Here is a 144179-nt window from a genome sequence, read left to right as displayed (position 1 = left end):
ACCGATCTCCCTCTCACCACTCCAACTCCATCGGACAACCGTCCGATCGGACGCTCAGCACATGGGTCACATAGTCGTAGATGCCCTCCTTCTCCTTCTGCTTGACGTTCATCAGGCGTACTAGCAGGTTGTCAGAGTATCCAGGTTTGGCGAACCTCTTGACAAAAAGGTCCTTGAGGTTATTGAAATTGGCTTGTTCTATGGTATCCAGGCTTGTATACCACGTCCTACCCTTATCTCTTAAGTAGAGTCCAAATGCTTGCGAACGTTGAGCCTGGTTGTTGAGGCCATTGGCTTCGCAGACTTGCTCAAACTGCTCGACGAAGCTGTACGGGTCGTCAAGTGCCTGGTACTTGTCCAGTTGCTTGGCGACAATAGGTATTTTGGCTTGGCTCTTTGAGCCCTGGGTTGCCCCCAACCCTGCAAGCAGGGACGTTGCTAGCGTAGTGGCACTCTGCTCTACCGCGGTGTTATCGAGCAGCCGTTTCATGAGGAGCTCGCTCAGCGTCAGGTCTCCCTCTAGTGCTCTTTCCTGGTCTATCCGGTTCCGGCCAGCCAAGTTCAACACTCGCTGCACCTCATGCAGCTCCATGCTTTGTCTTAGGCTCCTGGCTTGTTGATCCCTATTTTGCTCGACTATGCCCTGCAATGCCTTGCGGGCTAGCCTTCTCTCCTCCTCTAGGTCCGCAATGATTGCATCTGCCATCCTGCCACGGTGCTCGTACCGGGCATGCACATCGTAACTGCTCACCATATGCTGTATAGTGTCTGGGAATGCGCTCACATCGAGCTCCTTGGTAAACCGATGGTCTGAGCCTCCCTCTGTCATGGTTGAATTCTTGCGCCTCGTTGCGCCCTCGATCAGGTTAACCGAGATCCTTGTCATTGACGCTCCTGCGCTTCGCGCGTTTGCCTATACCTTGGGTCTTCTCCTACTGGTGGGTTTTTTTGAGCGATTTATCTGAGTGAGTTCCTTTAATTTTTGAATGCATTGCTCAACTTATGGTCACTCATGAGTGTGTTGTTCCTCATGCACTTGTGCTCAATCAGGCTTTCAACTTTCCTAAGTGTACTTCAAGTGCAGAAATTCAACGTGAGTGCTACGAGCAATTCCCCGGCATCTCACTCACTCTTGCTCGTTTCGGGCCTTATAGGCTTTGCTACTCCAGTCCTGGCCGTTCTAACAAGTTCTAGGGTCTTGTGCTGCTTCCTGTTGTTCACGCGGGGGTGGGCTGCTGGGGAGTGCCCCAGTGTGTCCCTGGATGGGTCAGGTTTTTGTTTTGGTTTGATTCTGGAAATCGGACGTCCGATTTAACAATGGTCTGATTTACCAGTGGTCCGATTTTGGGAATCGGACCAGGTGTATCAGGGCTGAGTGGCAGTCTCAAAGTCCGAGTGCCCGATTCTTAAAAATCGGACAGGCAAGTGTTCCATGAATCGGACAAAAGAAGCCTCCTTAAAAGAATCCCCTTAGGTGAGAGACTGACTGTCAGGGCAGTATCGACTATATTCATTAGCGGAATTCGAGATGAGGAATTGTACAAGGCACTGGCAGGCAACTCAAGCTTGCAACGAGATGTGGTGGCTAGGGTTTTTGAGGAAGCCATCAGGGTCGATGACTAGCTGAAAGAGCGGAGCTCCAAGAGCTCAAACCTAAAAGAAACCAACCCACGGAGTTTAGAGCGAATGTCAACCTCTAGCGAGCGATCAAACCCATCATCCCAAGATAAGGGAAAGACCACCAAGACGGACCACGGCTTGGCCGAGGTCAAGATGGAATTGGCCAAAATACAAGACATGTTGAGGCGACCGACGCGTCCCCACGTCCAGTGCGTGTACTGTGGAGGAAACCACCTGCCAACAGAGTGTCAAGACCCTAGGTCCAGACCCTGCGCTAACTGTGATAGGTTCGGCCACGATGCCGCACATTGCAGACTACCACGAAGACTACCAGACGCACAACCCTACGGCCAACCTCATCCGGCTAACAGGCCGCAGCCATTCTTCGGACAGGGAGCCCCGCTAGCCCTACCTGCGCCTAACGATATGAAACCAGCTGTCCCTAGGCTGGACATAAATCCTACCGGCATTCCTAGACCGCATGGTCCCTATGTGACCCACCCACGGAGCAACGCTCCCGTACACTACGTGGAGGAGCCCAGCGATGAAGAGACCTACATATACCCTTATGTCTCGCATGATGATGAGGGAAACGTGGTCCTCATGGATTATCGACCCGTGCCGGTGATGGCATTAGGACGAGGACGGGGTAGAGGCCTAGGAGGGCAGCCACAGGATCCGGTCACTTGTTGGACTTGTGGACATCCCAGTCATGTCTCATCGCGCTGCCCCGAAAGGGAGCAGCAAAACAGGGACAAAGTTGACCAAAGGTGCGCAGAGTGCGGAATCACCCATCTTTTGATAGACTGCCCAAAACGGAAGTCGCCCTCCGGTTCAGTTAATTTGCCATCCGTCCCGTTGGGGCTGTTTGGTGTTGAAAACCCCGATGGGGAGGCCACGCCTATTCCCTTGCGAGTTATGACCCGAGCACAAACGAAGCAGGCCGGCATCTCTCTGCCAGGACCTAGCAATCTTGACGCAACCTCAGTAGGGAAGAAAAGCCGAACAGAGGTAGAGACTTCAGCCCCTAAAACAGCCCAAAAGGGAAGCGCTAAGATAGGGGAATACCCACACCCCAAGCAGCAATTAGAGGCCATAGAAAAGGTGAAGGAATGGGTGAGGGAGGCTTAACAGCACCTCAAGGATGTTGAACCCATCACGGAGGACGAGATCGATGATCTCTCCAGCATAAGCACGCCAATGTCACCGCCTCAACCTAAGTCGGCCGAGGCTACTATGCCACAAGCAGTGCCATTGAGGCCAAGACTAGACGCAACAGAGCCACAGATCCACCGTGGCCATTGGCCCGGACAGTCTAGGCTAAAGGAAGGACGAGTGGTTAGCAATCTCATGACCACACTAGTGACCACCCCTATAACGTTTGGCCTGGGAGATCTACTTAAGCAGCACCCTGCTTCAAGTGTACTCCCCGTCTTCATTGACAACTTTTTCCATCAACTTAGCCCCTTGCTATACAAGGAACCAGGCCGACAGTCTTCTAACTAAGTAATATCTATGTATGCACAAGCACTCACATAATACTTGCACTGAAGTATATACACAGTTTGGGTCCTCAAGTGCAGGACCATACTCTCAGCTCGCTTAAAGTTCGACCTGTCTCCCAAACTAATCAAATATGTCGTGCACAATATAGAAGACTAGCACTACCCTTAGGGAGAGACCACCTGATAGGTTTTCACTTGCAGGTGTTGCAGACCACAACGGAAGTGTCATTCGTTCTTCATCAAACACCCAGCTCTGACTGCTTATCCCTCACCATCCGACAAGCCCGGAAAGAATAGTTCCGTGCAAAATCCCCAACAAACCAACACGTGTGACGGCCACCAATGCAAACCACACGACAAGGAGTGCCATGGGACTGGCACTCATCTAGGAGGGGGGTAATGTTAACCCCAATACGAAGAAAGCAAAAGGAAATAAAAAAGACGCAGGGCAAAGGCGGAAAAAAGGTAGCCCGACTAAAGAAAGAATAGGAGAAAAGGCCAAAGGTGCAAGGGCAACCTTAAAAGTCCAAGGCAAATACAAAAGGGGAAAGACGCATTTTTAAATAAAAAGGCGCACCCTGAAATCCTGTAAAAGAGCGTCGGGCTCTCACCCGTGCAAATTGTAAATGTAGATGGGTGGTGGAAAGGAAGCTAGGAAGATAGAAGGACAATGGGAAAAAGGGCCTAGGCTATGGCCGACCATGTAAAAAAGAGGAAAAGGGGATGACCGCCCAAAAGGGATTTAGGGTTTTGTATATAAAGTTGAAAAGTGAATGAGAAGCCCATTCTTTGGTGTGTGGCAAAAGGAGTCTTCTTCTTCCTCTCATCTTCTCTCCTTGCTTGTGTGTGCTTTTGAGAGAGGGAGTGTGAGAGTGTGAGGGAGTGTGTGCGGGAGTGAGGGATCAAGAGGGTGAAGCTCTTCACCATCTCCTCTCCTCTTCTTCTCTTCTCTTCTCTTCTCTTCTCTTGCGCACGCAGCTATGGAGGATGGAGCTTGGAGATGGAGGAGGCTTGAGGATGCTTGAGCTAGCATCTAGGATCATGGAGCTACCGGAGTGCAAGAGAGAGGAGGGTACTCGATCGAGCGTCAAGGTAAGCTCACTACACTCGTAGGATCGAAGGCGCGTTGGCTAGGTGAGAGATAGCCATTAGAGCTCGCTTGAAACGCTTGAAAGAATAAGCGGTCCATGGGTCTTGCGGTTGAGCGAAAGCTCCCACAGACACAAGGGTAGTGGGCACGGGATGGCACAATAATCAACCTGCACTCCACCACGACGTGACACCGCTGGTGAGGTAAGGGCTCATGGAGCTCACTACCTCACCAGCGGTGTCGCGTCCTGGTGGAGTGCAGGTTGATTATTGCGCCATCCCGTGCCCGCTACCCTTGTGCCTTGCGCATTCGCACCTTGCAATATACTCGAGCCCTCAAGAAGGGCCCTACGTTTTTAGACCCTCACAGCTTGTTGTTTCCTTGTGCCATGTTACCATGATACCATGTCGCGTTACCTAGCCCCGTTACGTGTTACCTTCCGCTGCACATCACGCGTTACACGTTACGCTTCAGAATTCTGTGTCGGGGTGCGATACGCATCCTCTACGTTGTGGAGACGCTGATCCCTCATGAGGCGGGTTCCACGGGGTGGGTCTTGCCTACCCCATGACAGCTCCACGGGAGTGTCGTCACACTTCCAAGATGCCATTCAACCAAGTATTGACCATACCCTTCAGCCGAGAGCATCTCACCATGTTCCTGACGATCGATGATGCTTGGAATGCTTGTGTGCATAAAAAACAACTGCAACACCTCAAATGTTTCCTTAGGAACTTCAAATGCAGCGAGACACCACACTTGGCACTCAGATTGAACACTAAAGTTTCCTGGGTTGTTCTTGTCGAATTGTAAAGCTCTATTTATCAGAGTTACACTAACTCTTTCAAGCTTTACTCCTTTGACAAACTCACTTTCATCTAATTTTATAACAAACTGCAATTTACCATTACATTTCTCAACAAACATATTGTAGTACATTACCATTGCCGACTGCACCTTGTTCAAATCTAAATAGTAATTGTTAAGTTTGGTGAACTTCACCTCATATGTATTTTTGGTCCCAACCTTTAGTGTTTCCACACATTGAACATCATGGGATCTCCTATCAACTCCAAAACCATTGTATTAAGTTGTCGTCAATGGGCCTCTATTAACTTCGAAGGTTAAGGAAGAGGCATGATTCTATTTCTCTTTAGCACCACACAACCAAACCCATCCTTCACACCTTTGAATATGTTTGAGTAAGTCGTTGTGCTAATACCGGCCCTATCACAAATAGATCGTGCATCCACAGCTGAGAACTCATTTGACACATCTTTTAATGTGCACTCAATCACCTTTTCCTTCATGGCCTTAAACTTAGGATCTCTCAATGTGTTTTCCAATGTACTTGCCTTCAGCAATCTACTAATACATGATCCAACCTCACCCTCACCTAGGTTCTCTTTCTGAGCTACCTTACATGCTTTGATACGTCACTTCCACTGGCTGCTATTCACAATTAACTCATTGATTGGCTTCTTCTTTCATTTGCACTCATGTTTAGCTTGATGTTGATCTTTCTCAAGTCGTCCAATTGTGCATTTGCCTAAATGCATCCTCATATGAGATACCAATGTCATGGGTAGTGTCCTGCATTGAAATAATTTGATTGTTTTGTTGAATTATAGTGTCATTTAGTTGTACCACTTGTCATATGAGTTGTTGTATATGAATTTGATGCGCAACGATCACATCATGGAAATTTTTAATGATTTCTTGGCAAGTTGTAAATACTTTGAACGCCTGATCATTGAGCCGCCTAATATAACTAAGTAACCCATTTTCACCTCACCCTCACACACATAAGAAAATTTGTGATTTCTAAGAAAGTTGGAGGTCTATTATTTAAGGGGTCAATTGGGTAGATTCCCCCATCAATCCACAAATCCACATCTTTCATCCCATTTGCCTGTAACTTTGCAAAACCTGAGGGTTGACACTTTTACGCTGGGTTCTTTTGAATAATGGGGCATATTCAATCTCTACCTCAATATGCAGCTCCTTCCTTCCTGTATTCATTTTACTATTAATAGAAATGGGGAGCCTACTTGGTTGTTACAAGATGTAGAGTGGAGATGCACATAGAGGCACATAAAGGTGCCAAGGGAAAGGAGGGTGTAAGTAATTCACTATGTTAATGAAGGTTACATAAACACAGAGAAGGGGTCACAATAGACCCATGAGAGAGTATAGATATGGGTGGAAATAGCTATGAAGATGTATTTTAGGGCTATGAACCATAAAATATAGAACCTCTTGTTATAATTGTGAGTTATTAATTTTCAAAAACTCGAAATGCGTGTTTTAAGTAAAAAAAGATGTTTTTCTTGGTTTTCGGGTGATCAAATCATGTTCATATGGGATGATATGAAATATGATGATGGATTAGAGTTCAAAGTAAATTTTTGAATAAAAATATTTATAAAATACATCACTTTATATTAAAATAAGAGAAAAATAACAAAAATAGAGCTTTGGGACAAAGAAATTAGGGAGAAAATAAAAGATTTTCCTAAAAATTTATGAAAAATTAGAATTATGTCTGTGTAAGTATGATGGAGGTAAAATGAAAAATAGAGGGAAAGAGAAAAAGAGGGAGAGGGAGAGAAAGAGGAGAAGGGAAACAAAGAGGGGGATAAATGGAGGGAAAGAGAGAAATAGAGGGCTGAAATTTGTGTTTTGTGTTTGAGATTTGAGTTTTGAGTTTTTTGAGTTTTTTGTTTTTTCCTACCCTAACAATGCCTATCTTCACAATCTGAATCCAATGAATTGGTTCCTTCCTATTTGGCCTTCCTAACCTAGCCGCATGGGTTTTGGAATGCTAGCCACAAATGAGGACAAATGGAACCACATTGATCCCATCCACACCCATGCACAAGCCTCCTATTTGGCCACAAGGTAGGAGTGTGAGAACCTCAATGGTTGCACCATCCTAGATCCATGAAACGAAACCAAAATATTGAGTCTAGCACACCAACAATCCGATGGCACTTTGGATGGACTTCTATTGTTTCAGAAGCTATGACTCACTTCGATGAAAATCTCTCACCTTGTGTCTCAACACTCCACTCTAACTAACTAAGCATCCTCCTCTCAAACCCAAGAAAGGAAGAAGACAAGACTAGCTCAAGCTATAGTGAACTCAACTAACTTATTGGTGTGCTTGTTGAAGAAGAACCCAAACTTGTTGATGAAGACTTGTATGCTCATTGATGAAGCAATTTGCAACTACTCCTAAGGAAGTAGATGACAATTAGATGTTGTAGTAAAGGTATGGTGTCGTTGAAGAAAATGTAACCTCATTGTTGATGGTTCTTTAAGTTCTGTATTTCTTCATCAGTGAGGCTCCAAGATAAACTTGTTGTCTTGATTGGTCTTTGATGTCTTGATGTGATGCTCTTGAGTTTGAGATCTTCACGAAGGTGATGATGCTAGTGTTAGATTCAAGTCTTTAATATTGTTTCAGTGTAGGATATTCATGGAAAGCTTCTATTGTTGATGATATTGTCTTCAAGCCTTGAGGTTCATTGCATTGGTTTGTCACCTATTGCTTTGCTGGATTCACGTGGTGAAACTTTGAGAGTACCATGCAATGGATTCAAGGGAAAAAGATAGAAAGAATTACGAACAACTTTCTTCTTCGTTGAATTTTACCATCACACAAGAAATGAAAGGGTTTGATCTCATACCTCTTTTTTTTTTCCCTCGCATAAGATGTAGCATTATTTCTAAAGTTAGAGTTGCTCTCATCAGTGCAACAAATTGAGCTAAAGAAAACATGCACAAAAAAATAATACTAAAAAGGAAAAAGAGTTAGTATTTTGTAGTTTTTGGGATCCACTAGTCATAGAAATTTGGATTGTATTCCAATTCAACAAAAATGTCCAAGACAAGTGGTTTGGTATCCAATCCACAAATGTAAATAATCAAATCTCCAAGCAAAGAGGGTCCTACAAAGCAACTGGCAATGTGGAGTTCCTCTTCGATCAGAATCTTGTCAAGCAATGGGTGATATATTAACTTTCAAGCAAGGCAAGATTCCGAACTAGGGTGATAGAGCACACTGAAGTGATCTCACAGTAAGTTGGGTCAGCTTGAAATGTACTGATTTTATGGTGTTTCTCAACTATGGTCATAAGACGACCGCCATCATCGCAAGCAATCTCAAGTCGATGAAAACCACTTCTATAAGAATAAACTTGAGGAATGACAATTCTTCTCTAGCTCATCAAGTACCAATTGGTCTTGGATTTTGGTCACAGAAGTATAAGAAGGAATAAATCAACACGATAGCAAGTGCTCCTAAGGGAGAGTCCTAACATATTCCTTCTGAATCATGAGGATTTTATCAAAAATATGTTCATTGTCCTCCCAAGTGGAATGCCATTTAGAAGCAACCTGAACTACCTCATCATCAACAAGGCCTAAATCAATCATTGCAAACATCTTAGCATAAGTAGTGTATATGGCCTCAAATTGGAGTAGGAATTTTGCTCATATGAATTGAATTTCTTTTCCAAATGAGCATCCATGCTACTCAATGGTTGACATACTAGCAAAGGCTTGATTTTAGAAGGAGGGTCAGGTTCAGTAGGGCTAATTTGGAGATGTGTCTCAGTAACCTCCTTTGGAGCATCCAATCAGCTCAATTGGGACTAAATGGTGGGGTGAGTTAATAGGCACATCAGTGGTGTGGGGCCTAGGATCCAGAGTCACAAGCATACCTCTTCCAACCACTATGTTTGGGTTAGTAGAAGGTTTATGTACATCACTTTGCTTCACATTATTTGATGAATATTCGATCATTGTAGTACTAGAAGCAGAGGTGAAATTTGTTGTTATGTCACCTAGCCTTGGAATATATCATTCAAAGAAATTAGGATTGTATTCTAATGAAGCATGGTCATTAGGAAGTTGTGGGTCATGGGTGAGACAAAAGATATTTCTAGCGACATCAATCATCATGTGTCGTTGTCCTAATTGACTTGCAAGCTCTTCCTCTAAAAGAAGTTTGTCACACAAGGGATCAAGTTTAGCCAATTTAGAAATGTTGACACCATGGACAATTGCAAGTACTCAGAGAGATGTAGGAGCAACATATGCAGGATCATGCATTGAAGTCCAAAGTACCTTTCTTTGCTAAAAATTAGCCATTAGGTGGCTACCATATGGTGCAACTAACCCTCGACTCAAATACCATTTCCATTCAAACTCACTTTGTTCTAGAGACTTGTTCTTCAACTAAAGTGATAGACTTGGTCATAGCCAAGGGTTGTGATTGTATGGGTTCCATCTCAGAACTAGAAGTAGCAACTTCCAATTCAATGGAGTGGTCAATCGTGACAGTCAAAAATGAATGTGCACTTGGATCCTCTACCTGAGTGGAGGTATTCATGGACTTGGTATTTCTAGATTTGTTTGTGACAACACTCGTAGAGGGAGGTCATCGATCTTTTGATATTTTCATAGTTGTCCCTTGTGGATCCTTTTCCTTAGATTGAGCAACTACATTAGGCTGTTGTTGCTGCTTGCTAGATTTTTTGTTTTGGTTTGGGTGACAAAGGTTCTTGGTTTTGAAGAGACTTTGGTTGTTTTGAAGAACCAAAAAAAAACCTAGGGTTATTGCTTATCAACACATGAGGGCTTTATATCATCCATCCTTAGACTTTCTGTTTTAGGTTGAGCAGCCTCACATGGAAGTGGCTACTTTGGCTCTAGCTTTTCCTCCTTTCTTAATGACTTTTTAGACACTACCAGTTCCTTGTGTGGACTAGTAGCAACTTCAAGTGATTGTTCTTTTGGAATTGTGGACTCAAGTGTCACAAGAACTAGCTCGTCAGTCACTAACTTATTTGGTGTTGTCTCCTCATGTATCTTGGTCCATGGCCTAGATCTGTGTGTGGGTCTCTTTCACTTTCTCTTGGATTTGGATAGGACTTGGTTTGTGGTCACTGGAGGTGGCTTTGTGGGTGGTTTTGGTAACAAAATCTAACAATTTCTTGCATAAAACCCTTGATCATGGAGCAATGCTTTGGGCACCCATCGTGGCCTTGTGTTAGCTCTCCATTGACACTTTCGATTACTTGGCCTAAATCTCTTCCCCCTTCTAGATGTAGTTCTATTCCCAAAAGCTTGAGAAGTTGTGGTAGTTTTTCGAGCAGCTGTGGTCTTTCCTTTGGTTTGGAGAGGCGTCCTACTGAGCAATTCTCTCTTGTTCTCGTATGCCTTGAGTAGTTCATTAAGAACTCTCTAGTTGTCCTCTCTAGGCATTTGATCTAACTTTGAGACAAGCTTCTTACCCTTCTCTAGAGAAGAGACAAGGTCCCCTTTGCTAAAAGTAGTAACTATCTCCACATCTGGTAAGCTTAGGTGTGTATGGTGTGTTTCATAGTTCACAATGCATATGGCCGCACACTTGAAAGGTCTTTCAAGCAATACTTCCTTTCCCATATCTTCTCGATTTAGAAGAACATAAAACACTGCAAGCATCCTCTTCACGACAGCGGCTTCTCTTCGCCCTCCGTGCACTTCCTCCTCTTCTTCGCAAATGGTGTCGGCGATGGCGAGAAGCTCTCCTTCTCCCTATTTTTCTCTTTCTCCCTCTCCCTCTCAAATGCAAGATGCAATTCACTCTCCCTTTTGCTCCCTCTTTCGCTCTTTCGCACAAAATGCCGTGCTCGAGTTTCAGCCCACTTTTTTTCCCTTGAGTACCGTCGCTATTTGTGTTGCCACTAATTTACTCGAAAATGGCCGTCACTATACTCCTATATCCTTGTAGTGTCATGCACTTAGTTGGTAACAAGACAATGTGTGCACGTGTGTGCATGTGTGTGTTTGAATGTGATGAACATCTAGCTTGATAAGTTTCTCCTCCTCTGCACATTCTTGCTCTAATGGTTATAGGAGTAATATTCATTTATTTGCTATGAAAACTAAAAGAAAGGAACATGCACACTTGGAAACATATCAATGAGAATGCAAATTCCTCCATGAGTCAATCATCACCAATAACTATATAGCTATTGACAAATCCCTTTATGAGTTCAATTTGCATGAATCTAGGTGAGATAGAATAAATCAATAATAGAATGGATCAATAATCTTAAGAACTCTTATGAGCATAAAGAATAGCCTAGAAGCCCCCACAGAAAACAACAATAGATAAGTCTGCATAGAAGAGGAACAAGGAGTTGCACAAGCTCATAGAGTAATAAATATTCCCACAAAAATTATTTTTCTTAACACACTACAAAATCATAGAAAGTCACTCTCTTTCTCTAAAATTTTCAAGTGGCATAACCATTTAATGCATCTTTATATTATGGATTCTGTTCACAATAACAAGTAAGAATATTGGCATCAAAACTTATCATTTCAAGAAAGTTTTGATAAGCTCTTCCACACATGACAATGCTTTTTGTACTCACATAAAATATTATAGGGCACACATGGAAATGTTTTGCAAGAGCCAAACTTGATGTAGGAGAAGGATACTCATAGTTGTGAGCCATAATCTTCCTTTCCTATTCTTAAAATGGTAGTATAAGTATGTTGTATTCTATAGCTATTTTAATAACCATGGGACCTCCTAAAAAGGCCCCTTATAGATTAGTTTTCGGGGTCCTTAGAAAGGAGGGATTATGCACTACATTTGGTACAAAAATTACACACACCCACAAAACAACATGGTTGAACAACCAATCGCAATGGGTTCGTTGGTAGTAGCTCCTATGACTTCTAATTTCTAGGTCAACATAGTCTAGAGCGATGCATGTTTGTAGACATTTCATTTGAATGGATGTCTGCATAGTCTATAAGGGGCCTAAGCATGCAAATCAAGTCAAAAGTGGGTGCCATTCAGATTAGATGACAACTATATTTGGGACTTGGGAAATTTGCTTGGCTCTAGGATGTAACATTTTGCTCTCATAGGCCAATTTGGCCGTTTGTAGACGTTAATGGGGTTGAGCTAAAAGAGGACAAGTAGCCACTAGAGGCATGCAAGAAAACTCATGTCTCCAACCTAATGAGAGTTGGTAAAATCCATGCAATGACTAAAGTAGAGACCTAGCGAAAGTGAGAAGGATGATTTGCATAAAGTTGGGGGATATACAAAGGTATAGTGGAAATTTGGGAGAACGTTTCATCCTTTTGAGTGATCTTATTGGTTGAAGAGTGCTATTTCTATGGTAACCCTACAAAACCTTTGAATTTGGGACATTTAATGGGGTAAGGAGAAAAGACAACAAAATATTTTTTTCCATTTTTATAAGATGTTTTAGATCAATTCTTGCTATAATTTTCACATAATGAGTTACGATGATATCATAATATTTTGCTCAGTTCCTCATGAGCATAAGCTCATAGGAAAGAGGCCATTTAAAAAAGGTTTGAAACTTCTTGCAACTAAGGACCAATAATTTCTTATTTAGGTGAGCCATTAGAGATATAGACTGGTCCCTTATAAAGTTATTGTATATAAACTTCTTTCCTTGTGAAATGCAAAAAAGAAAATCAAGCTTCTTTTTCCTTTTAATGAAATTTTTGCTTTGCTATTGTACATTTGAGATCTCTCCCTCTCTCTTTCCCTCTATGCTTATTTGCCTACCTGCCTACTCGTAGTCTCTCTTTATGCCTCTCTCTAAACCTAATTGGCCCATGGAAACCATACACAACACCTGTTGAGATGACAAGCTCAACACATGCGGACATTGATGATGGACCGTCTGGTTAGATGGGTCCACATGTCTACACTTAGCACGTGGGTGGTCATTTGACTCTCACATGGCCTATTTACAACTGGCATAGTTATAGCGCCAGTCGACTAGTGTAGTCGGTTATGCATTGTTTGACTTAGTAGGTCACTTTCCTTTATGTTGTATCTTATCTATACTTTGTGTACATTGTAAAGAGTGTGGAAGAAGAAGAAGAAACTAGCAAGAAAACGTTTTGGCCACCATCTCTCCTCTTGTCTCTTGAGTGAGCTTTTCCTTGTGCATTCTATGTGTGTTCGGTGCAGCATCTTGAGCAAGTCCCCCCACCACGCGATTCTTGACATGGTATCAGAGCCGCGCCATTGAGAGAGGTTGATTTCAAAGGCTGAAGTGAAGGAGAAGAAGCAAGGTTTGAGCAAGCAAGCCACGGGTAAGAAGCTCTCCCATCCTTCCACTCTTTCTCTTGGATAGTGCCTGTGGAGGCACCAGAAGCAGGGCAGAGCAAAAATCTCAGATTGCAGTGAGATTTGGTGTGCGCGAAGAGCGTTGTGTATTCTGCAAGGTTGCGAACAGCAGTTTCAGGATACACTGTGATTTCGGCTGTTTTGACCGAAAGTGGGTACGCAGGTTACAGATTGCAAATATGTAATTCTTGATGTGTTTGCAGAAAGTAAAGATAATTTTTATCTGCAAACAGGTTGCAGATTTCATGTATTGTTGAGCAGACAGTGAAAAAGGCTATCTGGTGTATTGTTGTGTAGTACAAGTGGAGAGTTGCAAAAGATTTGCTTGTTGTTTGGTATTAGTTTTGTGATAATGGCAGAGAACAGTGGAAGCCCCATCATTGAGAAGCTTGACAAGAACAACTACCCTTCATGGAAGTTCCGTTTCATGAACTTCCTTATTGGAAAAGGCCTCTATGAGTTTGTTTCAGGTGAAGAAAAGGAGCCGGAGGTGAGTGATCCTCCAACTGCAGAAGAGACAAAGGCACGGAAGGAATGGAATGCAAAAGACAAGAAGGTCATGTATTGGCTGTCTGCAGTAATTGACAATAATATGCTGGGACATATTAGAAATGCTGAGAATTCATATGCAGCTTGGACCATACTTGAAAGTATGTTTTCCATAAATACAAAGGCACGAAAGATTCAACTCAAGCAAGAGTTGTATACATTGAAGAAAGGGAAGATGTCTATCAATGAGTATGCACTGAAGGTAAGGAGCATTGCAAATGCATTGGCAGCGATTGATGCAGTGCCCGATGATGATGATTTGGTGTTGTCTACCTTGGGTGGACTTAACAATGAAAAGGCTTCGAAGTCTTTTGTAACTTCCGTATATGTCAGAAAGCCATTTGCAGATTTCGATGAGTTGGTCTCCCTTATGATCACTGAAGAGATCAACATGCAGAGTGAGACATCTGAAGGAAAAATGAACGTATGTTTGTTATGCAGCATATGCTGAATGCTGTTACAGGAAAGGGAACACATGACGATGTTTGGTATGTTGATTCAGGTGCATCCAATCATATAACCAGCCATGCAGAATGGTTTGGAGAGATGCAGGATTTGCAAAATGCAGATTATGTGCAGACAGGTGATGATTCATGCCACCCAATTTCACACATTGGAAAAGTTTCCTTGTCCTTGCATGATGGTAAGACAAAGAGTCTTTCAGATGTATTACATGTGCCATCTATTACAAATAACTTGGTGTCAGTCAGTCAAATGGTAGAGCAAGGGCTGCAAGTTAGATTTAATGCAAAGGGCTGCTTTGTATGTTAAAGGAAAAGGTGTTGTTGCAGATATTGAAATTTGGCACAAACGCATTGGACATGCAAATGTACAAAGGCTGAAATTAACATAGTACAAAGGGTTGGTTACAGGTTTGCCTACATTTAGAGTTGCAGAATTTCATAAGGTATGCAAAGCATGTCAGTTTGGTAAGCATGCAAGACAACCCTTTTCACATGACAGAGATGTAAGTAGAAATATCCTTGATGTTATGCATACAGACATTTGGGGGCCTACACAAAATGTATCTCTTGGAGGCAATTCATACTTTGTCACATTCATTGATGATTGTTCTAGAAAGCTGTGGGTATATTTTATGAAGGAAAAGAGTGAAGCGTTTGAGCACTTTAGAACTTTCAAGGCTGTAGTTGAAAGAGAAACAGGCTTGAAAGTAAAGTGCTTGAGGTCAGATGGAGGGGGAGAGTACCTCTCGAATGAGTTCAGTGATTTTCTGAGGTCTCATAGGATAAAGAGACAGTTCACATGCAGATATACCCCACAGCAAAATGGGGTTGCAAAAAGGAAAAAAAAGCATATTGCAGAAGTTGCACGCGCCTTGATGGTGAAAAGAATATGCCTAAGAATTTTTGGTCTGAGGTTGTTCATACTGCTGTTTATATTATGAACAAAACTCCCACAGCTGCAGTTCATGGGATGACTCCTGAAGAATGCTTTACTGGCAAGAAGCCTGATGTATCACACTTGAAGGTATTTGGCTGTGTTGCATACGTTCATGTGCCAGATGAGCTACGGAAGAAGCTTGATCCAAAGGCAGAAAAATGTATTTTTGTTGGATACTCTTTAGAGAAAAAAGGGTATCAGTGTTATAACCCTGTCACATATAAGTTCAGAGTGAGTAGGGATGTCATCTTTGATGAAATGAGCAGTTGGTATGCATCTAGTGGTGACGCATTGGATGATGATGATGATCATGACACTCATGTGCAGGCTGAAAAGAAAGAATCACAGACTCTTAGTGGAATGGAGACATCATCTAGTAGTCCTTGGTCTGGGAGACTAAGGAGTACCTCTACATCTTCAGGTGCATCTAGTAGCACTACAGGTAAAGACAAAGGAAAGAATAAAGTGTCAGATGGCATTGATGCAGTTCTTGATGGAGACTCCAGTGGCTCAAAGAGCTTGGATGATGAGCTTGGTATTCCTTCGGTCAGGACACTAGGTGTATAGAGAGCTCATAGTAATGTAAAGGCTTCATTGAGTGATCCGGTGGTACGCAGATCTAGCAGGGTCAGATACCCTGTTAAAAGATTTTGGTTTTGAAGGTTATGCAACTCACCATTATGCTTATATGGTGAAACTAGTTGAGGATGTTGAGCCCACATGTTTTGAGGAGGCTGTTAGTCATGCTCATTGGGATGTAGCAATGGATGAGGAGATGGCTGCATTAGAGGCCAATAAGACTTGGGATCTAGTATCATTGCCGAAGGGCAAGAAAGCTATTGGATGTAAGTGGGTTTATAAGATTAAGCACAATGCAAATGGTTCTATTAGTAGGTACAAAGCTAGGCTGGTTGCAAAAGACTATGCCCAGACATATGGCATAGATTATGAAGAAACCTTCAGTCCAGTTGCTAGGATGGTAATTGTCAAATGTGTGATTGCTTTGGCAACAGCCAAAGGTTGGAGGTTGCAGCAAATGGATGTGAAGAATGCCTTCTTGCATGGTGACTTGCAGGAAGAAGCGTATATGGATCAACCAGCATGCTATGAAGATTTAGAGCATCCCACATATGTGTGCAAGTTGAAGAAGGCGCTCTATGGGCTCAAGCAAGCACCTAGAGCATGGTTTGACAAGATCAGAGAGTATCTTGTCAATATTGGCTTTTATGCTTCTGATACTGATCACTCACTTTATGTGAGAAAGGGAGATGCAGGTTTGGTCATCATAGTCATCTATGTGGATGACTTGATTATTATAGGTGATAGTGATAGTGGGATTGTTGAAGTCAAGGAATTTTTGAAGAAGAAGTTTGAGATGAAGGATTTAGGTGAGCTAAGGTACTTCCTTGGCATTGAGGTGATCAGATGTGATGATGGTATATGGCTATCCCAAAGACAATATGGCTTGGATATGTTGTCCAAGTATGGTATGACAGCATGCAAACCACTTTCAGTCCCGTTGGAGCAGAATGTAAAGTTGAGTGCTGATGTTGGGGATGAGATAGAAGACCCTACTATGTTTAGGAGGATAGTGGGGAGTTTGATCTACATGACCATTACAAGGCCAGACTTGAGCTACATTGTTGGTCTTGTGAGTCAGTTTATGCAAGTACCTAGAAAGCCACATTTGGATGCAGTCAGATGCATATTGAGATATGTGAAGTCCACATTACATTATGGACTTTTCTATGAGGCATGTATAAATGTACAGATTTTTGGATACACAAATGCAAATTGGGCTGGTAGTATGTTTAATAGAAGATCTACTAGCGGATACATGTTCTCTCTTGGTAGTGCAGCAGTTGCTTGGAGCAATAATAAGCAATCTATAGTTGCTTTGTCGAGTACAGAGGCTAAGTATAGAGGTGCTGCTGTTGCAGCATGTGAGGTAGTATGGCGACAAAAGTTAATGGCTGATTTGGATATGCAAGTGGAAGGTCCAGTTGTCATTTATTGTGAAAACATGAGCAGTATACAGTTGGCTAGGAACCCTGTGTTCCATGCCAGGACAAAACATATTGAGGTACACTACCACTTTGTGAGAGAGAAGGTACTAGCAGATTAACTTAGTGTATGTCAGCACACAGGATCAGATAGCTGACATCTTCACGAAGGCATTGGGTACAGAGAAGCTTCAAAAGCTTACTTGGAGTTGCAGAGATGCAGTTGAGCTTGAGGGGGAGTATTGAGATGACAAGCTCAACACATGCGGACATTGATGATGGACCGCCTGGTTAGATGGATCCACACGTCTACACTTAGCACGTTGGTGGTCATTATGACTCTCACATGGCCACTGACTCATTACTTATTATATTCAGGTTGTTACACCTATTTACAGCTAGCATAGTTATAGCGCCAGTCTACTAGTGTAGTCGGTTATGCATTGTTTGACTTAGTAAGCCACTTTCCTTTATGTTGTATCTTATCTATACTTTGTGTACATTGTAAAGAGTGTGGAAGAAGAAGAAGAAACCAACAAGAAAACTTTTTGGCCTCCATCTCTCCTCTTGTCTCTTGAGTGAGCTTCTCCTTGTGCATTCTGTGTGTGTTCGGCGCAGCATCTTGAGCAAGTCCCCCCACCACGTGATTCTTGACAACACCAACATGCTGCACTTATGATGAAGATTTGATTTTTTGAACAAAAACCTTCTCCGCAAGGGTTTTCTTTACAAATTGCATCAGGAATGGTAATTGACAGCGGGATTTAATGACTAGAAAAGAGTGAGAAATATGCCAAATTTTCTTAATTTAAGGCAAAAACTAAAGCTCACTGGAAGCGGCGAATGCAGATTTGATAATTTTAAGTGGCCATGGAAGGTGGGATTTAAAAGTGTTTTTGAAGACATTAGTCTCAAATTTTTAGTAAATTTTCCAAGTGGCAGAATGAAGTGGAATGAATTCTAAGTAGTGCGAACCCCAAGACAATCATGCAAAAATCTTCAAAGGCAATTTGGTTGTTGAACTCACAAGATAGCCCTACCTAGGGGGGGGTGACCTATGTGAGTCCCCCAACCCCACAAAATCACCCGACAAGCAGCAAGGGGGGCATTTTTTTGGGAAAAAAACAAAGCTATCCTGGGAGGCAATGATGATGAAAATGGAGGGGGGAAGGGGGGAGGGACTAGAGAGGTAAATAAGAAGCATATAATCTAATTGCACCAACCTCTTCCTCGAATTTTTCACTTCAAAACACCAATCTAGGTTCCGTGATTGAGAGACTAATATCAAATATATGGAAAATTAGTCCTTCTCTCTCCTCCCTCTCTCTCCTCTTGTGGGTAGTTCATGTGGCAATTCTTGTGAGAAGATTGGGATGGAGATTGATTATCCGGCTTGAACCGGATTCATGTGGAACTATGCCAACGCTGAGTAGTGATGACCAGTAATGTTGACAGATGAAGATGTATTTTAGGGCTATGAACCATAAAATATAGAACCTCTTGTTATAATTGTGAGTTATTAATTTTCAAAAACTCGAAATGCGTGTTTTAAGTAAAAAAAGATGTTTTTCTTGGTTTTCGGGTGATCAAATCATGTTCATATGGGATGATATGAAATATGATGATGGATTAGAGTTCAAAGTAAATTTTTGAATAAAAATATTTATAAAATACATCATTTTATATTAAAAATAAGAGAAAAATAACAAAAATAGAGCTTTGGGACAAAGAAATTAGGGAGAAAATGAAAGATTTTCCTAAAATTTATGAAAAATTAGAATTATGTCTGTGTAAGTACGATGGAGGTAAAATGAAAAATAGAGGGAAAGAGAAAAAGAGGGAGAGGGAGAGAAAGAGGAGAAGGGAAACAAAGAGGGGGATAAATGGAGGGAAAGAGAGAAATAGAGGGCTGAAATTTGTGTTTTATGTTTGAGATTTGAGTTTTGAGTTTTTTGAGTTTTTTGTTTTTTCCTACCCTAACAATGCCTATCTTCACAATCTGAATCCAATGAATTGGTTCCTTCCTATTTGGCCTTCCTAACCTAGCCGCATGGGTTTTGGAATGCTAGCCACAAATGAGGACAAATGGAACCACATTGATCCCATCCACACCCATGCACAAGCCTCCTATTTGGCCACAAGGTAGGAGTGTGAGAACCTCAATGGTTGCACCATCCTAGATCCATGAAACGAAACCAAAATATTGAGTCTAGCACACCAACAATCCGATGGCACTTTGGACGGACTTCTATTGTTTCAGAAGCTATGACTCACTTCGATGAAAATCTCTCACCTTGTGTCTCAACACTCCACTCTAACTAACTAAGCATCCTCCTCTCAAACCCAAGAAAGCAAGAAGACAAGACTAGCTCAAGCTATAGTGAACTCAACTAACTTATTGGTGTGCTTGTTGAAGAAGAACCCAAACTTGTTGATGAAGACTTGTATGCTCATTGATGAAGCAATTTGCAACTACTCCTAAGGAAGTAGATGACAATTAGATGCTGTAGTAAAGGTATGGTGTCGTTGAAGAAAATGTAACCTCATTGTTGATGGTTCTTTAAGTTCTGTATTTCTTCATCAGTGAGGCTCCAAGATAAACTTGTTGTCTTGATTGGTCTTTGATGTCTTGATGTGATGCCTCTTGAGTTTGAGATCTTCACGAAGGTGATGATGCTAGTGTTAGATTCAAGTCTTTAATATTGTTTCAGTGTAGGATATTCATGGAAAGCTTCTATTGTTGATGATATTGTCTTCAAGCCTTGAGGTTCATTGCATTGGTTTGTCACCTATTGCTTTGCTGCATTCACGTGGTGAAACTTTGAGAGTACCATGCAATGGATTCAAGGGAAAAAGATAGAAAGAATTACGAACAACTTTCTTCTTCGTTGAATTTTACCATCACACAAGAAGTGAAAGGGTTTGATCTTATACCTCTTTTTTTTTCCCCTCGCATAAGATGTAGCATTATTTCTAAAGTCAGAGTTGCTCTCGTCAGTGCAACAAATTGAGCTAAAGAAAACATGCACAAAAAAATAATACTAAAAAGGAAAAAGAGTTAGTATTTTGTAGTTTTTGGGATCCACTAGTCATAGAAATTCGGATTGTACTCCAATTCGGCAAAAATGTCCAAGACAAGTGGTTTGGTATCCAATCCACAAATGTAAATAATCAAATCTCCAAGCAAAGAGGGTCCTACAAAGCAACTGGCAATGTGGAGTTGCTCTTCGATCAGAATCTTGTCAAGCAATGGGTGATATATTAACTTTCAAGCAAGGCAAGATTCCGAACTAGGGTGATAGAGCACACTGAAGTGATCTCACAGTAAGTTTGGTCAGCTTGAAATGTACTGATTGTATGGTGTTTCTCAACTATGGTCATAAGACGACCGCCATCATCGCAAGCAATCTCAAGTCGATGAAAACCACTTCTATAAGAATAAACTTGAGGAATGACAATTCTTCTCTAGCTCATCAAGTACCAATTGGTCTTGGATTTTGGTCACAGAAGTATAAGAAGGAATAAATCAACACGATAGCAAGTGCTCCTAAGGGAGAGTCCTAACATATTCCTTCTGAATCATGAGGATTTTATCAAAAATATGTTCATTGTCCTCCCAAGTGGAATGCCATTTAGAAGCAACCTGAACTACCTCATCATCAACAAGGCCTAAATCAATCATTGCAAACAACTTAGCATAAGTAGTGTATATGGCCTCAAATTGGAGTAGGAATTTTGCTCATATGAATTGAATTTCTTTTCCAAATGAGCATCCATGCTACTCAATGGTTGACATCCTAGCAAAGGATTGATTTTAGAAGGAGGGTCAGGTTCAGTAGGGCTAATTTGGAGATGTGTCTCAGTAACCTCCTTTGGAGCATCCAATCAGCTCAATTGGGACTAAATGGTGGGGTGAGTTAATAGGCACATCAGTGGTGTGGGGCCTAGGATCCAGAGTCACAAGCATACCTCTTCCAACCACTATGTTTGGGTTAGTAGAAGGTTTATGTACATCACTTTGCTTCACATTATTTGATGAATATTCAATCATTGTAGTACTAGAAGCAGAGGTGAAATTTTTTGTTATGTCACCTAGCCTTGGAATATATCATTCAAAGAAATTAGGATTGTATTCTAATGAAGCATGGTCATCAGGAAGTTGTGGGTCATGGGTGAGACAAAAGATATTTCTAGCGACATCAATCATCATGTGTCGTTGTCCTAATTGACTTGCAAGCTCTTCCTCTAAAAGAAGTTTGTCACACAAGGGATCAAGTTTAGCCAATTTAGAAATGTTGACACCATGGACAATTGCAAGTACTCAGAGAGATGTAGGAGCAACATATGTAGGATCATGCATGGAAGTCCAAAGTACCTTTCTTTGCTAAAAATTAGCCATTAGGTGGCTACCATATGGTGCAACTAACCCTCGACTCAAATACCATTTCCATTCAAACTCACTTTGTTCTAGAGACTTGTTCTTCAACTAAAGTGATAGACTTGGTCATAGCCAAGGGTTGTGATTGTATGGGTTCCATCTTAGAACTAGAAGTAGCAACTTCCAATTCAATGGAGTGGTCAATCGTGACAGTAAAAAATGAATGTGCACTTGGATCCTCTACCTGAGTGGAGGTATTCATGGACTTGGTATTTCTAGATTTGTTTGTGACAACACTCGTAGAGGGAGGTCATCGATCTTTTGATATTTTCATAGTTGTCCCTTGTGGATCCTTTTCCTTAGATTGAGCAACTACATTAGGCTGTTGTTGCTGCTTGCTAGATTTTTTGTTTTGGTTTGGGTGACAAAGGTTCTTGGTTTTGAAGAGACTTTGGTTGTTTTGAAGAACCAAAAAAAAACCTAGGGTTATTGCTTATCAACACATGAGGGCTTTATATCATCCATCCTTAGACTTTCTGTTTTAGGTTGAGCAGCCTCACATGGAAGTGGCTACTTTGGCTCTAGCTTTTCCTCCTTTCTTAATGACTTTTTAGACACTACCAGTTCCTTGTGTGGACTAGTAGCAACTTCAAGTGATTGTTCTTTTGGAATTGTGGACTCAAGTGTCACAAGAACTAGCTCGTCAGTCACTAACTTATTTGGTGTTGTCTCCTCATGTATCTTGGTCCATGGCCTAGATCTGTGTGTGGGTCTCTTTCACTTTCTCTTGGATTTGGATAGGACTTGGTTTGTGGTCACTGGAGGTGGCTTTGTGGGTGGTTTTGGTAACAAAATCTAACAATTTCTTGCATAAAACCCTTGATCATGGAGCAATGCTTTGGGCACCCATCGTGGCCTTGTGTTAGCTCTCCATTGACACTTTCGATTACTTTGCCTAAATCTCCCCCCCCTTCTAGATGTAGTTCTATTCCCAAAAGCTTGAGAAGTTGTGGTAGTTTTTCGAGCAGCTGTGGTCTTTCCTTTGGTTTCGAGAGGCGTCCTACTGAGCAATTCTGTCTTGTTCTCGTATGCCTTGAGTAGTTCATTAAGAACTCTCTAGTTGTCCTCTCTAGGCATTTGATCTAACTTTGAGACAAGCTTTGAGACAATGAGGTCTCATAAGCTGTATGCAAAAATGAAGAAGTGTGCATTCTTCAAGCATCAGATTGAATATCTGGGATTCATAGTATCATCAGAGGGAATATCAGTAGACCCAACCAAAGTCAGAGATGTGCTTGAATGGCCAATACCAGTATCCGTCAAAGAAATACGTAGCTTTCTTAGATTGACAGGATGGTATTGTCAAGATTGTGGGAGAGAAGGAAGGAGTCTCACTTGTAGCTTTCTTGCTTGCACAATGGGGGAATACACACAAGGGTGGAGGCTAAAAACAGTTTTCCTCTTCTTAGTTGTGTAAGCCAAAAGAACTCAAGTACAAAGAAATAGAAGAACCCTATATATGGGTCTCAAACCAAACTCAACTAACTAAGGTGGCATACTAACTGAGCCACGAACTAGAGTAGATAAGGATAGCTGTCATGTAGCTATTATTCATGGGCGGTGTACCAACCGCATCTACAACTGACAAGTCGGTGACATAAATGCACAACGGTCACCCTGGCATATCACGAGTGGAGCTCAATATCTCAACAGGTAAAGGGTCTTTATCAAAAACTATGCTTTGATTGCAGCGTCCCTTACTGATCTACTAAAGAAGCAGACTTCCATTACATGGTCAACTTCCGAACAAAATAGCTTCGACAAACTGAAGCAAAGTTTGGTATCAGCACCTATTCTAAAACTTCCTGACCTCAATAAGGAGTTTGAGGTAGTAACTGATGCTAGCATTCTTGCCTTGGGATGTGTACTTATGCAGGAAGGTCATCCAGTAGCATACTCTTCAAGGAAATTGAAGAGTCATGAAAAGAATTATGCCACACATGATCTGGAATTACTAGCTGTCATCCATGCTCTAAAGCTTTGGAGACACTACCTGTTGGGTAACAAGTTTACTCTAGTAACCAATCATAAGAGTCTCAAATGGATTTTTACCCAGAACGAGCTCAACATGAGGCAACGCAGGTGGATTGAAGTATTGGAGGAATATGATTTTGAAATCAAGTACCGACCAGGGAAAGAGAATGTAGTTGCTGATGCACTCAGTCGCGCAAGGCATTCCTAAATTCCCTAATCTTGCAGAATCCATCAACGGCCAGATCTCTGGCTACAAAGGTATCTATGCCAAACAACCCTATACTTGAACTAGCTAGAGAGGAAGCATGCCATGATTTGGCCTACCAAACAATGATAAAGGAAATATCTACCAAGGAGCAGAAGCAGAAGTTGCAAGCTAAGTATCAGGAATTTTCCATTGATAATGGACTTGTCTACTACAGAACAAGGCTGTGTATACCACCAAGCCAGTCACTTAAGAAGAAGATATTATGGGAAGCTCATGATTCTCCTTTTTCAGGACATCCTGGCTATGCTAAAACTCTTAATGCAGTTAGGAAGAGCTATCATTGGGAGAGGCTTAAAGGTGACGTTCTCAAGTATGTCACTGAATGTTTGTCTTGCCAATGTATCAAAGCCGAACATGTCATGATGCCAGGGAAACTGCAACCGCTTGACATTCCCCAAATGAAATGGGAATTCATCAGTATGGATTACCCCAAGTCCAAGGAGGATACAATTCCATTATGGTTATGATTGACATGCTTACCAAGGTTGCACACCTGATTCCAATAAAGACAAACTATAAAGCGTCCGACATTGCAAGATTGTTTATCAAGGAGATATTCAAGCTACATGGGTTACCTCGAAGAATCATTAGCGATCAAGATTCTCTCTTCACATCACACTTCTGGAGAGCTATCTTTGAAGCTATTGGGACTCAACTCTGTTTTAGCACCGCCTACCATCCCAAACAGATGGCCAAACAGAGCGAGTAAATCAAGTCATCGAGGATATGCTTAGGGCATACTGTTGTCGAGAGCCTAAGAGGTGGATTCAATACTTGCCTTTGGTTGAATTTTCCTACAATGCTTCTTACCAGCAGAGCATTCAAATGACCCCTTTCCAGGCATTGTGTGGTCATGATTGTCGAAGTCCCCTAAACTTTTCTGATCCAACCCTAAGAGTTGAAGCTTCAAGACAAATGTTGGAGGACATGGATGATCAAATAAGGTCAATAAGACAAGACATACAAGCAGCCAAGGATAGACAAAAGGCATATGCAGATTTGAAACGTCAAGAAAGAGTCTTCGAAGAAGGAGACATGGTCTTCATTCGGGTACGCCCTAAAAAGAGTTCTCTATCCCTAGGAGAATGCAAGAAGCTAAGTCCAAGGTATTGTGGGCCATATAAAATCCTAAAATGCCTAGGACCCAATGCTTATAGATTGCAACTCCCTGAGAACCTAAAGATTCACAATGTATTCCATATCAGCCTATTGAAAAAATATGTACCCAATCCTAATCATGTACTTGATGACCAACAAATTGTAATGCCTAGTCAAGGAGTCCTTGAACTAAGGCCAGATAGGATCTTAGATGTTAGGGAAAGATAGTTAAGATCTAGAACCTTGAAAGAATGCATTTTTTCCAGTGGAAAGATTATCTCGAAGAGGATGCCACTTGGATAGATGAAAGCTCTCTCAACCATCAATATCCCCAGTTTATCTCGAGATGAGGACATCTCGATTCCTCCAAGGGGGAGAGAATGTAATATCCCACGTTAATAAAAATGAATTAGTTAATGGAAATTTTTTTATTCCCCCCTTATCCCTCCAGCCGACTGACGAGCTGGAGGGGGAGGGGAATAGAAGGACCTACTAAGCTCCTTGGTGGAGCCTTTGAAGGGAGGGAGGACATGCGTGTCTACACGCAAGGAGGGAAGATCCCCCTCCCCTCCATTATTTAATCGAGGGGGCGTAGGCTGAAGGAAAAGGATGGTCTACTGTTGCTGCGTAGGAGAGAGGCCGCCATAGAACGAGAGGAAGATACAAACGCTGCCATGAGAGCTTGAAGAGAGGACCATATCCTGCCGCCGCTGTGGTCGAGTGAAAAGGAGGGAGTAAAGGTGGCTGTCGTGGGCCAAGAATTGCCGTCTCTGACTGCCGTGGGCCAGGAATCACCGCCTCCTGGTCCGCAGTGATGCCACTTGGGAGTTATTTCCCCCACGCAAAGAAGCTCCAGAGAGCTTCTAGAAGCTTCTAAGGGGGCTTCATAAGCCCCCTTTTCCCCCAAAAAGAAGTTTGACCCTAAAGGTCCTATTTCCCCTCCCCCGTGTTTTAAAATTTCCTTTAACCCCCCTTCCTTTGTGCTCTTGAAACCCCCCTCTCTCGAAATTTTCCCTAAGGGTCCTTAGGCCCTTACCTATAGTCTTTAAAGCTACTTTTTTCCCCCATGTTTTAAACCCCTAGGCCCCTTTTTCCACCCCCTCAAAATCTTTTTCCCAATAGTTTTTTTTGTTGTAAGTTCTCCCTAAAAGGGCCTTATTTCCCCTCCCCCGTATCTCAAATCCCCCCTAAGGGCTCCCCTCTTAGCCTTTCCTTTCCCCATGCAAAATACCCTTGGGGCTTTGTTTTTTTTGTTTCCCCCCACTCGTAAAAGGAAAGAGAGTGTTGAGGGTTTTTTTTTAACACCTCCCTTTCCCACTCAAAAACCCTCGTAAGGGATTCCACACTTTTATTTTATTCCTTGTTTGTGCGAGTTTTACAAGGCCATTAAGCCCCTCCTATGGCTTTAATGGATCTTATCCGCAAAAGATTGTGAATCACCCCCTTCCGAATTCCCTACTTCAAGGAAGAAGCCTTCTAAAACTACTTTCGACAGATGGTGCAAGTTATTGCAAAAGGGAGCCATGATGGAATTTCAAAAGGAATTGTAAAGCTACTTCCACAACGGAAAGACTACATCTACGATGCCGCCTAAGAAAGTCCACGGTGTAGCTGCGGGAGGGTCATCTCCCGGTATCCATGTGGATATCTCACCCCAAAACCAGGTTTTTTTCTCTCTCGGTTTTAAGTTGATCATGCAAAGGAAAAATGTTAAGGATAGGATATATTTATTCAAGTTATTTGTAACGAAGGAATTTAGCTTAGGAATGACAATGTATAGAACTTAGCTTTCTTCAAATTGCATCAAGCATTATAAATTACGAGCAAGATTATCCATTTACTATAGTAATATATTTTAGTTAAATCCTAAGGTATAGAAATTATATCTTGCACCATTAGTCTTATTCCTTTCGCAACGAATCATGGTAAATGGCTAATTTCATGAAAGGTTTCTTTCGATGCTCAAATTACTAGGGAGTTATCTTTGCTAGTTGTACATCCTAGCAAGGCAATTGCTGTTATTTGGCATGAGTTCATCTTTAAGGAAAACGAAAGTTAAATTTTAGGAATTAACAAGTATAAAAATTGGATATACAAACTCATTTGGAAAGAAAATATAATGGGGGATTGCTGGATAACACTCTATTAAACACTTTTCCCTTGCTATTTGAGGACTTGGGGACTAATAAAGTGTGTATACACCAATTTCACAGCTATGCCTTTTTGTCCCAAGGAGTATTGTCACTCTTTGTATCACCTTGGCATTATACTATATGCCAAATTAAACTGTATTGATTGGGAAAGTAAATTGTCACAAGGATAGTAAAACCGTGACAAGACGATTAATATTACCTTCCAAAAGATAATTGAACCAATCTAAGCATAGAAACATTCATACCCTAAAACAATTGACTACTTTCCTTACCGTAGGGACAATAAATTCATAAAGATAAGAAACTAGGGTTTGTCCCTAAGGTTCTTAAAAGAAGAAACCCTAGGCCTGACATACGTCAGCTTAAAGAATCTAAATAGATTATTCCATCGTAGGACTTGCGCGACATGTATGAAATCATTTAGTCTTGTGATTGATTCACAAGGGAAAAGGGCAAAACCCTCATCAAGAACGGCAGATCCCTACGCAAGTTATTTTGCAAAAAGACATATTTTTGGATATCCTTCTAAATAAAGAGAGTTGTAAACCAGAAACTAGCACATCTAAGGCACTTTAGGGATTAACCAAATTGGGTATGCCCTACACGGAGTGTAAGAGATCTTGCCAAGTTACAAGACACCTTGGGAACGAGTGCTGGTACACTCAAAAAGGAAAGAACACTTCCTTAGCAGTTTGCCAAACAACTCGTTTGATTAACAGAAATGTTTGTGCTTGCTAGAGATTTTAGAGCTCTGTTTGAAAATATAAATTACAAATTAAATGAGTACCTATACTTCAGGTTAAAGGCCTAAAGGAAGAGGCAGCTTCAGTTACCCCCGACTGCCTGCCTGACCCTAACCAAGGGGGTTGTTGACCGCGCCGGGAACGTGGACCGAACCTGCCGCGAGAGGTCTCTCAGTTGAGTTCTACTTGGAGCAGGAGGACGCTTGGGTGCCAGGAGGGCTCTGGCCGTAAATCCCTCACCTTTCGGGTCCTGCGCAAGAGGCTAACGTGACTCGGGATTGGATCTCGAGGCCCGCATACTAGTTGACGGGCGGAAGCTTGGAATAGTGATCCCTAGAGAGTACTGGATAGCCTTTGGGCAGATTATGGACAAGCCTACGGGCGGAACTCCTTGTATTTCAAAGATAAAATGATGAAATGTTAAAAGAACTTGCTTGATGTTGTTTTTCTATATCACGTGATAAGATTACGTGAAGGAACCAGTGCTTAACAAGGTTAATTAAAGAAGCTGATTGTTATATGTCAAATTAATGTGATAGATAATTACATAACTAAAAACAAACCGAGGAAAGTGCAGAGGATGGGCCATGGGTCCGTCCTACGGTTGGGTGGTCCCGGTTAGCCGGGAACTTTTCTCAAAAATCTCAAAGAACAGCAGAATGATCATCATCATCAAAATGAATAACGAGAACGATGACCTAAAGTTACGTCTTACCCGATTTACGCTGTTTTAGGGGAACGGAATGGGACTATGCCTTATGACAGAGAGGTTGAGCTTTGCATCCCTCTCGTTTCCCATTCTCCCTGAACCAAGTGCAGCGTGAATCCGCTTCGGACCTAGCGTTTCTGCGTAAAGTAATTCGCTCGGGTCTGACGCTAGTTGCTGTTAGCTGATGACCCATCAGGAAAACCCTAATTCCGGTCGATCCTAATTGGGAACGGCCAGGATACTTCTGCTACGTGGCAAACGCAGAAAGACCTAGATTGCGAAATCCGTAACATTCCACGGGAGTGCCGGGCGGAGCTTTCTAGACATCCTTTCCGATGGACTGCTAAGATGTGTCTTGGATGATACTAGGGGACACATTACAGTCATAGCCAAACCCAATTTCACTTCTTCATGGATAAGAAATGATACAAGTTCATTAAAGTCAGACATTTCAACCCTAACTGAAATTGATGTATCAAATAACTTATATTTTGGCCCTAGACCATTTAGGGTCACATTCACCAAATCCTCATCATCTACCTCAGTCCCAATGGATGCTAGTTGATTTGCAATAGTCTTTATCTCAATCATATGTTGCCACTAGTGATGATACTTTACATAAAATTACTCATATTGGTAGACTTGTGCCACTTGTTACAAAAGATGGAACTAAGAATAAGCTTAATGATGTACTTTATGTCCCCACAATAACTAAGAACTTAGCATCAATTGGTCAAACGACATAGATCAAGGATTGCAGGTGAGATTCAATAAGTTTGGATGTTTCATTGAGGAGCTCCATAATGGAAGACTTGGTAGGGTGATTGCTCGTGGTAGAAAGAAATGGAGATTATTTGCTTTGAATGTAGGTACTCCAGTGATTCAAAACTCTATGTATGTTGAGAGAGGACATGGGCAAAATAAGGATGTGGAATTATGGCATAGAAGGATTGGTCATGTCAATTTGCAAAGATTGAAGCAAATGCAATCAAGATAGATAGTCCATGGTCTACCGCATTTTGGATATGTGAATTTTGATCATGTATGTGAGTCTTGTCAAGTTGGCAAGCATTCCATATTGCCATTTCCAAAGAGGTAGAGAATAAGCATCTATCCTTGGAAATGGTACACTCTGGTATTTGGGCCCCATGTCAGAATGTTTCCATGAGTGGAAGATATAGATTTTATATAACTTTCATTAATGATTTTAGTAGAATGACTTGAGTGTACTTTATGCAGCATAAAAGTGAAGCATTTGAAAAGTTTTTGGAATTTAAATCTATGGATGAAACTCAGGGAAGTTACTGTATATATATCTATATATATATCCTCTACATCACGTGCGTTCAAGGCCTATTTATAGATATCCTTATCTGTGAATTTTTCATGAATAAAACACAACTCTTTTCTTTTTAGTCTATAAATAACTCATTTATATTACATCCTTTTGTATGTAATTTTTTTAAAAAATTTATTTTAAAAATACCTTATTTTGAGCCCACGTGATGCACACATATATTCATGAGTAACTTACCCAAGGGATGAAAAGTAGTTTGGATGCTACATAAAATATTTGAGGTCAAATAATGGTGGAGAGTACATGTCATATGAGTTTTGTGACTTCTTGAGAGATCATGGCATCAAAAGGAAATCGACATGCAGGTACACACATCAGCAAAATGGTGTGGCTAAAAGGAAGAATCCGATCATTGCAGAGGTTGCAAGGGCAATGATGAACCAAATGAACATGCCATTGTCATATTGGGTAGAAGCAATGCATGCTGCAGTTCACATTATGAATAGAACACCTATAGCCTTCACTCATAATATGTCACCATATCAGAAAATATATGGTAGGACACCCACTGTTGCATACTTTAAAGTCTTTGGATGTGTTTGTTATGTTCATGTTCTAGATGATTTGAGAAAGAAGATGGAACCAAAGGCTATAAAATGCATTTTCCTTGGATATCCTAATGAGAAGAAGGGATACAAATGCTATGATCTAGTGAGTAAGGAATTATACATAAGCAGGGATGTCAGATTCAGTGAATATGAATCTTGGTACAGTCCCAAAATTGCAGTGGATGTTGATTACTATGAAAGCAGTGATGATGATGGCTATGGAAGGAAAATTCCAGCAAACAACAAGGTTGAAAATTAGCATGTGGAAGATGCTTCATGACCTCAAGAGAATGTGGAAAGCAATGACAGTTACAGTCCATGGAGTGGTAGGTTGAGAAGTGCACAAAGGAGCGCAAAAGTTGCGAAAGGAAAGAGACCTATGACTGAAAGTTTAGAAGATGAATCTATAGATGATGAGTAGGGCATTACGCATGTTAAAAAACCTGGCATTAGAAGTGCAAAAAAGCATATTTCACCATATGCTAGATTGATTGAGACACATGGTAGCGCACCTCAATTGAGAAGGTCAAAAAGGGTAAGGTATCCGGTTGATAGATTTACTTATAATGGGTTCATGAAGATGCATTATGCATACATGATTTCTTATGTACAACATGTGGAGCCTACTTGCTTTGAAGAAGCAATAGAGAGCAAAGAGACAAGCAATGGATGAAGAGATGGATGCACTAAGGAAAAAAAAGACTTGGGATTTGGTGAAATTACCCTCATGGCAAGAAGTCCATTGGATGTAAATGGGTTTATAAGGTCAAATGTAAGACGGATGGTTCCCTTGAGAGGTATAAAGCAAGGCTGGTTGCAAAAGGATATGCACAAATTTATGGTTTGGACTATGAAGAAACATTCAGTCTAATAGCTAAAATGACCACAGTGAGATCGGTGATTGCCTTGGCTTCTATCTATGGTTGGAAGCTTTATCAAATGGATGTGAAAAATGCATTTTTGAATGGAAACCTAGAAGAGGAAGTGTACATGGATTAGCTAGAGGGCTATGTAGATCCAAGATACCCACATTATGTATGCAGGTTGAAGAAGGATTTATATGGATTGAAGCTGATTATTCACTTTATGTGAGGCATAGAAAAGATGGTATGGTTGTTGTTGTCATCTATGTTGATGATCTCGTTATTACAAGTATACTTGAGAAGGAGATTGCTGGAGTCAAGCATGGGTTACATAAAGAGTTTGATATAAAGGACCTTGGTTTGTTGAGATACTTCTTGGGTATTGAGGTTATTGACACCCCTTAATATGGTATATGGCCGACACAAAGGCAATATGCATTGGAGATGTTGGAAAAATATGGCATGACAGGAGGCAAACCAACTGATACACCATTGGATCAAAATGTTAAGTTGATGGATGATGGATCTTATGTTGAGGATGTCACTATGTTCAAAAACATGGTTGGTAGTCTTACCTACTTGACCATTACAAGACCAGACTTGAGTTATGCTATTGAATTGATAAGTAAGTTTATGTAGAAACCATGCAAATCACATTTGGATGTAGTGAGAAGAGTTCTTAGGTATGTGAAGAAGACAATTGGCTATGTCTTGTTTTATGAAAAAGGAATCAAGTCTACATTGTTTGGATACTTAGATGCAGAATGGGTAGACCACTCTATGGATAGAAGATCTACTAGTGGCTATGCATTCTCATTTGGTTCAGCCATGGTAAGTTGGACCAAACATGGCTGAGATTGATCTTATATGACATGGGGATAGAGATTGATGGTGGATTCGTTATATATTGTGACTATTTTAGCAGCATTATGTTGGAAAAGAATCCAATCTACCATGCAAGGACAAAACACATAGAAGTGCACTATCACTTCATTAGAGAAAAATTCATTGATGGAGAGATTGACTTGGTCCATGTGAAACCAAATGACCAAGTTTCTGATATCTTTACCAAAGCATTAGGTAAAGATAAGTTTGAGTACTTCAGGAGTGCACTTGGAGTCTTATATGTGCAAGCTCATTCTGAGCTTGAGGGAGAGTGTTGATGAATATGACATATCCTAAGTTATATCCTATGGTTGTATGTATCTAAAGTAGAAGCATATGTAAAGTGTCCCTAAGTTTAAGGTATCTATCACTAGAGGATACCACTTGTAGTAGACAATGAGAATGGAAGAATGAAGAAAGAGAAGAAGATGAACATGAGAAGCCTCCATATCTCATGCTGTCCACTCTCCGTTGCGCATCTCTCCCCCTCTCTTGTCAGATTCTTCATAGGGAGAACTATTTACAAGTAAAGAGAAAACTATTTGTTGCAATGCATGTCATAATCCAATGTAATACAAGTTATATCAATCTGAAGTACTCGCACGAATATTTTCATATTGCAAACATGAGATATATATATATATATATATATATGTATATGTATTTACAAAACATAGAGAACTATTTTTGTTAGAATGTTAGAATGTACTCATATGAACATGTACATAAAGAAACCTTTATTCTATATATGTGTGCACTCTTAACTATTGCAATGCAAGAGTGTAAGAAAGTGTACATTACAAGTGTGTGGCTCATTGTCTCATTGTCTCTCTCTCTTTCTCTGACCATCACCTTTCACTACATGGTATCAGAGCACATCAAGCTCCTAGGGGCTAGTTATTAGCTTCCAGCTTTTGTTTGCTCAATTAATCCTTAGAATTATTTCTTCCATGCAATTAGAATAAATTACTTTATATGAAGATTAGTGGGATTTGAATCCATGTCAAAGCAAACTAACATTTTCCACATGCACCTTATCCTCATTATCTTGATCTCATATTATCCTATCCACCTACTTTTTGCTTATTCTTATCCTCTTCACCTACTCTTATCTTCTTCATTATCACCTCTTTTTAAGAGCGAGTAAGATACCCCTTTGGTCCTTTGCCATATTAAGGTCTAAACCCCTTCTATCTCACCCTCATTTGTGGCCCACCCATCCATTACCTCTTAAAGTGATCTGCCACACACAATCCATATAATTCTCACCCAACCTTATCCTCAAATCCGGCACTCCCATGGAATGTTACGGGGATTGCGATCTAGGGCTTTTCGCGTCTGCCATGTAGCGGAAGTATTCCAACCGTTCCCACTTAGGATCGACCTGAATTTGGGTTTTTCCTAATGGTCATTTCCTAACGGCAACTAGCATCGAACCCGAGCAAACTACTTTACGCAGAAATGCCAGGTTCGAAGCGGATTCAGGCTGCACTTGGTTCAAGGAGAATGGGAAATGAGAGGAATGCAAAGCTCAACCTCTCTGCCATAAGGCATAGTCCCATTCTGTTCCCCTAAAATAGCATAAATCGGGACCAATCATAATTCTAGGTCAACGCTCTTGTTGTTTGTGTTCGTTGACGATCTTCTGGCTGTCATCCTGATTTGAGAAAATTTCCTGGCCAACCGGGACCACCCATCCGTAGGACGGACCTATGGCCCATCCTCCGCACTTTCCTCAGGTTGTTTTAGTTATTTAATTATCTAACACATTAGTTGGACATGTATCAAAATGAGCTTCTTTAATTAGCCCGTTAGGCACTGTTTCTTTCACGTAATCATATCACTTGACATAGAAAAACAATGTTAAACAAGTTCTTTATTAATAGGTTATCATATTTATCTTTCAAATACAAAAAGTCCAGCACGTAGGCTTATCCACAATCCGCCCGAAGGCTATCTAGCAATCCATAGGGATTACCAATCCAAGTTTCCACCCGTAGACTAGTATGCGGACCTCAAGATCAAATCCCGAGTCACGTTAGCCTCTTGTACAAGGCCCAGAAGGCAAGGGATGCCAGAGCCCCCTCTGGCACCCAAGCATCCTCCTGCTCCAAGTAGCGCTCAACGGAGAGACCTCTTGCGGTGGGTTCGGTCCACTTTCCTGACACGGTTAACAATCCCCTTGGTTAAGGTCAGGCAGGTAGTCGAGGGTAACTAAAGCTGCCTCTCCCTTCAGGCCTTCAACCTGAAGTATTAGATATCCATTTATCTTTTAATTCATTGATCAAACAAAGCCAAACAGTGCTCTTAAATCTATAACAAGCACAAACATTTCCATTGGTCGTTTTTATTGGCAAACTGCAAAGGACTGAATCCTTCCTTTCGAATGCATTCAGTACTCGATCCGGGGTGACTTGCAACTTGGCAAGTTCCCCTATATCCTAGGTTAGGGCGTACCCTATTAACCCGACTTGGTCAAACCTTAAGATTATTCCAATTTATTAGCTGGTCTATTGCTTCCAAGCAATCTTCTTTACTCAAGAAAGGTACTAAATTAGGATGATTATTCATCCTCTTGCAAGATAACTTGCGTAAGGACTTACCAACCTCATTGCGAGAATTGGCCATTCCCTTGTGATTCAATCACAAGATCATACGACTCTGCACTTGTTGCATAAGTGTCACGTCGAATTATAAGACTATTCTACTCATCGAATGGAGTCACGAAATAAACTGTTTCTGATTACCTTAGGTTGATGTTGTCAGTCCTAGGGTTCCAAGTTCCATCTCGTAACATTCTTAAGGACAAACCCTAGATCACTTTCCAAATATGTTTCACTGTCCCTACTTTTGGTGAATGTGGGCAAGTATTTAGGGTATAGGAGTTTTAGTTTTAGCAATATGTACGATTAGGTTACGTATTAATTCCTAGTGAATTTCTTGGAATTTAACTCATTCCAAATGAGTACTCCGTGGTTTAGGTGTTTAGGTTTATGCCAATTTGTTTAACTCTTGAAGATAGTTACATTATCATTTCATAAACACATGACTCGTTGTCTATGCGTAAATTGATTTTTCAACAATAACTTATCGATTTAAGGTCAGGCATAGGTTAGGTTAATTCCAACTAATATTCCTATAACTTTGCGAACAAAATTCATGCTAAACAAGCAACCTTTTACTTGATAATTTATGCAGTTGACAAACGATAATTGCCTAGAGTTATGCATCATAAGAATCATTTCATACCTTGCACTTTCTTAAGGATTCCTAGCACTTTCCATGATGATTCATTGCGAAGAGGATATGGGTTAATAATGCGATATGCAGTTTATACTTCCATGCTTAAACGAAGTATACTATTTTAATGGACATTAATCTAATTTTAATTCATTGCAATGCATAAAGCTATTTGCTAGAAATGCATTTATGCTTCCTTTATTTTGCTTGTTTTATTGAAAATATTAATGACTAAATTCCTCCGTCGTGAGCATTTAGGACAAAAATGTATCTTATTTCCAACAATTATCCTTGCACGATTGAATTACAACAATACCAAATAAAAATTAGGAAGGAAAACCAGGGCTTAGGGTGAGATGTCCACGTGGATGCTAGGAGACGACCCTCCTTCCTACGGCTGCCCCTTGGGCTTTCTTAGGAGGCTTCGCGAATGCAATCTTTCCGTCGTGGATGCAGCTTTACAACTCCTTTTTGAAATTCCACGGTAGCTCCCTTTTGCAATGACTTGCACCGTCCGTCGAAAGCACTTTTAGAAGGCTTCCTCCTTGAAGTAGGGATTTCGAAAGGGGGTGTTTCAAAATCTTTCACGAATAAGACCCATTAAAGCCATGGGAAAGGCTTAATGGCCTTATAAAGACTCGCACGAATGGGGAATAAAAGGTGTAGAATCCCTTACGAGGGCTTTTGAGTGGGAAAGGAAGGTGTCAAAAGACCCTCAACAATCTCTTTTCTTTTACGTGTGGAAAAAAAAAACAAGGTATGGGAGAGCTAGATGGGTTGATAATGTGGAGAATGCATTGTAGTCATAAACATGACTCGGAATACCAAGAACTTGTTTCATGCTTCGTAATTCTGCAAGACAGCATTGAAAGTAAGGGAATGTTTGGACAACAACATTTGCTTTACTTTATTTTATTAAGATTTCATAAAAGCAATTCTGTTGTTGGTTGGCTCTCATACCAACTGTAACGTGTCCACTTGTATCTTCAGGACACGCCTTAGCAGTCCATCGAAAAGGATGTTTAGAAAGCTCCACCCGGCACTCCCATGGAATGTTACGGGGATTGCAATCTAGGGCCTTCCGCGTCTGCCACGTAGCTGAAGTATTCCGGCCGCTCCCACTTACGATCAACGTGAATTTGGGTTTTCCCTAATGGTCATTTCCTAACGGCAACTAGCGTCGAACCCGAGTCAACTACTTTACGTAGAAATGCCAGGTTCGAAGTGGATTCACGGTGCACTTAGTTCAAAGAGAATGGGAAACGAGAGGGATGCAAAGCTCAATCTCTCTGCCATAAGGCATAGTCCCATTCCGTTCCCCTAAAACAATGTAAATGAGGACCAACCATAATTCTAGGTCAACGCTCTTGTTGTTTGTCTTCGTTGGCGATCTTCTGGCTGTCATCGTGATTTGAGAAAAGTTCCTGGCTAACCAGGACCACCCATCCGTAGGACGGAACTATGGCCCATCCTCCGCACTTTCCTCAGGTCGTTTTAGTTATTTAATTACCTAACACATTAGTTGGACATGTATCAATCAACTTCTTTAATTAGCCCATTAGGCATTGGTTCTTTCATGTAATCATATCACTTGACATAGAAAAACAATGTCAAACAAGTTCTTTATTAACATGTTATCATATTTAACTTTGAAATACAAAAAGTCCAGCCCTTACTGCCCGAAGGCTATCCAGCAATCCACAAGAATTACCAATTCGAGTTTCCGCTCATAGAATAGTATGCGGGCCCCGAGATCCAATCCCGAGTCACGTTAGCCTCTTGTGCAAGGCCCGGAAGGCGAGGGATTTACGGCCAGAGCCCCCTCTAGCACCCAAGCGTCCTCCTGCTCCATGTAGTGCTCAACGGAGAGACCTCTCGCGACAGGTTCGGTCCACTTTCCCGGTGCCGTTAACAACCCCCTTGGTTAAGGTTAGGCAGGTAGTCAGGGGTAACTGAAGCTGCCTCTCCCTTCAGGTCTTCAACCTGAAGTTTTAGATATCCATTTATCTTTTAATTCATTGATCAAACAAAGCCAAATAGTACTCTTAAATCTGTAACAAGCACAAACATTTCCATTGTTCGTTTTTGTTGGCAAACTGCAAAGGACTGAATCCTTCCTTTTGAATGCATTCAGCACTCGATCTGGGATGACTTGCGTCTTGGCAAGATCCCTTATATCCTAGGTTAGGGCGTACCCTATTAACCCAACTTTGTCAAATCTTAAGATTATTCCAATTTATCGGCTGGTTTATTGCTTCCAAGCAATCTTCTTTACTCAAGAAAGATACTAAATTAGGATGATTATTCATCCTCTTGCAAGATAACTTGCGTAAGGACCTGCCAACCTCATTGCAAGAATTGGCCATTCCCTTGTGATCGGATCACAAGATCATACGACTCCGCACTTGTTGCACAAGTGTACTCATCGAATGGAGTCACGAAACAAACTGTTTCTGATTACCTTAGGCTGACGTTGTTAGTCCTAGGGTTCCAAGTTCTATCTCATAAGATTCTTAAGGACAAACCCTAGATCACTTTCCAAATATGTTTCACTGTCCCTACATTTGGTGAATGTGGGAAAGTATTTAGGTAATAGGAGTTTTAGTTTTAGCAATATGTACGATTAGGTTACGTATTAATTCCTAGTGAATTTCTTGGAATTTAACTCATTCAAAACAAATACTCCGCGGTTTAGGTGTTTAGGTTTATGCCAATTTATTTAACTCTTGAAGATAGTTACGTTATCATTTCATAAATACATGACTCATTGTCTATGCGTAAATTGATTTTTCAACCCTAACTTATCAATTTAAGGTCAGGCATAGGTTAGGTTAATTCCAACTAATCTTCCTATAACTTTGCGAACAAAATTCATGCTAAACAAGCAACCTTTTACTTGATAATTTATGCAGTTGACAAACGATAATTGCCTAGAGTTATGCATCATAAGAATCATTTCATGCCTTGCACTTTCCTAAGGATTCCTAGCACTATCCATGATGATTCATTGCAAAGAGGATATGGGTTAATAATGCGATATGCAGTTTATACTTCCATGCTTAAACGAAGTATACTATTTTAATGGACATTAATCTAATTTTAATTCATTGCAATGCATAAAGCTATTTGCTAGAAATGCATTTATGCTTCCTTTATTTTGCTTGTTTTATTGAAAATATTAATGACTAAATTCCTCCGTCGTGAGCATTTAGGACAAAAATGTATCCTTTTTTCAACAATTATCCTTGCATGATTAAATTACAACAATACCAAATAAAAATTAGGAAGGAAAACCTGGGCTTGGGGTGAGATGTCCACGTGGATGCTAGGAGACGACCCTCGTGCGGGCTGCGCCTTGAGCATTCTTAGGAGGCATCGCGAATGCAATCTTTCTATCGTGGATGCAGCTTTACAACTCCTTTTTGAAATTCCACCGTGGCTCCCTTTTGCAATGACTTGCACCGTCCGTTGAAAGCAGTTTTAGAAGGCTTCCTCCTTGAAGTAGGGATTTCGAAAGGGGGTGTTTCAAAATCTTTCGCGGATAAGACCCATTAAAGCCATGGGAGAGGCTTAATGGCCTTATAAAGACTCCCACGAACGGGGAATAAAAGGTGTAGAATCCCTTACGAGGGCTTTTGAGTGGGAAAGGAAGGTGTCAAAAGACCCTCAACATTCTCTTTTCTTTTACGTGTGGGGAAAAAAAACAAGGTATGGGAGAGCTAGATGGGTTATTTTTGCATGGCCTAAGGGGGCCCTTAAAGGGATTTGAGATCCAGGAAGGAAGAGACTTTAAGGTAACATCTTTTGGTGGAAAAGGGCTTATAGATCTTCAAGGTGAAATTTGAGGGGGGAAAGGAAAAAGGACTAAGGGGGGGGCCCTTAGGGGGGAAATTCCAGGGGGGAAAAAGGGGTAGCCTTAAAGGCTATGGAAAAGGGGGCCTAAGGGTGTCCTTAGGGGGGTTTTAAAAAACACGGGGATAACAAGGACCTTGGGGGGTGAAAGGGGGCTTATGAAGGCCTTTAGAAGCTTCTACACATGGGCAGGGGGGAGGGGGTACAGTCGACAGCTAGCCCTCAAAACTGGCGTAATGCTTCGGTGGCAGGGCGATCGCCTTTAGCGGTGACCTATCTACGCTGCTGCTGCAGCTCATGGTCCCTGCTCGCGCGATGACCACCTCTCTCTCTCTCACCCAGCGTCATGGCAGCACAGAATCTGACGACTTCAATCTCTCCCTCACGAGTCTCTACACTCACACTCTCTGAATTTTGATGGCGTTCCCCCCTTAAGCATTCATGGTAGCACTCAGCCGTCCCCCCTCCTGCTTGCAACCCCCCCTCCCATTTATATAGGTGAGGGGAGGGGGGGATCCTCCCTCCCCTGCATGGCAGCAGGTAAGTCCTCCTTTCTCTTGCAAGCTCCATGGAGGAGCTTGAATGTACCTTCTATTCCACTCCCCCTCCAGCTCGACAATCGACTGGGGGGAGATAAGGGGAATAATAATTTTAATAAAATTGTCATGATACTATCATCTATCCAAATCAAATATCCTTTGTAGAGGCGGTTCATGCGATGTCGTCGTGTTAAGGACTAAAGGTCTACCACCGGGGCTTAGTGCAGAAGAGGAGTATGGGATTCAAAGTTCAAGAAGGGGAAATAGATTGGGGTTTAATAAGATCCGGGATTTAAAAATGATTTAGATACGGAAGAAGAATTCAAGCTTTTTCTCTATGTATTTAGCATACATGAATGGAAGAAATAACTCTATCTTGATTACATCAAATGCCTCTGGATACATACACCATATCATAAAGGATATTTTAAGATTCTCAATTGAATTATGAATATCAAATGCAAGTTCTAATGGCTTTTATTTCAAGTACATAGATGGATTTCAACCCTTTGGGATAAGTAGTATGTTGATAGACTTCAAATACATTCAAGATTTGGGCCAATGGTACATGAAATGCATTGAAAAAGCATTCTTTTACTTCAGCCCTATTTTAAAACAGAAAATTCCAGCCCATAATCAAGCTCAAAATGAGTGCATAGACTCATGAAGAGGCTCCTCTAATCATTAATGAACAAAGTCCTAATGAAAAGAGGTCATTTTCTTCTATTACAACCACATAAATCTCTTGTTTGCTCATAAAAATGGACAAGAACAGTGGGCTGCCCTATTTATGACTGGTTATTTCAGCCCATAACAGCCCATACACCTTCAAAATCCTCACCCTTTGCTTGCCCCAAAGTTACTCAAGTACTTGGGTACAAGTCGGGCTTCATTGGACCAAGAATGAGGTAGACAAAATGAGAGAAGTCGTGCATAAGAGCAGGCTGAATACTTTTCTCTCAGATTTGCCCCTTTTATAGACTGTTACAACATGCATTTTCGTCAAACCAAATGGGTAGAGAAGTGGAGCTCTCACCGTGTTTACATCTTCAGCTTCTAGTCTTGTTGATCTTCAGTTTGCATGCTCCAAAGCATGCACCATAGCTTCAGCTTTCTCGAGTTGTGCTCAGGTTGTGCAGCCCATATTTTGCATCGAAAAATGCGGGCTGCTCCCTGCTCAGGCCCAGGTCACTTTTTGACCTACTCAGGTTACTTGCTGGTCACTTTAGTCTATTACTTCAGGTCCCCTGTGAAACTAGTAGACTTTTGGCAACTTTTGGCAATTTTCTTGCGTTCTGACCATATTTTTGCACCTGAATCAATGTGATTTATCCTACAACTGTCAATTGCTTCCAGTTGACCAAGTTGTAGGTTCCCATAGACTTATTTTTCATCAATATACATGGTATAACTGAAAATTATATGCTAAATACAAAAGAAGTTATGTAGCTAAGTTGGTTATTGGGTAACAATGTCTGAATTTTGTATGCAAAATCCTCATTTAACTCCTAGTGAAGTTCTTCTGTGTTCATAAGAATCCCATGATTTATATTATGAACAATAAATTCTTTGATAGCGCTGTTAGAAGTTCGATATGTCACATTCTCTCCCCCTTGGAGGAATTGAGATGTCCTCATCTCGAGATAAACTCGGGATATTGATGGTTGAGAGTACTTTCATCTATCCAAGTGGCATCCTCTTCGGAATAATCTTTCCACTGGATGAGGCATTCTCTCAAGGTTCTAGATCTCAATTGTCTCTCCCTAACATTTAAGATCCTGTTAGGTCTTAGTTCAAGGACTCCTTGACTAGGCATTACAACTTGTTGGTCATCAAGTACATGGTTAGGATTAGGTACATACTTCTTTAATAGGTTGATATGGAATACATTATGAACCTTTAGGTTCTCAGGGAGTTGCAATCTATAAGCATTAGGTCCTAGGCACTTGAGGATCTTGTACGGTCCACAATACCTTGGACTTAGCTTCTTGCAATCTCGTAAGGATAGGGAACTCTTCTTTGAGCGTACGCAAATGAAGACCATGTCTCCTTCTTCGAAGACTCTATCTTGATGCTTCAAATCCGCGTAGGCCTTTTATCTATCCTTGGCAGCTTGGATGTCATGTCTTATTGACTTTATTTGGTCATCCATCTCTTCCAACATCTGCCTTGAAGCTTCAACCCTTAAGGTTGGATGTGAGAAGTTTAGGGGACTTCGAGATTCATGACCATACAATGCTTGGAAAGGGGTCATCTGAATGCTTTGTTGGTAAGAAGCATTGTAGGCAAATTCAACCAAAGGCAAGTACTGAATCCACCTCTTCGGCTCACGATAGCAATATGCCCTAAGCATATCCTCGATGATTCTATTTACTCGCTCTGTTTGGCCATCCATTTTGGGATGGTAAGAAGTGCTAAAGTAGAGTTGAGTCCCAATGGCTTCAAAAATAGCTCTCTAGAAGTGTGATGTAAAGAGAGAATCACGATCACTAATGATTCTTCGAGGTAACCCATGTAGCTTGAATATCTCTTTGATAAACAATCTTGCATTGTCTGAGGCTTTATAGTTTGTCTTTATTGGAATAAGGTGTGCAACCTTAGTAAGCATGTCAACCACAACCATGATGGAGTTTCATCCTCCCTGGACTTGGGGTAGGCCTACAACAAAATCCATACTGATGAATTCCCATTTCATTTGGGGAATGTTAAGCGGTTGCAGCTTCCATGGCATCTTGACATGTTTGCCTTTGATACGTTGACAAGACAAACACTCAGTGACATATTTGAGAACGTCACCTTTAAGCCTCTCCCAATAGTAGCTCTTCCTAACTGCATTGAGAGTCTTGGCATAGCCAGGATGTCCTGAGAAAGGGGAATCATGAGCTTCCCACAATATCTTCTGCTTAAGTGAATGACTTGCCGGTATACAGAGCCTCGTTCTATAGTAGACAAGTCCACTATTGATAGAGAATTCATGATACTTAGCCCGCAGCTTTTGGTTCTGATCCCTGATAGAAATCTCCTTTAGCATTGTTTGGTAAGCCGGATCATGGCATGCATCCTCTCTAGCTAACTCAAGTATTGGATTGTTTGGCATAGATACTTTTGTAGCTAGAGATCTAGCTGTTGATGGATTCTGCAAGATTAATGAATTAAGGAATGCCTTGCGACTAAGTGCACTGGTAACTACATTCTCTTTTTCTGGTCCGTACTTGATTTCAAAGTCATACTCCTCCAGCACTTCAATCCACCGACGTTGCCTCATGTTGAGCTCGTTCTGGGTAAAGATCCACTTGAGACTCTTATGATCAGTCACTAGGGTAAACTTGTTACCCAACAGGTAGTGTCTCCAAAGCTTTAGAGCATGGATGATAGCTAATAATTATAGATAATGTGTAGCATAATTCTTCTCATAAATCTTAAGTTTTCTTGAAGAGTAAGCTACCGGGTTACCTTCTTGCATGAGCACACATCCCAAGGCAAGTGTGCTAGCATCAGTTACTACCTCGAACTCCTTATTGAGGTCGAGAACTTTCAGGATAGGTGCTAATACCAAACTTTGCTTCAATCTATCGAAGCTATTTTGTTCGGGAGTTGACCATGCAATGGAAGTTTTCTTCTTTAGTAAGTCCGTAAGAGGTGCTGCAATCGGAGCATAGTTCTTAATGAAGACCCTATACTATCCCATCAATCCAACAAAGCTGTGTATTTCTTTGATAGATGTTGGTATTGGCCATTCTAGCACATCTCTGACCTTGGTTAGGTCCACTGAGATTCCTTCCGCTGATACGATGAAGCCCATATATTCAATCTGACGTTTGAAGAATGCACACTTCTTGATCTTTGCATACAGTTTATGTGCCCTCATTGTCTCAAGGACAATCCGAAGTTGGGGTTCATTATCTTCTTCCTGTTTAGAATAGACTAAAGTGTTGTCAAAGAAGACAAGCACGAAATCATCAAGATATGGCCTAAAAATATCCGGCATTAACCTGTTGAAGGTGGCAGGTGCATTCGTAAGTCCGAATGACATAACTAGGAATTCAAAGTGCCCATATCTTGTATTGAAGGCCGTCTTGGGGATATCTTCTTCCTTGATCCTTATCTGATAGTAACCCAATCTGAGATCAATCTTGGAGAAGATCTTTGCACCCTGAAGATGATCAAGAAGCTCATCTATTGGGAGAATAGGGTACTTGTTCTTGACCATTGATTGATTCAATCCTCGGTAATCAATACATAGTCGAAGTGTTCCATCTTTCTTTTTCTGGAATAGTACTGGAGCTCCCCATGGTGAACTGCTAGGACGGATGTAGCCTTGTTGTAGTAGTTGCTTGAGTTGTTCCTTCAGCTCAATTGCTTCTGGTATGGACATTCTATAAGGTCTCTTTGCAATTGGCGCAGCTCCTGGTACTAACTTAATCTCATGATCCACTTCTCTTTGGGACAGGAGTTCTGTCAACTCTTCAGGGAATACATCCGCGTATTCCTTTAGCCAAGAAGGTCCTTCATTGGACTCTTGCTTCTGATCTAATTTTTTGAGCTTAATTAAGTAGACAGATAATCCTTTTTTGACTCCTTTTATGATCCGAGATGCTTTGGCCAATTGAATTTTTGGCACTCCAACCTCACCTTGAGTTGTGACTAATTCCCTTTCAGTGTTTCGAAAAGAAACTTGGCCCTTTCCACAATAAATGTGGGTGTCATTAGGCTTAAGCCAATCCATTCCGAGTAGATACTCATGGATACCTAAATTCATGACTCTGAATTTAACTGAAGTCTTCTTTCCTCCCAAAAAGAATTCCACCTTAGCAGTTTGCCTGTTATAAGTAACCTCACGACCATTTGCCAATTCCACAAGCAAGATAGGTGCTTCTACTGTGGCTATTCCTAATATTTTTGCATAAGCTAGTGAGATAAAGGAATGTGTACAGCCACAATCAATCAAGGTCTTGAAACTTTTACCTTGATATTCTGACGGTGTCTGAATCACCGAGAATTGGCGATTCGGGCCTTTCTTGTGTAGAGCGGCATTGACTGTCACCCTTTCAAACTCTGCTTCCATGGTCGGATCTTCTTCTTCTTCTTCTTCGCACATTTGCCTATTGGCAACACAGGCGGTTCTTCCTCTGCCTCTGGTAGCGGGTCCTTGACCACGGCCTCTTCCTTGGAAAGGTGCTTGGCGATGTCCTCCTCCAAGTTTGGGACATTGCCTCTTGAAGTGACCGGGTTCGTTGCAGTGGAAACAACGGAGGTTTCGGCCATTGCTTTGAGTAGGAAAAAAGTTATTGACGTTATTAGTCCTTGCTTTCTTTCTTTGTCCCTGATTATGACCTTGAACTCTCTTCATTTGAGGTGTGAATGCTCCTCTGTTCGGGTCATTATAAGACCAGGTTTTGTTACCCCTTGGTCTAGATTACACTTCCTAAATTATAGGCGCAGCTCGAATGAGTGGGTCCTGAAGATCTAATGGACACATACATTCGAGACGGGTATTTACTGGTGGGTTTAAACCAACACAAAATTTGGACACCTGCTATGTCATGTCCATCTGCAGTGCATACTTAAGAAGTGAGACCAATTTAGAGTAGTATGTGTCAAGAGTGAGCCCTAGTTGTTTTAGCTCGTAGAACTCATTCATTTTCTGCGTGCGATATGCAGGTGGTAAGTATCTTCCCTGCACGGCTTTTTTCAGCTTCTCCCAGGTCATGGATCCCTCCGCGATCCCTTGATCCCTACACCATTGCTTCCACCAAATCCTGGCTTCCCCGATGAGCTTTAGCTTGGCGAGCATAGCCTGATTCGGGGGTGTAGTACCGGCTGCTTCGAAGTAATCCTCCATGGATTCAATCCAAATTTTAGCATTTGCTTGGACGGACCTGCCTCTCCCGTCAAATTTGGGTGGCTTAATCTGCTTGAGAAGAAACTTCTTCTTCGTGATTATAGAAGTACTTGATGTAGGAGGCAAACTAGGAACCTCTACCTGGGGTTGTGCCTGGATAAAGGTTTCTTAATGTTATTATTCGACAATCGTTATTAATTTATATTACATCTTCAATTTTGCTATCAACCAAACAATTTTACCACTTAACTCTTTATCAATTCTCATGCACAATCAGACATTGATAAAAAGAATTCTTATTTGCATTTATATGGACATAGCCCTTTCGGAATACAACATTTCTTACGATGATAAGCAAACTGTTACATTTAGTTTGGGGAGAACAACGTCGTATTACATTTATCTACAGGAACTATATAATAGTATGGTTTTGGGTCATGGATCTTCAGGAATCGGTAAGTCATTGGAAGTTCAGGGTATCCTTTCCTTTGGAACCCATTCTTCTCATGGCACCCCAACACTTTAATCCTGTCGGCGGGGATTACACGGGTTACTTCCTCATATAGATATGAGTTCATCTCAACCCTTCGACCTCGAATATGTAAAGTTGAGTTTACATGAGCTTCCACAAAAATGAATAGCTTCACAATTTTCAGGTCTTCCAACCACTTGATCCTCTTTAGGTTGGTTTGTAGGTAAGCAAACCGGTAGGTGGCTATATAGTAGATTCATGAGGCACCTGTCCATCTTCGTTCCATGTACAAAGGCGATGGATTATAGATTTTCTCTAGGATATTCATCATCTCAACCCTTTGTCGATAATGCGGAGAATGCATTGTAGTCATAAACATGACTCGAAATACCAAGAACTTGTTCCATGCTTCGTAATTCTGCAAGACAATATTGAAAGTAAGGAAATGTTTGGACAGCAACATTTATATTACTTTATTTTATTAAGATTTCATAAAAACAATTCTGTTGTTGGTTGGCTCTGATACCAACTGTAACGTGTCCACTTGTATCTTCAGGACACGCCTTAGCAGTCCATCGAAAAGGATGTCTAGAAAGCTCCACCCAGCACTCCCATGGAATGTTACGGGGATTGCAATCTAGGGCCTTCCGCGTCTGCCACGTAGCTGAAGTATTCTGGCCGCTCCCACTTACGATCAACGTGAATTTGGGTTTTTCCTAATGGTCATTTCCTAACGGCAACTAGCGTCAAACCCGAGTGAACTACTTTACGTAGAAACGCCAAGTTCGAAGTGGATTCACGGTGCACTTAGTTCAAAGAGAATGGGAAACGAGAGGGATGCAAAGCTCAACCTCTCTGCCATAAGGCATAGTCCCATTCCGTTTCCCTAAAACAACGTAAATGAGGACCAATCATAATTCTAGGTCAACACTCTTGTTGTTTGTGTTCGTTGACGATCTTCTGGCTGTCATCGTGATTTGAGAAAAGTTCTTGGCTAACCGGGACCACCCATCCGTAGGACGGAACTATGGCCCATCCTCCGCACTTTCCTCAGGTTGTTTTAGTTATTTAATTACCTAACACATTAGTTGGACATGTATCAATCAACTTCTTTAATTAGCCCATTAGGCATTGGTTCTTTCACATAATCATATCACTTGACATAGAAAAACAATGTCAAACAAGTTCTTTATTAATAGGTTATCATATTTATCTTTGCAATACAAAAAGTCCAACCCTTACCACCCGAAGGCTATCCAACAATCCACAAGGATTACCAATCCGAGTTTCCGCCCGTAGACTAGTATGCAGGCCTCGAGATCCAATCCCGAGTCAAGTTAGCCTCTTGTGCAGGGCCCGGAAGGCGAGGGATTTACGGCCAGAGTCCCCTTTGGCACCCAAGCGTCCTCCTGCTCCAAGTAGCGCTCAACGGAGATACCTCTCGCGGCGGGTTCGATCCACTTTCCCAGCGCAGTTAACAACCCCCTTGGTTAAGGTCAGGCAGGCAGTCGGGGGTAATTGAAGCTGTCTCCCCCTTCACGCCTTCAACCTGAAGTATTAGATATCCATTTATGTTTTAATTCATTAATCAAACAAAGCCAAACAGTGCTCTTAAATCTGTAACAAGCACAAACATTTCCATTGGTTGTTTTTGTTGGCAAACTGCAAAGGACTGAATCCTTCCTTTTGAATGCATTCAGCACTCGATCCAGGATGACTTGCGACTTGGCAAGATCCCCTATATCCTGGGTTAGGGCGTACCCTATTAACCCAACTTGGTCAAACCTTAAGATTATTCCAATTTATCGGCTAGTCTATTGATTCCAAGTAGTCTTCTTTACTCAAGAAAGATACTAAATTAGGATGATTATTCATCCTCTTGCAAGATAACTTGCGTAAGGACCTGCCAACCTCATTGCGAGAATTGGCCATTCCCTTGTGATCCAATCACAAGATCATACGACTCCGCACTTGTTGCACAAGTGTCGCGTCGAATTATAAGACTATTCTACTCATCGAATGGAGTCACGAAACAAATTGTTTCTGATTACCTTAGGTTGACGTTGTCAGTCCTAGGGTTCCAAGTTCCATCTCGTAACATTCTTAAGGACAAACCCTAGATCACTTTCCAAATATGTTTCACTGTCCCTACATTCGATGAATGTGGGCAAGTATTTAGGGTATAGGAGTTTTAGTTTTAGCAATAGGTACGATTAGGTTACGTATTAATTCCTAGTGAATTTCTTGGAATTTAACTCATTCCAAACAAGTACTCCGCGGTTTAGGTGTTTAGGTTTATGCCAATTTTTTAAACTCTTGAAGATAGTTACGTTATCATTTCATAAACACATGACTCGTTGTCTATGCATAAATTGATTTTTCAACCCTAACTTATCGATTTTAGGTCAGGCATAGGTTAGGTTAATTCCAACTAATCTTCCTATAACTTTGCGAACAAAATTCATGCTAAACAAGCAACCTTTTACTTGATAATTTATGCAGTTGATAAACGATAATTGCCTAGAGTTATGCATCGTAAGAATCATTTCATGCCTTGCACTTTCCTAAGGATTCCTAGCACTTTCCTTGATGATTCATTGTGAAGAGGATATGGGTTAATAATGCGATATGCAGTTTATACTTCCATGCTTAAACAAAGTATACTATTTTAATGGACATTAATCTAATTTTAATTAATTGCAATGCATAAAGCTATTTACTAGAAATGCATTTATGCTTCCTTTATTTTATTTGTTTTATTGAAAATATTAATGACTAAAATCCTCCGTCGTGAGCATTTAGGATAAAAATGTATCCTTTTTCCAACAATTATCCTTGCATGATTGAATTAGAATAATACCAAATAAAAATTAGGAAGGAAAACTTGGGCTTGGGGTGAGATATCCACGTGGATGCTAGGAGACGACCCTCCTGCAGCTGCGCCTTGGGCTTTCTTAGGATGCATCGCGAATGCAATCTTTCCATCATGGATGCAGCTTAACAACTCCTTTTTGAAATTCCACCGTGGCTCCCTTTTGCAATGACTTGCACCGTCCACCCCCATCGAAAGCAGTTTTAGAAGGCTTCCTCCTTGAAGTAGGGATTTCGAAAGGGGGTGTTTCAAAATCTTTTGCGAATAAGACCCATTAAAGCCATGGGAAAGGATTAATGGCCTTATAAAGACTCGCACGAACGGGGAATAAAAGGTGTAGAATCCCTTACGAGGGCTTTTGAGTGGGAAAGGAAGGCATCAAAAGACCCTCAAAATTCTCTTTTCTTTTATGTGTGGGGAAAAAAACAAGGTATGGGAGAGCTAGATGGGTTATTTTTGCATGGCCTAAGGGGGCCCTTAAAGGGATTTAAGATCCGGGAAGGAAGAGACTTTAAGGTAACATCTTTTGGTGGAAAAAGGGCTTATAGAGCTTCAAGGGGAAATTTGAAGGGGGAAAGGAAAAAGGGCTAAGGGAGGGGCCCTTACGGGGGAAATTCCAGGGGGGAAGAAGGGGTAGCCTTAAAGGCTATGGGAAAGGGGGCCTAAGGGGGTCCTTATGGGGGTTTTAAAAAACACGGGGATAACAAGGACCTTGGGGGGTGAAAGGGGGCTTATGAAGCTATTTAGAAGCTTCTAGAAGCTTCTAAGCGTGGGGAGGGGGGTACTGGCGTAAGGCTTCGGCAGCAGGGCGATCTCCTTTGGCAGCGACCTATCTACACTGTTGCTGCAGCTCACGGTCCCTTCCCCCGCGATGATCACCTCTCTCTCTCTCTCACCCAGCATCACGGAAGCACAAAATCTGACGACTTCAATCTCTCCCTCACGAGTCTCTACACTCACACTCTCTGAATTTGGATGGCGTTCCCCCCTTAAGCATTCATGGCAGCACTCAGTCGTCCCCCCTCCCGCTTGCAACCCCCCCCATTTATATAGGTGAGGGGAGGGGGGGACCCTCCCTCCCCTGCATGGCAGCACGTAAGTCCTCCTTTCTCCTGCAAGCTCCATGGAGAATCTTGAATGTACCTTCTATTCCCCCCCCCTCTAGCTCAACAGTCGACTCGAGGGAGATAAGGGGAATAATAGTTTTTAAAAAAATTTCATGACACTATTATCTATCCAAATCAAATATCCTTTGTAGAGGTGGTTCATGCGCTGTTAGAAGTTCGATATGTCACAACTCTCACCTCTTTCGTTAAACTTTGAATGTTCTCACTTATCTAAATAGAGGACTCTATCTCCTCTTGCATCCTAAAATAGAGGACTCTATCTCAATTGGAACATCAATTGAAGAAGGGGATGCCCTTTGTACCCTACATCTCAAGGCCCAAGAGGGCATTATTTATGTCTCCTCTATTGAATTGTGTTCTTCAAGACTTTTGGATGATACTTTATGGCAAGAATATGGGAAAACCTTGTCACTCCCTCAATTGAAAACATGCATAACCCTACCTTTCCTTATCAACTCTTACTGGATATTTCTACCAACCTTTAAGGTCACCCCTCCCCCCCATTGAATACACCACTCCCACTCCCCTTATACCCATGAATCCTACCCTATTCCCTTACATTTTCCACCCAACACCTAGTCTTTACCTAAACCCAATTCCAATTTCAAGATCACATCATGGCCCTTATCTTACACACCCTCTATATACTCAATATCCTCATCTTCTTATGGTGTCACAGACCCCACTTCAATTGTGTGCCACAATCTCTTGACCAAATGCAATTACACATACTCTTGGCTTCCTCATACACATTCAAGATTCTCACAATATTTTCAAGTTCACATAAAAAACCTATCTCCTTAATTTTCTCATTATCACATCACTACTTCTCAATGTGCAATCCTAAATCCCTACACATGACCTTATCCTAATATCACATATCATTCACATTATGTTTATTTATCTCCATAACCACCAATCTATTAGATCATCATTTCTATCTATCCTACCCTATCCAACCTATATCCATCAGAAAAGATGTCTAGAAAGCTCCGCCCGGCACTCCCATGGAATGTTACGGGATTTGCGATCTAGGGCTTCCCGGGTCTGTCACGTAGCAGAAGTATTCTGGCCGTTCCCACTTAGGATCGACCGGAATTAGGTTTTTTCTGATTGGTCATTTCCTAATGGCAACTAGCGTCGGACCCAAGCGAACTACTTTACGCAGAAACGCCAGGTCCGAAGCGGATTCACGCTGCACTTGGTTCAAGGAGAATGGGAAATGAGAGGGATGCAAAGCTCAACCTCTCTGCCATAAGGCATAGTCCCATTCCATTCCCTTAAAATAGCGTAAATCCGCTTTGGACCTGGCGTTTTTGCGTAAAGTAGTTCTCTTGGGTCCGAGCTAGTTTCCGTTAGAAAATGACCAATCAGGAAAACCCTAATTCCGGTCGATCCTAAGTGAAAACGGCCAGAATACTTCCGCTACGTGGCAGATGCGAGAAGTCCTAGATCGCAAATCCCGTAACATTCCATGGGAGTGCCGGGCGGAGCTTTCTAGACATCCTTTCTGATGGACTGCTAAGACGTGTCCTGGATGATACTAGTGGACACGTTACAGTTGGTATCAGAGTAGACCAACAACGGAATTTTTTTTATGAAATCTCAATGAAATGAAGTAAAGAAATTGTTGCTATCCAAACATTTTCTTACCCTCGATGGTGTCTTGCAGAATTATGAAGCGTGGAACAAGTTTTTGGTATTTCGAGTCATGTTTATGACTGCAATGCATTCTCCGCTTTATAGACAAAGAATTGGGATGATGAACATCCTGGAGCAGATCTATAATCCATCATCTTTGTACATGGAACGAAGATGGACGGGTGCTTTAGGAATCTACTATATAGCCGCCCACCGGTTTGCTTATCTACAGACCAACCTAAAAAGGATCAAGTGGTTGGAAGACCTGAAAGTCGTGAAGCTATTTGTTTTTGTGGAAGCTCATGTAAATTCGACTTTATATATTCAAGGTCGGAGGGTTGAGATGAACTCATATGTATATGAGGAAGTAACCCATGTAATCCCTGCCGACAGGATTAAAGTGTTGGGCCGCCATGAGAAGTATGGATTCCAACGGAAAGGATATCCTGAACTTCCAATGACTTATCGATTCCTGAAGATCCATGACCCAAAACCTTACTATTACACAGTTCCTGTAGATAAATGCAATACAACGTTGTTCTCCCCAAACTAAATGTAACAATTGGCTTATCATCGCATGAAACATTGTATTTGAAAGGGCTATGCCATATAAATACAAATAAAGACTTATTTTTATCAATGTCTGGCTATGCATGAGAGTTGATAAAAAGTTAAGTAGCTACATTGTTTACGAGATAGCTGAATTAAAGATGTAATATAAGCTAACGTCGATTATCGTATAATAAAGAAAACCTTTATTCATGCACAACCCCAGGTACAGGTTCCTAATTCGCCTCCTACATCAAGTACTGCTGTGATCCAGGAGAAGAAGTTCCTTCTCAAGCAGATCAAGCCACCCGAGTTTGATGGGAGAGGCAGATTCGTCCAAGCTGATGCTGAAATTTGGATTGAGTCCATGGAGGATTACTTCGAAGTAGCCGGTACTGCACCCGCCAATTAGGCTATGCTCGCCAAGTTAAAGCTCACCGGTGAAGCTAGACTTTGGTGGAAGCAATGGTGTAGGGATCAAGGGATCGCAAAGGGATCCGTTACCTGGGAGAAGCTGAAGAAAGCCGTGCAGGGAAGATACTTACCACCTACATATCGCACGCATAAAATGAATGAGTTCTATGAGCTAAAATAGTTAGGACTCTCTTGATGCATACTACTCTAAATTCATCTCACTTTTAAAGTATGCGCCACAGATGGACATGACACAACAGATGTCCAAATTTTGTGCGGGCTTAAATCCACCAGTAAATACCCGTCTCGAATCTATGCATCCATCAGATCTTCAAGATGCACTCATTCGAGCGGTGCCTATAATTCAGGAGGTGCAAGCTAGACCAAGGGGTAACAAAACTTGGTCTTATAATGACCCGAACAGAGGAGCATTCAGACCTCAAATTAAGAGAGTTCAAGGTCATAATCAGGGACAAAGAAAGAAAGCAAGGACGAATAACGTCAACAACTTTGTTCCTACTCAAAGTAATGGCCGAAACCTCCATTATTTCCACTGCAACGAACCCGGTCACTTCAAGAGGCAATGTCCCAAGCTTGGTGGAGGACATCGCCAAGCGCCTTTCCAAGGAACAAGCCGTGGTCAAGGAGCCACTACCCGAGGAAGAGGAAGAACTGCTTGCATTGCCAATAGGAAAATGTGTGAAGAAGGGGAAGAAGAAGATCCGACCATGGAAGCAGAATTTGAAAGAGCGACAGTCCATGCCGCTTTACACAAAAAAGTGCCGAATCGCCAGTTTTCGGTGATTCAGACACCGTCGGACTATCAAGGTAAAAGTTTCAAGACCTTGATTGATTGTGGTAGTACACATTCCTTTATCTCACCAGCATGTGCAAAAAGATTAGAAATAATCACATTAGAAGCACCTACCCTGCTTGTGGAATTGGGAAATGGTCGTGAGGTTACTTGTACCAGGAAAACTGCTAAGGTGGAATTCTTTCTGGGAGGAAAGAAGACTTTGGTTAAATTCAGAGTCATGAATTTAGGTATCCATGAGTGTCTACTTGGAATGGATTGGCTTAAGCCTAATGACGCCCACATTCACTGTGGAAAGGGTCAAGTTTCCTTTTGAAACTCTGAAAGGGAATTAGTCACAACTCAAGGTGAGGCAGGAGTGCCAAGAATCCAATTGGCCAAAGTATCTCGGATCATAAAAGGAGTCAGAAAAGAATTACCTGTTTACTTGATCAAACTCAACAAAGTAGATCAAAAATAAGAGTCTCATGAAGGACCTTCTTGGCTAAAGGAATACGCGGACGTATTCCCTGAAGAGTTGACTAAACTTCCGCGTCAAAGAGAAGTGGATCATGAGATTAGGTTAGTACCTGGAGTTGCGCCAATTGCAAAGAGATCTTATAGAATGTCCATACCAGAAGCAATTGAGTTGAAGGAACAACTCAAGCAACTGCTAGATCAAGGCTACATCCGGCCTAGCAATTCACCGTGGGAAGCTCCAGTACTATTCCAGAAAAAGAAAGATGGGACACTTCGACTATGTATTGATTACCGAGGGTTGAATCAATCAACAGTCAAGAACAAGTATTCTATTCCTAGAATAGATGAGCTTCTTGATCGTCTTCAGGGTGCAAAGATCTTCTCCAAGATTGATCTCAGGTCAGGTTACTATCAAATAAGGATCAAGGAAGAAGATATCCCAAAGATGGCCTTCAATACAAGATATGGGCACTTTGAGTTCCTGGTTATGTCATTCGGGCTTACGAATGCACCTGCCACCTTCAATAGGTTAATGCAGGATATTTTTAGGCCATATCTTGATGACTTCGTGCTTGTCTTCTTCGATGGCACTTTAGTATATTCTAAACAGGAAGAAGATCACGAACCTCAACTTCGGATTGTCCTTGAGACAATGAGGTCACATAAGCTGTATGCAAAAATGAAGAAGTGTGCATTCTTAAAGCGTCAGATTGAATATCTTGGATTCATAGTATCAGCAGAAGGAATATCAGTGGACCCAGCCAAGGTCAGAGATGTGCTTGAGTGGCCAACACCAATATCCGTCAAAGAGATACATAGCTTTCTTGGATTGACAGGATGGTATAGGGTCTTCATCAAAAACTATGCTTTGATTGCAGCACCTCCGATGGATTTACTGAAGAAGCAGACTTCCATTGCATGGTCAACTCCCGAACAGAATAGCTTCGACAGATTGAAGCAAAGTTTGGTATCAGCACCTATTCTAAAACTTCCAGACCTCAATAAGGAATTGGAGGTAGTAACTCATGCTAGCATTCTTGCCTTGGGATGTGTACTTATGCAGGAAGGTCATCCAGTAGCATACTCTTCAAGGAAATTGAAGAGTCATGAAAGGAACTATGCTACACATGATCTGGAATTACTAGCTGGCATCCATGCTCTAAAGCTTTGGAGACACTACTAGTTGGGTAACAAGTTTACTCTAGTAACTGACCATAAGAGTCTTAAATGGATCTTTACCCAAAACAAGCTCAACATGAGGCAACGTCGGTGGATTGAAGTATTGGAGGAATATGACACTGAAATCAAGTACTAACCAGGGAAAGAGAATGTAGTTGCTGATGCACTTAGTCGCAAGGCATTCCTAAATTCCCTAATCTTGCAGAATCCATCAATGGCCAGATCTCTAGCTACAAAAGTATCTTTGGCAAACAATCCTATACTTGAGTTAGCTAGAGAGGAAGCATGCCATGATTTGGCCTACTAATCAATGCTAAAGGAGATCTCTATCAAGGATTAGAATCAAAATTTACAAGCTAAGTATCATGAATTTTCCATTGATAATGGACTTGTCTACTACAGAACAAGGCTGTGTATACCAGCAAGCCAGTCACTTAAGCAGAAGATAATGTGGGAAGCTCATGATTCCCCTTTCGCAAGACATCCTGGCTATGCTAAGACTCTTAATGCAATTAGGAAGAGATACCATTGGGAGAGGCTCAAAGGTGACGTTCTCAAATATGTCACTGAGTGTTTGTCTTGCCAACGTATCAAAGTCGAACATGTCATGATGCTAGGGAAACTGCAACCGCTTGACATTCCCCAAATGAAATGGGAATTCATCAGTATGGATTTTGTTTTAGGCCTACCCCAAGTCCAGGGAGGATACAACTCCATCATGGTTGTGGTTAACATGCTTACTAAGGTTGTGCACCTTATTCCAGTAAAGACAAACTATAAAGCCTCAGACATTGCAAGATTGTTTATCAAGGAGGTATTCAAGCTACATGGTTTACCCAGAAGAATCATTAGTGATCGTGATTCTCTTTTCACATCTCACTTCTGGAGAGCTATCTTTGAAGCTATTGGGACTCAACTCTATTTTAGCACCACCTACCATCCCCAAACGAATGGCCAAACAAAGCGAGTAAATCAAATCATCGAGGATATTCTTAGGGCATACTGCTGTCGGGAGCCGAAGAGGTGGATTCAATACTTGCCTTTGGTTGAATTTGCCTACAATGCTTCTTACCAGCAAAGCATTCAGATGACCCCTTTCCAAGCATTATATGGTCATGATTGCAGAAGTCCCCTAAACTTTTCTGATCCAACCTTAAGGGTTGAAGCTTGAAGACAAATGTTGGAAGACATGGATGATCAAATAAAGTCAATAAGACAAGACATACAAGCGGCCAAGGATAGACAGAAGGCATATGCAGATTTGAGGCGTCAAGAAAGGGTCTTCGAAGAAGGAGACATGGTCTTCATTTGCATACGCCATAAAAAGAGTTCTCTATCCTTAGGAGATTTCAAGAAACTAAGTCCAAGATATTGTGGACCATACAAAATCCTCAAAAGCCTAGGACCTAATGCTTATAAATTGCAACTTCCTAAGAACCTAAAGGTTCACAATGTATTCCATATCAGCCTATTGAAGAAATATGTACCTAATCCTAACCATGTACTTGATGACCAACAAATTGTAATGCCTAGTCAAGGAGTCCTTGAACTAAGGCCTGACATGATCTTAGATGTTAGGGAGAGACAACTGAGATCTAGAACCTTGAGGGAATACCTCGTCCAGTGGAAAGATTGTCCTAAGGAGGATGCCACTTGGATAGATGAAAGCACTCTCAACCATCAATATCCCCAGTTTATCTCGAGATGAGGACATCTCGATTCCTCCAAGGGGGAGAGAATGTAATATTTCCTGTTGAAAAATATTACGTACTCGTGAGTCTCACACAATGACGATGCCGTCATTGAATATATGGATAGTGCGACCTTTTACTCGACGTGTCCTAATCTACATTGGCAGAAACGAGACCAAGGGTTTAAAGAAACCTGCACATCCTCGTATGAACCTCCTCTTGGGAGGAGGTCATAAGGATAATATTGGGATTAATGGCAAATTATTTTTCCCCTCTTTCCCCCAGCCGATGGTCCTGCTAGAGGAGAGGGAGGGGAGGTGCTATGACTAAGCATCAGGAGCTGGAAGCCATGGGGAGTAAATACCCATGCATTAGGCTATGTGGGGGAGGAGAGGTCCCTCTCCCTAGCCTATATAAACCTTGTGAGGGGGGAGCTGTAGGCAGAGAAGGAGGCGGTGATAATCGTGAAGCTCCCGTGTGAGAGAAGGAGGAAGCCAGGATGCTGCAAGGCCAAGGAAGGGGTGGTAAGGCTGACACAAAGGAGAGAGAGCGTGAAAAAAGAAAGGCGACAGAAAGAAACGACTGCGCCAGGCCGTGCTTGGTCAGAGCTGAAGGCCGTTGAGTGTCGGGCTGCATCAGCTACCGCTGATTGGAGAAGCTGCCGCCTAAAGACTGAGCCACCGTTGCCATCGTCAGGTGCCGCCAAGTTGCGAATCGATTGGTCTACGTCCACGTGGGTACTCCACGCCCCTAGAAGCTTCTCAGAAGCTTCTTGAGAAGCTTCTAAGGGCTCTTCCAAGCCCCCCCTTCCTGTGGAGGTTTCCCCCACAAAAATTTCTTACAACAATCATTTAAGCCCCCTTCCCATACCTTCAAATTTTCCCCTCTCCCGGGTTTATCTTCTTAAAGGCCCTTTCACCCCCTGTGTTTAACCTATAAACCCCTTGTATTACCCTTCATCTTTTCCCCCCTGGGTTTGAGACCCCTAAGTCCTTTTCACCCCGTGTCCACACACCCTCCCCCGTGTCCAAAAATCCCTTCAAGATCCCCCTCCTATACCTTTCACTCCCGTGTCCAAAGATCTCCCAAGGCCCCTTCATATGCCTCTGGAAACACACACAACCCCCGTGTTTTAAGGCCCTCATCACATGGGTGTTGGAACCCCGTAATTTAAACCTTACTTCCCCCGTATTTAACCCTTCAGCACCTTTCCTTTGGACTTGTTACTTTTTTCCCCCGTGTGTAAAACCCTATAGGGCCTTTTTCCTTGGGCCTTGTAAGCCTTTCCCTCCCAAAAGAATTAAGGCCTTAAAGGTCTTATTACCCCCTCCTCGTGGTTAATCCCTTAACGATTCCTTGCCTCAAAAAAGAGAAGAAGAGTATTGAAGCAACGGTGGAATTCTGAAAAGGAGTGTAAAGCTGCTTCCACGTTCAAAGGACTACAACTGCAATGCCTCCTAAAAAAGTCCAAGGAGTAGCTGCGGGAGGGTCATCTCCTGGTATCCATGTGGATATCTCACCCCAAAACTAGGTTTTTTCTTTTTTATTTTATATCAGTTTTAATTCGATTATGCAAGATGAATTGTTAGGGATAAGATATATTTTGTCCTAGTTATTTACGATGAAGGAATTTAGTTTAATTGAACAGGCAAAATAAATAAAGTATAAACATAGTTTTCCTTCAAATAGCATTATGCATTGAAACGAATTATTAGCAAGATTATTTACCCACTAAAGTAGTATACTTCGGTTAAGCTTAGAAGATATAAAATTGCATCTTGCACTATTAACCCCTATTTTTTTATATAACAAATCATCATGGAAAGTGCAAATCATAGGATTCTTGCGATGCCTAAACTCTAAGAAGTTATCATTGCTAATTGCATAACTTAGCAAGGGAAAGATTGCTTATTTAGCATGAGTTTGTTCACAAAGAAAAGGGAAGATTAGTTGAATTTAACCTAACCTCAAATCGATGAGGTATATGATTGAAAAGTCAATTGACACGTAAATAACAAATTATACAGAAGTAATCTCGAAATTACCTTCTAGAGTTAACTAGATTGAAAATGCTGTGAAATATTCATTGGGAATGAATTAAAATCCAAGAAACGTTTATACCTTAAATACTTGCCCACATTCCCTGATTGTGGGGTCAGTAAATTGTAAACGTAAAAGAAATTAGGGTTCGTCCCTAAGTTTCTTAAAAGAAAATAATAAAGCTAGGAAACCCTAGGTCTGACAAACGTCAGCTTAAAGAAACTGAAACGGATTGTTTCGTAACTCCATTATCGCATAGTACGATGCAGGACTTGCGCGGCAAGTACGAAGTCATATGGTCTTGTGATTGATTCACAAGAAGAAAGGCTAAATTTCCGCAACAAGGATGGCGGATCCTTACGCAAGTTATCTTGCAAGAGGATGTATACTTTGATATCCTTCTAAGTAAGAAAGGTTTAAAAAAAAACCGGAAACTGAAGTATCCAATGAATTTCAGGGTTTGACCAAGTTAAGCTAATTAGGCTACGCCCTAACCCAGAATATAAGGGATCTTGCCAAGTTGCAAGACACCCCGGATCGAGTGCTGGATACATTCGAAAGGAAAGATTCATTCCTTAGCAGTTTGCCAACAACAAAAATCGATCAATGGAAATGTTTGTGCTTGCTAGAGATTTTAGAACACTGTTTGACTTGTTTGACCAATGAGTTACAAAGTAAATAAATATCTATACTTCAGGTTGAAGGCCTAAAGGGAGTGGCAACTTCAGTTACCCCCGACTGCCTGCCTGACCCTAACCAAGGGGGTTGTTCACCGCGCCGGAAACGTGGACCAAACCCCCGCGAGAGGTCTCTCCATTGAGCTCTACTTGGAGCAGAAGGACGCTTGGGTGCCAGGGGGCTCTGGCCGTAAATCCCTCGCCTTCAGAGTCCTACACAAGAGGCTAACATGACTTGGGATTGGATCTCGAGGCCCGCATACTAGTCTACAGGTGGAAACTTGGAATAATAATCCCTGTGGATTGCTGGATAGCCTTCGGGTGGATTGTGGATAAGCCTACGGGCAGAACTTTTGTATTTCAAAGATAAATATGATGATATGTTAATAAAGAACTTGTCTGATATTGTTTTTCTATGTCACATGATAAGATTACGTGAAGGAACCAGTGCTTAACGGATTAATAAAAGAAGCTGGGTGTTACATGTCCAACTAATGTGTTAGATAATTACATAACTAAAACAAACCGAGGAAAGTGTGGAGGATGGGCCATGGGTCTGTCCTACGGTTGGGTGGTCCCGGTTGGCCGGAAACTTTTCTCAAATCTCGAAGAACAGCAGGATGATCGTCAAAGGACATAAACAACAAAAGCATTGACCTAAAGTTATGTCTTATCCGATTTATGCTGTTTTAGGGGAACGGAATGGGACTATGCCTTATGGCAAAGAGGTTGAGCTTTGCATCCCTCTCATTTCCCATTCTCCTTGAACCAAGTGCAGCGCGAATCCGCTTCGGACCTGGCGTTTCTGCATAAAGTAGTTCGCTTGGGTCCGACTCTAGTTGCCGTTAGGAAATGACCAATCAGGAAAACCCTAATTCCGATCGATCCTAAGTGGGAACAGCCAGAATATTTCCGCTACGTGGCAAACGCGGGAAGACCTAGATCACAAATCCCGTAACATTCCATGGGAGTGCCGGGCGGAGCTTTCTAGACATCCTTTCCGATGGACTGATAAGACGTGTCCTGGATGATACTAGTGGATACATTACACAATCATTCACATTTTTACCTTTCTCATTTAATCATATTGCTCTAATTGTATGCCCAAATCTCAATCATTAGCTAGCATACATGGCAACAACCTCATCAACAATCACAAGTACTCTCTCTTCTAATTTTTTCTCGATCTCATTATCAAATGGTCAATGCCATACCTTACCTTGATCATCATCTACAAATTGTATCTTTCTCAAAATGATTAACTATATTGGCCTTACAAAGGAGGGGAAAGAAATGGATAAAGTATAAAGAAACGCATGAGCATTTGCACAAACTGCTTTGTTTGGATAACAATGCACGTTGATACTAAGTATGTTGTTATTGAAGATGTTATGCTCAACTCTTGGAGTCCTCTCAAAGACAATATGCTTGAAATTACTCATCAACCACTTGCTATTTTACACTTCCATATTCATCAGCAACCTTCCCAAAGATCATATCATAAGCATCTTATTAATCTCTATCTTACTATGATATCTATTGACATTGGGATCATATTTCCATCTACAAACATGCTCTCATTGTTATTTCACTCCACAACTATCAAGCTCCAATTGAAATGCATCATCTATCTACATGATGAGCCCATCTCTTATCAAGTCTATCATGAATCAAACTATGGTGATCAACTCTTCATCAAGGTATCCATCAAAGCCCAAAGATCGTTGTCATCAATTTACATCCCTTAAACAATTGTAAGAAAAGCTTTAATGTATATCTTTTGCAACAACAAGGAAAAGGTCTCATGCTATAGTCATCATTGTAATCTTACTTCTCTTGTAGCTAAGATGATTGGTAGAAAGCCTTTGTATTGCAAAAGAAAATCCTAATTTCGTTTGAGAAGGGAGGAAGAATGTTAGAAGATATTGATAGCCTTTTCTAGAGAGGGTGAATGTTAGAATGTTCGAATGTACTCATCTGAACATATACTTAGAGAAACCTTTATTGTATATATATGTATACTCTCAGCTATTGCAATGCAATAGCATAAGAAAGTGTGCACCACAAGTGTGTGGCTCATTCTCCATCTCATTGTCTCATTGACACTCTATCTTTCTCTCATCATCACTTTCACTACACTAATCACTTGTAGAGAGAGAGAGAGAGAGAGAGAGAGAGAGAGAGAGAGAGTTGTTTGCCCAATGAAGAGGACTATTTAGGAGTAGAGAGAGAGAGAGTTGTTTGTGCAATAGACACAACTTTTTATGAGTAAGAAGACATATAGAGAGAACTATTTATTGCAACACTTTTTGTAATACAATATAATCCAAATTCTATCAATTAGAGTGCTTGTATGAATGATTTTCTATCACAAATGTGTGTGTGTGTGTGTGTGTGTGTGTGTGTGTTTGTTAGAAGACATGCATAGGAACCCACTATAAGCAAGGGAGTATAAGGGCAGATGAGTGTGAACAGCCCTAGGGGCAGGGAAAACCCTAACCCTAGCTTGGCAGAGGCTATATAAACAGCCTATGGGTCACTATCATGTGTGGGAGAGTGTATCCAAGTTGTACTCTAAGCAACTTAGTAAGCAAGATTTTGTTCTTGTACTTTGAGCTCTCATCTCCCTCTTGTACACACATTCCAATGCTGCAACTCTGATTTCCAACATGGTATCAGATCCATCTCTGATCTCCTCAGCTTCTCTCAGCCTCAACTATCACTAAGTGCACATGAGCCTTTATCTCTTTCATCTTATCCCTCTTTCCTCCATAGCTGCCTGCAACCTACCTCCATTGGAGGACTTGGGGAGGAAAAAGGAGGCCATATCTCCTTCTGGTTTCTTCTAGGAACTTCTTCCCTATCCCAGGGCGACTCAGTGCAACAAAGGCGGACATTAGTCGACGTAGGAGCTGACATTGCATGCGCAGATTTTGCAGGCGACTGGTTCGAGCTGAAGCACGTCTGATACAAGGCGCATTAATGTCGGCTATCTTGGGGCTTTGATAGCCCCCCTAGTGGGCCATCCTCCCACAAGAGGGCTTCTAGAAATTCCTCTCACAGAGAGAGATCTCTACCAAACCCTAACTGTGTATCTTGTGGCAGCCATAGCCAACAAGCTCTAAGCTTGACATTTTGTCATTTTTTTTCACTCTGTGCTTCATTAACAGTGATTATAATCACTAAAGCATATTCTCTGAAGCTTATTCCAGATTCAAAAGCTCTTGGGCATGCTGAATGGACATCACTAAGTGCATTGGGAAGTCGACTTCCAACTGGGTTTTATTCAAGCATTTCACTAAGCTTGACATTAGTATTTCTAAACACTAATCATTAATCATCTAATCATTTGCTTGATGGGTATTCACTAAAATCTAGTGAGTTTTTATTCCTCTTCGTATATTGTTGTAAGGTTATGTGTACAATTATAAACACATAGACCATCATACACTAGAAGTGTATTACATATCGTGAGTGACTTTGTTTCAAGTACACTAGTCAATGAAATCAAAAGGATGAGTGTCATTGTACTCTCCACGGAATCATCAGCAACAAGCATTGAGATCATAAACCAACCTTGTCCAACACAAGCTTCATCCACTAAGCCATACTGCAAGGAGGAGCTTGAAGTCCAGTCTAGGTTTACTTCATTAAAACCTAAAAAGACTATTAAACCTCGGAAGAAGGTTGCACATAAGAAAGAACCACCATAGTCATACTTTGAAATATTACATTTATATGATTTTCATCCTTTCTCTTCATTGCAACTTTGATTTCAAATTGTCTGATTTGCTTCTGCATTCAGTGGAAAAATTGTAAGGGACTAGACACTGCCCTTGTCCTAACAAGTGGTAAGACCTTCCCAATGACCACAACATATGCTGATGTCCGTCCTCAAATTTGAAAGTTTGATGGCAAAGATTTCCACCCATGGCAAGTACTTATAAAATACAAAATGATGGAGAGAGGGTATTGGCCTCTCATTCAAGGTAGTAGAGCTATAAACTCTGCAAATCTGGTTGATATAGAGGATGACCAACGTGCTCAAGAAATCATAATGTTACACTTAGATGAATCCCTAATTCATCATATTGATCAACTAAACACTACTAAAGAAAAATGGGATGAGCTTGAAAAGCTCTATGGAGCCACTGATAAAAATACTAAAATCTTCCTTAAAATTGAATTCTTTAGCTTGGAATATCGATCAGGAGAAGATTTGGGAAAATTCATCTCCCATATGAAGGGACTTATGGCATAGCTTGCCTCTGTACAAGCTCCAATACATGAAGAAGATGCTATTGCTATTCTCCTAAAAGCTGTAAAACAGGTGTTTCCTACTCTTGTAACCACTCTCACCAACATTCCAGATCCTACATTGGCAAGTACCATTCAATCCTGTTTGGATGAAGAAAAGAGAAACCACAAAGAAATCAGCAACAGTCAGGCATCTTCAACTTCTTGTGATCAAGCATTGGTACATATAGCTCTCACTAGATGTTCTTTCTGTAAGAAAAAAGGACATCTTGTAAACAATTGTTGGAAGAAGTATCCCTAGAAGATGAAATGTAACAAATGCAAGAAGACAGGGCATATCACTAGTAAATGCCCCAACACTCCTAATATACCCAAAGAAATGGTGGCCAACTATGCCTCCAATCCATCTAAAGATCGACTGTTTTGACTCTTTAAATCATCTACCTAAAACAACCTTGTAAGTTTGATTTATAAAGGCATCCCAAGAAAGGGGGGGAACCTCTTACATACCTTGTAATCCAATGCCACCCTGGCATTGAGGGGGTTTGTTAGAAGATAGGCATAGGAACCCACTATAAGTACAAGATCTTGGCAAGGAGGGGGAGTATAAGGGCAGATGAGTGTGAATAGCCCTAGGGGCAGGGGAAACCCTAACCCTAGCTTGGCAAAGGCTATATAAACAGCCTATGGGTCACTATCATGTGCGGGAGAGTGTAACCAAGTTGTACTCTAAGGAACTTAGTAAGAAGATTTTGTTCTTGTACTTTGAGCTCTCTTCTCCCTCTTGTGCACACATTCCAATGCTGTAACTCTGATTTCCAATAGTGTGTGTGTGTGTGTGAGAGAGAGTGTGTAATATTTTCGCACGAAATATTAAAACAACCCTAGACCCCGCACACCACGTGCAAAAAGCGATTCAAAATAATCTTCCACATCGATAAATGTAAATGGCTAAGTGTTCCCTCCGCGCGCATTAATAAATTCCAGCTCCCTGTTGTGTATGGAAGACCGTGGCTTGAAACCGCAAGCCCACAAGAACACCCTTCACGAAAAAAGAAAAAGGATAATGGATAATTTAGTGCAAATTTTTTAATAACCCCCTCCCCCTCAGCCGATCCATGGCAGGGAGAGGGAGTATGAGTGTGGGAAAATCTTGAGTGGAGTGCATGGGGGAGGGAGGAGGCATGTAGAGCCACGTGTGTGGCTATTTCCCCCCCCCTTTATCCTATATGACCCCCCCTGAAGCTTGTGGGAGGAAAGAGAGGAGAGAGAGGATCGTGAGCTTGCCCGTGCCATGCTGGCCGCCATCGCCATCAATGTCGCCTGCTGCCACTGCTGCGCCACGCTGCACCACTCTGCCTCAAGGGCCACCATCATCATCATAATCCTCCTCATCGTCATCAGCACCACCCTCCTCATCATCACCTCCATCCTCATCTTCTCTCTCCACAGTTGTTTTCTATCACAGAAGCATTGGAAGCTTCTTTGGAAGCTTCTAATTTAAGCCTCCATCAGCCCTTATCTCCCGTGCCTTCCCCGGGAATTTTAAAACCAAGTCCCTAAGGCTAGTGTCCTGTGTGAAAGGAGGAGATATCAGACAGAAGTAGATTTGATACGCGAAGTGACCCAAAGGAGAGTTGCTAGAATGAAATTACTGCGTCAAATGGCTCCCAAACAAAAGACGCGAGGCGCACACGCGGGAGCTTCCAACCCCAGTACACATGTGGACAACGCTCCGAATCTTAATACCCAGGTTCCAATTGTATTCTCACATGAAAGGGATGCATTAAGCATGACGGGTTTTAGGAAAGTTTAAATGCATTTATTCATTTGTTTACGAAGTTAGTGCATGTCCTGCATTTGAAATTGCTTGCACTTCCAAGTTGCAATCCTGAACGCATATTGCATAGGTTAAAAAGATGGATTTGTCTAAATGCATGCTAAATTGCCTCACGGAAAAAGAACAACGCATAATGCTCTTAGATAATAATTTCCTAGTCATGACTCGTGCATGAGATAATCTTAGATGCCCTTTGAATGTTGTCCAAAATAGTTGCAATGCATGGAAAGGAATTTATGATCTTGTAAATTGCATGCGATGATAGTTCATTTTGAGATGGGTTTAGTGCTAAAGGACGGGTTAAATCATTAATTGTCTCATGGCATTCGCTCATGCATGGACTTCTTTTATCAAAGTTGTATTTAGGAAAGGATACCTTTTTCATATTAAAGCTTGAATTCAATGCATTAAACAAAGGGTTTATAGGCATAGTTCTTGATGTAAATCAACGTAGGGTTTATACGAGTAGCCCTAAATTGTCAATCATTATAGCTTAGGCAAGGAAAAGAAATGGTCATTGTAAATCTTATAGTTGCACAAAAAGGAAAAAGTCTATGAATCGCATATTTGCATGGAATCTTGTATCTTGAATTTATTTACATCTCTTCTAAGGAAAGATCATCTCTTGTCGCAAGACAATTAGATCAATTAGGTAAATCTCTTGTAATGGTGTAACTCAAATGATGATCACCTCAATGCACTAGGTAGAGCTAAGCCGCGATCAAATTCTACCTAGTATCGCACTCGAAAAACTGACTTAATATTTCCGACCTCAAAGGTCCTACCCACATTCACGGAATGTTAGGGTTAGTTAAATGCCCATGCAAGAATGATCTAGGGTTCTTACCCTAAGGATCAATTGGCCTAATACTAGACTTTCGCAAGGAAACTAGGAACCTTGGGACCAAAGAGTTATCGGCCTAGCAGGGTTAGGGTTGGATTGGGTCAAGAGGACTCCCAAACCCTACATCTCGACCAAAGTATTCTTGACCAAGGAATAGCGTGTGATGGGAGAAATAATACCACAAGTTAGGTGTGACACCCATACAACAAGTTGCAATGTCGCATGATTTTGTGTTTAATTCACAAAATGGTATCGCTACTCTTTAGAACAAGTTTAGCGAGTTCTAAGTGCAAGTCTAATTTGCAAGAGGATGAGTAGTCATCTTGCTACATCACCCTTCCTTGGGCTGATTTGCCAAGTTAGGGAAATTATGAATTGCCTAACGAGCAATTGACCAATCAAGTGAGGACAACAGGGTTGTCTAGGATTTATTGACCTTAAGGTAAGGAAACCTAAGGTATTTCTTAATTTGGGTTAACAGGGTATAAATCCTGACCCAAGGAAAGAGGGTAAACTAGCAACACAGCTTACGAAACCCTTGGGATCTTGCCAAGTCGCAAGTGATCTCGGATCGAATACTAGATGTATTCGGAGAGAAGGATTCACACCTTAGCAGTTGGTTGTACCAACGACCACTGGATTGATTGTGTTTGTACAATTAGGAGCACTGTTTGTGCTTCTTTGCTCAAGGAACTAAAGTTGGAAAAATAATTAATTCTTTAGGTTGAAGGCCTTGAGGGATGGGCAGCATCAGTTACCCCCGACTGTCTGCCTAACCCTATCCAAGGGGGTTATTAGCTGCGCCGGGTATGTGGACCGAACCCACTGCGAGAGGTCTCTCCGTGGGTGCTAGTTGGAGCAGGAGGATGCTTGGGTGCTAGAGGGGGCTCTGGCCATAAATCCCTTGCCTCCAGACCCTGCACAAGAAGCCGAGATTGGATCTCGAGGCCCATATACTAGTCTACGAGCGAAAACTTGGAATAGCGATCCTTGAGGATTGCTGGAATTGCCTTCGAGCGGATTATGGAATAGCCTTCGGGCTAGATTATATGATGTATTCCAAAGACTGATAAATAAGATCAATTGTTGAAAAGGAACTTGCTTGACATTGTTTTTCTATGTTAGTGCTTAAGTTACGTGAAGGAACAGGTGATTAATTGGCTAATTAAGGAAGCTGTTTTTTTCTTGTTAAACTAAATGTGCTAGGTAATTAGACAACTAAAGCAACCCTGAGGAAAGTGTGGTGGATGCGACCATGGGTCCATCCTACGGAAGGGTGGTCCCGATTGACCGAGAACTTTTCTCAAAAGGAATTGAAAGCAAGGCAACGATGACCTAGAATCTATAGAGCTAGAGTCTCGATTTATGCTATTTTAGGTGAACAGAATGGGACTATGCCTCATGGGCAGAGAGGTCGAGCTTTGAATCCCTCTTGTTTCCCATTCTCCTTGAACCAAGTGCAATATAAATCCTCTTCGACCCTGATGTTTCTGCGTAAAGTAGTTCGTCTGGGGCTCGACGCTAGTTACCTCTGCCCAAGTGGGAACGGCCGGTATGCTTCGGCTTCGTGGCAGACTCGGGACAACCTAGATCGCAAACCCCGTGACATTCCGTGGGAGTGTCGGGCAGCGCTTCTTGGACTCTCTTCCCGATGGGCTGCTAAGACGTGTCCTACTAGTCGACAGGTGGACACGTTACATAGAGAGAGAGAGAGAGAGAGAGAGAGAGAGAGAGAGAGAGAGAGAGAGAGAGAGAGAGAGAGAGAGAGAGAGAGAGAGAGAGAACTATTTACAAGTTAAAAGATGAAGAGTGAACAAGAAAATATAGAACTATTTGCTGCAACACCTTTCATAATACAACGTAATAGAGATTATGTCAATCCGAGTGATCACACAAATGATTTGGAGTTGCAACACAGAGAGAGAGAGAGAGAGCTATTTATAAGTAAAAAGATGAAGAGAGAATAAGAAAATATAAAAATATTTGTTGCAAAAACTTTCATTATACACTATATTAGAGATTCTATCAATCTGAGTGCTCGCACAAATGATTTTGAGTTGCAAATGAGAGAGAGAGAGAGAGAGAGAGAGAGAGAGAGAGAGAGAGAGAGAGAGAGAGAGAGAGAGAGAGAGAGAGAGAGAGAGAGAGAGAGAGAGAGAGAAGATGGTGATGGTGAGATAAGTTGAGTAATTTGAGAGAGAGGGGGGGAGGGAGAGAGAGAGAGAACAAGAAGGTGGTGGTGGTCGTGGTGCGGAAAATGGAGTAATTCAAAAGAGAGAGAGAGAGAGAGAGAGAGAGAGAGAGAGAGAGAGAGAGAGAGAGAGAGAGAGAGATAGGGGGATAGAACAAGAATGTGGTAGTAAAGGACATGAAGTTGTTAAATCTCTATGCTAAGTCAAAAGAGCAAAGTTTGCACACATATGAATAGCATTTTCCATTAGTTTTCATCCTATTTGGCATTTCCCTATGCCCTTTGTGCACCTTGCCCCTTTTTGTCGACTTTAAACTAATCATGGCTCCCATTCCAAACTTCTAGACCTTAGTCCTAACCAAAACTTTAACTAACACAAAGTAAGACCTCAAAGTGCATATGATTGTTACAATTTGCATAGGAGGGAGCTCAACTCTCAACAAAATAAAAAATTAAATTGTACAAAATCATTTATCTTTCCAAAAATTTATAAGTTTATTTTCCATTATAGAGTTAATATTATTCTCCCCTCCTAGATAAGTGCTAATCCCATGGCACTTATGCCAAAGGTATCATGCTACTACCAATGAAATGCACTAGGATGTCTAATGAAGGATCCTAGTAGAGAAAGGATAGTGTGTTATGTGGTAGACTCAAATTGTGAAGCTGAAGAATTTTATGCTTGGTAGGTTGTATTGAAGAGGGAAGGAGAAATTCTTGACTAATGCTAGAGGGATCATGATAGTTGTGGGCCACTGACGTTGATGGGTCCTTAGGGCTGCATTCTACCTACTTTATCACTTGTGCTCTATATAATAATAGGGTTTGTCTACTTTACTTGTGTAGTGGTTTGTACGATGGAAAGTGCAACTAGGAGTTGGATTGAATTCTAAGTAAACTAAGAATGTTGTCCCACATGTGAGGAAAAATTGGTGAGAAGTTCTGGTTATGTGCTATTCTTAGGGTGACAACTTTTCTAAATATACCCAAGATGTTTTGCCCTTAATATGACTTGAGACTATGTTGTGGGGGCATGTGCTAGGGTGTTGCCCTAGGTATAGTGAGGATGCAATGTGCTTTTCAAATACTTTTCTTTTTATTTTCTTTACACTTTTTTAGATAATATAATATATGAGCCAAATACAAGTGACTAAGTGAGAAAAGACACATAACTCAAGGAGTGGCATGAGTGTATGTTGGAGATATCCCTTACTAAGAAGATATTCCTTAACTTATTCTTGCCAACTGTAGTGATGACTTTGGGTAGAAGGGATGTATACACATGGTGAACCTACTTTCCAGCATGTCTTCCAGTAATCGAATACAAAATGTTTGTAGTAGTAAGGCTTGGAGGTGAAGGTGGACCATTGCTACTTGATCGATACATACATTGATATCAAAGAATAGGGATGGTAGCCCATCTTCAAATGGTATCACTGGTTGTTGCAAAAGCTTGATGAGGAGTCTAAGGTAATCATAGGTGGTGATGAAGGAAGGATCAATGTAGTTGTTGAATTCTTTTACAAAATAGTCAAAGGAAGGTACTAGCTTAGCAGGCTAAAATAAGTAGGTTATGTGGGCTTGGGTTGCTTTGATGTTGGGAATCTTTGAGAAATTTTATCTACCATCTTTCTCCTCTGAAGATAAATGATCCACATTAGGAAAAAATTGAACTCACAAATGGGCCTTTTAGCCCCCCTCTCTCTCCTCCTTAAAACAAGGAAAAGAGGAGAGAAGAATAGTAAAATAATCATCTTCTCTCTCCACTTTTGCAATCTCATTTTGCCTTTTATATATTAAAAAAGGAATTAGTTACGGGAGTGTGGTGCTTCATTTTCAATGCAAAATGATTAGTAGATATGAGATGATTATATATATATACAAAGATATACTCAGATTTCTTCTCTCTCCTCATTTAAGAAGTCTTTTTCAACCAAATTTTAAATTAAAAAAGGAGTTAGTTACGGGAGTGTGGTGCTTCATTTTCAATGCAAAATGATTAGTAGATACGAGGTGATTGATTTTTTATTTGAGTACAAGGAAAATGAAATTTCGGAAGTTCTTTTTAAGATATTTTAGAAATTTTTTATATTCTAGATTTTGGTCAAAAAACAAAACAAATGGTCAAATTTCATGTTTTTTAGAGACGTTTTTGGAGGTAAAATAGAAATATCTAAAATATGAAAATTCTTGGATATCCCTACCCTCTCAGCTATTTCCCCCCATATCTATACTCTCTTATGGCTCTATTGTGGCCTCTTCTCTGTGTTTATGTAACCTTCATTAACGAAGTGAATTCCTTACACCCTCCTTTCCCTTGGCACCTTTGTGTGCCTCTCTATGCATCTCCACTATACCTCCTGTGACAACCAAGTAGGCTCCCCATTTCTATTAATACTAAATGAATACAGGAAAGAAGGAGCTACATATTGAGGTAGAGATTGAATATGCCCCATTATTCAAAAGAACCCAGCGTACCAGTGTCAACCCTCAGGTTTTGCAGAGTGACAGGCAAATGGGATTGAAACGTGTGGATTTGTGGGTTGATGGGAGAATCTACCCAATTAACCCCTTAAATAATAGACCTCCAACTTTCTCAGGAATTACAATTTTGTTGAAGTATATGTGCGAGGGTGAAAATTGGTTACTTGGTTATATTAGGAGGCTCAATGATTAGGCATTCAAAGTATTTACAACTTGCCAAGCAACCATAAAAAATTGCCATGATGTGATTGTTGCACATCAACTTCATAAACAACAGCTCATAGGACAAGAAGTAGAGCTGAATGTCACTATAATTCAACAAAACAATCAAATTATTTCAAAACAGGACACTATCCATGACATTGGTATCTCATATGAGGAGGCAAAGGCACAATTGGACGACTTGAGTAAGATTAACAACAAGCTAACACAGGAGCGCAAACAAAAGAAGAAGCCATTGTGAATAGCAGCCAGTGGAAGCAATGTATCAAAGCATGTAAGGTAGCTCAGAAAGAGAACCTAGGTGAGGACGAGATTGGATCATGCATTAGTAGATTGCTGAAGGCAAGTACATTGGAAAAAACTTTGAGCAATCCTAAGTTTAGGGCTGTGAAGGAAAAGGTGATTGAGTGCACCTTAAAAGATGTCTCAAATGAGTTCTCAACTGTGGATGCACAATCTATTTGTAATAGGGCTAGTATTAGGAAAATGGCTTACTCAAAGATATTCAAAGGTGTGAAGGCTGGGTTTGGTCATGTGCTGAAGCGAAATAGAATCATGCCTCTTCCTCAACCTTCAAAGTTAATAAAGGCCTGTCAGTAACTTAATGCAAAGGTATTGGAGGTGCTAAGAGATCCCATGCATGTTTAATGCGTGGAAACCCTAAAGGTTGGGACCAAAAATGCATATGAGGTGAAGTTCACCAAACTCAACAATTACTATTGATATTTATGTAAGGTGCAGTCGGCAATGGTAATATACTACAATATGTCTATTGAGGAATGTAATGGTAAATTGCAGTTTGTTATAAAATTAGATGAAAATGAGGTCATCAAGGGAGTAAAGCTTGAAAGAGTTAGTGTAACTCTGATGAATAGAGCTTTACAATTCAACAAGAACAACCCAGGAAACTTTAGTGTTCAATCTGAGCGCCATGTGTGGTGGCTCGTTGCATTTGAAGTTCCTAAGGAAACATTTGAGGTGCTGCAGCTATTCTTTATGCACACAAGCATTACAAGCATCATCGATCGTCAGGAACATGGTGAGATTCTCTCAGTTGAAGGGTATGGTCAATACTTGGTTGAATGGCATCTTGTAGGAGACTTGAGAACTTTAAAATGCATGTGTGGAATCTCCAATGGTGCAAATACAAAGAATCCATGCCTATATTTCTTGACAGAGAGGGTGGAAGGAAAGGATGGAAATAAGAACTGGCAAAGGGTGACAAGTGCTGCACCGACTCGCAATAGAGAAGATCCCACTTGGAAGCCCATCTTCAACATTCCATTGGATCGTATTCACATTTTTTCATTGCTTACTTTTGTCAGAATCATGGAGAAACTTGTATATGAATACATTTTCTTTGCTTATAGGATGCAACCAAAAAAAGAAGCCATTGCAACGTGTAGGAATGTGGAGCGAGTGCTATCACAAATTGGGCTACACAAGCATCAAGTGACGATTGAAAAAGATGAGAAGAGATCAGGAAAATATGGTAACTTACCAAAAAAGCCTTGCTTTGGAGGAGCAAAGGCTAGGAAGTTTCTCTCAGCACCCATCAATGAGGAAGGGAATGTCATGGTTCGTAGGCCACATGACTACGATGGGTGGAAAAAGTTACATTTTGCAATTCCTGATCGAAGTAATGGAGGAAGAAAAAGATTGGCCAAAGCTAAGGTTTGGATAAGTCTTAACAAATTGTCTCCCTTACTTCGCAAGATGATATTTAACAATGAAGATAAGCAAGAATTTATCAATGCTATACATAGCTTCTACGAAAACATGGGGCAAAAGCTCTATCAGACATTACGAGGTGCGTACTGAGTTAATATTTTGAAATTTTATGAATTGTATAAACTATTGAGCATAGTTTTACTCATGTGTGATATGTGTCTTTGTAGCATATTCTTGAGGCACATGGACCAAAGGGAAGCATTGGAATTTGGTCCACACAAGGGATGGAAAATTCACATTGGGTAGCGCATGGTACATACCAAAGAAAAACTGATCATGATGGAGGGGTGAATGGTAGCAATCCAATGATCCAATTGCTATCTTGGTGGTATAGGATTATCGCAGTGGATGAAGCTAAAATCTCGCAAAAGAGAGCAAATGAAAGTATTGATGAATCGACTGTAGACATGATGGAATCAAGTCATGCCACTAAAAAAGTGTGTTATTAAGCCTCAAGTACCAAATAAAACCATGCCAAGTGGCTAGAAACAAGGCTTCGACAAGGCAGCAAATGGGTTCAAAGAGAGCTAAGATAGTAAAATGAACAATGTGTTCACTGTGAATGCAACTCATAGTTTAAGAGAGAAAGAGAGAGTGTGCATCTGTGTGAATGAGTCTTACATTTTAGGGTTATATAAAAGAGGGTTTCACTTTCTATCTTATTCATTGAGTTCTCACATCTCTTGTGCAGGAAAGATGGCTAGGTCTAAGGTAGTTGCAAGTAAGCTTCCGCTTAGAGCCCCATATCGTGTTCAGCCCCTTGGAGCATCTACTAGCTCAGATGCACCCCCTTCTCAACCTAACCCACCTTCCTCAAGCCGCTCTCACAAGGGTCCTCCTCAGCATCCCCATAAGGAATGCAAGTGGAAGCCATGTATAGTGGCCTTGAGAGAAATTAGAAGGTATCAACGCTCTTTTGATCTCATCATTCCAAAGGCGAGCTTCTCGAGATTTGTTCACGAGATTGTGCAAGACCTCTACTGCACAGAAAGTAGGAGGTGGTTTTTGGTACAAGGTTAGGATAGACCTGATAACTTCACAAAAGAATGTCTTCATGCTCTACAGTGTGGTGCAGAGGCCTTTTTAGTTGACTTGATGACTGATGCTCAACGTTGTGTAATATATGCAAAGCGCATCACTATAACTTCCAAGGACTTCCAACTTGTAAGGAATCTTCAAGCTTGAAGGATGCATTTGTTCCAATGGAATGAACATAGTTTGTAATGTTATCTTTTTTGGCATAGTGTTATCCTTGTGCATTGGACATATGGCTATGTCTTAGTGCAAAACTATTGTATGCGCCCTTAAAATATGAATTAAAATTTTACACTTGTCCTTCGCTCTCAACTTTAACTATGCATCTTCATTGCATTTTCAATTCTTACTTACAGTTTTTGTTAGCACTATCAATTTCAATAGAAATAACATGCAAAAATTTGCCATTTCTTGTTACAAACTTTACTCCTGATGCCTCTATATAGTCTATGCCGTGCGAAGTTTCTAAGGGTCAGTAGTCACGATGTTGATTTTTTAATTATCAATCTATCCATAATTTTGGTGTGGGATAATTTTTAAAATACTAAACTATATTGGAATGCGACAGAACTTCACAAAGCACTCGTTAGGTGGCCAAGAGTCCTTTTTTTTGAAAAAAAATGTTTGCAAACCCCTGGTTCGAAGTCTGGCATCTAGAGCCAAAAATGCCTGCAAACCCTTGGTCCGAAGTCTTAGGAGCTCCAGACGCCAGACTTCGGACCAGGGGTTTGCATGCATTTTTTTTTCAAAATAATAATAATTTGGGCTCCTGGCTCTAGACGCCAGACTTCGGACCAAGGGTTTGCATGCATTTGTTTTTCCAAAAAAAAAAAGGCCTCTTGGCTACCTAACGAGTGCGCTATGAAGTTTCGTTGCATTTTGATAAAAGGTTATGGATTTACGATCACACGATGGATAGTGCGTATGAAGCTACATTAACCTGGTTTTGGGTTTAAATGGGTTAAAAGTTCATTCTTCTTCTCATTTTCACATCTTGCTTTCTTTGCTTCCTCCATTTTCACATCCCCAACCTCTGTCTCTTCTTTGTCTTGCCCTCCTTGAGCTTGCATACACTCACCAAGCAAGCATGTTGCGGTTTTGGGCCCAAGAAGACCTCATGCCAAGGCCCGCTATCTGGAGCACAAGGTGGAGCCTCCTCTAGTAAAACAACAAGTGCTCCCCATAGAGCAGAAGGATAAGAGCTTATCATCTCGAAAAGTTCTTTTCATAAGGTTGTTCGTAAACTCATGCAAGACTTAAAGATGAAAGAGATGGGAAGATTTTGAGCACGAGTGCAGGATGGCCCACTAGCAGAAAGCTGGACTGTTGTAGCTATGGAGGCCCTACAAATAGCTATAAAGGGGTTTCTCATCGACTTGTTCGATGATACACAGCTTGCGGCCATCCATGCAAAGCGTGTCACAAAAGACATAAACTTTATCATTCGGCTTCGACACGGCAAGGGGACTCCGCCATAGTTTACTAGATTAATGATGCACGGTTTGTAATGAGTGTTATAGCACCATAACATCTTGGAAGGCCAAAAATCTTTGTATACTCTGCCACATTTGAATATTTATTTATATATACATAATATCTAATGCGATGTGTACTAAATTCAAATAATTGAGTAAAGTTGTTTTGTTTTGTTCCTTGAAATGCATGACTCTAAATTTTTGTTTAACGTATGAATGCATAGAAAGTAGTAATACGTACGAATACAAGTTACGTTATTGCTTATGCACAATCGCAAGTGCGGTACTATGCATTGAATTATGTTAATGTATGTGGATGCGTCATTCACGTACCACACATTATCATCACACTTAATCCAAAGGGCAAGTGCAGTACTATGCGTTGAATTATGTTAATGTATGCGAATGTGTCATTCACGTACCACACATTATCATCACACTTATACAAACCACATATTTATTTAATAAATATTTATTTATAGGGACAAAGTAAAGTATCTTATATTCATCAAGAAAAATACATGTGATGGCTACTAGTGATGGTGGATACAAAAAGCCGATAGCCAACAAGAACTCTCAATTGTTCCTTGGCTTTTTCATCAGTGGAGAGGAGAGGCCAACTTACGATGAAAATATAAGTTCCTTCTTTGCTTCAAAAATGATGCGCTTCCCCTTCAGCTCTTTCTCCAGGAGAAGCGGATGTGATACTTTAGCAAGGTCACCTACTGTAGCAAGCACACACATTGCTCCACCACACGTTTGGTCAAACAAGTAAAGAAGCTTTGACTGCTTGATTAGCACCACCTTCTCCAAGCTAGATGTCACAGGTATCACTCGAAAATGTCCAAAATCTTGAATTTTCATGATTATTTATTGCCCTCCTGGTGAGCACTTCTTATGGAAGACCACCAAATCTGCAACAAGGTTACCAATAAACTCCTTCAGAGCTGAATCCTTCTGTCGATCCGCATGTCAAGCTCCTCCTTGCCTTGCTGCAAACTCATCTATATACAATATGTCCTGAATCACAAATTCAAATAAAAATATATATTTAATGACTAACCTAGAGTTATTAGAAAGCAATGAAACTTGATTGTAGGGTGCGTCAGGTTCCCGGAGTCCACTGGTGAAATCTTGGCAAAAAATGATGCCTGCAGCTACCTTGTCCGAAGTCTAGTGTCTGGGGAAAATATACAATAGTTAGAAATATCACCTTCTCTAGATCATCTTGTATCTTTATTTCCTCATGTGTCAGGAAGGCACCTCTTTGGGCAGAGGGATCTACAAACTCCTTGGTAAGAATCTGGGGCCTTGGTCCAAACAAATCATGTTGTAGTGCTTCAAATTCAACATCTGGCACAAAGTATTCTTCTTCATCCGAGGTAATATGCTTCTGTGCTACTATGATGGCACTCAGAGTATCTAAGCTTGTGCCATCATATCTTCCAATCTTTGCCATCGTCGGATGCACATCCATGTAATCATAATCAATCAGGTCTTCCATCGAATCCTTGACTAGGATGGAAAATAACTCCTCTTCCTTCATTTCCAAGTATTGCAGCACATCTGATAGAAGCAAGTATCGTACACCATTTACTTCAATGGGCGTCAAGGAGGCAAGGTTGGGTTTGTCGACTTGTGGCTGTTCTGAAGAGAAGATTGCACCATGAGAGCCAACCCTTGCTCTGGCACCACCCGATGTTTCTATTTAACATTAATAAGATCTTCAATTGGTTCTTCTCCCATGTATGTGATAGAAACAACTTGTGGAGTTGTATCTTCATCGCTCTCCTCCTGTAGGGGTGTATCCAATGTAAGGAGGTAAATTGCCCATGCGCAATCACACTCCATGAGATCCAAAGGTGATATACATGGTGGACTTCCCATGGGAACAGTGCATACTCTATGCGAAGGATCCACATGGGCCACACACCTATTCACCACTTTTTGGTGATTCTTCCCTGCCTGAAATACCATGAGTTGTTCTAGAGGCACCCAAGTCATGTCGGATCCCTCGATGGAGTATGTGCATGTAGTAATAGTGCTCACAAAGTCTTCCAAATCCTGAAGGGGGGGGATCCAGCGATGAGAGCATGCTTTCAAGGTTGAAGTTCTTAGAGAAACCGAGAATATCTCATCACCCTAGTTGGCAAAGATAGTCTCATGGATCCACTTATCAAAGTGTGTGCGAGCATCCATCGTATCAGGTAGGAGGGATGTGGTGGATATAAAGAGATGAAGAGAGAAAGTGTGAAATGAAACAATGAAACAAGAACTAAACTAGTTCTACCTTAAAAACCTCAAGTTTTAAACCATTAAGGGTTATTCACATATACGATATTTAGTTATGGCTTTTTTTACGTCTTTGTAAAGTTTACATGCATATATAAATGTGTTGATTTGAAAAGCGTATAACAAGTGTATGATTTTGCATAAATACCATAATTTTTACATATTGCAAGTTTGTAAGTGATAATATTTTATTGGCCAAAAAAATCCAAAATTTTATAGGTGTTGGATATTACAACTTGTGGTGTTGGGATTTTTAGGGAGACTACAATTTCTAAAATATGTGGAGCCATACACTTTCTGCTGGTAACAGTATCCTCATCTAGGTTTGGAATTTTCCTACCATCTAGTTTAAAATAGAAGCTAACAGGTGGATTCTGCGTTAACATTGTAATTTTCTGGCGCATTATACTCAAGGGCCAATCATCCTCCATTTGCAACACTTGAGGCTCGCAGCTCTCACAAATGATAGTAACATCCATAGCTGCATTTTAACGCATGTCTTGATCAAGGCACAACCATTTACCCTTGAGCATCCTCCATCTACGATACTTGAACACTAGGCATAAAGTATGTCGTGCGACAAAGTACCTATAATTGGAAAGGAAACTTAGCCGATTCATCCCAAAGTAAGATAATAGTCAAGTAAGAGAGAAAAATTTTACTTGAAAGCCATGTCCCTTGTTGTGACTCGACACTCCACTGTGTCAGGACTGTGAGTTATTTTTTATGTCCAATTTTTGCCTAGAATTCTTGTTACATAATCCTCTGATGAATTTTTTATAATGTACGTGCTTTTGGTATGTCTCAAACCCTTTCTTAAACATGTGTGCAAAAACTACAATCGGTATGAACTAGCTGAGATGTACATTCTTTGAGCTGGTACTTGGCTTCATAGAATTCAATATGTCTGCTGAAATTTTTGTGTTATACATGTGCAAAATGTCGCTACTACACAATGACCATTCTATGCTATTGAGATTCGATACGTGCATAGAATCAAGGGTTCCCTATTCTCAACTCCCCTTGGGCAATATGTACTTGGAGTCATAGAAAAAACCAAGGTCCTCTGCGAGCTACTTAGTTGTACACCCCTCAAAGAGCAATCTACCAATTTCGAGGTGGTAGCACTTAAAAGAACCAATGAAACTCTCAAAATTTTGCCATTCAGAGCAATCCAAAGGGTATAATTCTGTAAATACGAGACAAGTTGTTACATAGGTATCATGAAATTTCTCATTCTCAATGAGTTGTAAATACTTACTGTTTGCAATGTTTCGTTGAAAGGGCACAGTGGGCGCAATATGTATTTGTTTTTGCATAAATACATGTTGTACAAATGCCTCTGTTACAAGGTGAGAATCAACATTCCTTTATCTGAGAGCTAAAATTTTACCCTTCCAGTGCTTTGATACATTTGCAATTGCAAATGCTTTCACCCTGAAAGCTCCCTTCATACTTGGATGCATATGTACCCAAGATGAGAAATGACATGTATCCATGGGAGATTCACTAGTAGTAATAAGTAGACGTCACCTGTGTGCAAGAAATGTATGAGAATACCCCTTATCTACCCCCTATTTATGGGACCTTACCTTATAAAATGTACATTCCTTCCCTTAACTAACCCCCCTCCATTACACTCATGTGGTACCATATGGTAAACCTTAGTGGACCCCCCGGGCATGTATCAGTGATCCAATTCCCTTCTTCATCTTTTTTGTTACGTACTTCTATTGAGAGAATGCTTGTTCTTCTCTCAGGCATTATAACCTACACATTAGGTGTAAAGAAGTGTGTATTAACCCCTAAATAATAAGCTATTTAAGTCTGTCCAGTAATCACCAATATGCCATACAAATAAACATGGTATTAAGATATGTTCACACTTTTGTAAACAGACATAAACATCGATATCGAAATGCATGTGGATATATACATAAACACAAAGTATAGATTCAATTTCAAGGCATCACTTTAATCATACCATTTACATGAAATATAATGAAAAGAATAGCACAAGAATACACAGAGAATTTCACCAAAATAAAATTTAATATAATGAAGAGGATTCTGATTTAAATCAATACATTGTATGAAATGTGGGTATTATAGAGTAGTTGTTACAAGGATAGCAATTGCATGGCATGCAAATCTTAATAGGCACATTGGATTGACACTTGAGATATTCTAAGACTCAGCATATTATGTGTTATATGGATGATATGATAAAAGAGTTTCATGGATCATTGCCAATTGGCATGGAGATCCAAATGGATACATAAGACCAATAAAGCAGAGGACTTTTGAACCATCGACTTCCAGCAAATCCATATCATCCAGCACAAAGCAATCACTCACCATATCAAAATAGTCGATCAAGAATTATATGCTTCACCTAAACCTTGTACAATACCTGTATGTACAAAAAAACACCTGCATGAATCCCTTTTAACAAAAATACTTGCATGAATCCCTTTTAGCCAAAAATATCTAGATAACTGCATGAATAGAAGCAATACAAGACAGGGCCAATTTACCTATAAGATGATCTACTAAAGATAAGATTGAATCATTGCTAATCAAAACCCATTGCAAATGATGGACATAAGAAAACATCAATCCCATCAAACATAAAAGTCACTAATTAAATGAATAAGTTTTGGCACCATAAAATATGCAGATTTACTTGTAAATTGAGCTACAGAATCTCTACTCTACCTTGTATTAAGTGCTGCAACAACAATTGATCCTTAACTTAGAACTAACATCAAATCCTATTGTAAAGATAATAGAAAAGGGATAATGCAGAGAGGAAGAAAGAGAGTGTGTGTGAGTACACGGGAGAGAGAAAGAAATGATCACCTATCTAATCTTGCCCAAATTGATCTCTGCAAAAGACAATAGCAATAGTTAGCATTTACATGAAGGTATACTGAAAAAACAATAGAAAAGAGGAAACACAGAGAGAGAAAGAGAGAGGGAGAGAGAGATGATCACTTATGCAATATCACCCAAAATGATCTCTGCAATAAAACAATAACAAGGGTTAGAAATAACATTATGTTTTATTGAAAAGATATCAGCAAAAAAAAAAACCAAACAAAGAGAGAGATTAACACCTTTGCCTCTTGCTCCAAATAAACTCTGCAAGAAAACAACAATTAGAACCAACATCAAATTCTATTGAAAACACAACATAAAAGAGAAACAACACATAGAGAGAGGGGGGAAAGAAAGGAGAGAGAGAGAGAGAGAGAGAGAGAGATGAGCACCTCTGTCTCTTGCCCCAAACAACCTCTACAATAAAACAACAATAACAATAAGAAACGATATCAAACTGTATTGAAAAAATAGCAAACAAGAGAAAATAAAAAGAGAGATGGGCACCTGTGTTTTGCCCAAAATCTGGAGCTCCATAAAGAAGAAAGTGCAGAGGTAATCAGAATGCTCAAAATCCTAATTACTCTCAATAGGGAGCTTCAATGGAGATGAAAATTCACGAGTATAGAGAAGAGAGGGAAAGTGGTCTGTTGCTCAACTTTTGTGTCAAACTGATTTCGTGAGAGGGAAAAAAACTGAAATTGAAAATTTTGCAAAAAAAAGGGGGAAATACGAGCTTAGAGAAACTCAAATTTTGTGTACTATTCATTCTCCCTTTTTTTAATAGTAACCCAAGATTCGGAGAGAGAAGATTTATCCTCCATGGATGTCAACATCTAGCCTTCCTATTGGACAATCCAAAAGGCCCACATCTTGAACTATTTTATTTTTAAGGGCCCATTTGTGAGTTCATTTTTTTCCTAATGATTGTAGACATCTTTATCCAACCACTAGGTAAAGATATATTCAAGTGCTTTAGGAGTACAATAAGAGTAATTCTACATGTGCAGCCTCATTTTGAGCTTGAGGGGTAGTATGGATAAAGTTGTATTAATCTATGTCTATGACTATATGTATGAGAGTACTAAAATATGAGAGTAGTGTACAGGTACTTTATGGGAAAAGTTAACTAGAGATACTATCCATGTTTCTATCTCTCTAAGTGTGTCTATGAGATGGAAGTTAGGAGATAATGAATAATGAAGAAGAAAAAGAGGACTTTTGATCCCTGCATCTGGCTCATCATTTTTATATTGCATTGCCCCTTTCAATTTTCATAGAAAAGAAGTTCCATCTTAAGAGAGTAAGTGAAATATCTTGTGGGGTAAAAAAAAATTTGTAAAACATGGGCTAAAATATTCTCTCTCAATTGGTTAGCATTTTGTAAATGTGTTGGGGTTTTCAGTTGTTGTTGATTCAATATAATAGGATCTATCATGGAATGCCAAGAAACTTCAGGACATGCAACCACTTTGGAAGAATATGCTTGAAAATCTCATCCATTTGCAACTCTAAATATTGAACATAAAGAATAGCTTGCAAAATAATGTCCCCCATATACTAAGAGATCCTCATCGTCTGGAATCATAAGATCCCCTCTAAGATACATATAAGACATCAACATGGTGATGTATAAGTAAATCGACAAAGAGCATAAAAACAACCTTTGCTAGGAGATTTGAGGGCCAAACACCACTCCATCCATCCTCTAGAGGATGCAAATCCATAGTGAACAACTTCATGTAAAAGGTTGGCTTTTGTTGTTGATAATGCATAAAGGAAGAATGATCTAGAAGGATGCATTTCATAAATTACTCAAAATAGGGCCACATAAGGTCCCAAAGCATTTTCACCTTAGCTTGGAATAAGAGACACTACGATAAGGTTACAATACACTAGAGAGCAATCAACTCCATGATGTTAGATATGCTCAATGTCCCACCCTTGTAAGGTGCTAGCAATGATCCATGGTGCTCTAAGTTTTAAGGCCCCCATTATGAGGAGAAGCCATGTGTGAGCACAGACACTGGGTGGGTTTTGACTTGTATGTCAGATGAGGTCTATGTGATCAGATGGCAAAAAGGTGACCTGTGTGGATCTAGCCTTTAGGTTAGATAGAGTAGTTATGTTGGTAGCAACTTGAGTCACAATGCATTGAGTTGCAGGATGGGGAGATATCACGGGCCCCTATTTTGGGATAGAGTAGTTAGATAGAGTAGTTATGTTGGTAACAACTTGAGTCACAATGCATTGAGTTGCAGGATGGGGAGATATCATGGGCCCCTATTTTGGGATCCAAGGGCTACGAAAGTGGCCCTTGGTTGGGGGGGTCTTAGGAGGGACCTATGGCCCCCTAATAGGAGTCCAAAGAAAGCCCTCGACCCAACAATGGTAAATGTAATATTCCCTATAATATTCCTCTACCGACTAGGAAATGTTAGGAAACATGGATCTTGAACTCAGTTTAGCTATGGAGGCTTGAACTCGTAAGCAAGAAACATGAAGAAGACTGATGATTAGATACAAACTTTTACTCAAGTGAATTAGGTTCCAAGATAGATTAGCTTGGACTCATAAACACAATCTTGAGTGGATAGAGTTACAGATTCTAAGTACAAAGTACAATATCATTTATTCAAAAAAGGTGAACCAAGTACATGCTTTTATAGCTTTCCAACTTCTCCACTGTCCTCACTGTGCATATGGGATTCAGGATAGCTCTTCTTAGAGCCTACATCATTTGTCTATTTCTTAACACCCCCCCTCAAATGATGAGTCCCTACACTTGCTGGCTTTTGCCCCCCCTTCATGATAAGATGGCCCGAAAGACTAGCTCATAGGCAGCCTAGTCAAGTTAAAGCTTGAGACTTTACATCTTGGCAAGGGTTGTACAAATCAAATCCACTAAGGAAAAGAAAGATCCACTATAAAAAAAAACATATGAAAGGTACAATGAAAGTTCTTCAAAACAATCTGTCAGAGTTGTTGATGGTAGCGGAAGCATATTCTTCTTCTTCTCTTTCTTCCATGTATTGGTTCTGGTGATGATCACTTTGCAATTGTTGGGCTCTCTTCTTGTGGAAACATTCACTGGCTACATGGCCAGTCTTACCACAATAGTGACATGTAATCCGATCCTTGTTGTTGTTGTTGATGAATCCTCGACCTCTTCCTTTAGGTCCAGCAGCTCCTCTAGTGTATAAGAGGTTTTCCCTTGGGCTAGTTTCTTTTACATCTTTGCTTTTAAACTTGCTTTCTTCATCAAGCAGTGAGTGCTCAATATCTTTGAGTGAGAGACTCGGAACATTACTTAGAGTGGACACAAGGTTCTCATATGGATCCTTGTTTACACTTGCAAGCAGTACGGCTATTGCTTCATCTTCCTCAATATTCTTTTTAAGAGATGCAAGCTGAGTTTTTAAACTCTTAAACTTATTAATATGTATGGTCATAGAAGCACTGTCTTTGATATCCAGTTTATAAAACTGCATGAGAAGTTTTACCTTTGAATTCTTTGCTTGAGTACCAAACATTCTATCAAGTTCCTCCCAGGCGGTTCTAGCATTTCTAATGCCAGATATATGATGTAGCACATCATCACTTAATCCCCAGGCAATGATGCCTAGTGCCTTATTATTCATCTTCTTCCATTCTTTGGATTTGAACTGGTCTTCTTCAACGAACCCGTCTTCATCATCTTCCTTCTTGTTATCTGCATCATCTTCAAACAAGTCCCACAAGTCTTTCCGCATAAGATGGTACATGGTCTTCTCCTTCCAAGCATGGAAGCCTTCACCATTAAATTTTGCTATATGTTCTACTTCAGTCATCTTAGTAGGAGGTCTTACCACGAGAACTCTCGGGCAGTGTCTATCCCTTTACAAGAAGATTTAGATTTACAAGTGATTTGATAATTTTAAATCCATTACATAGAATGTTCTTTGAAATTGGAATCAAAAGATGAGTTACTCTTGAGTAACTGAAATATTCAAGTGCCAAGAAGCACTATTTGAGTATCAATAGATACTATTTCTTTGAAGATCTTGATATTTTGCTCGATGTTGCTAGGTAATCCTTGAACTTCCCTGGATCCTTCTAGATCTGCAGTAGGCTTCAGAGATAATTTCAGAGTGATCAAGGTCACTATTGATGATGCCAATAAGAAAAAGATAAGGTTGCCAAGCTTTCTAAGTTCTTGGCTATGGCTTCCACTGTTTAGGGTTTCAGACAGCCCTGGTTTTTTTTGCTGCAGTAGGAGCTTGGCGCAGCCATTTGAGCTGAAAATTGGATGGGGGATAGCCTATAGTATAGGCTTTAAATGCCCCATACAAGCAGGGCGAATCACAGCCTCCAGACGTCGCGCAGGCTGTACGACTGCCACAGGGCGCAGCAGAGACAGCGAAGGCCGATTTCTGTAATGCTGGGCTCTGCGATGGACAATGTCATGCTCTGATGCGATAGGGAGCTGCGCTGGGAGCAGAGGAAGACTTTTTCAGTAGACACCTTAAGCTGAGATTGCCTGTATGATGAGATCTGAGAGCTCCACTGAGGATAGGTACAATCTGGCTATGGTGGCCAAGAAGAAGTGTGTGAAGATAGAGTAGGAGATGAACTCAACCAGTTGTCCTGAGCTGGGGTTGAGCTATGATAAGCTAGAGAAGTTGGAGAAAGGGCTAAACTGAGCTCACCATAGCTCTGATACCATGTTAGGAAACATGGATCTTGAACTCAGTTTAGCTATGGAGGCTTGAACTCGTAAGCAAGAAACATGAAGAAGAATGATGATTAGATACAAACTTTTACTCAAGTGAATTAGGTTCCAAGATAGATTAGCTTGGACTCATAAACACAATCTTGAGTGGATAGAGTTACAGATTCTAAGTACAAAGTACAATATCATTTATTCAAAAAAGGTGAACCAAGTACATGCTTTTATAGCTTTCCAACTTCTCCACTGTCCTCACTGTGCATATGGGATTCAGGATAGCTCTTCTTGGAGCCTACATCATTTGTCTATTTCTTAACAAGATGCATAATATGGTTGGACTTGCCAACCATGCTATTTTCCCGAGCTATCAAATGAAGACCCCTCTAAAGTCATCGTCAATCTATCTTTCACCCACTCAATGTTTGTGCAACTACCCTAAGCTCTTCACCTATCATCTATCTAGATCACCATCTAAGCTTTGCAATGGAAGTGCATGGATGGACAGAGCCATCTTTGCATCAGCTCATTTGAAATTAAAGCAGTCTCTATTCTTCTCATATTTGCTGTGTTTTCTCGACTCCTTACTCAGTTTTTGTTCACTTTTCCCTTTAATTTCTACATTGTATTAGAGCCCAGGGGACTTTGAGGAGTGAAGAGTACATGAGAGACAAGGACTTCAATAGTGAAGAGGAGAAATATTTTCTACTACATCAAATAGTGATGCTGGCACTATTGCTATACCTATTTAAGATTGAGAGGGAGAGAGAGACAAAGACATGGAGCTGTAAGAGAGAGTAGTGTAATCTCTTGTTCTCTTCTCATTATTTCATAATCCTTACTAAATTCTAGTCACATATAACTGAAAAAAACACTAGGTCACTAACTAATCGTACCACTAAAATTGTGGTTGACCGACTCAATTATTACAACACACATGGATAGTGACAACTAAGATTATAGTTACCTAGATAAGATCAGTCATGTCGGTGATACTAATCACAAGCTTGATTCTCAACACTCCCCCTCAAGCTCAAGCTAACTATTGTACTCCAAGTAGTGAAATGTGAGAAGGATCGAATCTTGCATGGGAGAGCTATGGTGGGAGAGAAAGAGCAAGAGAGAGAGAGACTCAAAATGTGGAAACTCCAACAGTCACAATGTGTGACCGGCCTTATTCATCTGTCACTACAATAATAAAGAATAAAGTGACAGTGATGGGCATCTGCTGCCTGTATTGTGCAAGTGCCGATATTGTCAGTGTAGTAACACACGGGCAGCTAGCAGAGGTGCCTTTACCCCCAATAACATCCAACACAATATTAGTGAGTCTAGAAATCTCCCAATTTCCATTTTTTGAATACTAAAAAGGTGGCACCCGGATAACATACTCATAAGTTTTTCAAAACCATATGATGTGACCTATCATTGGAAAGCGCTTGAAAAATGGAATTTATTGAGCTATAGAGCACTCGATTTGGAGTTATAGTGTTCAAGTTATGGAAAATCCAAAGATTTGACCACATGTCCAAAACTTATGGGAAATTCCCATATTCCCCAATATAGTGTTCTCCCACTTAAAGGCAAATTTTCCCCAGTGAGGAGTGAAAAAGAAAAGGAAAAGAGAGTACAACATGTACACATGTACAACAGGATGAGGAAATATGCCATCTCATCCCACGTCCATCAATCTCTTGAGGAAGGCAAAGTGCTCTATAGAAAGGCTTTTGGTGAGCAGATTTGTAGGATTTTGGTCATTCGAGATCTTGAAAAGGTCAATGGACTTGTCCTCAATGACCCCACGTATGAAGTGATACCTCACCTCAATGTGTTTCATCTTCGAATGGAAGACCAGATTCTTGGTTAACTAAATAGCACTCATAGAATCCAAATGTACTGTAGGGATAGCATTAATACCAAGATCGTGAACCAAATGGCCTAACCATATGACCTCCTTGCAAGCCTCAGTGGCTGCAACAAACTCGGCCTCAGTGGGTGGAAAGAGCTATACATTTTTGCACCCTGGACATCCAAGAGACGTCACCTCTAGCATAGGTGAACACATAGCCAAAAGTGGACTTCCTACTATCTACATGTCCTGCATAATCAGAGTCAATGTACCCCAGGACTCTTGTATCCTGGCTGCCATAGCATATGCACATATATGCAGTGCCCTTCAGGTACCTCATGATACCCTTCACGACATCCCAATGCTTCTTGCTAGGTGTAGCCATATAGTGTGCCACAACACCAACTGCAAAGGCAATATCTGGACGAGTGGCTATCATGGTATACATAAGATTTCCCAGTGCAGATGTGTAGAGAATCTTGGCCATCTCAGCCCTCTGCTCATTTTTCTACAAACTTTCGACCTGTGATACCTTTACATAGGAAGGCAATGGACAACCAATAGGCGTCATGTCCTGCATCTGGAAGTGCTTAAGGACTTTATGAATGTACTCCCTCTATGACAAGTAGAGGAGTCCCTAATGCCTATCTCGTCTAATGTGCATACCAAGTATGTGAGAGGCCTGGCCCAGATCCTTCATTTCAAAGCTCTTCTTGAGAGCTGAGCCACCTTAAGAGCATCTAGCTCATCATGAGCTTTCCCTACCAATAGCATATCATCCACATAGAGTACCAAAATAAGCAAAGAATCATCATGAGCTTTCTTCGTGTGCAAGCACGGATCCATAGCACTATGACTTTAGCCCTATGATTGCATAAAAACATCAAACTTATGGTGCCATTACCTAGGTGCTTGCCTCAAGCCATAAGGACTTTTCTTCAACCTGCATACGAGATGCTCCCTGCCAGGCTCTACAAAGCCCTTAGGCTGCTCCATGTAAATCTCATCATGCAAGTCCGCATGTAAGAAAGCCGTCTTGACATCCATCTGGTACAAGTCCAAGTCAAGTTGTGCAACCAAAGCCAAGACTAAGTGTAGGGTGGTCATCTTAACCATAGGAGAGAATACCTCATCAAAGTCCACACCATACTCTTGCTTAAAATCCTTAGCAACAAGTCTTGCCTTATAAGCCGACTTGGGGTGTCCAAGGGTACTCTTCAACTTGTACACCCATTTTCATGGCAAAGCCTTCTTACCACTAGGCAAGGAAACAAAATCCCAAGTCTCATTCTTATGCAAGGAGTCTATCTCAGACTGCATAGCCCTCTCCCAGGAGTAACTATCACCCCTACACATAGCCTCATCATAAGTGAAAGGATCTCCTTCATTTGTAACCAAGACATAGTATATGGAGGGTTTAAATTTGTTAGGTGGGCGTCTATCTCTAGTAGACTGCCACAATGTAGGCTCTGCTACCTGCTCAACATTCTATCCAACACCTTGGCCATGAGCATTTGTTGCTATTGCAGGCTGTCCAACTAGTTGTATGGGAGAACGTGGCTTCTCCTGAAATATAACCCTATGTATCTCCATGACTCTCAGGCTGCATGTGCATCTTGTCTACATGGAAGACTACATGATGGCTATGGATGACTTTCCGCGCATGTGGATCCCATAGATGGTAACCCATCTCTCCTGCATCTCTATAACTAATGAATATGCATTTTACACTCTCATGATCCAGATTGTTACGCTTGTCCTTGGGAACATGGCAGAATGCCTCATATCCAAAGACACGTAAATGCGCATAATAGGGAGGCTTTCCTGCCCATACCTCCTCTGCAACCTAAAAATCAATGCCACTATAGGGTTGTCTATTAATGATATGCATGGCAGTTGTAACTGCCTCCGCCCAAAAGTGCTAGCTTGCATGGCTAAGCATATTGCGAACCCTTTCCTAGATGGTCCTATTCATCTGCTTAGCCATACCATTCTGGGGAGGGGTGTAAGGGGCAATCTTCCATGCAGAGTCTCCAAAATATACATGATATCATGCATCATCAAGCTGTCTAGCGCACATGAGACTGCATGTCAATGCAGGTACATGATGTACATCATGCATAACAAAACTGCTGCCAGAAGGAAACTGTAGCCTAACATCACCAATGCCAATAATCTCAAGAGACCTATCATCATCTAGGTGCACAGAACCTGAAATAGAATGGTATGAAAGGAAACACTCTCGGTAAGGTGTTACATGAAAGGATGCACCTGAGTCCACTTGAGTCCAACTGAGTCCAAGAGCCAACACTATGTATACATAGAGTGTATCTCTGTCATTTGCAAAGCACTAGATGAAGCTGCTGCAAGGATATAATCCCCATCACTATACTCGGACTACATAACATTAATCTCTTCAATTTTAACACTTGACTCAACAAGTACTATGCTGCGATCAAAAGACTTTTCCTGCACTTTCTCTTTCCCCTTGTCTTTGCGCCTTTCATTGTGCAATTCATGACACTGTGGCCTTCCGTGGCCTTTCTTCCCACAATGATGACAAGTACTATTTGCATTTCTCCCATGAGACTTACTGCGTGACTTGTCAAGGCAACTTGGAGTGAGATTTCTGTGAATCTCGTCCATGGCCGTTACCATGGTCATTCTTTGCATTTCCATCATGTCAATCTCTAATTGTCAAAGCATGAGACACATGAGAGGCATCCAAATTCTTACAGTTTATCTCTTCCTACAAAAGAGATCTCTCAACATCATGTAGCTTCAGAGTAGGGGCAGAAGCACATGAGGCAATGTGGAATACATCCCAAGACTCACTAAGAGTTCCAAGCAAGAATAATGGAGCTACATCCTCTTTGAAATCAATGCCCTATGAAACAAAGTTCTTAAGGATAGCATGAAGCTGGCTTAGATGAGCTAACATGGTCACATTCTCTTTCATGCAGAGATCCATATGCTTTTTTAACCAATACATTTGACTTGCAGGACTTTGCTTGTCATAGAGGTTTTTGATCTTATCCCAAAGCTACCAAGCACTTTGTGCTTCCTCAACCACATTGCAATGCACCAGTTGAGTGAGATACAAGATGAGGGTGGACACAACTTCTCCATGTAAGTGTAATTAATTTCAGATATGCCCAATTTACTACTAGCAAATACAATGGGATGATACTACTTATCCTCCCTACTTTGAACCAAATAGCACTAATGCTATACATTGTGGCTGCCAAAAATATATAGAAGACCTCACCTCTTTTAGGTGCTTTCAAGATTGGTGCTTTCACTAATTCATGCTTTACATCCTCAAAGAAGACTTGACATGGATCACTCCAAATGAACAAATAGTTAAAAAATAGTAGATTCATTAGTGGCAACATCCTCTCTGCCAGCGCATTAATAAATCTTTGATAGTATCCCATGAATGATAGAAAGCTACATACTTCTTTAGGAGTACTTCGCAGACTCATAGCAACAATAACCTTTATCTTTTCAAGATTAGTCGCAATACTAGTTGAGCTAACCACATGGCCCACCAATAATCCATAGGGCACTCTAAAGACACACTTTCTTGAATTGAGAAAAATGCAGAACTATCTATAATCTCAAAACATTTTTTTTAAATGACTATACGTCTCTCCTTTACAATGGCTTCCCCCAAATCATCAATAAATATTTTCAATTCCTTTGGGGAAAATATCACCAAAAGTCTTATCAACTGTACGTTTCCAAGAACTTGGCACATTGCATAATCCAAATGCCATAACATGGTATGCAAAGTTCCAAATACCGTAATAAAATGTCATTTTCAACTTGTCTTCCTCTTGAATAGCCATTTCGTTATATCTAGAAAAGAAATCCACAAATGAATAGATATCTCTACCTGCTAACTTATCCAGAATATGGTCAATGAATGGTAGTGGATAATAGTTCTTGACCGTCTACTTATTGAGCTTCTCAAAATCTATGCAAAGCTAGATTTGATTATTCTTCTTTTTTCTGATAATAACTACTGGCGAACACCACTCCATGTGCTATACAGGAAATATCAGGCCATCCTTACGTAATTTTTGTAGCTCCTCAAATAGTTTGTCCCTTAGCTTGAAAGGCATATGCCTCACTTTTTGTCACACAGGGTGGCTACCTTCCTTCAAGGGAATGGTATAGACAGCTAAACTGGGAGGAATACCCCTCACCTCCTCATAGCTCTAGGTGAAGATTTCACAAAATTCTTGGATCACAAACATGTAGTCTTTTCTTTCTTCTAGACTGTGAGCATAGACCCTAATTTAATCCAGTCGTGGATCATTCAATATAACAATCTCCAAATCAATCACATTTGGATCTCTTCTTCTATCTTGAGCCTCTATTGGCTCATTTAGAGTAACTTGGAAAACATCCTCTATAGTGGATCCCTCTTTTGATTTGTGACTTAACAAAGTTCCACTATCATATGGATCATCTAATGCATCTAATTCTGACAAAGATAAAAGGTACTCTCTCACTTTGAGGAAATTCAAGATATGCATCCATTATCACTTGTCTAGCACCTCTACCAAAAATCAAGCGATGTGGGAGCTTTTGCTCAACTGCCAAGACCCACGGACCGCTTATTGTTTCAAGTGTTCCAAGCTAAGCACTAATGGCTATCTCTCACATAGCTGACACCCCATCCATATCTATGGGTGTAATGAGCTTACCTCCATGCCGATCGAGTTACCTCCTCTCCCACGCACTCCGGTAGCTCCATGATTCAAGTACAAGCTTCAAGCAACCTCCATCCTCAAGCTCCACACTCCAAGCTCCATCACCACGAGCAAGACAAGAGAAGAGAAGAGAAGAGAAGAAGAGAGGAGAAGATGGAGAGCTTCTCCTCCGTGGTCCCTCACCCTCACACACTCACTCCCTCACACTCTCACACTCCCTCTCTCAAGCACAAGCTCAAGAAAGTAAGAAGAAGAAGAAGAGGAGGAGGAGGAGAGCCACTTTTGGCCACACACAAGAATGAGCTTCTCATTCACTTTTCAACTTTATATACAAAACCCTAAATCCCTTTTGGGCGATCATCCCCTTATCCCCTTTTTCACATGGGCGGCTGTGGCCTAGGCCCTTTTTCCCATTGTCCTTCTATCATCCTAGCTTCCGTTCCGCCACTTGTCTACATTTACAAATTTCACGAGTGAGAGCCCGGCACTCCTTGAATTAAACCATGATACGCTTGTGCTCTTTTACAAAAGTATTGACTTGCGCTTTTCCTTGTGCGCCTTGTTCCCTAATTTAGGACTTTTCTATGCTTCTTGTATTTCTAGATTTTTCTTGGCTCACCTTCGTCTTCCGTTTCACTTTGCCTTGGCTTTTGTCTTCTGCTTTAGCTTTTCCAGATTTTTCACCTTGTTCGTTTTAGGGTTAACATTACCCCCCTCGACGAATGCCAGTCCCATGGCACTCACAGTCATAGGTAGCAAGCTTTAGCATGCACCAAAGACGTGGGTGGCAAGGACGTTTGTGGTTGCCATGGAGGAGTGTTGGTAGTGGTGGGGAGGAAGGTCATTGGGGGCAGGTTGGTGGCCTAGGTGGCTGGTAGTAGGGCTATTGGAGTTGGTGGTAGGGCTATTCTTTGTGGGGATTGCACTGATGGAGTACAAGTGGCGGTTTGTTGGGGATTCTGCACATGACAATTCTTGGCGGGCTTGCAGGATGATAAAGGATAAGAATTCAGAGTTGGGTGTTGATGAAGAGCGAATGACACTTTCATTGGAGTCTTAAATACCTGCAATTGAAAACCTCTCATAGGTGGTCTCTCCCTAGGGGTAATGTTAGTCTTCTCTATCATGCACAAGACATAGTTTAATTATTTTGGGAGACAGGTCGAACTCTAAGCAAGCTGAGAGTATTGTCCTGCACGTGAGGACCCAAACTGTGTATATATTTTGGTGCAGATATTATGTGAGTGCTCGTGCATACTTAGATATTACGTAGTTAGAAGACCGCAGGCTGGTTTGCATAACGATGTGTAGATGAAGCAAAGTTGTCCATGTTGAGAAGAAGTACGTGTGAAGTGTGTATACGACATCCTTTACATTGTGACTGCACGACGTAACATAATTGAACACAGGGACACTACACTATTGGTAGCTGGTAGCTATTGGACCTGCGTGATGAGACAGTGTACTTTTCATGGCCATTCGTGCAGTGCTTACCACAATTGATTGCAATGGTATTAAGCCAGAGTGCAAGAAGGAATCGTGTGAATGGGTCAGGGTGACAGGTCTAACCATAGATGAGACAAGCTCCCTAGGTATGTCCTACCCTTAATGTGCCCTGAACAATTGTGGGTGATGTTAAGGGGCTAGGGGATTAGGGGAGGAGCCAGTTGACCAAGGTCACTATAGACACACCTAATTTGAGGACTCCTAAGTGATGTGCTGTGATCGTGGGTGCTTTTTATCTTTTCGTTCTTTTCTTTTCTTTTTTTCCTTTTTTGATTTTTTTTTCTTATGCTTTTTTTCTTTCTCTCTTTTTTTTTTTGCTTGAGTATAACCATTGCAATATGTTGAGGCTATCAGCCTTTCAATGGGTTGGGAAATGTCAAGCTTCGAAGGCTCAGGAAATGGATATTACAGTGATGATTGTGCCCTAGCCTCATTGTTAGAGAAACATTTGTTGAGATGGGGAGATACACTTGAGATATTGCAAACCTCTTTGCGACACGCGATGTGGGTACAATTGAGGTAACAATTGTCGTGAGCCAACTGTAGAACTTGACCCAGAAAGAGAGCATAGCCCATGACTATGCTTGGGATCATGCGATGTGGGCACTCGCAAGGGTGATTTTTTGCTTTTGGTAGCGTGGCTTTGTCGCGATTCTTTGTGAGGTTGGTGGTCTTGCGGTAACTTGGGCATTGAACATGTTTGCACAAAGACTTGTGTCATCATGCATCCACTTGTCACTTCATGAGAGTATATGCAAGTCGCATGCGTCAAGTACAATGAACAAATGCAATCATGTCAAGATATTACTCTTTCAAAATCCTATGATACTGACTGTGATGCCTATTTTGGTGCTTGTTAAAGACATGGCATATATTAGAAATAGGTAAGGAAAGTATGTACATGTGGGGAGCTGTCCCTTTAACCATTTAAAGTGAAAAAGTTATGGCAGGATAGCCTTTGTTAAGTTGTTTATATATCATAGGGGCTACTCGATTTGCACGAGGCAGGGTGAGTCCGGGTGGTTAGGCGACTGAGGCTCTGCTGGTGAGGGGTTCCTATGAGGTTGGGCAGGGAAGATGTTGGTCGGGACATGAATGGTGTAGTCTTTAGCCGCCACCGTTTCCAAAATGCTTTTGATCAATGCATCGAATTCTTCCTTATCTTGAGTTGCCCTTTCTACCTTTGAGCACCTAGTGCCCGAGCATCTATTGGAGACTCGCACAACCGATGTTGCCACGCCTTGTGTGCTTCTTTGAGCTTCTATTCCCCTGGCCTGGGGATTTTTTGGCCTACATCCGGGGCGGTGTCGCTTGGGACCTCGTTTCTTTGTATATCTTTTGAGGCTAGGCATGTAGCGCACCGGTGGAGGAGCTTGTGCTGCATGTTCCCTTCGCCGATAGAGAGCATTTTTGCAAGACAGCTGCCTTGGGTGCTCCATGTCTTCCACGTAGGGGGACCTGCAAAATGAGAACCAAGGATTAGGCCTTGATACAAGCCTCAGAGATGTTGGTCAGGGCTTCTTATGGTGGTAATGAGGATTGCATGCTCTCCACCTGGAGGCGGAATGGTCACACAACTTCTAAATGTGTGGTGAGAGGAGGACCTAAGGAGCTTAGCCTATTAAACCTAACTCTTCTCCCTGCACTTGACTATCATTTCTTGTGTGTGTTGATATTGTCTATACAAGGTCACAAAATTCATTGTCTATTTATGTACATATTTACGAATCCTTGTCACATCACGAGGATAAAAGCCAATTGTAGAACTCCAGATTGTACTGGAGTGTGGCACACACATCTAATACTCATGGCAATTTACTCATTACCGATAGATATTTTACAATATCGACTAGCATGGAACCTTGTCCGAGTCTACTGGCAACATGTAACTCCTCCTCAGTGAGAACCTTATCACACAGAGAGTTCTCTTGGCTAGGTTCAGCTAAGTCCGTACCCCGAATGGCAGTCAGCACTCGAAAGGAAGTTGGTGCCACATAGGTTGGGTCTCGTTGAGACCACCATTTGGCCAATCGCTCCTCTGAGACTGCCATGATCTGGGCTCCTAGTTCGGCCATTGCAACGCGATTTTCACACCAATGTTGTTCAAATTGAATTCGACCCTCTGATAGTCGCTTTAGTTGCTCTATCTCTAAGAGATTTGGTTGGCAGAGCACATCATTGAATGTGACAGTTAAGCGTAGTTTGTTGGATTCCTCATCAAAGATGAGTCACATGCGTTCATACAGGAGCCTGTTATAGTGCTCGTCAAGATGTTCTTGCTCTTCTCAGAATAAGGAAAATGGCAAGTATTCTTCAAACTGATCTTTAGGGAATGTGCACATGTCTGCTAAGACATAGACACGTGCAAACGCTTTGAGCTTAGCATCCAACTTGGTTAATCATTCTGTGACACTTCTATGTTCAACGAGGGCTTGCTCGATTGCTATTTCATGCAAGGTTCTAGGAGTTTGCCTGTGCTTTAGCATAGCTGGGGGCTCAAGCAGGTTTGGCTAATGCTAGGATTTCTTATGCTCTCAGGGTTTCCATGTTTCTCCTGAGGCTTCGTTATTGCGTCATGGTTCTTCTTGGACGTGACTGGTATGTTGAGATGACAAGCTCAACACATGCGGACATTGATGATGGACCACCTGGTTAGATGGGTCCACATGTCTACACTTAGCACGTCGGTGGTCATTATGACTCTCACATGGCCACTGACTCATTACTTATTATATTCAAGTTGTTACACCTATTTACAACTGGCATAGTTATAGCATCAGTCGACTAGTGTAGTCAGTTATACATTGTTTGACTTAGTAGGCTACTTTCCTTTATGTTGTATCTTATCTGTACTTTGTGTACATTGAAAAGAGTTTGGAAGAACAAGAAAAAACCAGCAAGAAAACGTTTTGGCCTCCATCTCTCTTCTTGTCTCTTGAGTGAGCTTCTCCTTGTGTATTTTGTGTGTGTTCGGTGCAGCATCTTGAGCAAGTCCCCCCACCACGCGATTCTTGGCATGGTATCAGAGCCATGCCACTGAGAGAGGATGATTTTGAAGGCTGAAGTAAAGGAGAAGAAGCAAGGTTCGAGCAAGCAAGCCATGGTTAAGAAGCTTTCCCATCCTTCCACTGTCTCTCTTGGATAGTGCCTGTGGAGGCACCAGAAGCAAGGCAGAGCAAAAATCTCAGATTGCAGTGAGATTTGTGTATGCAAAGAGTGCTGTGTATTCTGCAGAGAAGCCCTTTAGGACTATCCCGCAGTTATTTTGGGCATCTGAGGCCGTTTCAGGCCTCGTTTTAGAGCCGCAAGGTTGCGGACAACAGTTTCAGGGTACATTGTGATTTTGGTTGTATTGACCGAACGTGGATGCACATGTTACAGATTTCAGATCTGTAAGTTCAAAGGTGTTTATATCAGTGAATAAGCACAAGGTTTATCTACAAAGTGGTTGCAGATTGCATGTATTGTTGAGCAAACAGTGAAAAAGGCTGTCTGGTGTATTGCTGTGTACTACAGGTCGAGGGTTGCAGAAGATTTGCTTGCTGTTTGGTATTAGTTTTGTGATAATGGCAGAGAATAGTGAAAGCCCCATCATTGAGAAGCTCGACAATGACAACTACCCTTCATGGAAGTTCCATGTCACGAACTTCCTTATTGGAAAAGGCCTCTACGAGTTTGTTTCAGATGAAGAAAAGGAGCCCGAGGTGATGATCCTCTAACTACAGAAGAGACAAAGGCACGGAAGGAATGGAATGCAAAAGACAAGAAGGTCATGTATTGGCTATTTGCAATAATTGACAATAATATGCTGGGACATATCAGAAATGCAGAGAATTCATATGCAGCTTGGACCATACTTGAAAGTATGTTTTCCGTAAATACAAAGGCACGAAAGATTCAACTCAAGCAAGAGTTGAATACAATGAAAAAAGGGAAGATGTCTATCGATGAGTATGCACTGAAGGTAAGGAGCATTGTAGATGCCTTGGCAACGATTGATGCAATGCCTGATGATGATGATTTGGTGTCGTCTACCTTGGGTGGACTTAACAATGAAAAGGCTTGGAAGTCTTTTGTAACTTCTGTGTATGTCAGAAAGCCATTTCTAGATTTTGATGAGTTGGTCTCACTTATGATCACTGAAGAGATCAACATGCAGAGTGAGACATCTGAAAGAAGTGGTGAACATGTCCAAACTTTCTACTCCAGTTCAAGAAGGGGACATGGCAGGTTCTTTTCTCAAGAGGCCGTGGTACAGGATGTGGTAGTGACAACCAGTAAAACAAATTGAATCAACAATTTGGCGATATGCAGGTTTCAGGAGGTCGTGGTAACTTTAGAGGTAGGGGGAGCTTTAGAGAAAGAGGTGGATGGCAGAACAGAGGTTCTAACAACTCTGGTATTATGTGTCACTACTGTGGCAAAACAGGTCATATTGCAGCCCAATGTTATGCTAAGAAAGATGATATTCATAGTGGTAAGTTGCAGCAAGGAGACTATGCATCATCTACACGATAGAATGAAGACAAAAATGAACATTTGTTTGGTATGTAGCATATACTGAATGCTATTACAAGAAAGGAAACACATGATGATGTTTGTTATGTTAATTCAGGTGCATCCAATCATATGACCAGCCATGTAGAATGGTTTGGAGAGATGCAGAATTTGCAAAATGCAAGTTATGTGCAGAGGGGTGATGATTCATGCCACCCAATTTCACACATTGGAAATTTTCCCTTGTCCTTACATGATGGTAAGACAAAGAGTCTTTCAGATGTATTACATGTGCCATCTATTACAAAGGACTTGGTGTCAGTCGGTCAAATGGTAGAGCAAGGGCTGCAAGTCAGATTTAATGCAAAGTGCTGCTTTGTAGAAGACTTCAATGACAAGTCCTGGTTGGTAGCAAAGGAAAGTAGAGTTGGACGTATGTTTACTCTGGATGTTGGAATTCCTACTATGAATGCTGCTATGTATGCTAAAGGAAAAGGTGTTGTTGCAGATATTGAAATTTGGTACAAACACATTGGACATGAAAATGTACAAAGGCTGAAATTAATGCAATCCAAAGGGTTGGTTACAGGTTTGCCTACATTTAGAGTTGCAGAATTTCATAAGGTATGCAAACCATGTCATTTTGGTAAGCAGGCAAGACAACCCTTTTCACATGATAGAGATGTAAGCAAAAATATCATTGATGTTGTGCATACAGATATTTGGGGGCCTACACAAAATGTATTTCCTGGAGGCAGTTCATACTTTGTCACATTCATTGATGATTGTTCTAGAAAGCTGTGGGTATATTTTATGAAGGAAAAGAGTGAAGTGTTTGAGCACTTTCAAACTTTCAAGGCTGCAGTTGAAAGAGAAAAAGGCTTGAAAGTAAAGTGCTTGAGGTCAGATGGAGGGGGAGAGTATCTCTCGAATGAGTTCAGTGATTTTCCGAGGTCTCATGGGATAAAGAGACAGTTCACATGCAGGTATTCCCCACAACAAAATGGTGTTGCAGAAAGGAAAAACAGGCATATTGCAGAAGTTGCACGTGCCTTGATGGTTGAAAAGAATATGCCTAAGAATTTTTTATCTGAGGCTATTCATACTGCTCTTTATATTACGAATAGAACTCCCATAGCTGTAGTTCATGGTATGACTCCTAAAGAATGCTTTATTGGCAAGAAGCCTGATGTATCACATTTGAAGGTATTTGGTTGTGTTGCATACGTTCCTGTGCCAGATGAGTTGCGGAAGAAATTGGATCCAAAGGTTGAAAAGTGTGTCTTTATTGGATACTCTTTAGAACAAAAAGGGTATCATTGTTATAACCCTGTCACATGTAAGTTCAGAGTGAGCAGGGATGTCATCTTTGATGAAATGAGTAGTTGGTATGCATCTAGTGGTGATGCATTGGATGATGATGATGATCATGACACTCATGTGCAGGCTGAAAAGCAAGAATCACGGACTCTTAGTGGACCAGAGACATCATCTAGTAGTCCATGGTCTGGGAGACTAAGGAGTAGCTCTACATCTTCAAGTGCATCTAGTAGCACTACAGGTAAAGACAAAAGGAAAGAATAAAGTGTCAGATGGCATTGATGCAGTTCTTCATGGAGACTCCAGTGGCTCAGAGAGCTTGGATAATGAGCTTGGCATTCCTTCTGTCAGGACACCAGGTGTACAGAGAGCTCATAGTAATGTAAAGGCTCCATTGAGTGATCCAGTGGTATGCAGATCTAGCAGGTACCCTGTTAAAAGATTTGGTTTTGAAGGTTATGCAACTCACCATTATGCTTATATGGTGAAACTAGTTGAGGATGTTGAGCCCACTTCTTTTGAGGATGCTATTGGTCATACTCATTGGGATGCAGCAATGGATGAGGAGATGGCTGCATTAGAGGCCAATAAGACTTGGGATCTAGTATCATTGCCGAAGGCCAAGAAAGATATTGGATGTAAGTGGGTTTATAATATTAAGCACAATGCAGATGGTTCTAGCAGTAGGTACAAAGCTGGGCTGGTTGCAAAAGGCTATGCCCAGACATATGGCATAGATTATGATGAAACCTTTAGTCCAGTTGCTAGGATGGCAACTGTCAGATGTGTGATTTCTTTGGCAGTAGCCAAAGGTTGGAGGCTGCAGCAAATGGACGTGAAGAATGCCTTCTTGCATGGTGATTTTCAGGAAGAAGTGTATATGGATCAACCAAAAGGTTATGAAGATTTAGAGCATCCCACGTATGTGTGCAAGTTGAAGAAGGTGCTCTATGGGCTCAAGCAAGCACCTAGAGCATGGTCTGATAAGATCAGAGACTATCTTGTAAATATTGGATTTTATGTTTCTAATGCTAATCACTCACTTTATGTGAGAAAGGGAGATGCAGGTTTGGTCATCATAGTCATCTATGTGGATTACTTGATTATTACAGGTGATAGTGATAGTGGGATTGCTGAAGTCAAGGATTTTTTGAAGAAGAAGTTTGAGATGAAGGATTTAGGTGAGCTAAAGTACTTCCTTGGCATTGAGGTAATCAGATGTGATGATGATATATGGCTATCCCAAAGATAGTATGGCTTGGATATGTTGTCCAAGTATGGTATGACAGCATGCAAACCACTTTCAGTCCCATTGGAGCAGAATGTAAAGTTGAGTGCTGATGTTGGGGATGAGATAGAAGACCCTACTATGTTCAGGAGGATAGTGGGGAGTTTGATCTACATGACCATTACAAGGCCAGACTTGAGCTACGCTATTGGTCTTGTGAGTCAGTTTATGCAAGTACCTAGAAAGCCACATTTGGATGCAGTCAAACGCATATTGAGATATGTGAAGTCCACATTACATTATGGAATTTTCTATGAGGCACGTACAGATGTACAGGTGTTTGGATACAGAGATGCAGATTGGGCTGGTAGTATGTCTGATAGAAGATCTACCAGCGGATACATGTTCTCTCTTGGTAGTGCAGCAGTTACTTGGAGCATAAAAAAGTAATCTACAGTTGCTTTGTCAAGTACAGAGGCTGAGTATAGAGGTGCTACTGTAGCAGCATATGAGGTAGTATGGTTGCAAAAGTTATTGGCTGATTTAGATGTGCAGGTGGAAGGTCCAATTGTCATTTATTGTGATAACATGAGCAATATACTGTTGGCTAGGAACCATGTATTCCATGCCAGGAAAAAATATATTGAGGTATACTACCACTTTGTGAGAGAGAAGGTACTAGCAGGTGAGATTGACTTGGTGTATATCAGCACACCGGATCAAATAGCTGACATCTTCATGAAGGCATTGGGTACAGAGAAGCTTCAAAAGTTTCGAAGCTTACTTGGAGTTGCAAAGATGCAGTTGAGCTTGAGGGGGAGTGTTGAGATGACAAGCTCAACACATGCAGACATTGATGATGGACTGCCCGGTTAGATGGGTCCACACATCTACACTTAGCACGTCGGTGGTCATTATGACTCTCACATGGCCACTGACTCATTAGTTATTATATTCAGGTTGTTACACCTATTTACAACTGGCATAGTTATAGTGCCAATTGACTAGTGTAGTCGGTTATGCATTGTTTGACTTAGTAGGCCACTTTTCTTTATGTTGTATCTTATCTATACTTTGTGTACATTGAAAAGAGTATGGAAGAAGAAGAAAAAACCATAAGAAAGCGTTTGGCCTCCATCTCTCTTCTTGTCTCTTGAGTGAGCTTCTCCTTGTGCATTCTGTGTGTGTTCGGTGTAGCATCTTGAGCAAGTCTCCCCACCACGTGATTCTTGACATAGTATAGATTTGTCACCCTGTTGTGATAGCATTGTATCCACTGTGTATATGGTCATTGCGAGTTCTCTTGTCGGTGGATTGAGTGTTGTAAGTAACCATTGATGGTAACGACTGCTTTGATTTTTCATAGCACACGGATGTGTCTGAGGTTTCACTGCTATTAGCAGAGGCATCAATGGGGTCATTGGTGGATGGAATCGATGCTTTATTCCTCAGCTCTCCAGTGCTTTTGGTGTCAATGTTCTTGGGGTCCACAACCACCTGTAACTGCTATTGTTTTCGTTGTTTTCTTCTCTTTTTCTTGGTCATTGAAGGTGCATCTCTCAACAACTCAAGACCTTGCACTAGGTCAACCGTTGATGTGCTTAGTTGGGCGTCAGCATTCTCTCTCTCTAGTGTGTCCTCATGGGACATAGCAGCGGCCTGCTAAATAGCCTTGCTAGGTTATGAGGGTACAACTGCCTCTCTTTTTGGAGAGTCTGGCTCTTCAGCCAATTCCCTTGTGTTTAACTCCTCCAGCCTAGGCTTTAGGCACTTTGGAAATACTAGAGTTGTCAGGAAAGTTAGTTGTGACACCTCCTCCACAGGTAAACTACTAAGGACACATTCCGCTAGGGGCTTTGTCACGGCCAAGGGCTGTGACTGCTGTGATCCCTGACTGGAAGTAGTAGCGGCTAGTCCAGTGGGCTGGCTACTCTTGGTGGATTGTAGTGTCAGGTCCCTAGGGTGATCGGAAGTGGTCATGTCTTTTGTTTCCCTTTGAGCATTCATCTGTGTAGATCGCGAGCATGAGTTGATCTAGTCACATTAGGTTGCACAGGCATATCCTTGGGCCGAGAGCTATGGCTAGTGTCATGTCCCGCCTCTTGGACATTTGGAAGCTTAGATGGTCCCTAGGGTGATCGAAAGTGGACATGTCTTTTGTTTCCCTTTGAGCATTCATCTGTGTAGATCGCGAGCATGAGTTGATCTAGTCACATTAGGTTGCACATGCATATCCTTGGGCTGAGAGCTATGGCTAGTGTCATGTCCCGCCTCTTGGACATTTGGAAGCTTAGATGAAGATAGAGATTGGGAGTGAGCAGCTGCCCTCGACGACCACTGTTGTGCTTCCTATGTCCGTTTGGAAAAAGAGGGTGTAGGAGATCTAGGACTCTTAGGTGGGCTTGGCATTGGCTGAATGATTTGCTCGAGGCTATTAGACGATTGTGCCATTTGCTTTGTTGAGCGATCAGCCTTGCCATGAGTAATGTTGTTCCTATGATGCCTATTATCCTCTTGGAAAATCAAAGGCTCTTTGGGCACTAATGGCTTTTGTGCACGCTCAATGGCTACATATGACATCTGCTTATTAAGCATGCTTAGCTGAGGCTCTTTCTTTTGAACACTCATGTCTGGTTCCTTGCCCCGAGACCTAGAGTTTCTCTTAGATTTCCTCTTGTGATTCGTTGCTTTTGATGCAATCTGGCCTTCAGGCGATAGAGGTGGTTTAGCAGGGGATTTTGGTACCCAAATCCATCGGTTACCTGCGTAATATCCTTAAGCACGTAGCAACGCTTTGGATATCCATCGCGACGTTGTGTTGACCCTCCATCGATGCCTGTGTCTATCAGGCTTGGGCTTCTTTTGGGGTCTTCTACGATATTTATAAGTCCAAAGCCTGTCTTTGGCCTTGTCTCTTGACCTTCTTTTTTCAAGCATGGTGTCACTCACTAGTTCTCGTTGTTCGACCTGTGCTTGTATCAACTCTTCCAATAAGTCTTTGCTCTTGTTAGTAGGTTTGACCATCATGTCAGCACCTTCCTTGCCTTTCCCTCAAGGTTCGATGAGGTCACCCTTGCTAAAGGTTGTGATTATCCTCACACCCGATAGTGTCAGGTGTATCCTTTGTGCTACATAGTCGGCCTCACACTTGGTCACCCTTTTGAAGGGTCTTTTTAGGAGGGTTTCTTTCCTGCAGCTAGCACTATTTGGAGGAACATGAAATAGGATAGGCAAGCTTTCCATTTCAATTGTCGCAAGTATTTTGCACTTCCCTATGAGTGCTTGTGGGTGTCCCCCGTAAGGGCTAAGAGTTGCATTAGTCGGTGTGAGCTCTGCTTGGCCTAGTAGGGTCCATGATTCATAGGTCAAGATATTAAAATCTGCTCCTTCATCAATGAGAGCATCGATAGTATGCTCTCTTTTCGCGGTGAGTTTGACCCTAAGATAAGCAGGTGGTACTATGCCTTCATCTTCCGGGTCTTGGCTTGTAAATTTAAGCCTTCTAACAAATGCCCTTGAGTCCCCAACTGCACGACCATATGTGGATTCTCCACTGATGTCTTGGATTGTCAATGCAGTGCTATTCAAGGAGCATCCATCGTCAGGACTATCATATCTAGTCATTCTTGCTGTTGTAGCTTGATATTGCATTTTTCTCTGACTAGACACAGTCTGAACACAATATCTTTGTGTTCTCGTGGTGTGGCCCTTTTTCCTTTGATGGCTAGATTGGCCTGTTGATGTTCTAGGGTCTCTTTTTGTCTTTGTTTGGGTGTGGGCTTCTGTTTGCTGCTTTGTAAGTGAAGATCTATGCTTGTATAGAGCCATAACTACACTAGGGCCTAATCCGGAGGACCTGTCACGACGTGTGTTTTTCCTCCAACCTACTTCGGGGAGGTGCGGAGGGGACAGAGCCCCCTCTGCAGGGGTCTGGGGGAGCAGTCCCCCCGGCCCGCAAGGCCATTACGGTAAACACCATGCACAATTTGGAGGACAGTTTATAGCCAAATTTTGAACTACTTGCTCTAAGTTTCAATCCAGTGATGGATCTGTGATGTGCCTTTAGCTTTACGTAGCCTTTGGGGTCAATTACGGGGTTTAGATGCGTCAAATTTTGTGTTCTAGCTACCTGTCCAATTTTGACAATTTTCTGTTCGATTCTCAGATGTCTGATTTTCAGGAGTTCGATTATCAGAATCGGACGTCCAATTTTGGGTTGATCCGCCGATCGGCCCAGTGGTCCGATTTTGGTCACGTCTGATTTATGGAATTGGTCTGATTCTGGAACTGGTCCGATTCTGGGAATCGGATCAGAAAAGTGGTCCAATTTTCGGAGAGGTTCGATTTTCAGGGAGGTCCTATTTTCGGAGTCGGACAGTCCGGCTCCAAATATCGAGCAATCCCATTCTAGGACTTAGATGAACTGGTCCAACGGCATGGACGATGGCCCGTAAGTTGCGCACGATGCCTCTAGGCCGACGTCTACTTTAGTGAATTGTGCCGTGCCTTCCAAATATATGCAAAGCTGTTAGAAATCAAGCTCCACCCGTCAATTTGTCTTGGTTTGTAACCGACATCTGTGATAGCTACTGTGTACAGTTGTCTCCATGTGACTACATTAAATAAGTCGAGTTAGTAGTTAGTCAGTGACTTGACTAGAGTTAGCTAGTCTAGTCAGTCTAGTTTACTTTACATTGTATTGTGTGGTTTACTATTATTCTCCATAATGAAGAAAAGACAATGAGAGCCTGAAGGCTCATGGATATGTAGTTTTTCCCTGTCTCTCTCTCTCATCTTTGAACATGGTATTAGAGCTCCCATAAGACTGGGCTCTGTGGAGTAGAGCATTGCAGAAGATGACTTCAAGACTGACCTGAAGGGCTAGAAAAATAAGAGGACTAACTATCATTATTACCATTTGGTCACACAGAGGTATGTATTATTGAAGGAGACTAGCCATTGATCAAGAGGTTGTTGGTGACCCTGCTGGAGCATTTGAAAGGCCCTATTGAGCCTATGCAAGCCTTGTATAGGCTCATATTAGTCATCATGGACACCAGCAACCCCTGCTCACTCTGCGTGAACTGCGCCTATAGGGCAGAATTGACTGCAACCTGTGAAACATCAAATGGGACACATAAACAAGACCCATAAAGCATGAATGCTCACTCTTGAAGGTACTTGAAGAGTACAAGAAGCAAATGCTTGTGTGGAAGCTCTATTATGAGCTGGAGTAATCAGACACAGACCTGTAATCAGTTCTAAACTGCTATGAAAATGAATGGAAAACATGCATTCAATCATTATTGACATACAGGAGCTTTGTGTTACACTCAGAAGGCATCATTAAAGCACAAGAATGTGTCAAAGCATGTACACATTGGATCTAATGTCTTGGAGTTGAGATTTCTTGCTCATAACACTCAGATCTGAAAGCCATTGACAGGCTGGAAACTGTCATTAAATAGTGGACAACAAGCATCATTTTCCACTGAAGCATTACATGCTACCTTAGGCACCCGTCATCTACATGAGGTGACATATGTATGCTGAGTTCTTAGAGGATCAAAGAGAGATTTGGATATTACTGAATGCTGAAGTTTTGGAGCTGAAGCAAATGCAAGTTCATCTTCTTGCCTGAATATAGACTGTAAATGCAATGTATGACTTGGCTCATTGAAGGCAGGAAGCCTAGAGTTACCCGCATAGTCATGTATTGACTCTGTCACACTGGAGCAAATGTATGACATGATTTGAAGACTTTTTGGAGCTGCTTAAAGCTTGTTATGGTGATTTTTGGTTGACTGCAACCTGCAATCAAATTAGTTGACACTTGTACTTGCTAGTTATGCACTGTTTTGTGCTTCTATGCCTATGTATGGCTTGACACATGTACTAGCAGCTATCTGGGAAGTTCTGGGACATGTATGACATGTATGCATGTTGTTTTTGGACTTGAAATTGTTGCTGGTTATACATGATCTATAGTTTTCAGACTGCATCTTTGGTCCCTGGCAGTGAGGTTACAAGAGTTTAAACTGAAGCAAATACATAGCATATGTATTGATTGTTTTACCTACGGGTTATTTTGGGAGTTTTTTGGGTTATCAGTGGGCTGAAATACCCTGGTTTTTTACTACAATTAGTTGCAGAAAACTGTCATAAACTGTTGTGGACTGAACTTGGTCAGTCATACTTACTAGTTTGCAGGTAGTTAAACATCTGACAGACAGTCTATTGCATCATGGCTAATGCACATGGGATTGATAATATCACTCAGATAGTTGGAGAGAAGTTAGACAACAAGAACTTTGCATTATGGAAATTCAGAATGAAGAACTTTCTAGTTGGCAGGGGTTATTGGGATCTATGTATAGGAGATGAGGCTGCTCCTGAGTTGCATGCAATGAATCCAACTAATGAACAAAAAAGAGCTCATAGGCTATGGAATGAAAATCATGCAAGGTGTTGCATTGGTTTTCTCTATGTATATCTGATGCTATGGTAATTCAAATCACTAGATGTGAGACTCCGAAGGATGCTTGGGACATATTGATGAAAAATTATGGAACCATGATACATGCATGAAAGATCCAGTTGAAACAGCAGTTCAACAACATGTCTAGGAATGGCAGGAGTATCCAGGTGTATACCATGGAGATTAAGACCATTGTTGATCAACTTGCTACCATTGGCTCAAGTGTATCAGAAGATGATATGATTGCTATTGCCTTGAATGGATTAGGAAAAGAGTACAAAGCTTTTGACACATCCATTTCTGTTAGAGAAGAGCCCTCTACCTGGGAAGAGCTAGTTGCTTTGTTGCTACATAAGGAGGTCAAACTTGGTTTGAATATAGGTCCCAGTGTATCTCAGAGTAGAGACACTATGTTATACTCTAGCCAGCGTGGCAGAGGATTTAGAGGTCGTGGTTCATTTTGAGATCCTGGTGACACTCGTAATGCTTATGGACAGCAGCAGTAGCAGGGTAATTGGCATGGTGCAAATACACAAGGCCAGCGTGGATCTGACGGGTTTAGAGGCATGGGGAGATCACCCTGAGGTAGAGGTGGTGGATCTGGTTCATGGTAGTCATTTGATCAGTCCAACAGGGACAAGGATTGCCATTATTGTGGCAGTATGGGCACAGTGCAAAGGATTGCTACAAGAAGCAGGGAGATATGAAAGCAAAGGGCAGACATCATGGGCACTATGCATCTTCCAGTGGTGCTCATGATGAGCAAGTTGATAGACTATTTGCCATGCAGCATGTATCCAAAAATGCATCGAGACATAATAGAGATGATAGATGGTACATTGACTCTGGAGCATCAACCCACATGACACCGCATGGAGAGTGGTTTGATGAGATGGTTGCACGTACACATGGTCATGTATGTACTGGGGATGACACCCAACATGGCATAAAGCATAAAGGGATTGTCCCTCTCATGATGCTTGCCTGATGGCAAGAAGAAAGGCCTGCATGATGTATTACATGTACCGACCATAACAAAGAATCTTTTGCCTGTGGGTTAAATAGCAGAACAGAATCTGCAAGTGAGATTTAACAAAGATGGATGTTTCATTGAGGAGTATGAAAATGGCTGCAAGTTAATTGCCAAGGGCAGAAGGGATAGCAGGATGTTTACTTTGGATGCGACCATTCCGAAACTTAAGGCAGCCATGTTTGCTCATGATGAGAGTGCCGTTCGGGATGTAGAGATTTGGCATAAGCGGATTCGACATTTCAATGTACAAAAGTTGAAATCTATGCAGCAGAAGGAAGCAGTACTTGGATTACCTAACCTCAAATATAATGGCTTTGGTCATGTATGCCCTACATGTCAATTTGGGAAGCACGCACGATTTCCATTCATGAGACATGTAAAAAATAGCACTAGGCCTTTACAGTTGGTGCACTCTGATGTCTGGGGTCCTTCACATAATGCTTCGTTTGGAGGTGCACGATATTATGTCTCATTTATTGATGATTTCAGTAGGTACACTTGGCTTTATGTTTTGAAGCATAAAGATGATGTGTTTGATGCATTCAAAGATTTCAAGAAGCATGCAGAAAATGAGTTGGACTGTACATATCATGTTTGAGATCAAATGGAGGAGGTGAATATGTATCTAATTACTTTGACAGGTATCTCACTAAATATGGGATCAGAAGATAGCTCACATGTAGCTATACACCGCAGCAAAACAGTGTTGCAGAGAGGAAAAACAGGGTCGTGATGGAATCAGCTAGAGCTATGCTGAATGAGAAATGTCTGTCAAATGGTTATTGGGCTAAAGTAGTGACGATTGCTGTCTATATCCTGAATCAAACCCCTATAGTAGGGATTCATGATGTCACTCCATATGAGAGGCTATATGGTCATAAACGTGATATTTCACACTTGAAGGTATTTGGCAGCATTGCATATGTGCACATACCAGATGAAAAGGGGAAGAAATTGGATCCTAAGGCAGTGAAGAGTGTGTTTGTGGGATATGCACAGGAACGGAAAGCTTATAAGTGTTATGTACCTTCTACGCATGAGACACTCATAAGCAGAGATGTGGTATTTGATGAGTTAGCATCCTGGTATGGGAATCCTGTTGCAGTGCCTAGTGATGGCTCACCGAGTATGAGTCGTGCTGAAAATAATCCTACAGAGAGTACTTCCATGAGTGGTCAAACAGGTGATGTATCATCTACAGTGAGTACTTGGACAGGACGATTGCGTAGTCACACTACTGCATCCACTGACACGGATATGTCAGTGAGGGGGAGAACAGATAAGGGAAAAGAAAATGTTTTTGAGGATGTAACAGGTCCACTCACTGCAGGTTATGAGTCATCTAGCAGTGACAGCTTAGACAGTGAATTGGGGATTCCATCTATTATGATGCCAGGTGCTAGGTAGAGTCGTTATGTGCCGCCTCATGAGAGGCAAGCTCATAGTGAGCCACAGCTCAGGAGATCAAAGAGGGTCAGACGACCTGTTGATAGATACACTTACATTGGATATTCAGCCTGACATTATGCTTATATGACAAAAGTAACAGGTTTTAGAGAACTAAGTAAGTTTGATGAGGCAGTTGTGCAGATGAGGATTGGCATGCTGCTATGGATGAGGAATATTCAGCTTTGGCTGAAAATGGCACATGGGATTTGGTATAGTTGCCTGAGGGCAAAACACCTATTGGCTGCAAGTGGGTGTATAAGGTAAAATGTGAATCAGATGGATCATTGGAAAGATACAAGGCCAGGCTAGTTGCAAAAAGGTATGCGCAGTAGTATGGTCTTGATTATGAGGAGACTTTCAGCCCTATAGCAAAGATGGCTACAATTAGAACTGTGATTGCTTTGGCAGTAGCTAGAGGCTGGAAACTATGGCAGATGGACGTAAAGAATGCCTTTCTGAATGGAGAGTTACAGGAAGAAGTTTACATGGAACAGCCTGAAGGCTATGTGCATCCAGAATTTCCAACACATGTATGTCAGCTGAAAAATGCATTATATGGGCTGAAACAGGCACCGAGAGCATGGAATGCTCGCATCAGCAATTATTTGCAGCAACATGGTTTCCGATTGGGTGATGTTTATCATAGTTTGTTTGTGAAGAAGACAGATCGTGACTATGTATTCCTAGTTGTCTATGTTGATGACTTGATCATTACACGAGATGATGAAAGCGGGATTTCTGAAGTAAAGACATGTTTACAGGCTGAGTTTAAGGTCAAGGACCTAGGAGAGCTGAAATATTTTTTGGGGATTGAGGTTGTCTCTACACCTCAAGGCATATGGTTGCTATAGAAGCAGTATGCTCATGACATGTTACAGAAATATGGTATGGCTGATTGCAAGCCTATGGATATGCCTTTAGAGCAGAATGTCAAGCTGCAGATTGATGTTGAGATAGAGATTGAGAATGTTACCATGTACAGACAGATATATCTCACGATCACTAGACCTGACTTGAGTTATGCTGTGGGGCTGATCAGTCAATTCATGCAGAAGCCTCGCAAACCACACTTGGATGCAGTCAGGAGAATTCTAAGATATGTAAAGAGTACCACAAATCATGGGTTGTTTTATGCATATGGGAAACCTCTTGACTTGATGGGGTATACTGATGTTGACTGGGCTGGTTGCACTTATGATAGGAGGTCAACCAGCGGCTATGCATTTGAATTGGGTAGTAGCATGATCAGTTGTGGCAGAGTAAGAAACAGCCTATAGTTACACTATCCAGTACAGAAGAAGAGTATCGTGGTGCAGCCTTAGCGGCCTGTGAAGCTATGTGGTTACAGTAGTTGCTGAATGACTTGGAAATACACTTGGACAGCAAAGTAAGGTTGTACTGTGATAATTTAAGCAGTGTCATGTTAGCAAGTAATCTTGTTTATCATGCAAGATCGAAACACATTGAGGTTCACTACCATTTCATCAGGGAAATGGTTTTAGTAGATCAGATTGACTTGGAGCATGTGAAGACTAAAGACCAGGTAGCAGACATCTTTACCAAATCACTTGGTAAAGATAAGTTCATTCACTTTAGACAGCTACTTGGAGTGATGCAGATGGTTTGAGTTTTGGTTTGAGCTTGAGGGGGAGTGTTAGAAATCAAGATCCACCTGTCAGTTTGTCTTGGTGTGTAACCGACATCTGTGATGACAGCTACTGTGTACAGCTGTCTCCATGTGACTACATTAAATAAGTCGGGTTAGTAGTTAGTGAGTGACTTGACTAGAGTTAGCCAGTCTAGTCAGTCTAGTTTACTTTACATTGTATTGTGTGGTTTAGTATTATTCTGCATAATGAAGAAAAGACAATGAGAGCCTGAAGGCTCATGGATATGTAGTTTTTCCATGTCTCTCTCTCTCATCTTTGAGCAAAAGCAACAGAGGGAACCGCTTGGCATACCTAGAAACGATGTGGTGCTCGAATCATTCAGCACTTCAACAGTCTCCCTGCTGCTCTCTCTCTCTCTCTCTCTCTCTCTCTCTCTCTCTCTCTCTCTCTCTCTCTCTCGTTGGCTCTCAAGCTCAGTCTCTTCTCAAAAGAGGCAGGATGTCAAATGTGGTCTTTCCTGGTTCCCTGGGCCTCTTATTGCCCCATCCCAGCCTGATGTAAGCTTAGAAGTTAATCCCTCATACTCTTCCAGCCAGAAATCTGAATCTTTGTCCCTATTTTCCTGTTTCAGCCTGTTATACAGCAACAGAAAACCCTACTGTTTGCTTCTTTTTCTTTGTTTTTTCCTACCCTAAATGCATACAAATCACAAAGCAATCAGCTACACTACTCCAACATGCTTTTCCAAAACCAAAAAACCAAAAACCTACTTGCTAAGGAGATCGAATACCTCTTCAAACTCCCTCGCTTCCTACCTATCTACCTCAAGCACCTGTTTAGGAAAAATCCTACTTCAATGCTTGATTCGAAGCGCACAAGTGCTCAAGGCTTGAATCCGTTGGTCCCGGCAATGGAACCAAAATGTGGGAGCTTTCACTCAACCGCCAAGACCCACAGACTGCTTATTGTTTCAAGCATTCCAAGACGAGCACTAATGGGTACCTCTCACATAGCCGATGTGCCATCCATATCTGTGGGTGTAGTGAGCTTACCTCCATGCCGATCGAGTTACCTCCTCTCCCGTGCACTCCGGTAGCTCCACGATTCAAGTGTAAGCTTGAAGCAACCTCCATCCTCAAGCTCCACGCTCCAAGCTCCATCACCACGAGCAAGACAAAAGAAGAGAAGAGAAGAGAAGAAGAGAGGAGAATATGGAGAGCTTCTCCTCCCCGATCCCTCACCCTCACACACTCACTCCCTCTCTCAAGCACAAGCTCAAGCAAGCAAGAAGAAGAAGAAGAAGAAGAAGAAGAGAGCCACTTTTGTCCACACACAAGAATGAGCTTCTCATTCACTTTTCAACTTTATATACAAAACCCTAAATTCCTTTTGGGTGCTCATTCCCTTATCCCCTTTTTTACATGGCCGGCCGTGGCCTAGGCCCTTTTTCCCATTGTCCTTCTATCTTCCTAGCTTCCTTTCCGTCACCCGTCTATATTTACGAATTGCACGGGTGAAAGCCCGGCGCTCCTTGAATTAAACCATGATGCGCTTGTGCTCTTTTACAAAAGTATTGACTTGCGCTTTTCCTTGTGCACCTTGTTCCCTTATTTAGGACTTTTCTGCTCTTTTTATGTTTCTAGATTTTTCTTGGCTCACCTTCATCTTCCGTTTCACTTTGCCTTGGCCTTTGTCTTTTGCTTTAGCTTTTCCAAATTTTCCACCTTGTTCGTCTGAGGGTTAACAAGCGATCAACAAGTATATCAACTTGACAATCGAATTGCAAGATCCATGGCCTTCCTAACAATACTTGATAGCATGGCTACTCTCCAAGCATGATAACCCTAATGTCCACAATGCATTCCACATTGGCAATAGCCACGTGGACTTGTGTAATGCAACCTCAAGTTGCCTTAAACTGATATTACCCATTCGAAGAATTGTGGAGGCATCCTTTTGGATTTCCAATCCTAATCTTTCCATTAACTCTAAACTCATAATATCGATGGAGCATCCCATGTCTACAATTGCATGTTCTACTAATATGTCATCTCAATGTATGCTACTACCCTTGGGCAATGCTTTCCAACATGTTCAAACCAGTCATTTCCCACCTAAGCTATTCCCAAGGGCTCAACAATACACCTAGTATGAAGAATCTTCTTTAACTCTTTATGCACTCTTGGAGATAACTTGATCAACTATAGGAGATTCATGACAAGTTTTACATCACAAAGCGCTAAATCAAATTTATGATAGCTAGCAATGGTTCTCTTCTCCCAAGAGACCATTTTTTCTCTTGGTCATTGAATAGGCTTTGGTACCTCTTTCTTGGCTTTTACCTTGTTCTTGGCATCACTTTATTGGGGTTAGTTTTTCCATCAACCGCTTTTAATGGATGGGCTTCCACATCAAAAATCGATTTCTAACAATAAAATTTTTTATCATCCGCAAGGCCAAAGGCCCACTAACTAAGGACTAGTCTAATCATTGATTCTTATAGAACTAAAGAACTTATTGTTTGAAAAGGCATCAATTCACAAATATTGGCTACCTGCTAATGTGGTGAATGGAGAAATTGTTCATTGGCTTGATCTAGCATAAAAAACATTTGCAATGAATGCAATGAAAAGGTGGATGATCTATCATGCTCAACCTTTTTATTTAATCAAAACAGCAACATGGAGGTGCATAACCATTTCTTTTCATGATTTCACCCTAAACTATGTGTTTGTGGCATTGCATAGGGACAACATCGAGTATACTCATGCTACTGAATCCTTTAAATTTTAAAACAAATGTGTCCTATATGCAAAGCACATCATAAAAATTAGATTTAAGTCCATATTCAATACTCATAAATCCCCCTCTCCCTACCATTTAATATTGTGCATGTGGTGGTAGGTTTTGAGAGTATTTCAATGTATTATTATTGTATATAAAGTTATAAACACACATAATGACATATAAATAGGGCTAAACTAAGGCTCAACCTGATGCTTCAGCCCTATCATACATCCACAAACACATGTATAATTATTTCATAATTTTTGAACATATAAATCTTATTTTTTATTTTTATATTTATTTATTAATAAATTACTATGATTTCCTATTTTATGACCCAACCTGATTAATATTACTAAGGTTCATCATTATCTTTTGTTTCATTTCATAAGAATATGATTTTCCCCTCCCCCTCAAAATAACAACAAAAAACCCTTATGTTTTCACTTTAAAAATACATTTCAAGAATTTAATAATTAATAACAACCACATTACATTACGGGTTTTTTATATTATTACTTGCATCCCTCAAAGACATGTCAAATAAGGTTCATGTAAATTTTCATCCCATACACACTTCATTTGGATCATAAATAGTAAAAAACATTAAGGAAATTTTCTTCATCAAATAGACACTGTTAAATTGCATTGAAGATATGGATGGCCATTAGACCTACCATTAGTCTCTACATAGCATGGATCATCGATTCTCAGCATCTTACACAAATTTGGTACATGCTAGATGAGCATTCTTCATCTTGTTCTTGTTCTTCTTCCACTCGCATGAATTGCCCCTTAGAGGAGAGAGAGGAGAGAGAAAGACTAGATTCTATTCTTCTCATCTAGGCACCCATTCTTTGTATAGAAGGTGGCGAATCAAAGTGAAAAAATCTAAGAATCGCTCTACGTCTTCAGATTGGGGGGTTCTTCTTAGCCTCTCACAACCCCTCTCCCAAAAATCGACATGATGGGGGATCGACATTTCCTAATCGATGGCATTTTAAACCTTCCCCCCCAAATGATAGAAAAATCTTACTTGCCCCTTTGGGTCCCCCCCAGATGATCAAGACCATGTCCAACTCAAATTTAATCCAATTTTGACCTTCTAGATGCCCAGCTTCCTGCTTCTTCTTCGTCTGATGACCGATTCGAGATCTAAAAATTTGTCGGATCCACATCTTTCGCTTATGTCGAACTTTAAATTTCACTCTAAATTTACATAATTCCACACTTATCCAGCATTTCCTGGGTATTTAAATCTTGCTCTCTTAGCAATTAAAAAGTAATTTTTAACAGATATTCTTAAATTTACTAATAGTGATGTAGCTACTATTTCGTGCATTATTTTAGAATTTCAAGTATAATTGTTTCTCTTTTCCTTAATCAAGATTGATGGGACCTAAAATGGGCCAGCACTGGCTATGGCACTAGCCAGACCTCATGCATATGATAGACAACCCCACCACGTGGCCTCACGGGCCAGGAGTGTCTAAGACTCACTTTGCACTAAATGCTTATGACGATTTTGTGTTTGTATCCAATATGTAGTCTAACGTTCATCTTCCCATATCCTCAAAGGGAGATCCCATAACATATAGGCATAATGCCTCGTAATACACACATAGGGAAGCACCTCTTGACTGATTGCCGCGGCTCCACTGTGACTCTCCTACACCTTGGGGATTGGCCCCAAGATGCATCGCTAACACATATAACATTCGCACAAACTCCACTCTTTCATAATTCAGCGTTCGAGGAGATTTTGATTTACCTCACAAAACTTTCCCCAAAACAGAAATACCTGTCTAAACCTACAGCTTAGGTTTCCTGTCCTCTCAGTGTTAGTCAAAGTTTATCAAACAAGTGCAATGCATTCCAGGAGATACCACGTGGCATGCTTAATGCAAGGTGTATGACAACTGTGCACAACCATTTTATGATTAAAAAACCAGCCGTGTGATGTGTGGAAAACATTCCTTTCATGAATTTTAACTAAGTGTTACGTGTTGCACTGCTTTAGGGACTAACACCGGAACTTTCGTGCTACTAGTCACCTATATTTAATTATGGAACGATCCCTAAATACTATGCACAAAGAGGGAAATTAGAATTTGTATCTTTTTAGCAATTATATCATTGCAAAAACTTCATCCCCCCTTACCGTTTAGGTGTTGCTGTGGTGCATAGGTCTAAATGGTTGTTTTGTATCATTTTTGTATGTAAAAAACAATAAACATGTACTATAACACAAAGGACAAGGCCAAACTGAGGCTTGACCTCATGCTTTAACCTTGCAAAACATTCACGCACATAAATCTTATTTTTCCATTTTTTTAGCGCGAAAATTTCATTTTTTTATTTTTTTGCTATTTTTTCTATTTATTATTCATTGAAAATAGACATTTTCTGATTTATTTGTATTGGCTTATTATTTTGACTGAAACTTAACATTTTCTCTGATTTTATTCCATTTTCACCCCTTTTCTCCAACTCAAAGTTTTAAAAAAACACTAATTTCCATTAAAAATGACATTTTGCGAGTTTTAAAGAATTAATAACGGCTCTAAATCATTACGCGTTGTGCATTTTTGTAGTTACAGCCCTAAACATGATGGAAACAAGATCCAAACAAAAATTCATCGGATACGAACAACATTTGAACCATGAAACAACAAAAATAATCAAATTTATTTGTAAAATTGAAGCATACCGCGTGTCTTGCGTGTTGCAGGTTTTTTTAATAATTATTCTGAGCAACCCACAGATTGGCCAGCAACCATTCTTCAGTGTTGAACGTCGTTCCTCAGCCTCCTCTTCATCTTGAAGCAATCCGATCACAGCCTCGCCGGACAAGCATTCTTCAGCTCCTCTTCTTCTTGATTTCTTGCGCAGGAATTGCCTCTATGCAGGAGAGAGAGGGAGGAGAGAGAAAGACTGGTTTTTGATCTCTTCACTCAGTGCATCATTCCTCGATCTATTTGTGGCGATGGAGGGCAAAGGATAGAAGCATCTCAGGGTTAGGAGGATTCCTCCTGCCTCCATCGATCAGAAAATCATGATTAATGGGGAAAAAATGGGGTGCAAAAAACTGATCCCCCCAATTGTTTCATTTTGTGGCTATTTGCTTTCTAAGCTCTTTGTTAAGAGCTTTTAAACTCTTAATCAACTTATCTAGTTCATGCATTTTGCTTTCACACTTCCGACAAGTGGTTTTTTCACTTTTGGAGGGGCAAACGACATCGGATTCGAGATCCGTCTGGAGGGTGGTTTTTTTACGTCAAAATCTACAAAGCTAGGCCCCGTCACGCTCTTTTGGGCTTCCAAATCTAGTAGCTGCTTTACAACCCCAAACCTTGCGGGGATTAAATGGGGGATCAAACAACCTTGGAATGGAGATCCGAGACTTTCGTTGGATTCCCGACGTCGTTTTGCATCTAGGAAAACTCCAGCTCGGCCATCCACCAACATTTGATTTTCCATGAAAATTAACACTAGCACTTTTATAGGGACTTGCCGCTTAAGATCGTACCGATTGCCACCGCCGCCTTTGAAGAAGTCTATTTTTCCCCGGATATTCGTAATTTCTATTTGTTTTTAAGCACTTCTCAGCATCAAAAATCATCTTTCATTGGCGACCATGGGATAGGGCGACTCAGCCCGTTGAATCCCACGAATAGATCTGCACATAAACAACAAAAAGGAGCATCAAGCTGATACAAAAAATACACAACACAACATATCACAACTCACACCCTACCCCCTGACAAAACCAAGACATGAAATTCACGAGGAGTAGGCCCATAATCTGATAGAAGGCCTGAAGCTAGTCACTAACCAACTGCTCCAACACATCCAAGCTAAAAAGAACTATCAAAGAGGTCGCCCTAAGTGGTGGTCTGAACTACCTACCGTAGTAAGGACAATTCAACCAGGAGCTCCTATCAAGCGAGAAATCCTATAGTGTAACATGTCCCCCTGTCCACTTGTAGGACACATCTTAGTAGCCCATCGGGAAGAGAGTCTAGAAAGCGCTGCCTGGCACTCACAAGGAATGTCACGGGGTTTGCAATCTAGGTCTTTCCAAGTCTGCCACGAAGCGGAAGCATTCCGGTTGTTCCCACTTAGGACCGACCTGAAGTAGGGTTTTCCTAATGATCAAGTTCTTAGAGGGTAGCTAGCATCGAACCACTTTGCGCAAAAACATCAGGGTCGAAGCAGATTTATACTACACTTGGTTCAAGGAGAATGGGAAACGAGAGGGATGCGAAGCTTGACCTCTCTACCTGTAAGGCATAGTCCCATTATGTTCCCCTAAAACAGCATAAATCGGGACTCTAGCTCTAATGATTCTAGGTCATTGTTACCTCGCTGTCAAATCCCTTGAGAAAAGTTTCCGGCCAACCGGAACCACCCTTCCATAGGACAGATCCAGAGTCGTGTCCACTGCACTTTCCTCGGGTTGCTTTAGTTATCTAATTACCTACCACATTTAGTTTGACAAGCAAAAACAGCTTCCTTAATTAACCAATTAATCACTGGTTCCTTCATGTAACTTAGGCACTGACACAGAAAAACAATGTCAAGCAAGTTTCTTTTCAACATTTGCTCTTTATTTATCAGTCTTTGGAATACATCAAATAACCTTCCCGAAGGCTATTCCAGCAATCCTCAGGGATCGCTATTCCAAGTTCCGCCCGTTGACTAGTATGCGGGCCTCGAGATCCCATTTCGAGTCACGTCGGCCTCTTGTGTAGGATCCGGAGGCAAGGAATTTATGGACAGAGCATCCCCTAGCACCCAAGCGTCCTCCTGCTCCAAGTAGCACCCACGGAGAGAGCTCTCGCAATGGGTTCGGTCCATGTACCTGGTGTGGCTAACAACCCCCTTGGATAGGGTCAGGGAGACAGTCGGAGGTAACTGATACTGCCTCTCCCTCCAGGCTTTCAACCTCAAGTATTAGTTATTTTTCCTAAATTAGTTCCTTGAGAAAAGAAGTACAAATGGTGCTCTTAAGTGTACAAACACAAGCATTCCAGTGGTCGTTTGTATAGCCAACTGCTAAGGTGTGATTCCTTCTCTCTGAATATATCCAGCATTTGATCCGGGATCAATCGTGACTTCGCAAGATCCCAAGGGTTTCGTAAGCTGAGTTGCTTGTTTTACTCTTTTTCCTTGGGTTAGGGTTTGTACCCTATTGACCCAAATTGTCACTACCTTAGGTTTCCATATATTATAGTCAATAAATCTTGAGCAATCTTGTCGCCCTAACTTGGTTGCTCAACTACTTTCTTGGCAATTCATTACTACCTTGGCTTGACAGATCGGTCTTCAAGGAAGAGTGTTAAAGCAGGATGACTTCTCAATTCCTAGGAAGTTTGACTTGTAATCAGAACTTGCCAAACTTGGCCTAAGGAGTAGCAATACTATTTTGTGATTTAGACACAAGAGTATACGACATTGCAACTTGTTGCACGTGATAGGTGTTAATACCGTCTTGTGGGATTATATCCCCCATCATACGGTATTTCTTGATCAAGAATACCGTTGATCAAGATATAGAGTTTGGGAGTCCTCTTGACCCAATCCAACCCCTAATCTTACTAGGCCAATAAACGTTTTGGCCCTAGGGTTCTTAAATTCCTTGCGGAGGTCTAGCGTGTGGTCAACTGATCCTTAGGGTGAGAACCCTAGATCATTCTTGCATGGGTGGTTAGATAATCCTAACATTTTGTGGATGTGGGTAGGATCCTTAAGATTGGAAGTATTAAGTCGGCAACCCAAGTGCGGTACTAGGCAGAATTTTATCATAGCTTAACCCTACCTAGCACATTGAGGTGATCGTCATATGCTAACTAATCATACCTTTATGATTCTCATGTAAGATATTTAATTATACGAGAATTACTTAGTTGATCTAACCAACCCACGATTTAAGATGATCTTCCCTTTTTAAAGATGTAAATACTTTCTTCTAAATTTGCAAGTACTTTCCCCTAAAAGATGTAAGTAACTGCAAGATAGGTGAGATGCATCATTCCATGCAATTTCGAGACCATAGACCTTTTTGCCTTTATCCAACTTAAGGATCTACAGAGATCTTTTTTTTCCTTGCCCTATACTATAATGATTGACATTCAGAGCTAACTCTTATAAACCCTACGTTGATGCAACGAAATCAAAGCTTTAATATTTTTAAGAAAGATGCATCCAAACTTTAATAAAAGAACTCCATGCATGAGCGAATGCCATGAGTCCATCATTGATTTAATCCTTCCTTTAGCACTTAACCCAACCTAAAATGTTGTTATCATTGCATGCAATTTGCAAAGTTCATAAATCCTTTCCATGCATTGCGACTATTTGGACATTATTTAATGGGCGTCTACGGGTATCTTGTACACGAGTCACAACTAGGGAATTATTGCATAAGTGCATTATGTGTTATATGCCCTGTCCTTTGCGCGATGCAACAAGGATACCTTTGCACAATTCCGTCTTTTTACTTATGCATCATGCATTCAGAATTGCAACCATCCTTGACCACGGAAGTGCAAGCAATTGCAAATACATGACATGCAACTAAATTTTGTAGATCGAATGAGTATATAAATTTCCCAATGTATTTAAATTTCCCTACGAGAATTAAAACATGCTTAATGCATCCTTTTCATACGAGAATATTATCGAAACCTGGGCATTAAGAATCGGGGCATTGTCCACTCTCGTACTCGGGGTGGAAGCTCTTGCATGCGCTCCTCTCGACTTTTGCTTAGGAGCCATTGACGCAATGGATTTTGTCTCAGCAACTCTCCCTTGGTTCACTTATGCATTTTGAAGTCACTCTGTCCGAGATCTCCTCTTCTGCGCAGGACACAGCCTTGCAAGACACGGTTTTTAAAAAAAGTTGGGGACACGGGGTGAAGAAGGCCTAGGGAAGCTTCAATAGAAGCTTCCAATAGAAGCTTCAAAGCTTTTGTTCACAGACAGATGATGTGGATGGGGAGATGATTGTGAAGAGGATGACGGTGATGATGATGATGGAGATGAAGACAATGGACGTAGCAGCAGGCGGCGGCGCAGCAGTGTTGGCGGCAATAGCAGGCAGCGCTCCTCATGGCGACAGCAGCATGATCACTTCCTTCCTTCCTCCTCTCCCCTCAAGCTTGAGAGGGGGGTTCATATAGCTCTAAGGGGGGGGGTGGCGACACAAGTGGCAGGGTGCATGTTTCCCCCTCCCCATCCCCCTCCACCACTCAAGCTCCACCATACTCCCTCTCTCCGCCATGCTACGGCTGAAGGGGAGGGGGTTTAATAAAAAAATTTGCAAATAATCCTTTATTCCTTTTTCCCTTGGAGGATTGTTCCCATGGTGAACTACGAGTTTTGAGCCACGGGCTTTCTATACACGACGCGGGGCTAGTGTTTATTGATGCACGTGGAGGGAGCACTTAGCCCAAGGGTTTTGTGTTGTGGGAGATTACTTTGAACTTCTTTTGCGCAAGATCTAGTCATTAGTATTTCATTGTAGAAATATTACATTCTCTTCCCCTTAGAGGAATCGAGATGTCCTCATCTGGAGAAGATTTGGGGGTATTGTTAGTTGAGAGTACTTTCATCCATCCAAGTGGCATCCTCTTCGGGGTAATCTTTCCACTGGATGAGGTATTCTTTCAAGGTCTTGGATCTCAAATGCCTCTCCCTAACATCTAAGATCCTGTCAAGCCGTAGCTCAAGGACTCCTTGGCTCGGCATTACAACTTATTGATCATCAAGCAGCACGTGACTAGGGTTAGGTACATACTTTTTCAATAGGCTGATATGGAATACATTATGAACTTTTAGGTTTTGAGGAAGTTGCTGTCTGTAAGCATTAGGCCCTAGGCATTTGATAATCTTGTAGGGTCCACAATACCTTGGACTTAGCTTTTTTCATTCACCCAAGGATAGGGAACTCTTCTTTGGACGTACGTGAATGAAGACCATATCACTCTCAACGAAGGATCTATCTTGTCGTTTCAGGTCCGCATAAGCCTTCTGCCTGTCCTTGGTGGCTTGGATGTCCTGTCTTATTGACTTGATTTGGTCATCTATGTCTTCCAGCATCTGCTTTGAAGCTTCAACCCTCAAGGTTGGATCCGAAAAACTTAAAGGAGTACGACAATCGTGCCCATACAATGCTTGAAAAGGGGTCATCTGAATGCTTTGTTGGTAAGAAGCATTGTAGGCAAACTCAACCAGTGGCAAATATTGAATCCACTTTTTGGGTTCGCGGTAGCAGTGTGCCCTAAGCATATCTTCAATGACTTGGTTGGCTCGTTTCGTTTGACCATCGGTTTGGGAATGGTAAGCTGTACTAAAACAGAGTTGAGTCCCAATGGCCTCGAAGATAGCCCTCTAGAAGTGTGAGGTGAAGAGAGAGTCACGATCACAAATGATTCTTCTGGGTAACCCATGTAGTTTGAATATTTCCTTGATGAATAGCCTTGCAAGATGTGAGGCTTTAAATTTTGTCTTAATAGGGATAAGATATGCAACCTTGGTAAGCATATCCACCACGACCATAATGGAGTTGTATCCTCCCTAAATTTGGGGCAGGCCAACAAAAAAGTCTATACTAATGAATTCCCATTTCATTTGGGGAATGTCAATTGGTTGAAATTTCCCTGGCATTTTGACATGTTCGGCCTTAATGCATGGACAAGACAAACATTCCCTGACATATTTAAGAACGTCACCTTTGAGCCTATCCCAATAATAGCTCTTCCTAACCGCATTAAGGGTCTTGGCATAGCCAGGATGTCTTGAGAAAGGGGAGTCATGGGCTTCCCAAAGTATCTTCTGCTTGAGTGATTAGCTTGCCGGTATACTTAATTTTGTCCTATAGTAGACAAGTCCATTATTGATAGAGAATTCTTGATACTTTGTTTGTAGCTTCGAGTCTTGATCCTTGATGGGGATCTCCCTTAGCAATTTCTGATAGGTTGGGTCATGGCATGCCTCTTCTCTAGCTAGCTCAAGAATTGGGTTGTTTGGCTTGGATACCTTTGTGGCTAGAGATCTTGCTATTGATGGGATCTTGCAAAATCAGAGAATTTAGAAATACCTTGCGACTGAGTGCATCGGCAACTACATTCTCCTTTCCAGGCCAGTATTTGATTTCAAAATCATATTCTTCCAGCACTTCAATCCATCGGCATTGCCTCATATTGAGCTAAAAATCCATTTAAGACTCTTGTGGTCCATCACTAAGGTAAATTTGTTACCCAGCAAGTAGTGTCTCCAAAGTTTGAGAGCATGGATCTAGATCGTGGATAGCATAGTTCCTTTCATGGTTCTTCGGTTTTCTTGAAGAGTATGCTACGGGATGACCTTCTTGCGTGAGCACACATCCTAAGGCTAGCATGCTAGCATCAGTTACAAACTTCTTACTAAGATCTGGAAGTTTCAGGATGGGTGCTGATACCAAGCTTTGCTTTAGTTTGTCAAAGCTGGACTGTTCAGTAGGTGACCATACAATTGATGCTGAAGGATCTAGAGATTGTGAATATTGGTGAGAAAAATGGAGGTAATTCTGGTATGCTTGACTAGCAGTTGTCCAGTCCCCTAGAATTATTAGCCAGTTAATCTGGGGTCCCGTGAGAGAATCAGTCGAGCTCCATCCTCTTCTTCTTGAAATCTGCTGATAAAATCCATCGTATTCACTAACCAACTGAGGGGGTTGGGAAATAGAAGTGGTAGGAGATGGAAGTGGAATAAGTAAAAGAGGATGAAGAGATGGGTAGGAAAAATCATAAAAGGAGGAATAAGCTAAAGAAGGAGTGGCTAAAAATTTAAGTGAATCAGTTAGGAAAGGTGTCAATTGATAAGTAGGAAAAGTAGAAGGTATATGCATAGATGGAGAAGGACATGGTGGAGAAGGGGAAAAAACTCTATCTCGATGAAAGAACAATAGGTAAATATAAGAGTTTGAGGAAAACCTTGAGGTTGGAAAAGAAGAGGTAAGATAGCTGTTGAATTGGTTTGATAAAGGGAAAGATAAGTATCATAGTGATGGGCCATTTGTTGATAGTATAATAGGCTAGGAGAACAGAGGGACCTAGGACAGATCTTCTCTGATAGGTATCAAAAAAGGATGAATCAAATGGATGGTTCTTGGAAAGATAAGCTAGGAGATCCACCCTCAGTTGGTTAGTGCTCTATACATAAGTAGAAGCTGTATTCTGACGTTGATTCAAGACCAAAGAATCAATCATTGAATGCCATGAATTGTCAGGGCAAGTAGCCACTTTGAAGGAATAACACTAGAATATATTATCTATTTGCAACTCCAAATAGTTGACATACAAAACAACTTACAAAACCACATCCCCCACATACCAGGCCAGATCTACATCATCTGAAATCAACAGATCACCTCGTAGATACATGTAAGATAGCAACATGGTATCTGTCATTACAGAATCTTCAAAAACCATACGGACCACTTCTGTCAGCAAATCAGGAGACCAAGTCCCACTCCAACCATCCTCTAGAAGAGAAAGATCCATCGTTGAAAGCTTCATATAGAAGGCCAACTTCTGCAACTGATACTAGACAAAGAAAGAATGGTGTGGAGGAACATACTCCTGAAAGTGCTCAAATGTTGACCATAACAAATTCATCCTGGACTGCAATCTTTCCACTTTATCTTGAAACAAGGGACACAATGTGGCCTATCTCTGGAGAACTGCCAAGTCCTGCTTAGAGATAGACGGAATAATAGGAACATTAGAGCTTGGAGGAATGGACCCTGATTGTGCCAGTTGGTCTTGCAACTGCTTAATGGGAAGCTTGTGATTCCACCGTATTATAAGCAGCCTGTAAAGCTGACAGTTTTGCATCTAAAAGAGTAACTCTTGAGCTTCTTTGGACATTCTCTCTTTTTCCTCCGAGACTCTAGTGACCTCTGACTAAGCTTCTGTCAACTGAATCTTCAAAGAAGATATTTCTTCTCTCTGGGTCTCAATCATTTGGGTCTTCTGCTCCATCTGCTTAAACAGATCTGGAAGTGTGTCTTTAGTAGAGGCTAACTTTGTGGTTGCCTTATGCAACTAGTCTTTGGAATGCATCAGTTTCTTATAGAAAGAAGCATACATCTGTTGAACACAAGCTGTCACTGAAAGTTCAATCGAACTCTGGATGTCATTACAAAGGAATGGAATAGCATCTCCTGACACTAAACTATTTAGTGAAGGGACTGATATTTTCAAAGAACCCTCTCTATGTGCCCTGAACAAATTGTTACATGTGAGGTAAGAAGGGAGGTCACTGCCAGAAGTAGTAGGAATTGTGACTGAAGAAAGGACTAAGGGAGTTTTATCTGCCACACACTTCAAGCGCTTCCGTTGAATGATCAATGGAGGAGGGGAATCAAGATCCTCTATGTCAATAGAATCTGACTCTTCTGAAGGTGGAGGGGGAGGAACTAGATGAGATTGAGGAGGTGGTAACACACCCTTCTTAGGGCCTGAGTATGTCAAGAAAGCATATAAGTGAGAACCATAAGTGACATTTGTGACATTCCCTCTGGTTACTTTGACAAAATGTTGGTCCATCTTTGTAAGCAAGTACTCAAATCAATGGCCACCCCTTTTAACACCATCCTGGAAGCTGTGAAGAGTTCTTTGGACAAATAATGAGATGGTGTTTTGGCAGGCATAAACTTGTCTTGGAGGAACTGGCAGACTAACTTCCAAAGAGGATCAGTGATCATGGAAAAAGATACTCCTGAAGTGTTTATCACTTCTTGACATCCAGAATCTCTTTGGTCTGCTTCTGCAACAGCTTGAAAATCTCATCATTGGAGAATAATTATCCAGCTGTAACAAAGGGTTCTCCTTTGTAGGGAAGAGACAAAGCCTTCCCTAACCATCGGGGTATCAACACCATGGAAGCACCATGAACCAGGCCCGACTTCTTACTGTATGATGCAAGAAACTCATCACACAGGGAAGGATCATCTGGAATCAATGGGAATGAAGCAACCACGAAAGTTGAAAGTCTTGCTTTTGCTATAGGCTCAAAAGCCAGTAGGGAAGAATAATCCCTACTGACCAACGGGACATACTGGATAGGAGGAGCGTTAGGTGCCATTCAGATGGAAAACACACACACCACAAACACAGACAATCACAAAGAATGCATGTAAAACAACCAAAATAGCTATAAAAAAGAAATCAAGCAAAAGAAGGACACACATAGACGTAACTAATCAATTTACCACCCCAAACAACCCACACCCTAGAAAAAATTCGGCATGACCTTTACACATATGTGACCGAAAACTTCATGCGATGCAACAAACAAGCACCCAAAACCCCGTATCAGGCAAAAAAAGAAAGAAAAATTGCAAACCGCACCCGTAATCGTAGCACATAAGCAAACCATAATACCATAAAAACCTAATCAGGACCTGGCCATAACTTTGACGAACAACGTCAACTAAGAGGACTTTACACGCCCATCCCACGAAGTGTGTTTATAAAAAAATGGAAAAAAAGTGTAGTGAAGGGAAATGGTTTTAATGAAGGGTTCATTTTAAGAAATTATTAACAATGGGTGATATTTTATTAGGTTATAAACCTTAATAAGAAAATGACGGTTCCTTCTTAAAATTTTAATTACAATTTATTAGGGTGAAATTGTGCTTAAAGGAAACCCGGACTACGATTCCCAGACTGGGGTCTCTAGATGCAAATTCATTAATTAAAAATTAATGGTGATGTGGAGCGCTTTTTTGCCAGCGTGTGCTTTTTTTTTGTGATGGCTAGTTCATTTTTAATATTTAATTAAGGTGCCTCTTAAGCGCATGTAGCGCGGGCAAAGTGAATGGCTGGTTGATTTTTAAGTTATTAGAAACTGTGTGTTTAGCGCGAATGCGCGTGAAAAAGTATGTGAATATAGTTCATTTTAGCAATTAATTTTGGTTAAGGGATGATGAAAATAAATAAAGCTCAAAACATAAATACATGGTACAAGTGTGTATGTAATAGATTGAAGGGGCACTGAGTAGTCCCCAAATGCAACAAATCCAGTCAAAAAAACAAACACCACTAACAGGAAAAAATAAAGCATCTTAGTATTTTTATTTGATTTTTATTTTTTATTTTTTGTGTTTTTTTTAATTTTATCTTTGAATTTTAGGTGTGTTTATATTTTGTATAGTGTTTGGTTTTGTTTTGTATATTTTATTATTATTATTATTATTAAATAATTAAATCAAGATATAGGACACATGAATCTGTTGTGAAGTGTAAGGGTGGAATTTCAGCAATCCAGCAACTGTCAACAATGTGTTTTAATTTATCCATGATTTTTCAGCTGATTTTTGAAATTTAAAATGAATTTTCATGAGGGGAAGTATTAAATTTAGGGGTTTTGGCTTCTAATAATACTTTGGCCATTTATGGAAGCATTGCCAATTGAGAAATTATTGGCAAAAGGGACAAGGGGGTTTGTGGAATTTCTTGGAATTTTTTTGGAAATATTTTTGAATTTTTACCAATTTTTAATGAATTTTACTAATTTTGCATGTATTTTTGAAGGTATTTTTAAAATTTAAATTTTTTGCAATTTATTTTCTTGAATTTTCACTTTAAAAAATATTCCAAATGATTTTAACAATATTAGAAAATTTTAGGATTTTTTTGAATTTTTTTGAATTTTAAATAAATTTTAATGAATTTTTGAAGTTTTATGGTGTTTTATGTGTATTTTTATGTGTTTTTATATATTTTTCAGGTTTGGAAATTAAAAGGCGATACCCGAGCTACGTGTGAACAACTGAAAATGACTGCGTGTGAACGACTGACTGCAACACCCCACCGCACGAACAAACCGAAAGCACGTCCTCGCGCGTGAACACCCGCTAGCCACACCCCTACACTGAGAGCGGCCGTACGACGTGGGAACAACGAGGGGAGAAGGGGCACAAATGGGGGCTATAGTCAATTAGGTTAGTTTAGTGGGGTTTGTTAAGTTGAGTAAGTTAGGTGAGACTAGGAAGTTGATTAAGTTAGTTGAGTCTGTTAAGTTGATTAGGTTAGGTTAGTCTGTGAAGTTAATTAAGTTAGGTTAGTCTGTGAAGTTAATTAGGTTAGGTTATTTTGTGAAGTTAATTAAGTTAGGTTAGTCTTGGTAAAACTAGTAGGTTAGTGGAAACTAACCAGGGGAGGAGGAGAGGAGGTGTGGGGGTGGCAGCGATCGACAGAGGAGAGGAAAGGAGGGAAGGTGAGGGATGGAGGCGGGTGGCGGAGCGGTGGCGCGGGCGGAGGCAAGGAAAGGAGGGAAGGTGAGGGATGGAGGCAAAGGGGCCAGCGGCGGTAGGGGAAGCGAGAAGCGAGGAGGAGACGGAGATGGAGAAGGGGGAGGAGGGAAGGGAGAACGAGGAGGGGCCAATGGTCGAAGAGAGTGGTGGCGCGGGGGGTGGTGGCGCGCAATAGGGGTAGAGGAGAGGAGGAGAGGAGAAGGGGAAGGAGTGGTGGTGTTGGCGAGGGTGAGGAGATGTGGGAGGAGGGCGAAGCGCAGGGAGAGGAGAGAGAATCGACGCGTGGGAGAAGAAGGAGATAACGGCACGCCGCATGTAAGTGTTTTTTTTATAAATTAATTATAAGGGGTGTTTTGTGTTTTTTTTTAATTTAATTTTTTTGGTAAAATTTTTAAGTAATGGTGTGTGTTGTTTTGGAGGTTTAGAATGAGTAGTTTTTTTTGTTTTTTTGTTTTTTTTTGTTGTTTTTGTTAAGTTAGGTTTTGTTTTTGTTTTTGTGTTTATTTTTGGTTTGTTTTTAAATAAATTATTGTATTTGTGTTTTGTTTTTGTTTTTTTTGGCTCGTTTTTTGTTTTTTTTGTTGGTTGTTTTTAAATTTTTTTTTAAAGAAATTGGTTACGGGTGTGAAAAAGGAATGCACCCCCGTCCCGCGCGCATGCGCGGGGCGGGAGTAAAAAAATTTATAATTACGGGATCAAACGCGGCAAGGACAGCGATGCGCAAACCACAGACGCCACAAGGGCGTCCCGAGGTGCGTAAAACCAAAAAACAGTTGCGTTCACACACGACACGAGAAACGTGGTCACACGGCAAAAAGGAAGAAAATTTAATAAAACCCAAACCGTACGTCGGATCAAAAAACCATAAGAAGGAGAAATGTGCTGGGAGACGAGGGAAAAATGATGGAAAAATGCAACACCAGGTTCCAGGGTAGAATCAGGGTGTTCATATGGAAAAAACACAAAAACCACATCTAAAAACACGCGAAAAAATTAATAACTAAAAATTCGGTAGTCGAAAGAGGGGGAAAGAAAAAGGAAAAAGTAGGGGAAAAGATGACAAGACACGGCTCTCAAGTTAAACTGAAATTCCGGTGCAAATAGGGCTGGTTCACATGGAAAAATATAAAAAATAGGCATGAAAAGGGCCCGAGAACCCACAAAAATTAATACGGACCAACCGTGCATCGGAATGACACGGAGTAAAAAGGAAAAGTGTCAAGGGAAACAGTTAGAACCGGGCTAGCACATCAGATAAGGGTTCCGAAGCAGTAAGGTCGCGTTCACATGGAAAACCATCCAATTTACGGGAATTACTTCAAATATTAATAACTTGAAAACCGTCTATCGGAACAGGGGTTGGTAAAAAGGAAAAATGGGTAGTTCAAAGGGACAAACACAACTAGAAGGTTGGATGGGATTTTGAATGAACGTAGGGTGCATTCATATGAAAGAGCGTGAAAACAAAGAATAAAGCCAAACGGTCAAGGAACAGGTCCGGGGATAGGGTGAAATAGAACGGAAGAGTGGAAAAGGGATCCCATCAAGGTAAAATGAAATCATGGCATAGATACATGATCATAGCAGGGTATATGCATGGGAATATAGAGCATAGATGTGCAGGGACGTGTCCCCACACTTAAAACCTTAATAAGAAGGGTAAACCGAACAAGAAGGACCTAGTAATACACATTAGACTAACCACGAACATCCCACACTTAAGACATAATCGTCACTGAGACACAGAAGGTGTAGGGTTAGAAAAACTTGGCCCAAATTGCCACAAAGTAATGTCGACTATTGAGGTTGCGTATTGTATCGATGTCAGCTACAAGAGGTACCCAGATGTCTTCACAGCACATGTCCTTCGTGGCAAGGACCACGCGGCAGCTCCCAGGGAGGTATCTGGTTGAAGGAATCGCATGAAATTCGTCGATGACGAGGGATATTATACTCAACTCACGATCACTCAAATGGAATGAAAGAGCAGTCACTTGTCCCATTACTAACATCACTCGAGGAAATAATGATGAAATCCATAACTCACATCCAGTTTAGGAATCAACAAGGGAATAGTGCAGAGGGAGTATACCAAGGTGCACAATTGATGGTATATCAGTGCGTCCAACCCCGTCTGGCACAGGTGCAAGCAGGAAGGCCAGGGAGCCTTGTAGTGCAGTGTATAGAATAGAGTGACGTGTCCTGTGCTGATGGTAGAGACCCATCCTCGTGGGTGCATAGGGAACAGAAACGTACTTGACTCTAATGGTCGTAACGTCCCTCAATCCTCACCTCTCGATAATTGATTAAAGAAATACCAGTCACACTTGGCCCACCCTCTGTCTCACGCTCTGATAGATACAGAGGGCAACCCATTCCTGAAACCCAGTGATGTAATCCTCACCGTCACTTCTGCACAGGTTGTATGCCTTGTGCGCTTTTGATGGTGCAACTGTGCATCCCGCCCTGTGTCGGCATACAGTGCAAGAAGGAAGGCGAGGGAGCCTTATGGTGCAGTGCACAGGAACAGATCGTGCATCGTGCATTGAGAGGCCTATCCCGTGCATGCAACACTTAGTTCACACATCGCACCTCTCATTTGTTTTGAAGGGAAAGACTGGTCACTCACCCCACCCTCTGTCTCATGCTCACTAATAGATATAGAGGGCAACCCATACTCACATCCCCATCCTGTTAGGATGAAAGCTCACATCACTCAAGGGGTTGGTGATGAAGATCATGTCGGCTGTTTTGTTGTCATCGGAATCTTGAGGAGGAGGCGTATCCAGGGAGGCAGCCTACAAATCTGGTACTTCAATGATTTGTAAGAAAGGTCGTCTATTAAGAAGGATAGACGAACTGATATTGCAGAAACAGTGCACCAAGGTAGATGGCTTCAAATTACTTGTTGAAAAGGTTTTGCTGATGAGTCAGCTATCCTGAACTGCGGGGTGTCACCACCTTTTCCACAGTCAGCTTCTCGCCCAAGGGTGTTTCCACCTTTTCTTGGAACGAGGCATGTTATGACATGGAATTTCTTCATTTTCTCCCATAATAGTTTGTTTGTTTTTTTTCTTTCTTTTTCTTCTTTTTTTTTTCCTTTTTTTTTCTTTTCATAAGAAAGAAAATGGTAGAAATACCATGTGTCAGGACCAACCTCGCCACCGTTGTTGGATCAGACGAGAAGAAAACAAGGTTGGGTTGAGGTGTTTCTGCGAGGGGTTAGCAGAACGATGCCGCCTCATGAGGAGAATCATAAGGGCTATCAGAAGCACGACGAGAAGGACAGTGCGACACCCAAAAGGGGAAGGGTAGGTTGACTATGATTGTCAAGATCCCCAAGGAGGAAAGTACTTCTTTAGACAATAGCCATTGATCAGGAAAGGATCATCAAAGGCATCAACGGTCTACACGTGAACAGAGCCGTAGGATTGACAACAAGTACCTTGTATGGCCCCATCCACCGTTGTTAAAGCTTGCCAGGAAACTTGCCAATTCTCGAATCATAAGCTAGGACAAGATCACCTTCTTGGAACTTCTTGTGCTTGATGAAACTGTCATGATAGACTTTGCGTCGTGCTTGAGTGGTTTCCATGCACTGTAGGGCCATCCATCATATCTCATCCAAGCATTCCAAGTGCAGGAGACGGCCTTGTAGTGACTCATCATCTCCCAAGCGTTCTTGAACGGCCACTCGCAAAGAGGGCAATTCGAACTCAACAGGGAAGACGGGTTCTGTACCATACACTAACTGGAAAGGGGTCTGTCCTATAGCTGCCTTATGGGAGGTTCTGTATGCCCAAAGGGCCTCTGTAAGTCGATCGTCCCAGTCGTGACGATGGGCGGCAATCGTTCTTGTCAGAATAGAGCAAAGGATGTGATTGGTGACTTCAACTTGGCCATTGGCTCTGGGGTAATAGGGAGTGGACTTACGATGGCGGATCTTATACAATTCTGTCAGCTTCTCCATGATTTTGTTAAGGAAATGAGTACCTCTATCACTTACCAGCTCAAGGGGACTGCCAAAACGGGTGATAATATTTTCGTACATGAACAGGGCTATGCTATTACCATCATCCCGCTTCAAGACTTTAGCTTCACACCACTTTGTGACGTAATCTGTACATACTAAGATGTATCTGTTTTTCTTCCGTCTGGTGGGTGGATTAATGGGACCCACAAAATCCATTCTCCACTTCTCGAACGGCTTTAGGGGAAGAATGGGTTGCAGTGGCATGGCACTTGTTTTGGTGGGTTTTCCCATTCGCTGACAAGCATCACATCTCTTACAATAATCATATGCATCCTTGTGGAGGGTCGGCCACTAGTATCCTGCTAATAGAGCCTTCCTCGCTGTTGCTTCCCCTAGGAAGTGTCCACCACATGGTTCGTCATGGCATGCTTTCAATACTATGCCTATTTCATCCCCTGTAACACATCTTCGCAATACTTCATCTTTGCCTCTCTTGTACAGTGTACTGCCTAGCAAAGTGTAGGGGCTGATTCTAACATAAGCTTTTTCTTCTCATGGCTTGAGATGCCAGGAGGATATTGTTGAGTTGCCAAGAGGTTGGCTATGTCTGCATACCAGGGAGTAACTGTTTCAACTAGAAACAAAGAAGCATCAGGAAGGTCTGGATCATCCCGTTCCTCTGCTTTTGTTTGAGGGATCCATGATAGATGATCAACTAGGACATGGGAACGGCCAGGCTTAGTAAACACTTCAAAATTGAACTCCTAGAATAGGAGTAACCATCTCATCAATCGTCCTTTAACATCTACTTTGTTCATAAAGAAGGACATGGCTTCATGATCCACGTAGAACTTGAAATGCGTTGACAATAAATAGTGTCGAAACTTGTCCAATGCAAACACCATTGCCAAGCACTCAAGCTCTGTTACTGTGTAGTTCTGTTCCCTATCACTGACCTTTCGGCTTGCATAATATATTGGTTGATCTAATTTAGAAGGGCCCTTTTGACATAGGAGAGCACCTAGCCCTTCAACTGATGCATCTGTGTGCACATGGAACTCCTTCGTCCAATCAGGAGTTTGTAAAATAGGTGCTTGGATAAGGTATTATTTTAGGGTATTAAAGGCCTCTTCACAGTCATCAGTCCAAAGGAAAGCCGCATCTTTCCTCATGAGCTTGTGCGAGAGGCTGATTGCAAGAGAGCTTCGTTGTATCAATAGTAGCAGAGAGACTTCTGTATGGATTGTTGTGTGTCTGTGTGTCTTTGACGTGATGCCCTACCCCTATTTATATAGTAGTAAGGAGAGGGGTAAAGAGAGGACGATGACATCATTAATGATAAAGAGAAAACATTTTCTTTTAGTGCTTAGCTTTAAAGCTCATGCTTTTTTTCACTATTTTTGTTTTTTTCTGCCCTGCAACTTGTTTGGATCTTAACTTCATCGTATGAACTCCAAATGTAGTCGTTCGAGTACTCAAAACGATCGAAATGCATCTATTGACAAGTTTAGATAGATAGAATTGAAAAAATCTATCAAAAATAGGTGAAAATAAGAATTTTTATAAATTTCATTATGTTTATCAATCTTTTGTCTTGGACAACTTATTCATTTCAAAATAAGTGCTAGTATAAATTTGGATCCATCTAAAGTGGGAATTAAATCATCTAAACATGATACAAGAGATTTCAATCTATACTAGTAAACCAGACATGTTTCCTATAAATCCTGTAGAGATTTTGCAAATTTTTTCTATGTCTGGATGTGCAACATAAATCAATTTTCTTTGGAATGTATACACACATTGTTTACTAAAATAAACTAAGTAATGGGGACATTACATGTACAATGTTTTAAACCTTAACATCTGCCTTAGCCGAAAGAAGAGTGTGTTAAGTAAATCTTACATAGAACCACTTATGATCCCAAGGGAGAGAGCGAATATGCGATGGAAGGGTATCACGACTATTCCTGCACTGTTTGGATTATTATTCCAAGTGCTTGTGTTTGATGGTAAATGCATGGCAGGGGTTAGTGATGACAATTTGCCATGGGAAATAAAGAAATGTTTTCTTGGAAGATGATATTGGGCTGATTGCCTTGATTGTGCTAGTTTCTTAATTGGATTAATTAAGGAATGATATTTTGCATGGGTGGATCATCTCCAAGGTCACACAGTGTTTCAATGTGACAGGGCACTACTTGATTCATGGGCCGAAGGTCGAGTGGTGAAAAGTCCATCCATGAAAATTGTGTCTCACTCCTAGGTCACTTGGGGTCAGTGGAGCTTTGGACACCCCTTGCCTAGTCCAGAAACGGAGTTGTAGACGGCTATGAGCCCAACGTCTAGGGCGTTGGAAGATTCTATTCTAGATACTAAATGGAAATTATGGTGCCATGTGATTTGGACCGGGTACTTTTGTTGGACAAAAGGGATACATAATTTCTCTTGTATGGGCAGGAGACAAAGATTAACTTGAAGATAAGTTAAGGAACTTGTTTGTCAAAAGGGCTTCTTGTTTTGTATTTGTGTCTGTGCCATAAATTATGCAAACAAACCCCATTCCTTAAAAGTCCTAATTAAAGAAGCTGATTTTGAATGTCACACATAAATGTGATAGGATCTAATTAGAAAACTAAATCTATATAAGAAAAGTGAGTGGACGGAACTCCTAATGGGTCCATCCTATGGCAGGTTGGTCCTAGAGAACTGGGAGGCTTCTTGCAAGGTTTTATTGATGTCCAACCCTTAGGAATTGTTGGGTTAGAACCCCAGTTCATGCCGTTTTAGGGGGACCAAATGGGATTATGCCCTACTAGCCAGAGAGGTTCAGCAGCGCATCCCTCTCGTTTTCCATTCTCCTTGAGCCAATTGTAGCATGGATCTGCTTTGGATTGGGTATCTCTACATAAAGTAGGATGTCCATCACCCGATGCTAGAATGCTATCAGGAGACCTTGACCACTAGGAACTCAAATTTCAGGTCGATCCTAGTGGGTTCATCAACCACGAACATTCCATTGCAAGAGGCGGAATTGGGAAACCCTAGGCGACAAACCTTGGAACATTCCATGGGAGTGCTGGGCCACGACGCCTAGATTCATTTCTCGATGGACCGCTAAAACATACTTGGATAGCCGATAGGTGGGCAAGTTACATACAGTGATTTAATACAAGCAACCAATGCCCTAAGAATAACTTTTCTCACTAGGTGGAACCTTATTATGATAGACATGTAAAGAGTCTTGTAGTTGATAATTAGTGATTTAATTCAAGCAACCAATGCTCTAGGAATAACTTTGCTGAGGAGTTTAGAAATGTTGAGATGGTAAGCTCAACGCGTACGGACATTGATGATGGACATTGACATCTACACTTAGCACATTGGTGGTCATTATGATACACACATGGCCACCGACTTATCACTTATTATATTTAGTTTGTTACACCTACCTACAGCTGGCAAAGATATAGCGCCAGTCGATTAGTGTAGTCGATTATGCATTGTTTGACTTAGAAGGCCACTTTACTTTATGTTGTATCTTATCTATACTTTGTGTACATTATATAATGTGAGGAAGAAGAAGAAGAAACCGGCAAGAAAACGTTTTTTGGTCTCCATCTCTCTTCTTGTGTTCTTGAGTGAGCTTCCTCTTGTGTATATAGTGTGTGTTTGGCACAGCAGCTCAAGCACATTCCCCCATCATGCGATTCTTGGTATGGTATCAGAGCCACGCTACTGAGAGAGGCTAATTTCGAAGGCTAAAATGAAGGAGAAGAATCAAAGTTCGAGCAAGTAAGCAACGAGTAAGAAGCTCTCCCATTCTTCCACTCTCTCTCTTGGATAGTGCCTTGGAAGCAAGGTCGAGCAAAAATCTTACATTGTTGTGAGATTTGGTGTGCAAGCAGATCACTGTATATTCTACATATTGAACCTTTAGGGCTCACCACAGTTATTTTGGGCATCTGAGACCGTTTCAGGCCATGTTTTAGAGCCGCAAGGTTGCGGACAACAGTTTTAGGGTACACTGTGATTTCGGATGTATTGACCAATAGTGGGTGCACAAGTTGCATATTGCGAATCAGTAATTTTTGAGGTGTTTTCAGGAAACAAACATAAGGTTTATCTGCAAACAGGTTGCAGAGTACATGTACTATTGAGCAATCAGTGAAAAAGGTTGCTTGGTGTATTGTTGTGCACATGTTGTGAAAGATTGCAGAAGACTACCTTGTTGTGTTGTATCCTTGTTTGTTATAATGGCAGAGAATAGTGGAAATTCCATTATTGAGAAGATTGACAAGAACAACTACCCTTCATGGAAGTTCCGTGTGACGAACTTCCTCATTGGAAAGGGTCTTTATGAGTTTGTCTCAAGTGAAGAAAAGGAGGCAGAGCTAGGTATCCCTTCGACTGCAGATGAGTTAAAAGCATGGAAAGAGTGGAATGCAAAAGACAAAAAGGTGATGTATTGGCTATCTGCAGTCATTGATACTATGCTGGGACATATCAGCAATGCAAAAACTTCACATGCATCTTGGTCAATTTTTGAGAGCATGTTTTCAGTTAACTTAAGTAAGAGTTGAATGCCTTGAAGAAAGGAAAAATGTCTGTCAATGAGTATGTGTTGAAGGTGAGGAGCATTGCAGATGCTTTAGCAGTGATTGATGCAATGCCAAATGATGATGATTTGGTTTCATCCACTCTGAGTGGCCTTAACAATGAGAAGACATGGAAATCATTTGTTACTTCAGTATATGTACAGAAGGCATTTCTAGATTTTGATGAGCTGATCTCTCTCATGATTAATGAAGAGATCAATATGCAGGGTGATTCGTCTGAAAGAAATGGTGAACATGTCCAAGCATTTTACTCAAGTTCTGGAAGGGGACGTGGTAGATCCTCTTTGAGAGGCCATGGTATGGGACATGCTGGCAATAACCAGCAAAACAAGTTCAATCAATAGTTTGGTGAAATGTAGGTTTTTGGAGGCAGAGGAAATTTTAGAGGTAGCTCTAGAGGAAGAGGTGGATGGTAGAATAGAGGTTCTAGAAATTCTGCTATTGTTTGCCATTATTGTGGAAAAACAGGTCATATTGCAGCCCATTGCTATGCAAAGAAGGATGATATTCATCGTGCAAGGAAACTATGCATCGTCTTCACCACAGAATGAAGACAAAAATGAGCTTCTGTTTATTATGCAATATATGATGAATGCAGTTACAGGAAAGGGGATACATGATGATGTATGGTATGTCGATTTAGGTGCATCTAATCATATGACCAGTCATGTTGAATGGTTTACAGAGATGAAGGACTTACAAAACCCAGGTTACGTACAGACGGGTGATGATTCATGCCACCCAATTTCACACATTGGAAAGGTTCCCTTGTCCTTGTATGATGGCCAGACAAAAAGTTTGATAGATGTATTACATGTGCCATCAATTACAAAGAATCTAGTATATGTTGGCCAATGGTAGAGCAGGGATTGCATGTCGGATTCAATGCAAAATGTTGTTTTGTAGAAGACTTTAATGATAAGTGCAGGTTGGTCGCAAAAGGAAGTAGAGTTGGACGAATGTTCACTTTAGATGCTGGAATTCCTACGATGGATATTGCTATGTATGCTAAAGAAAAAGGAGTAGTTGTAGATATTGAAATATGGCATAAATGTATTGGACATGCAAATGTGCAATGGCTGAAATTAATGCAGTCTAGAGGATTGATTACACGGTTGCCTTCTTTTAGAATTGCAAAATTGCATAAAGCCTGTGAAGCATGCTAGTTTGGTAAGCATGCGAGACAACCCTTCTTGCATGATAGAGAAATGAGCAGAAATATACTTGATGTAGTATATACAAATGTTTGGGAGCCTACACAGAATGTATCTCTTGGTGGCAACAAAACTTTGTCACATTTATTGATGATTGTTCATGGAAGCTATGGGTATACTTCATGAAGGAAAAGAGTGATGTGTTTGAGCACTTCAAATCTTTTAAGGCAGTTGTTGAAATAGAAACATACTTAAAAGTGAAGTGCTTGAGATCAGATGGAGGGGGAGAGTACCTCTCTAATGAGTTCAGTGGCTTCTTGAGGACTCATGGGATAAAGAGGCAATTTACTTGCAGGTATATCCCAGAGCAAAATGGTATTGCAGAAATAAAAAACATTCATATTGCAGAAGTTGCATGGGCATTAATGGCTGAAAAGAATATGGCCAAATATTTTTGGTTTGAGGCTGTCCATACTGCTGTCTACATTATGAATAGAAATCCCACAGCTACAGTTTATGGGATGACTCCTAAAGAGTGCTTTACTGGCAAGAAGCCCGATGTATCGCACTTGAAGGTATTTGAATGTGTTGCATATGTTCATGTGCCAGATGAGCTACGGAAGAAGCTTGATCCAAAGGCTGAAAAATGTATTTTTATTGGGTACTCTTTAGATCAGAAAGGGCATCACTGTTATAACCCTCTCACAAGTGAGTTCAAAGTGAGCAGGGATGTTATCTTTGATGAGACGGACAGCTGGTATTCACCTATTGGTGATGTATTAGATGATGATAATGATAAGGACAGCTATGTGCAAAAAGAAAAACAAGAATCACAGAGACTTACTGGACCAGAAACATCATCTGGTACTATATGTATAGTGAGCCCTTGGTCTAGGAGACTAAGGAGTAGTCTCACATCTTCAGGTGGATCTATAAGTGTTGCAGGGAAGGAAAAAGGAAAAAAGAAAGTGCTAGATGGTAATGATGCATCTACCAGTCATTTGGGATTTGATGGAGATTCTAGTGGTTTGGAGAGATTGGATGATGAGCTTGGCATCCCTTCAGTCAGGACACTAGGTGTACAAAGAGCTCATAGTAATGTAAAGGCTCCATTGAGTAATCCGGTGGTACGCTGTCGTATTGCTGCGCATTCGAGGTGTGAAAACCATCCAAAAGTTGTGTGTGGGATTTGATACTTTGTACATATTTAGTTGGTGTTTATACTTTTGTTCTGCGTGGGTAATAAAGTGAAGAGGGGATTGGTGCAAGAGGAACTTATCCGTAATGCTCTGGTTGACATGTACATTAAATGTGACATGCTTGAAGAAGAACAGGGAATTTTTGAGGAAGTACTAAACTGTTTTAAAGAGATGCATATTGAAGTACTAAACTGTTTTCATACCCCTATTTGGCTCTGGCCTGCTATTTTCTTCACAGACAAGACATTTAATGCATTGGTACAGTTTAGATAGATTGGAGTGGTGTATAGAATGGCTCCTTTCAAGGAAGGGACAATTTTGTGCATATTTCACAAGCTGGTGGATAATTTGAATCCATTGGAGAGCGGTCTTTCTGGAGCGAATCACCAAGACAATGTATGTGTGCAGCATTTACATGCAATCTATGTGAAGTTTGAACAACTTGTGTAAGGAATCCTTATGCTTTCCTGAAGGGAATTGTATTTCTAGAGGAAGGAAGCAAAAGTATTAGGGAATGTTGGAAAAAGTAAGGATACATGGAGGGCTATTTTTGAAAAGGGTTTTTTTGGGGGAAAGGAGCTTAATGGAGAAGGAGAACAAAAAAGCAGAAGGAGAATTTGGGGGAAAAGGAGGGCGCTATGTAGAAAAAGCTGAAGGAAGAAAACTCTGATCATCAGAAAAGAAAGAATATAGAAGAGAAGTGGGACCGACAGTAAAAAAAAATGCCAGTTGATACAGAAACTGAAAGGCGGGATCTTCCTGTCGAATTCTATGCTTTAGAAAGGGAACAACGTATTCTAGATAGACAGAAAACCATCTTATGTTATTTTTTATGATCCAAACATGGTATTTGTTAGAGAAACGGAAGTTTACAAGGAAAAAACTGAGGAGAACGGTTCGCACCCAGAAGAAAAGCAGAAGATAGTGGACAGGAAGGTGTGATCCCTGCTTATCTTTTGGATCGTGAAGATACAACCAGCTCAACACTGTTATTATGGGAACTGTGATGAATGATTTGAGTGGATTGAGAGTTTTACAGGCCCATCTGGGAACATACAGAAGAGCATTGTGAGGAATTGCTTGGCTGGATGGACACGACATTTTGTCAGGAAAGCAGACGAATTGAGAGGAGGAGCTGACTGGAGATCAATATGTGCAGAATTCAGGTGACAAAAGAAAGGCCAGAGTTGTGGAGAGCAGGACAACGAAGGGACCCAATTCTGCTTCTGGTGTGAATTCTAGACACCTCACATATTTTCGCTTCAGTGGATGAGTTATGGCATTGGCCTTGATGCATCGGAAGAGAAGATTGACAGTATAAAGTGATCCGCGATGAAGGTAATGATGACGGCTCTTCAAACAGAACGAAAGTTGTAGCTCAAGAAGACATTGAAGACTGTGTTGTAGAAAAACCTGCTATTATAATGGAAACAAGGGGGGGGAATGCAATCAACAATTGAAGAAGAAAATCGTCGACTAGTTGCAACTTTGGAACAGATTGACAACGATGAGGCCATGAGTTAGCTCAGAGAAAAGACAAACAATACCAACGAACAATTTCTGCTGCAGGGATCTTGGATGTTGCGAATGGACCTTGCCTATTGCTAGAGAATAAGCTAGTTGGAGGATCTTTGTTTGAACTAGAGCGTGACAGACTTCTAAAAGTGCAGGAAGAAACTAGAAGACAGAATTTCTTAATGCAATCTAGCGAGGGGCTCTTGGAAGGCACACCCATGGCTGCTGCTGGCCCTGCTGATACTTCTCTATCCTTTGTATGCATCAGTCCAGGCCATCGAAAGTGAGTCGAAAGAGGATGATCAACAGTGGCTCACATACTAGATCCTGTACTCTTCCTTGACCTTTGTCGAGATTGTGGCAGCCCCTGTTTATGCTTAGATAGCCTTTCCTTACACAAATATCACTTATCTACCTGGATATGTTGAATGTATACAGGATGTACAGTGAATTCATATTAAGTAACATAGTGACAGAGAGTTTAGACCAGACCCTGACTGGTTCTATACACTTATGATATTGTCAACTGCACTTTTCAATAAGCCAGCCTTCAGAAACCTTGTATACAAAGGTCTAATTCTTGCTGAGAATGGGAAGGTGTCCTTTTACAACTTGTAAGTTTCCTGAGTGTAGCCATGAATTGCAAAATCCTTGGCAAATTGTTTCTGAATACATCTCTGCTGCTGTGATTTTCAGATTCAGTTTCTCCTTGAACTTGGATTTCATATTGTTGGGAAGAATTTATTTTTTTTGAAACCTTGTACTTCTCAACTGTGCACGGCTTTGAATAGAAAAGATCTAACACAAGATGATCCATTGATCCATCTTTTATCACCGATATCTCTTATTTTAGAACTGATCTTCTATCTTGAAATTTATCAAGGACTTCTGAAGTCGTGACATTGCTTTCGAAACCCTTTGACATCTTTGGTGAACCCGACGTGAAAGCGTCGCAGAAATTTCAAGATGGGAGATACTTCAGCATCTATTTCAGCCTCTTCTACAATTCCAGATGGTCCTCTACTTCAGCTCCATCAATGATTGTTGCATCAAGTACTTCAACAGATTATCTAAAGCAGATTTTGCAGAATATGTCCATGTATATGCAGCTTCAAAATCAGCAGACACAATTGTATGTGCAGCAGCAGCAACAATTGCATCAACAACAGTTGTCTCAGCAAAGGCAACTATATTCGGAGCAGGAGAATGCAAACAGTGCAACTAAGGCGATTGAAGTCGTTGAGAATGAGAAGAAGATATTTGATGGCCGTAATGTTTCAGCATATTTGAAGACATATGAGATCAAGATGGGGTTTTTTGGAGTTCCAGCTGGACTTATGAGTAAGTACTTCCTTCGTCTTGTCACACCCGCCTTGAGGGCAAAAGTGACTGATCTTTTTATTCAAAATTCACATTGGCAAGATTTTAAGAAGGCTCTAAAAGAAGAGTATTTCCTTGAGGACTTTGGGATGGCTACATGGCAGTCATTCCGAGAGTGGGTCTACATGCCAAACAAAGGTCTAGCTGCTTCAGAGTTGATTCGAGAATTTGAAGAGAGGTATAGTCAGCTTGATGCCATTGAACAAAGAGCATTGGATGTTGAAAAAGTTGAGCTTTTCTTGCAAGCTACAGATCCTGCTCTTCAGGAAGAATTGGGAGAGCTTCTTGAGGATCGCACGAAGCCTATGGGACTTAAAACAGATTGGCAGGATGCCCAGGATGCAATCTCGACTTTGACCAAGAGGAGGATATGGAAGACCCGCCTACAGAATGGTTCTATGACACCGACACCATCTTCTGCTCCTATGCCTGCTTCTATCCTTGTTATTTCTTCTCCTCCTCAGCTAGTTTCTTGGCCTATGCCAGTGCCTACTGTTTCTACTCCTCCTATTCCTCCTGTTCCATGACCGATGCCTACACCTTCTGCTCCAAAACCATCCACTCCATCGGTGCCTACCTCTCTTGATGACATAATCAAAGGCATAACGGATTTGACACTGGAGTCAGTTAAAGCGGATTTGGTGGGAAAATTGAAAGAGTAGTTTGCTTCGACTGCGCCTACTAGTTCTTCTAGTGCTCCTACTGCACCTAGGAATGCTCCTAGTGCACCTAGGAGAGATCAGAGATGTATTTGGTGCGATAGTACGGACCATCAGCATTGCAGGGATTGTGAATATTTTCAGGATGCAAGGAGGAAGAATTTGGTATTTTGGGGACAAGATGGTAAGATTTGGTTGATTGAAACAGGAGCTCCGCTTGCTACCAACTTTGGTAAAGGCGGAATGAAGAAGTTAGTGGATGACATGGCTGCACGTACTTCTTATGTGACAGCTAGAGGAGATGCTTCTGCATATGGAGTCCAGATTGAGAAGGGATCAGAGAATCAGTCAGTACTATGGACTTATGCTATGGAAACTGCAAACAAGGAAAAAATTCAGCAAACTGTTTTGACTAGTGCAGGCTCTAGCATCAGATCTGAGACAGGTTGGGATTCGCCTGTTGACAGGTACTCTATTTATGCCTACTTGGCTAAGTCTCAGGAAGTAGATGTACTTGTTGAGGAGAAGCGTAAGAGGGATGAAGAAAATCCAAGTGCAGCTAAAACGACTAGAGGGGGTGAGTTTGTTACTCCACCTACTGTAGGACCGTCTTTGAGACCAGGGCCAGAACGACAGATGGAAGATGCTCAAAAGAGAGAAAAGAGGCAAGAGCCTAGAGAGAGAAAGCAGCCAGGATTTAGATTGATGTCCGATATTGAGACATCTACGGACATGAAGAAAATCTTTAATGACAAGATACTTGGCAGTGAGGTGACTTTCACTATTTTTGAGGTTTTGGGCATCTCGAAAAGAGAGTTTCAAGATCAGTTTCAAGAGGTACTGAAGAGGAAAAGACATGCATTGCCTATCACTGATACACAGGGAGTTTTGATTGGGGAGTTGGATGAGGATGAGGATGAGGTTATGGTTGACAATGCTTCTGTTTTTCCGCAGATGGAGAAGAAGGTTCAGCCTATGCATTATGCTGAAACTGATGAGCCTGTCTTGATACCGCGTAGTCACTTTTCGCGTAGTCATTGGGCTAGGGCAACTACAAAGACGATGGTAAAAATTGGAGAGAAACATGTGCCTTATGTTTCTTTGGTGGATCATGGTTCAGAGATTAATCTCATAGTTCGTGGAGTTTA

The sequence above is a fragment of the Lygodium microphyllum genome, chromosome 21 (assembly GCF_053477565.2).
Source record: "Lygodium microphyllum isolate KBCC chromosome 21, Lygodium_microphyllum_v1.1.10, whole genome shotgun sequence".
NCBI lineage: Eukaryota > Viridiplantae > Streptophyta > Polypodiopsida > Schizaeales > Lygodiaceae > Lygodium > Lygodium microphyllum.
This window is presented reverse-complemented; position numbering follows the sequence as displayed.